We start from the raw sequence: 121,896 nt of genomic DNA, 5'->3' as shown, positions 1-121,896 counted from the left end.
GCTGTAAAAATTGTTTCCCAGCTTTCTGTTTTTCTTCTAATATTATTTGTACTGATTTTGATAATGCAAAACCTTTTAAATTTAATATAATCAAAACTGTTCATTTTATACCTAGTCATGTTCTCTGTCTCTTGTTTGGTTGTAAATTCTTTCCTTATTCATAGATCTCCCAGGTAAACTATTCCATGCTCTCCTAATCGACTTATGGTACTTATGACTTCATGTCAGAATCATGTACCCATTTTTTTTTTTTTTTGCTTTTTGGAGGGCAGTTGGGGTTAAGTGACTTGCCCAAAGTCACATGGCTAGTTTTTGTGTTGTGTCTGAGGCCAGATTTGAACTCAGGTCCTCCTGACTCTAGGGCTGGTGCTCTATTCACTGTGCCACCTAGCTTCCCCTTCACATACTCATTTTTATCTTATTTTGATATATAGTATAAAATATTGGTCTATACCTAGTTTCTGTCATATTCTTTTCCCATTTTTTCAAGCAGTTTTTGTCAAATTGTGACTTCTTGTCCCTGAAGCTGGGGTCTTTGTGTTTAGCATAGGAATAAATGGAGTTAGACCCCAGCTTCAGGGACAAGAAGTCACAATTTCTTTCTTTTCTCATTGTTATAGCTAATATTTCTAGTACTGTATTGAATAATAGTGGTGATAATGGGCATGCTTGCTTCATCCTTGACCTTGCTGGGAAGGCTTTTAACTTATCCTCATTAAAGATAATGCTTGCTGACAGTTTTAGGTAGATACAACTTATCATTTTAAGGAAAACTCCATTTATTCCTATGCTCGCTACTGTTTTTTAATAGAAATGTGTGCTATATTTTGTCAAAAGGTTTTGCTGCATTTATTGACATAATACATAATTTCTGTTGCTTTTGTTATTGATGTGGTATATTATGTTGATACTTTTCCTTATATTGAACCAACCCTGTATTACTGGAATAAATCTCACCCGGTGATAGTGTAAGATCCTTGTGATACATTGTTGCAATGCCCTTGCTAATTTTGCTTAAATTTTTTTTATTGATGTTCATTAGGGAAATGTCTTCCTCTGTTTGACTCTTCCTGGTTTAGGTATCAGCACTATTTTTATGTCACAAAGGTTATTTGGTAGGACTCCTTCTTTGCTTATTTCCCTAAATACTTTATGTAGCATTGGAATTAATTGTTCTTTAAATGTTTGGGTACAATTCACTTGTGAATTCATCTGCCCCCTAGGGATTTTTTTTAGGGTGTTCATTGATGGATTGTTCAATTTCTTTTTCTGAGATGTGGTTATTTAAGCATTCTATTTCCTCTTCTATTAATCTGGGTGATTTATATTTTTGTAAATATTCATCCAATTCACTTAAAATTGTCACATTTTTTGGCATACAATTGGGCAAAATTGCTCCTAATTTTCCCCATTCTTTCTTTCTTTTCTCCACTCTTTTTGTGCATTGCTCTTTCTCACCCATCTCTTTTTTTTTTTTGAGATCATTCCAACATAACAGATTCCTTCCAAGGCCTTCTGTTTATGTAAAGTTCCTCTAAGTCCCCTAATAATGATAACTTTTTCAAGTTACATGTATCACTTTTTCCTAAAGGAATGTAAGCTGTTTAATCTTATTGAGTCTTTTATGATTTCTCTTTTATGTTTACCTTTTTATCTTTCTCTTGAGTCTCTTATTGGAAGTCACATTTTTTATTCATCTCTGGTCTCTTTTTATAAAAATGCTTGAAAGGACAAGGCAAAACAATTTTCTAGTCCAAGATAACTTAGAAGGATTGTAGGAAAGTTCTGTCTCACTTGGATAAAAGGGAAGTGTATCCCAGGACAGGTGGTATCCATGCAAGTCAGTGAAAGTCCTTAGCCCCAGCACAGATCAGCGATCAAGTCACCCACTCTTTTTCCCCCAACCCCTCACAGCCTTGGTGAAGAAGAAAAACTGGGAAAAGAAATGAGAGTAATGTAAGAGGCCAGCTACACAGTGGGCCAGTTATGATGCCTCTAGACACTGGCCTGGGTAGTCAGGCCCAGCTGGCTCAGCTACCCCAGCATGAGGTGCAAGCCAGCTTGGTGATTAATTCACAGCAGGTGAGCTGCCAACCCAGGAAATCCCAGTGCACCAAGCCCAAAGACCTTAGTATAGCAGGCCAGTGGCTGTGCCCCTGACCCTCAGTGCAAGAAGCTTGGAACAATGTCCACTGTATCCCAGCAATAGAGGTCAACTTTAAGTTCCCAAAAAAGGTTGAAAAATCAGCAAAAAACTAACAACAACAACAAAGCCCTGGGCATAGAAACCTAATATGTTGACAGGGAAGCTCAAAACACAAACTCAGAATATTAAAACATCTATATGCTAACCCTCAAAGAGAAATATGAATGTATCAGCAATGCCATATTCACAATGCCTATGGAAATTACAGATATGCTGATGTAATTATCCATCACAAAATACATCAGGCTTGCTATATGGGGGAATAAGCTAGAAAATTTATTAAAATACCAAAAGACTGAGTCCCAAAACCAGAAAGTGAAAGCCATCAGAGTAGTTATGAAATTGGCACAGGTAGATAAAGTAGAAAGCACCCACATTCTCAAGCCTTTAAAACAGAACAGGCTATCTCAGGCAAAGGTCCTCCTCTCCCCACTCACAGCAACCACCCAGCGTCCAGGAAGCATGCTCCCAGCAGCTCCAGCCCCTGGCAGTCCTCAGCAGGAGTCCTTAGCAGAAATTCTGGCTGACTGAAAAAGGGCTTCACACTGCCGCTGCCACTGCCTCTGCTGCTGCTGCTGCGTCGCCACCACTGCTAGCCACCGAAGGAACTCTAGCTTGGCTTCCACTTCCTCTTGCTCTGCCCTTTCCTGCTACATCAGCAAGTCCAATGGGGCATGGAAGATCTTTAAATCCCATAACCCTTACAATGAATTGGTCTCCCACCTAAAAATAACTCTGGGGAGAGATTAAAAAGGATTTTAAAAATTAAATAACAGAAGTAGAAGAAAAACTGGGAAAAGAAATGAGAGTAATGTAAGAGAATGATTAAAAAAAAGAGTTAATAGCTTGGTAAAGGAAGCACAAACAAATGGGAAAAGATATACAAAAATCCACCAAAGAAAGCAATTCCTTAAAAAGTAGAATTGGGCAAGTAGAAGCTAATGACTCAATAGATTCAGAAAGACATTTGACAAAATACAACACCCATTCCTGTTAAAAACACTGGGGAACATAGGAATAAATTTCCTAAAATGATAAGCAGTATCCATCTAAAACCAAGAGCAAGCATTAACTATGATCGGGATAAGCTATATGTTTTCCCAAGATCAAAGGTGAAGCAAGGATATCCATTATTATCAATATTGTTAAATATTATATTATAAATGCTAGCTATAGCAATAAGACAAGAAAAAGAAATTGAAGGAAATAGGCAAGGAGGAAATAAAACTATCAATATTGCAGAAAATATGATAGTATACTTACAGAACCCTAAAAAAATCAATTAAGAAACTAGTTGAAACAATGTTAGCAAAACTGTTCAGTCATATCTGACTCTTTGTGACCCCTTTGGGATTTTCTTAGCAAAGATATTAGAGTAGTTTACCATTTACTTCTCCAAATCATTTTTTACAGATGAGGTACTGAGACAAACAGGGTAAGTGACTTTCCCAGGGTCACACAGTTAGTAAATGTTTGAGGTTAGATTTGAACTCAGAAAAGTGAGTCTTCCTGACTTCAGGTCTGACACTGTGTCCTCTAGCTGACCTTATCCACTGTGTCACCTAGCTGCCTTTAGCAAAGTCATAGGATATAAAATAATACCACACAAATCAACAACATTTCTATATATCACCAACAAAACCCAGTAGGAAAAGTTAGAAGGAGAAATTCCATTCAAATTAATTGCAGATATTATAAAATACCTGAGAGTCTAAATGCCAAGACAGGAATTATATGAACACAATAATGAAACACTTTTCATACGAAGACAGACATAAAATATTAATTGCTCATGGGTAAGCTGAGTCAATATATTAAAAATGACAATTTAGCCTAAATTAAAGTATCAAGGAATTATTTTATAAAATTAGAAAAAAATAATAAATTTCATCTGGAAGAATTAAAAGTCACGAATATCAAGAGAATTTATGAAAAAAATGTGAAGGAATTTGGTTTCATACCAGATTTCAAACTATATTACAAAGCAGTAATTATGAAAACAATCTGGTACTGACTAAGAAATAGAATGGTAGATGAGTGGAACAGATTAAGTGTACAGTACATAGTAATGAATGACCATAGTAACCTAGTAGTGCTTGATTGATTCAAACATCCAATCTTTTGGTATAAGAGCTCACTATTTGACAAAAATTGTTGGGAAATCTAGAAAGCAGTTTGGCAGAAATAGGCATATACCAACATAACACACCATATACGAAAATAAGGTAAAAATGGGTAAATGGCTTAGACATAAAGGGTGATATCACAAGTAAATTAGTGGAGCATAGACAAATTTACCTTTCAGATCTATGAATAAGAAAGGATTTATGACCAAATAAGAGATAGAAAGTATCATGGGAAGTAAAATGGATAATTTTGATTATATGTAATAAAGTTTTTGCACTACCAAAATCAATGCAATGATAATTATAAGGGAAGTAGGAAACTAAGAAACATTTTTACAGCAAATTTTTCTGACATAGGCCTCATATCTCATATATAGGGAATTGAGCCAGATTTATAAAAAATAAGAGCCATTCCCCAAATGATAAATGGCCAAAGGAGATGAATACACAGTTTTCAGAAGAAATCAAAGCTATTAATAGTCACATAAAAAAGGCTCCAAATCTCTACTTATTAGAGACATGGAAGTTAAAATAATTCTCATATACCACTTCATACCTATTAGGGTTCCTAATATGAAAGAAAAGGAAAATAATAAATGCTGGGGGGATGTGGAAAAATAGGGACAGTAATGCACTCTTGGTGGAGTAGTAAACTGGTCCACTTTTTCTGGATATCAATTTCAAATTATATCCAAAGGGCTATAAAATTGTGCATGCCCTTTGACCCAGGAATATCACTACTAGGTTTGTGTCCTAATGAGATTAAATAAAAGGGGAAAGAACCTATATGTGAAAATATATATAACATCTCTTTTTGTGGTGGCAAAGGATTGGAAATCAAGGGGATGCCTATCAATTAGGGAATAGCTGAACAAGTTGTGGTATGTGATTGTGATGGAATACTATTATGCTATAAGAAATGACAAGCAGAATGGTCTCCCAGAAAAACCTGGGAAAACTGATATGAACTGATACAAAGTAAAGTAGGAGAACCAGGAGAACATTATATGCAGTAATAGTAATATTATAACAATGATCAAATGTGGAAGACTTAATTACTCTGATTAATAAAATGATTCAAGAAAATTCCAAAACACCAAATGATGAAAAATGCTATCTACCTCCAGAGAGAAAACTAATGATCTCTGAGTGCAGAATGAAGCATATTTTTATTTCAAGGAATTATTTTACAGTGTTAGAAAAAAATAACAAAATTCATCTGGAAGAATAAGAAGTCATGAAATAAAAAATTAAAAGCTCCCTCCTACAATACTGCATTGGGCTGGATCATAAAACAACAGGAACATTACCACCTTGTTTCATAGTCCCATTCTTTAGAAACTTCAATTGAAACTCAGCCCCTGATCCAACCAGGTGACTGGGTGTCCTGGAAACATTACCTCTGAAAACACTCCTTCGAGCCAAGATGGAAAGGCCCCTTTGTTCACTACTCTCACTGCAGTCAAACTCTGAGGAGTAGAGTCCTAGATCCATCTGTAAAGTTTCAAAAAAACAGTACCACCCACTTGGATTTCAGAACCCAAGGGTGACTTAATCCTAAAGATGAAATGGGGCTGGGGCAGCTAGGTGGCACATGAATAGAGCACCAGCCCTGGAGTCAGGAGGACCCTTAGTTCAAATCTGTCCTCAGACACTTGACACACTTACTAGCCATGTGACCTTGGGCAAGTCACTTAACCCCAGTTGCCCTGACTCTCCCCCTCCAAAAAAGCAAAAAAAAAAAAAAGATTAAATGGGGTCAAAGCAGCTGTGGACAACTGTTCCCAAGACCCCCAGAATGAGAAGACAACATGATATAGAGCACCAACCCAAGAAACTGGACATGGCCTGAGGTTTGCAGTTACTCCTTCTGTGAACTAAGTCTTTTTCTTTTTCCTACTGTCCTCTCAATCTCTTTCACTTTTATGTTGTACTTATCTTCTTAAGATGTGATTAATGAAAATGTTTCTCTTTAAGGTAAAAATTCCTGGGACTTGAGCTTTAATTTCAATGTTAGTTATCTGAATTGTTACAAAGCCAGTAATAGAAAATGGCATGTATGGCAGTCTGAGTGACTGCTATAGCGGATGTCTGCTCCTAGGAAAGGGTATGAGGACACTTTAGGACATAGCCTAGATATGATCCTCCTGACTTTATTTCTCCACTGTGTTATTTCCTTTCTTGAAAAGGAAAATTCCCACCTTGTCAATCCTGTGCTTTGCTTTAACTACATGATTGTCTGTTGTCAGATATGACTCATGCCTGGAATCAAATTGTTAAGGAAGTTTTTCCTCTGTTAATATTACTATGGTCCTCTTTTTTCCTTTTATAGAAAATTTCTATAATCAAGAAATTTTTCAAAATCATGTTTCAAATGAATGTTCCCCATCAGCCTTCAAGGGTCATTCTGATCTTTTTGGCCAAAAGGAGGGAATGAGAAGGGAATTTATAATTTTCATATTAATTGATATATGTAATGAATATGCTAATAATTTAGTTTTCTCAAGAGCTGCCTCTGTAGTTCAGGAGTCAGCTCACAATGCATCTTAAACTGATTAATCAAAATTCTAACAACACTCACAATTACTTGACCTTAAGTGAAGCGAATCAAAGATTGTAGAACCTATTCCCGTCATAGAACTCTGGTTTGGTATTTTAGGGGAGATGGTCACAACCCCCAAAGACTTGACTCCTGAATTGTCTTATTGTGGGACTTGTAGGTTTCTTGTGGGAAACCAATACAAGATTATTTGTAATCCACCTTCCTCCCTCCTTCCCACTTGTAATTATATAACCTGTGCTGATCTCTTAGCTTTCAGCTAAGAGAACATTCCTCACTCTGAAACTGATTAACTATTTGATCACTGGCATTCCAGTCTCTAAGCATGCTTTGTGTGGCTCTGAGCATTCTCAGGTTAGACACTGGCTCAGTAAAAATCCTGTTAACGGGAGAGGGGGGAAGGGAAAGGTGTATTACCAACAATCATTTTCAGAGCCTGAGTGGTTTCCCATGACAAGTCTATGAATGCACGAGAATACAGGTGTTCTGGAGTCCTGTGGGAACAGTATTGTTTCAAGTCTTTGGAAGTTCTTACTTGGTGGGGTGCAAGACCAGAGTTCTGTGACAGGAACAGTTTCTTCTATCTTTGATTTGCTTCACTTAATGTAAACAGGCACAGGAATGTAGTAACTGTGAGAGTGTTGCCAAGGGTTTGATCATTTCAAACTTCATTGTAAGCTTCTGACTCCCAAGCCAGAAGAGGCAGCTCTGAGAAAATCTGAATTATTAGTATATTAATTATACATATCATATAGATTAATATCCCTGCAATTTGCATCTATCTCTTTAGGAAATTCTGTGTCATATGTTAGTTTTGCTGGGATTTTTTCTTTTTTAAAACAATATACTACAAGTAGGAGAAGCACCAATACAATATTTACAGTGCTCATGATCATGATAAAGGCTGTGACTATAAGTGTCTCATGACATTTGATTACAAAATATGCCAAACTCTTCAGATAGAGGATAAAGCTGAAGGATTTATTTGGACACCAGAAAACTGAATCCCAAAACCAGTACTCCTATTCCATCACAGTACCAAAGATATTCAGAAGCCATAATAATGCTGAGAGCCATGCCATCCATTAGCCTTCCCACAAACCAATATAAGATCAATATTTAATCACAAAACTCTCTATCTTCTTGCCTAAGCTCCTCTGTCCCCAACTATCTCCAATTGTCTGGCTAGCTCTCAACCAGCTTCCTGTGGGCTCTGCTTCTCCTCAGCAAACTCCTCCCACCACAGGCTCCATGTGACTACATTCAGCCTATCAGGGGGCAGAGTTTATCTTCACAGCAGGGGAGATCTTCAAACTCCCTCCAGGTCTATTAAGGGGCAGGGAAGATCTTCAAATTCCCATTCCCATTACAGGAAGTAATAGGGATACATTCAGAAATGAGCTGTGTTTGATGGTTCATGCCTATAATCCTGCTACTAGGGAATCTAAGGTTGGTATAGTTCTTGAGTTCATATGTTCTGAGCTGTAGTGTGGCTAAAGCTCATTGGGGTGCCAATATGAAGAACCCCTGAAGCACTCCAGTGCTTCTGGGTATGTGGTGGGATGGGTGTGGGGAGACCAGGCTGCCTAAGGAGCAGCAAACTGACCCAAGTCAGAAATAAAGCAGGCCAAAGCTTGTAATGTAATGCCAAAAGAAGGCAACTTCCCAGGTTCAAAATACCAGCATAGGTGCTCTCTATTTTATTCAGTGACAAACCAAGAACAGAGAAGATCAAAACATGACATCATTCAAAATACAGCATTTACTAAGCATAATCTCCAAGTACTACCCCACCCCAGGACCTTCCAATCATTCAATCAATCACAAAGTCTCTGTTCTAAATACTTCTCCACCCCTAGGCTATACCTTAATTAAGTCCACCACAAAGCCCCTCTTCTCAAATGGAGATTAGTTTCCAAACATAAGTAAAATACATTCATTTGCTCAACCATAGAACACAAAAAGGTCAAAAGTTCCCCACCCCTGGATCACAATTGAATCTACCCCAGAGTTACATCAAGTTTAAACACAGCACTTAATACCCAAATGGAGGTCTTTTCTTCATCTTGACACGAGGCAAGTTCTCAGCAATCTTAGTTCCTGGGGAGACAAGGCTTAGCAAGGCCATAAGATACATTGCCAGTCCCTTCATGAATTTATCCTCTGTCTGTAGAACAGTCCTAGAACCCCTGAACACATTAGCAAAGCCCTCTCCCAGGATTTCTGTAAACATACAACAAGAACATCCTTCTTCAGGGCTTCTGAACCAACAGAAAGGCTCCCAGACCCCTGCAACAACAGCACTGTCCCTCACCAGTGGACAGTATTCACTCTCTGTCTGCAGGACAGTCTCAGGGCTTCTTAGCGAACAGCCAGGTTCCAGGACTTCTTCAACAAAAGGACTGTCTTTCACCAGTGGACAAATCTGGCAAAATAACATCAAAACAGACAGACAAAGTACCAGCAAAACAGCCATGTCTCCTCAGTCCTTGGCAGCTCAGGGGGCAGGTCTCAAAAGTCCAGGGCAATTCAAAGCGGCCACCAGCAATTCTCTTAGCCTCTCTCTCTCCACGAGGTGCTGCTTCCAAAAAAGATCTTCCGCCTCTCTCTAGTGTCTCTCCAAATCTACATCACCAGCTCCTCCCAGTTCAGGACTTTCTTTTCACATCAACAAGCCCATCCCACAGGTGGGATTAACAAACTCTGGGTTTTAACACAATCAATTTGAAAACCAAGCCAATACAGGGGAATCTTTAATTGCCATTACTATCACAAAGCTTCTCTGCAAATCCACCTGTGAGGAGCTGTAGCACTTCCAACTTGGATGAGATAGGGAGACCTAATCTGAAAGAAAGAAGAGAAAGAATGAAAAAAGGCAGGGAAGAAGGAAGAAAAAGGTACGTGAATATCAAATTTTTAAAAGTTAAAGAAAACTCCATTTCTTCCTTACTAGAATTTGTTTCCATTTCTCAGATTTTTGTTTCTTGAGAGCTTCCCAGACTTCCTGGCTTGATTTTTCTTATAGAATTTTAGTCCATGAGATCCTACTTTTCCTTCTTTGAAACCTTTAATATCTACTCTCCTAAGATCTAGGTTACTTGCTTTACGTACCTTCTCCTTTTTGATGATCTCATCTGCTTCCATGGTCTCAATTATTCTGTTTATGATTTCTAAATCCATATATCCATCATATATCTTGAATCCTTCTTCCTACCTCACTCCCTCATATCCAGTGTATGCCCCAGCCAAATTGGTCTAATTGCTCTTCTCTTTATATGATGTTCCATGTTCTTCTCCCATGCCTTTGCCCAGGCTATGTCCCGTTGTTTGGAATGTTCACCCTTTTTACCTCTTCCTTGTGGAATCTCTAGATTTCTTCAAAGTTCCTTCATATCCAAGTTGTTTATATCCCTTCCCCTAAAATCACTTTGTATTTATTTTGTATCTATCTTATATTTACTTGTCAATATACTGCATCAACAATGGAAATTTATAATTTCTTTTATGTTTTTTCAAAAAGATACTTTCTTTTTTTAGCTTCTATTTAGTATTTTATTTTCCCCCAGTTTCATGTAAAGACAACTTTTAACATTTATTTTTAAAATTTTGAGTTCCAAATTTCCCTCCCTTCCTCCCCCCCCCCCCCCCCTTGAGAAGGCAAGCAATTCCATATAGGTTGTACATGTGTAGTCATGCAAAACACATCCATAACAGTTGTTGTGAAAGAAAACAGACCAAAAAAATCCTCAAGGAAAATAAAGTTAAACAAGTATGCTTCAATTTGTATTCAGATACCATCAATGCTTTCCCTGGAGATGGACAGCATTTTTCATCATAAGTCCTTCAGAACTGTCTTGGACTGTTGTACTGCTGAGAATAGCTGTGTCATCCACAGCTTATCATCTTTTTTTTTTTTTGTCTTTATTAATTTGTTCGTTTACTTTGAGTTTACAAGACTGGAAAGACAAGTGCACGGTTTATGAACAGCTTTGAACACCAAAAATATTTTGTATTTGATCCTGGAAGTAACAAGGAATCACCAGAGTTTGAATGTGTGTGTACATGTTTGGGGGGGGGGGGGAAGAGAGGTATGACTTGGTCGAACCTAGGTTTTAGGAAAATCACTTTAGTGATTGAATGAAGGATGTATTGGAGGGGAGAGAGAACAGGCAGAACCATCAGCAGTCTACTGCAATAATCCAGGTGTGAGGTGGAGACCTGCACTAGAGTGGTGGCAAATCAGAGGAGAGAAAGGGAAGCATTCGAGAGATAACTGCAAAAGTGAAATCGATAGACTTCCAAAACAGACTTGGATATGGGCTGGGGTAGGGAGTGAGAGAGATTGAGTCCAGGTGATGCTTAGGGTGCAGCCCTCTCCCTTAAAACATCTTGTATTCATTCTATGCGTCCTCTTACAAGCTCTGTGTTCCTGCGGCAGGAGAATGCAGAATCCCTCTGGAGGGACTGTTTTATTTTCAATGTAGGATTTTCCTGTATGAATATGATTATATACACACAATTATATGTAATAAATCATTTATTTTATATATACGCACAGACATAGATATGAAAATGGCAACTAAGAATATACATATGCACCAACGTTTACACAACCTCTCTCCACTAATACATTTACACCTTTTTACAATCTACAAAACAAATCCATTCCCTGTAACACACTTTCTCATTAGTCAACACAAATCCCTCCCCTCCGACGCTCCCACGCACTTATCTACACACACCTTCATAAAAAATTCCTCTCGGCTCATACAGGCATAAACTTTCTCAAGCACACTTGTCACCGCTAATACATACTGGGCACTTTTTTTTTCCCCCTTTTGGAGCAATTGGGCTTAAGTGACTTGCCTAAAGTCACACAGCTGTGTGTCAAGTGTCTGAGGACGGATTTGAAGTCCGGTCCTCCAGATTCCAAGGCCGGTGCTCTATTCACATAGCCACCCCTTAACACCCTTTTCTGACTTCATACTGTGGAACAACAGAATACCCTAACGGTCACAAATGGAGGGGCGGATCCGACTGCAACAAATCAGCCAATCGCAGCTCAGGCTCAGCGGGGTGGGTGTGGTGAGGGCTGGACGTCCAGCGGGTAGGAGGTGTCTTCTACCTCAACCGTAAGTTTCTTCCGGGATATAAGAGTGAGCGCGAGTCCGATTCTGCGCATGTGCATCTAGTTTTCAAAATTTTCCCGCCCCCTTCCCCTCTCTTTGCCGCGAGCTCGGCCGGTAGTGGGGACAGCCCAGAGAGTGCATGGGTACTTGGAGACACTCACCGAGGGTTTTCGGCGTGCTCGCCCTTCGACTCCCCAGTCTATCAGCATCCTCAGGCGTGTCCCCTTGCCCTAGTCCTGCAACGCAGTTTGGGCCCGCCAACGCTATTCCCGCCACAGACTTGGGCGGATGAGGCTGGGTAACTGTGGTGTGGTCATGGCTTCCTCTGACCTGGTAAGTCGGTGATTGTGTTGTTTTTAAAACTAACGGCTCTTGGCCGCGGTGGCTTTCGTCCAGGCGCGAAGGGGGCGGGCTGAGCCCCGGGGCTGGCCAGTCCTCAGCGTCTGTTTCCTGGTCTGTTAACGCGGCGTGAGAGCGCTCAGCTGAGAGCTGAGGGAAACCTTTGACGTTGTAACCTTGGGAGAGAGGGGGGGCCTTGGGGCCGGAGAGGGGGCGGGGGAAGCGGAGTGAGGTTTGGGTGGGCCCGCAGGAAAGCCGGGACTGGATGCCCGAGGGCGGGGCTGCGGCTGCGGTCACCTGACAGCTCGGCCCTGTCTTAGGGTTAGGGGAGGGGTCCATGGAGACTGCCCGCCCGACGTGGCCGCTGGTGACTTGCTCAACTTTCCCGGCTTCTGGTCGGTTGCTCGAGTGAGAATGTGCCTGAAGCTGCTTTCGGCCCTTCGCGGGATCTTTGAGGATGGAAGTGCCTGTGGAATGACTTTTCGCCTTCCTCCCTTATGGCTAGTGAACTCTCTGAGAGAGTTTATACGTTTATAAAGCCCGGGCACAGTGCTGAAGCACAGAGTATACTAAGAAGTTGGAGGGGGATGAGCACATAAATTAGCGTTTTGTTAAAGTTTACCAGTTATTTGGAGTGTTATTTGGGATTTGGCTCGCCATGTTATTTCATTATTTCAGGTGAAATTGTTAATTTTTTTGGTCCAGAATTGTCTGCAATTTTGCAAGCATTTATTACATGCTGCTGTGTTCCAGGCGGGGCGGGGGCGGGGTGGGGCCGGTGCCGGAGACCGAGACTGCCTGCCAACTCTAGTACACCCAAGGTCTAGGGAGGATAAATCGGAGGTAACAACTCCTAGGAGACTTGACTTTTTAATCTTTTTTTGTATTCCTCATGCCTAGCAAGTTGTAATCTGGGGCAAAATAAATGCTGTATTTGTATTGACTTGACCACCTCGCCTGATTTCTGTGATACACTATCTGTTAGCTTTCTAGTTAAAAACTCTTTTTACCTGCTGCCATTTCCTGCTTTTTTCACTTAAACCTTGATTGCTCAAGAACCTATATTGCTCACTCTTCCATATCTCTGCCTTACTAACAAACTTTTCCTTTCATCTTAAGTTCAGGAAATCTTAGATTCAAATCTGGAAGAGACTTTAGATGTAATGCAATAGAACCTCCTCATTTTATAGATAAGGAAACTGAGGCTCAGGAGAGTGACTTTACTAAATGGGAAGAAGCTGAGATCTTCCTAAGGCCAAGCCTACACTCTTTCTTCTAGCCACCACATTGCATTTTAACTTTATTCTTCTCACACTACTTTCACCTTCTTGCAATAATGGAAACCTTGCTAAGTCCTTGACTACTTCTCTGCCCCCACCAATATTGAAGCATCCTCCTTGCTTTTTACAGATATTCCCCTCTTCTGCTGTCTTCAGCAAGTTCAGCAACTCGTTCCTCCTTTATCAACCAATCCAGTTCCTGTTTGCAGCTATATATTGTTCCTAGGTCAGTCAGTCAGTCAACAAATATTTATTAATTGCCTCCTGTGTATGTGCCAGGCACTATTTTTTGGTTCTGGGACTGAAATGGACACATAGAAAAAGAACCCAAGCCTAGTCAATTTTTATGAGCATCAGTTTATTAAGCTGGCCAGCGACAGTCTCCCAAGGAATCTTAGGAGAGCTGCCCCGACCATAGGGAAAGGGGGAATATTTAAAGTAAAAAACCGCCAAAAATAGGTGTGGGAAACAAAGTTAGTCTTGTGGGAAGTAAAGTTAGTCTGACAATGGTAGATAAGCACATTTGTTGTAGCCAGGCCTTGGTCTGGACAGTTGTATAGTCCTTGCCCTGATTTATTGTGAGACCCAGATGTCCAGGATCATTCTGACATCAGGAAGTATGGCCAGGTCTGTTTCTCACAAGAGAGGGGCTCCTGGCTAAGCGCGTACAAGTTTAGGAAGAATTCAGTAATTTCCAAACTTGTTACATACAGGGGCTTAGTACATGAGGCCATGGGCATTTCACTCCCTGCTTTTATTTGGACAGACCCTTGAGTCATCAGACTCAGGGTTTGATACTTCGAGGACATGTAGGGGAGCAATGGGCAGGGTAAGAGTCAAACAGGGTAAAGTTAGAAATCTCAGACAAATTAGCCTGAGTGGCCACCCCTACAAAGTAAGGGGGTGCCGGGTCCACACATAGCCAGCAGGAAGATGTTAAATTAGGATTGGAGGCATTTAAGAAGGAATACACAGTATCCAGGGTACGGAAAACAGAAGAACTGGGGTCTGAAAGTGAGGGGGTGCTATAATAAGGGATCTGAGGGGTGGTCAGCCCCCTGTCTGGTTTGAAGTCAGGTGGGGGCCTTGCTAGAGGGTTAAGATCGGGGTTAGGACCAATAGGTAACCTGGGGACGGGAACCACCTGTTTCTGAATGGTAAAGAGGCCACCATTATCCCAGCCATAGACATATATTCGCAGGCCCCAAGAGTGGCCCAGTTTCCAAGTAGGAAGAGTAGGATGCTTAACAGTTAGGATCATGGGATTACACCGTTTGAGAGTACATTTAGAAGGGACAAAGTTAAGCTGTAAGGTAATCAAGTGGTCCTGCCCATTAGGAAGCCAAGTGGCCACGGTATCACAACCCCATTTAGCACAATGAAAGTTCCCTAGGTCACAGAGATCAAAGGTAAAAATGGGAACCCCATAGGTGGTCACTTGTCGAATCAGGGCCCCAAAAAGGGGAATGGAGTGTGATTTTACAAACTGATATTACAAAGTGTTACAGACTGATGTTACAAATATCCAAGCACCCCATCATTCCTGATGTTACAAATTGGTATTACAAATTGGTTTTACATAGATTACAAATTGGTTTTACATTCATAGATCCCAAGCACCCCATCATTCCCCCCTTAAAGAGATGATACCCAAATTCATTTGGGGACAAGGGCGGTGATCTCAGCTTCCCGAACTGCTTCTTGCTGGGAAGGGGTGCAGACCTGTCCCTACCTCTCAGGGTACCATCATTCAAGGGGCGGGGTCAGTAGCCAGTGTCCAGAGCCTGGCCGATGTCAGGTCCAGGGGGTGATGGGTCCTGGTCTTGGAGAGTGGTTGGTACTCAGCCTGAGATGTCACCTGCAAGTGAAGGGTGCTGAGCCTAAAAGACACAAATCTAGCAAAAAGATCAAATAAACAAGGGCCAAAAAGAAGTAAGAGAAAATTGACCAGAAGGGTGAATATGGGCTAGTATAATCCATTACTCAGACTAATTCACTGTCCTTTATATTTTCCCATAGACAAGATACCTCATAAGTTTTTATTCTTTTACTAACATAATTGTACCGCCTTTAACAAAAGAGGTTCCTGACTTGAACCTCACAGCTAGACAGTAGACATACATCCTTGTTTCACAAAGCTTGTTTATCCTCTGATTATATTCACTCCTAAGGAGCAGTCCCCTTCATGAGTGCAGATACAGAGATTCAAAAGAAAACAATAACAAACAATTGTCCCTTCCAAAGTCCAAAAGTCTCTTTTCACACTGTTGTCTGGCAGCGGTTACACCGTCTGATGGAAGTCCTCTGGTTGTTTTCCATCCATCCATCCTCAGCATCACATTCCAGACTCTTTCTCTTCCTCTTCTGCCTTCTTTCATTCACTTCCCTACAAAAGGAACCTTAGAACCAATTTAAATTACCCATCCTGAACCCTTATCATTCTTACAAAATTAAAATTGGAGTCCTGGTCAGTTGTCATGATCACATATTAAAACTAGTTTCTTATATTTTTGCATTAATCCATTATTAATTCCTCCACCAGGAGGATGGGATTTCACTAAGGGATTCACATTATACTAACAGTTACAACAATTAAAATATTTACTAAGTAGTCCAGAAACTATTCTCCTTTTAATAGTAGCCAATTATGAGAAATCTGAGACAAGTATGATACTAACTAAATAACAGAACAATATTCCCACAAATCCTTGACCTACTTGTCCTCACATTATTACAAAGAACTAAAGGACTCTGATTTATACAGGAATACCTATGCTAAATCCTAAGCCTAATAGCTTTATCTTATAGCAACTTAAGATGTTCCAGAATCAAGTATTTAATAGATTTGTTGTTGTATCTTCAAAACTTTTGATGATTGAAACTTGCCACCAAGAATAGGGACAAAACTGTAATGAGGGAACCATTTTCCCCAACTTCAGAATGTCAGTTCTGGGCAAAATGTATACCAAGCTGCAATCTGCATTGAGCCCAGCCCAGAGTCTGCCAGGTGTCACTGGGAGGGTCAAGTCAGGAGAATCCTACCTCAGCTCATTCAGAACAGTTGTTCTTCCGACCTTCCATACTCATACTTCACAGGCCTTCCATATCTGTACCTCATAGGGTCTGGCATCATGGATCGGTGGCTCAGATAGCTTAGATAGCCTTTCTTAATATCCATACCTGGAGTTAGATTCAGAGGGATAGTCAGTTAACATTCCCATCAAATCTTAAATAACAAGCTCCAACAATCTGTTTAAGGGTTAAGGAACATCTCTAAAGTGAGCCTCAAATAGCCTGTATTCATTTCTATATTTATTCTTGTTCATAAAAATCAAATCTCCCATCAGGTTTATAAATTATTGCTCTAATAGATTTGCATCTACTTCCCAAGATTCCCCATCTTCCTGTAACTATGCTTAATCTGATCTCACACTAAAATTGCTTTTCTCTCAACTAAAATGTCTCTGATTCAATCCCAACAATTAATTCAGTCAATGGCATTAATACCCAATTACACTTTGAAATACACTGGGACCCCATTACATATGCACAGATATAACTTTTCTACAGTAACTTTATAATCCCAATCTCAGTCCATGGGATAATGATTCAATATTGCATTTGTATTCTTATTTCCTTTTCTTCTCAAATATGATTGAGCTATTAATTATAAAATCGAGTTACAAATCTTTTTGTCTTCCTAAATACTTCCTCACACCCTTTTCAACATACTTAAACCATCTGATACAAAGGTATCCATACCACTATTTAGAGACAGGAGGGGCTTGGAAATCCCCATTTGTCCCCAAACCTTCTTATCTTAACATCAATTTACTCTCATTAAGTTGCAATATACCACAAAGATTTACCAGGATTCACATATATAAGGGATTCTCTTTAACATCTTTCCCTTTACAATTTTTTTTTGAGCTCATCCTGATAAGGCCAATAGTTAGAGATCCTTTTTACTCTTTTGTACATAGATTTTGTTGCTTCTCAGTTAAGTCAAGCTTATTGTTTAGGAGCTTCATAATTAAAACAAGCTCGCTTTCCCAGGCAATTTTACAACATCATACAGTAGCAGGGGGACTGTTCTGAATGAGCAGAACTAGGCAAAATAAAGTTTTCACAGTTTTAGGTTTTAGCATTTTTTTAAACAGTAGCTCAAATAACTTAGTTAACAGTCTTACAATTTCAAACAATCTTAACGGAAACTTCCTTTTAAACAAAGACAGACTTGGAAGCTTATGGTTTCCCAAATTACAATACTCCAAAACTTTAAGAGAAACTGCTTCTCATACAGCATAGATAGTACAACTGTTTACCAGTAACAATATCATAAACAATTGTCATGTTCTCAATTTTGTACTTTGAAATAAAAACAAATGAATTACCAATCTGATGACTTTAAAACTCCACTTTTGAAGTTACACAGAAGTAAAATTTTCTTGATGCCACACAACCAATCAACTTATCACTAGAAATTAATTACATTCTGGAATCTCACATAGATGGTGATTGTGGTGATCCATAAACCTTCAAATTAACATAATTACATTCTTAGATGAAGCAAGCTCGAAAACTTCATCCATATATATATATATATTTTTTCAAGTGGGGGAGGGTAACTCAAATTCCCTACTACTCTTCAGCACTCTCGTTCCTTATCTGATCTGGTGAGAGAGGCTTTAACAAAATCTGTTCAAAATGTTTTTAGCTATTGTAACTTTTACTCCCATATATTTCACTTATGTGTCCACTCCTTTTTGAAAGTGAGAGCTTTGAATCTACCAGTCAAGTGAGTGGGACCCTGGTGTCCCCTTCTGTGCTAGAGAGCTCAAAGCTTCACTCCTGAGGTGTCTCTTTTATAGATCTATGTATTTTCCCAATTTGCCCCAGTGCCAAATACTATATATCTTTAGCATTGAATCAGGAGTGACACTCTTCAAAAATGACTAGAATGTATTCTGTTGCCTTTCTGATACGCAAAACTTTCCTCTTTTAGATGAGGCAGGAAATAGTTAAGTGTTCGTCTGCCTGCCTCTTTGATCTGAGGGGAGAAGATGCCCTTCCTTTCTCATCACCTTCTCCTCACTCCACTTGGCCAGAGTGGAATGAAGAGGAAGAGATTTTTTTTCCAAACCTTTAAAAATCTTAAAACTTCTGTTCACACCTTCCAGTAGCACATAACTTGTACCCATCTTAACTTCTCACCCGTGCTCCTTCCTTTGCTACATGCTTCAACTTTCTTGCTTTTCCTAAAGTCTACTCATCCTTCTGTTGGACTTTGATCAAAACCCCTGTAAAACTACACACACTTCATTTTCTTTTTTTCCTAATTCTGACCTGACACTTCTCCTACACTCTTTGACTTGCACTTACCACCACACAACCCAAACAAGACAATATTTCTCCCTCCCTCCTGCATTCAGCAGCAAGGGAAAGGAGGAGGAGGGAAAGAGATTACAGCATTCCAAAGAAATGGCCAGCAGTCCAGCTGCAGTTTAAACCTTACTCATTCACACTCAATCACACTCATTTTCATCCACACTTACATAAAAGGGCCCACACAGACAGACAACGGTCGCAGCCTGGACTTGTGATGGACTGGTCCGCACACGACCCAAGATCCCTGGGGATGAGGCAACTGTCCCCTAGGAATTTTGGGAAGTGTCCCTCCTGGTCCCCACCCTAGTCCCGACAGGGCAAAAGAAATGCCTTTAGCAGCGTCCTGCTAAAGGCTGTGAGGGTGATCGGACAGCTACACTCCCTCATCCAACAGAGTACTCACCAAGCACTCTCCGATCCGATCCCCCTCCCCAGCAGGACTCACAAGCCACTGCCACGAGACTGCCCAGGCTCTCAAGTGCTTCAATAGCCGGCCCACCCGTCGCTACCCTTGAGACCTGACCTCCAGGGCTGCCTTCGGTGGACTTCTTTCCTCCTCCGAGAGTGGAACAGGGCGATCGCCCTTTGACAACTTGGAGGGGAGACAAAAGAAAGAGAAAAAGAAAAAAAGAAAAATAAAACAGGATGCTCAGGCAGAGTAAAAAAATGGGTTTGATCCACAACACCCGGCTGCCTTAGGTATCGAGAATCAGAGGGGCCAAAACAAAAGTGATTTCAGGGGCACCTCCCGTCTGACTCCCCGATACCCAGACCACACCGTGGTATGGGTGGTTTGGTCACAGAGAAAACAATTAAAGGCTTGTCCCATCTGGGTCGCCAATGAAATGGACACGTAGAAAAAGAACCCAAGCCTAGTCAATTTTTATGAGCATCAGTTTATTAAGCTGGCCAGCGACAGTCTCCCAAGGAATCTTAGGAGAGCTGCCCCGACCATAGGGAAAGGGGGAATATTTAAAGTCAAAAACACACCAAAAAATGGTGTGGGAAACAAAGTTAGTCTTGTGGGAAGTAAAGTTAGTCTGACAATGGTAGATAAGCACATTCGTTGTAGCCAGGCCTTGGTCTGGACAGTTGTGTAGTCCTTGCCCTGATTTTTTGTGAGACCCAGATGTCCAGGATCATTCTGACATCAGGAAGTATGGCCAGGTCTGTTTCTCACAAGAGAGGGGCTCCTGGCTAAGCGCGTACAAGTTCAGGAAGAATTCAGTAATTTCCAAACTTGTTACATACAGGGGCTTAGTACATGAGGCCATGGGCATTTCAGAACTATAAAGACAAAAAGTTCTTACATTCTGTTGGAAAAAACAGCACGTATACAAATAAGTAAATATAAAATATATTCAAGGTAAGTTGGGGGAGGGGAGTTATTAGGTGAGGTTATTAGGCCCTCTTGTTGGGAGATAGTGGCATTTGGACTGACCATTAAAGGAAACTAGGGATTCTAGTCAAATTGAGGAAGAAAGTGCATTCCAGGAATGGTGAACAGGGTTTGCAAAGACATACTAGAGATGTAATATTATGTGTTAGTAACATGGAGAAAGGCCAGTTTAGCTATATCATACAGTATGTGGAGAGAAATACATAATGACTGTAATAGTATATTAGAGCAAGATTATAAAAGACTTTAAGTAGGCATCATTGCTAGTAATGGTAGGGAACCATCGGTACTTTGAGAACATGGAAGTAGCATCATTTTGATCTATGCTTTAGGAATACCACTTCATTTTTTTTTTTGGTCTTTATTAATTTGTTAGTTTACTTTGAGTTTACAAGATTCAGTTCCCCAGTTCTTTGAATTGTGGCATACAATCAAGTATAGGATCTGGAAATAGTTCCACTTTAGACATTAGTCAGGTTATAAAGAAGGATTGTATCAGATGGAATGAACAATGGGAAAGAGGAAACAAAACCAAACAAGAAAAAGAAAGAGAGCAGGTAATTTGCTTCAATCTGCATTCAAACTGTTCTTTCTAATTCTTTCTCTGAATGTAGACATCTCTCTCCATCTTGAGTCTTTTGGAGTTTACTTATAGCCCTGCATTTCTGAGAGAGTCTGGTCTATCAAAGTTGGTCATCATACATACGTTGTATCTGTAATTGTTTACAAATTTTTCTTGGTTCAGGCTCTTCTCAGCATTAGTTCATATAAGCCTCTCCAGGTAAAAATATGAAGCCCAGCTGTTCTTCTTTTCTTATGGCGCAATAGTATTAGGTTATATTCATATACCATAACTTGTTTAGCCATTCCCCAATTGATGGGCATCCCCTTAATTTCCAATTCTTTGCCACCACAAAAAGAGCTGCTACGTTTTACATTACATAAGGGTCTTTCTCCCGCTTCTATGATCTCTTTGGGATACAACCCTAGAAGTGGTATTGGTGGGTCAAAGGATATGAAATTACTTATTGCCCTTTGGGCATAGTTCCAGATTGCTCTCCAGAATGGTCAGATCAGTTCACAGCTCCACCAGCAATGTATTAGTGTTCCAATTTTTCCACATCCTCTCCAGCATTTATCATTTTCCTGTTTGGTCATCTTAGCCAATCTGTCTGGTGAGATGTGGTACCTCAGAGTTGTTTTGATTTGCATTTCTCTAATCAATAGTGATTTAGAGCATTTTTTCATATGCTTATAGATATCTTTAATTTCTTCCTCTGAGAACTGTCTGTTCATATCCTTTGACCATTTAGCAACTGGGGACTGACTTGTATTCTTACAGATTTGGCTCAGTTCTCTGTGTATTTTAGAAATGAGGCCTTTATCAGAGACATTGGTTGTAAAAATTCTTTCCCCATGTCCCACTTCCCTCTTAATCTTGGTTACCTTGGCTTTGTTTGTACAGAAGCTTTTCAATTTCATGTACTCAAAGATATCCATTTTGCATTTTATAATGCTCTCTAATTCTTGTTTGATCATGAAGTCTTCCCCTAAATCTGATAGGTAAACTATTCCTTGTTTTCGTAGACTGCTTATAGTATCAGCCTTTATACCTAGATCATGCACTCATTTAGACTTAATTTTGGTATATGGTGTTAGATAATGGTCTATGCCTAATTTCTGCCATACTGTATTCCAGTTTTCCCAGCAGTTTTTGACAAATAGTGAGTTTTTATCCCCAAAACTGGGGTCTTTGGGTTTATCAAAGAGTAGATTATTATAGTCATTGACTGCTGAGTCTCCTGTACCCAATCTATTCCATTGATCCACTGCTCTTATTCCTCAGCCAGTACCAAGTAGTATTGATGACTGCTGCTTTATAATACAGATTAAAATCTGGTATTGCTAGGCCACATTCCTTAACATTTCTTCTTATTAATTCCCTTGATATTCTGGACCTTTTTTTCTTCCAAATGAATTTTGTTACTATCTTTTCTAGTGCTATAAAGTAATTTTTTGGTAAATTGATTGGTATGGCACTAAATATGTAATTTAATTTAGGAAAAATTGTCATTTTTATTATATTAGCTCTACCCAGCCATGAACAATTGATGTTTTTCTAATTAATTGGCCCTCTTCTTTTATATTTAAAACCTTCTGTTTGTGTCCTTGATCCAATCTTTCCTCATTTTCTTAGTCACCAGTCTTAATCCTATCCTTACCACTGTTTTCTCCCTATCTACTGGCTGACTTCCTTGCTGCCTACAAATATGTCCAGATCTCCCCACCTGTTAAAAACAAAACAAAAAGTCATCCCCACAAACTCTTTTTTTTTAAATGCTTTATTAACTTCTGATTTACATAATTTTTTCCTCCAGATTTTGAGTTATAAATTTTCTCCCTGTTTTCCCCCTACTCACTGCCCCAAAATAGCAGTCCCACAGGATATCCCCTCCTCCAATCTGCTCTCTCCCATATTTTCTCCGATACCCCTTGCAACTTTTCCAGTGGATCTCTATGCCTCAGTGCCTGTATATCTTATTTCCCAGTTACATGTAAAATAGTATTAATAATAGTGTGTGTGTGTGTGTACCAGATTCAACTCTGGTATATACACACACACACACACACACACACACACATATTTGAATATTTGATTTTAAAACTTTGAATTCCAAATTCATTCCCTTCCTTCCTTGTTACCCACCCTTACTGGAAAGATAAGCAGTTCAGTATAGGTTGCACATGTGTGGCTAATATAAAACAATAACATAGTAGATATATTGTAAAAGACTAACTATATTTCCCTCCCTCCTATCCCAACTCCCACTTGTTCTATTCCCTGCTTTGATCCCATCCCTTTTCAAAAGTGGGTGCTTCCAACTTCGGCCCCCCCCCCCCCCAGCCTGCTCTCTTTTCCATCGTTGCCCCTCTCATCCTCTTCCCCCCTACGCTCCTGGAGGGTGAGATACCCTATTTAGTGTGTATTTCATTCTCTCCTCAAGCCAAATTCAATAGGAATAAGGTTGACCCATTCCCTTTTGCCTTCCTATTCTTCCCTTCCATTGTAACCATTTTCCCTTGCCTCTTCTGTATGAGATAGTTTACCTCATTCTTTCTCTCCCCATCTCCTCTCATTATATTCCTCTCTCACCTCTTAATTTCATCTTTTAAGTATTATCCCTTCCTGTTAAATTAGTCCTATGCCCTCTGTCTATGTATACCTGTAAACATATATACACACATTCACATATGTATTCATATGCCCATATACCCTCATATATATATATATATATATATGTATATATATATATATTTCTATTCCCTTCCACTACTGAGAAAAATTTCATAAGTTACAATTATTGTTTTTCCATGTAGGAATGTTAATAGTTCAACTTTGATAAGTTGCTTATGATTTCTTTTCCCTGTTGACCTTCTCATGCTTCTCTTGCTTCTTGTATCTGAATGTCAGATTTTCTATTCAACTCTGGTTTTTTCATCAAGAATGCTTGAAAATTCTCTATTTCACTGAATGACCATATCTTCCCCTGAAACATGATACTCAGTTTTGCTGGGTAGGTGACTCTCGGTTTTAATCCCAGCTCCTTCGACCTCCGGAATATCATATTCCAAGCCCTTCAATCCCTCAGTGTAGAAGCTGCCAAATCCTGGGTTATCCTGATTGTGTTTCCACAATATTCAAATTGTTTCTTCCTGGCTGCTTGTAATATTCTCTCCTTAATCTGGGAATTCCAGAACCTGGCTATAATATATAACAGGAGTTTTCTTTTTGAGATCTTTTTCAGGAGGTGATTGGTGGATTCTTTCTACCTCTCTTTTGCCCTCTGGTACTAAAACATCAGGGCAGTTTTCTATGAGACCTTCCTGGAGGATGATTTCTAGGTTCTTACTTTGATCATGGCTTTCAGGTAGTCCAATAATTTTCAAATTATCTCTCCTGGATCTATTTTCCAGGTTAGTGTTTTTTCCCATGAGATATTTCACCTTGCCTTCTATACTTTCATTTGTTTGGATCTGTTTAACAGCATCTTGATTTCTCATAAAGTCATTAGCTTCCATTTGCTCCAATCTAATTCTGAAGCCATGATTCTCCTCAGTGAGCTTTTGCGATTCTTTTTCCTTCTGGCAAATTCAGCTTTTTAAGGCATTCTACTCCTCATTGCTTTTTTGAGCCTCTTTTGCCATTTGAGTCAGTCTGTTTTTTAATGTATTATTTTCCTCAGTCAGGCTGTTGACTCTTATTTCATAATTTTCTTGCATTGTTCTCATTTCTCTTCCCAATTTTTCCTCCACTTCTCTTACCTGCTTCTTAAGGTCCTCTATGGCCTGTAACCAGCTTGTATTTTCCTTTGAAGCTTTTGGTGCAGGAGTTCTGACTTCACTGTTTCCCTCCTGTTCCATGCTTTGCTCCTTTTTGTTCGCAAAATAGGAGTGTAGTGTTGGAATCTTCTGTCTGCTTTGTTTCCTTTGCACGGTCATATCGCCCCTCAGTCACTTGATCCCTGGGCTTTTTGCCACAGTAGGACTCTGCCACCAGATAGGGGAACTTTCATCCCAAACAATGGGGTTTCCACAACTGCCAGAGATATTAGATGGGTACACTCTCCGAGGCCCCCACACACTCTGGCAAGCTGGTCACGAACCCCAGGACCTCCACCCTAGACTGCAGTCCAGATCCAAGAAGGTTAAAGCAAGAGCCATTACCCCTCAGACTGGTCGCTTGGTCCCCCTACACTCTGCAGGCCAGGAGCTGAAGCTGCCACGTGGTGCTGGCTATGCTGGGCCTCAGTGGCTTCTTGCCCTGGGGGCAAAAGCCGAAGCACTCCCAACTACTGGTCCCAAAGTTCACACTGCACTGACCTCTCACTTTGTCCTTCGCTTCTTTCACTCTGCCATCACTTCAGCAAGGTGGAATTCTAATTAGGAGAATTCTGGATTTGTAACTCTTGTCCTCATAATGAAGTTAATTAATTAAATGGCAAATGATTACTGGCATTCAATGGGTACATAATGGAGTTTACCTTTCCCTCTAAACCCATTCTTTCACTAAATTTCTCTTTCTGTTGAAGGGGCTTTCTTCTAGTTACCCAGGTATATTAATAGACTCATCCCTTTATCCTCAGTCATTTGCCTGGTCTTGTCAATTCTATCACAACATTCCCCATTTGTTCATCTGCTGTTTCCTTTCCTCCACATAAACGGACACTGTCCTAATTAAGGGATTCCTCTCAAGTGAATTACCTCTCAACTTTTAGTCTCTCCAAATTAGCTGTCCAAATATTTTTTTTAAAGCACAAGGCTGACCTTTTTCAAATCCCTGCTTAAAAATCTTCCAGAGTTCCTCATTTTGATCAGGATAAAATGCAAACTTGGTATTGTATCAAAAGCCTTTCATAGTTTGGTTCCAGACTCCTTTTCTAGACCTATATCACTTTATTTCTCTTCATGCATAGTTCCATCCAAATTGTCCTAGGTATTGTCCCCTGAACCTTTGAGTGCCATCCATTGCTTCCCCATCTTTTTAAAGGCATTAACCTCTATTCAAAAGGCATTAGTCAGTCAAGATGGTGGAGTAGAAGCAGGACCTCCCTGTGGCTCCAGCTTCCACCTTCCCCAATCCACGTAAAAAGGGGACTCTAAACAAACTTTGGAGCTGCAGAACCCACAAAATAACACAGAGAAGCTAACCTCCCGCTGAGGACAGCCCGGCAGGCAGCCAGCAAGTGGCCAGCATAGCTCTGTGGGAGCCGAGCCCAAGAGGCTTAGCCCCAGGGCGGGCCTGACCAGGCTCTGGCCAGAAGAACTCCAGATCAACAGCAGCTGTTTCCATTTCCAGATTCATCAACACATAGATGTGAAGGACAAAGTGAGAGGTCAGTGCAGTGTGAACTTTGGGACCAGTAGTTGGGAGTGCTTCGGCTTTTGCCCCCAGGGCAAGAAGCCACTGAGGCCCAGCATAGCCAGCACCACGTGGCAGCTTCAGCTCCTGGCCTGCAGAGTGTAGGGGGACCAAGCGACCAGTCTGAGGGGTAATGGCTCTTGCTTTAACCTTCTTGGCTCTGGATTGCAGTCTAGGGTGGAGGTCCTGGGGTTCGTGACCAGCTTGCCAGAGTGTGTGGAGGCCTCAGAGAGTGCACCCATCTAATATCTCTGGCAGTTGTGGAAACCCCATTGTTTGGGATGAAAGTTCCCCTATCTGGTGGCAGAGTCCTACTGTGGCAAAAAGCCCAGGGATCAAGTGACTGAGGGGCGATATGACCGTGCAAAGGAAACAAAGCAGACAGAAGATTCCAACACTACACTCCTATTTTGCGAACAAAAAGGAGCAAAGCATGGAACAGGAGGAAGACAGTGAAGTCAGAATTCCTGCACCAAAAGCTTCAAAGGAAAATACAAGCTGGTTACAGGCCATAGAGGACCTTAAGAAGCAGGTAAGAGAAGTGGAAGAAAAATTGGGAATAGAAATGAGAACAATGCAAGAAAATTACAAAATGAGAGTCAACAGCCTGACTGAGGAAAATACTACCTTAAAAATAGACTAACTCAAATGGGAAAAGAGGCTTAAAAAGGCAATGAGGAGAAGAATGCCTCAAAAAACCAAATTTGCCAGAGGGAAAAAGAATCTCAGAAGCTCAATGAGGAGAATCGTTCCCTCAGATTTAGGTTGGAGCAAAGGGAAGCTAGTGACTTTAAGAGTAATCAAGATGCTGTTAAACAGATCCAAACAAATGAAAGAATAGAAGGCAATGTGAAATATCTCATGGAACAAACCATTGACCTGGAAAATAGATCCAGGAGAGATAATTTTACCTGAAAGCCATGATCAGGGAAAGAACCTAGCAATCATCCTCCATAAAATTCTTGAGGAAAATTACCCTGATGTTTTAGAACCAGAAGGCAAAATAGAGGTTGAAAAAATCTACTGATCACCTCCTGCAAAAGATCCTAAAAAGAAAACTCCTAGGAATATTATAGCCAGGTTCTGGAATTCCCAGATCAAGGAGCAAATATTATAAGCAGCCAGGAAGAAACAATTTGAATATTTTGGAAACACAATAAGGATAACCCAGGATCTGGCAGCTTCCACACTGAGGGATCAAAGGGCCTGGAATAGGATATTCCAGAGGGCAGAGGAGCTGGGATTGAAACCAAGAATCACCTACCCAGTAAAACTGAATATCATGTTTCAGGGGAACATATGGTCATTCAGTGGAATAGAGGACTTTCAATCATTCTTAATGAAAAAAAAAACAGAGTTGAATAGAAAATTTGACATCCAGATAGAAGAAGCAAGAGAAACATGAGAAGGTAAACAGGGAAAAGAAATCATAAGCCACTTATCAGAGTTGAACTATTAACATACCTACATGGAAAAACGATAATTGTAAGTTATGAAACTCTTCTCAGTATGAAAATAGTTGAAGGGAATAGAAATATCTATCTATATGTCTATCTATGTATATCTGTATGTATATGTCGGAGGGTATACGGGTGTATGGATACATGTGTGAATGTGTGTATATATATATTTACAGGTATACATAGAGGGCACAGGACCAATTTAATAGGAAGGGATGATACTTAAAAGTGGAAATTAATTGGTGAGAGAGGAATATAATGAGCAGAGATGGAGAGAGACAGAATGGGGTAAACTATCTCATAAAGAAGAGGCAAGGGAAAGGGGTTACAATGGAGGGGAAGAATAGGAAGGCAAAAGGGAATGGGTTAACCTTAATCTCACTGAATTTGGCTCAGTGAGGGAATGAAATATACACTAAATAGGGTATCTCACCCTACAGGAGAGTAGGGAGAAAGGGGATGAGAAGGGGGATGATGGAAGGGAGGGAAGGCTGAGGGGGAGGGAAGTTGGAAGCACTCACTTTTGAAAAGGGATGGGATCAAAGAAGAGAATAGAATAAGTGGGAGGTGGGATAGGAGGGAGGGAAATATAGTCAGTCTTTTACAATATATCTACTGTTTTAATGTTTTGCATTAGCTACACATATACAATCTATACTGAACTGCTTGTCTTCCCAGTAAGGGTGGGTGACAAGGGAGGAATGGAATGAATCTGGAATTCAAAGTTTTAAAATCAAATGTTTAAAATTATATATGCATATATACTATTATTAATACTGTCTTACATGTAATTGGGAAAGAAGATATACAGGCACTGGGGCATAGAGATCCACTGGAAAAGTCGAAAGGGGTATGGGAGAAGATATGGGAGAGAGCACATTGGAAGAGGGGATATCCTGTGGGAGTGATATTTTGGGGCGGTGGGTAGGGGAAAAATGGGGAGAAAATTTGTAACCCAAAATCTGTCCGAAATTTATGTTGTAAATCAGAAGTTAATAAAGCATTTGAAAAATGAAAAAAAAAAAAGGCAAAACCCTCTGTCTGGAATTTGCTTCTTAGAATTCCTGGTTTACCTCAAGGCTCAACTCTGGTTTTCCTTCCCAGAGGAACCCTTTCCTGGTTTCAGCTGTGAGGGCTTTCTTCAAATAATTTTGTACAAGACTTCCTTGTTTTAGGAAATTGATATGGGAAAAAGTGAAAAAGTCTGCTTAAAATCCATCTACTTAAAGCAGAGAATACCATTTCTTTCTAAATAATATGAAAAAGTTCCATTGAGATTTTATCTTTAAAAAAACAGAACTGAAAAATTCTGAAAATGTTTGTTTTGTCTTATATTTAACAATTTGAGTCTAATTCTTAGAATGAATAAATAACAAATGAACAAAGAAATAATTAAGTGGGTTTTTTAGGCATATTTTAAGAAATGGAATCCTGATAGCATAGTAGGATTTTACTTAACTTTTTTATTTTAATTTTTTCCATTATTTTCATGCTAGAGTCACAGAGAGGGTCATTGTTACATATTTATTCTAGAGCTTCTTCATCTGGGCCTTGGCTTCTAGGGCCTCTCTTAATCCTTTGATATTGAAATCATTCAATGGAAAACCTTTTGGACTATCAGTGATGGTGGATATTGACTATGTGACTACTAGGGATAACCACCCCTCTTAAGAGGATGATGAATGTTTGAAGAGAGCCTAATTTTTTAAGTGGTAGGTTCTTTAGTGAATATCTTTGTGTTTTGAGACTTTTGCTTCCTTAGAAAGCCTTGCAGCTTTATCTTTAGGCAGTAGTGGCTAGAGAGCTGGCCTCAATGTCGGGAAGACTTGTGTTCATGTTACACCTCTGGCAGAGCAGACCACTCAACCTTTCAGTACTGCAGACAACTTTTTAAAAACTGACTTGCAGGGGGGTGGGGGGAGAAGGGAAGGGTTAATGAATATTCTGATTGCAAGAACCTCCTGATGTCTGTGTTCCTGCTAATATATTCACCCACTAAAATGTCAACTTGTGTTCATATTTGGGTGCCACAGGTTAGTAAGGACTCTGATAAAATAAATCTAGAGGATTGCAAGCAACATTAAGTCAAAGTCATAGGAACATCAGTTGAAAGAACTAGGATTGTTTAGTCTGGATAAAATAAAATTCTTCAAACAGCATAATAGCTCTCTTCCAGTATGTGTATTAGACTTATTTTGTTTGGCCAAAGGGGACAGGGACAGGAGCAAAGGAACACATTTAGACTTTTTATAAACAAATCTTTTATAATAGTTGGAGCTATCCAAAAACAGAATCATCTGGTTCAGGAGGGGGTGGGTTCCTTTTCATTGGCAGAAGGAGAGTCTGGAAAACTGCTTGTCAGTTATGTTATAGTAGAGTATTTCTTTTAGATGTTGGATACATGAAGTGATAGTTAAAGTCTCTTATTCTCAGAATCTGTGAACTCAGGTTTTCCTTCCCCAAATCCAGCTCTCTGTTCACTGCACCACAAAGCCTGGTATTATGTCAGTTTTAGGAAACAGTATTGGAAACCAATTAGGCATAATTTTTTTGACAGAATCATATAATAAATAGCATAGTAGCATTTTACTTATTTTATTTTTCCACTTAACTTTCTGAGCAGAGTCATAAAGAGAGTCATTGTTACATAAGTATTCTAGAGCTTTATCATCTGGGCATCGGATTCTGGGGACAATCTTAATCCTTTTATGTTGAAATTATTCTCTTTTGAATAATCAGTGATTGACAAAGACATTGACTAGAGGGATACTAGGGATGGGCACTATATTAAGAGGGAGATGCATGCTTGAAGGGGGACTAATTTTTTTTTTTCTGTATTGGAAAAATCTAGTAACCTTGTTTAGCTAGATAGAGTATATAAAGAGATTTATTGTGAAATAGGACCACACCTTCAGGTTGGAGTTGTTGATAGTTTTTTTTTTTTATAGAGAAAAGACTTAGATCTCTACTTGAGGAAGATTATTTTGTCAGCTATGTGGAATTTAGAGAGGAGAGACTGCAGGGAGGGAGACCAATTTGGAAGACCCATTACAGTAGCTCTGAGGAGAGGTAATGAGAACTTTTTCTGAACTACTCCGAAAGTAGCTATAATGAGTGGAAAAAGAAGGGAACTACTGGTGTTGGAGGTGTTTTTGAAGTAAGCTTGGCAGATTATGACTACTTGGAGTGTGGGAGTGGAGGAAAAAATCTTTAGGATAGGAATTCTTAACATTTTTTCATATCATGGACCCCTTTACCAGTCTTGTGAAGCTAAGATCCTCTTCTGAAAATGTTTTTAAATGCATAAAATTAAATACATAAGATGGCAAAAGAAATTAGTTATATTGAAATAATTATCAAAATTTTTTATAAGTTCATAAATTCTGGATTAAGAGCCTCTGCTATAGTATGACTCCCAGGTTATATATTAGGATGGCTGCTAACATGACTAGGAAGACCAACAAAAATAGGTATGTTTGGAGGTGAGGAAGGTTTAGAGGAGACCAGTAAGGAGAAGGCATGTCAACGTGTCATATATGGTCAAGTTAAATAATTATTTACAATTATGCTGTATTTTTAAAAACATAATTCAAACAGTAAATCTAAGTAAATATTTTCTTTTTTCTTTTTTTTTCCAGGATCACCTGAAAATTAGCTACAGAACAAGATTTTGCTGTGCTTCTAGGTGATATTTTACAAAAACTTTTATAAACTTGATTTTTGCATCAAACTTTAAAGAATAAACTCCTTGTTTTGCTGAAGGAAGGAATATATTGTGGGAGTTTTTAAATTTAAGATTTGTTTAATAAGTTTCAGTTAAAAAAAGTTTCAGTTGATGACTGAGAATGTTTTTTACGTACAGTAGAGTCAAGTATCAGTCATTCACAACAATAAAAGGGAATGTTATCCTCTTAAGTTCTCTTCTACTCAAGTATTTATTTGTATAGTGGAACAAGTATTGACTCTAGTTAGTGGATATGGGTTCAGATACTACCTATATAACCTTGACCCAGCCACAACCTCCTTGGGGCTCAGAGGTTTCCTTATTTGTAATATAAAGGGTTGGACTAGATGACCTTTGAAGCCCCTTTTAGCACTCTGATTCTGTTAAATAGTTCTGTTCCTTCCTCAAGGAATTTGTATTCTAGTAGAATCCATTGGCAGGAGCAATGGATTTGGAGTCATTGCACTCTAATTTGAATTCCAAATCAGGTACCTGTGTGACATTGGATAAAGCATATAAACTCTCAGAACCTTCATTTTATGATTTGTAGACTTGAACAGATTGGACTAGATAATTTTTTTTAAATTTAATTTAAAAATTTTTTTTAGTTTACATCATTCATTTCCACAAGATTTTGAGTTACAAATTTTCTCCCCATTTTTCCCCTACCCACCACCCCAAAACAGCAGTCCCACTGAATATCCCCTCCCCCAATCACTCTCCTATGTCTTCCCCATCCCCCTTCTGACTTTCCAGTAGGGCATGGTGGATCTCTATGCCCCAGTGCCTGTATATCTTATTTCCCAGTTACATGTAAAATAATAATAATAATAATTATATATATATATTTTAAACATTTTATTTTAAACCTTTGAATTCCAGATTCCTTCCCTACCTCCCTTGTCACCCACCCTTACTGGGAAGACAAGCAATTCAACATAGGCTGTACGTGTGTAGCCATGCAAAGCATTTCCATAATGGATATATTGTGAAAGATTGACTGTATTTCCCTCCATCCCATCCCACCCCCCACTTGTTCTATTTTCTACTTTGATCATGTTCCTTTTCAAAAATGGGTGCTTCCAGCTTCCCTCCCCTCCCAGCCTGCCCTCCCTTTCATCATACCACTTTCATCCCCTTCCCCCCTACTCTCCTGTAGGGTGAGATACCCTATTTAGTGTGTATGTGATTCCCTCCCTAAGCCAAATTCATTGAAAATAGGGTTGACTCATTCCCTTTTGCCTTCCTGTTCTAGCCCTCCATTGTAATAGTTTTCCCTTGCCTCTTCTATATGAGATAATTACCCCCTTCTATCTCTCCCCATCTCTTATTATATTCCTCTCTAACCTCTTAATTTTACCTTTTAAGTATCATCCCTTCCTATTCAACTGGTCTTTGTAACCCCTGTGTATGTATACCTGTACACATATATACACATTCTCACAAATGCATTCATATGCCCATATACCCTCCTATATAGAAATATATGTATGTATATATATGTATAATATATATATACATTTCTATTCCCTTCAGCTATTCTCATTCTGAGAAAAGCGTCATAAGTTGCAATTATTGTTTTTCTGTATATGAATGTAAGTAGTTCAACATTGATAAGTTCCTTATGATTTCTTTTCCCTGTTTACCTTCTCATGCTTCTCTTGCTTCTTGTATCTGAATGTCAAATTTTCTATTCAACTCTGGTTTTTTCATCAAGAATGCTTGAAAATCCTCTATTCCATTGAATGACCATATTTTCCCCTGAAACATGATACTCAGTTTTGCTGGGTAGGTGATTCCTGGTTTTAATCCTAACTCCTTTGACTTCTGGAATATCATATTCCAAGTCCTTCAGTCCCTTAGTGTAGAGGCGGCCAGATCCTGTGTTATCCTGATTGTGTTTCTACAATATTCAAATTATTTCTTCCTGGATGCTTGTAATATTTTCTTCTTGATGTGGGAATTCTGGAGCCTGGCTATAATATTCCTAGAAATTTTCTTTTTTGGGATCTTTGGTTTCAGTGGATTCTTTCAACCTCTGTTTTTCCCTCTCTTTCTAAAACATCAGGGTAATTTTCCTTGAGAATTTCTTGGAGGATGATTTCTAGGTTCTTTTTTTGATCATGGCTTTCAGGTAGTCCAGTAATTTTAAAATTATCTCTCCTGAATCTGTTCTCAAGATCAGTGGTTTTTTCAGTGAGATATTTCACATGGCTTTCTGTTTTTTCATTTGTTTGGATCTGTTTAATAGTTTCTTGATTTCTCATAAAGTCACTAGCTTCCATTTGCTCTAATCTAATTCTGAAGGAATGGTTCTCTTCAGCAAGCTTTTGAGATTATTTTTCCATCTGGCAAATTCTGCTTTTTAAGGCATTCTTCTCATTGCCTTTTTGAGCCTCTTTTGCCATTTGAATTAGTCTAATTTTTTTTTTTTTGATGGACACATAGCAGCTCAGCTCCTTTATTGGGGAAGAGTAAGGTGATTCTGCTCTGAGTGTTGTGGGAGAGATATAGTCCAGCCAGCCCAGCGTAGCATGGCTAGCCAACAGTATCTTCCTCTGCCTTGGACAGCATCAACTGGCCACCTCCATGTCAGATATCTCAGTGGATACCTCTGTGGGCACTGCCAACAACTTGGGGGTCACATAAGAGCCCATGACTGCTGCCCACTCTGCTTCTTCCTGACTGTAGTGTTCTATTGTCAGCTGCTTCAGTTTTTTTTTTGTGATCTTTGGACTTCAAATGATTCTTTAGGCTGGCATTATCAATGAAATATCTTGTGTAGGCCAGGCAACGGTGGTGGCCGCCTCCAGGCTGGTTGGGGTGCGGCTTGGTGTATGGCTGGGGCCTCCAGGTGATGCTGTCAGTCCACAGGTCCTGGTGAATCTTGTCCAGGTCTGGTCGCTGCCACTTGACCTTCAGCTGGTGGGCCAGGGAATATGCATCCGGTTTGCCGGGAGCGCACCACGGCCTCAGCTGGGGGATAAGGCTTGGGGCTCGGGGCTGCTGGGGCCCCTAGTCTATTTTTTAAGGTGTTATTTTCTTCAGTTAGGTTGTTGACTCTCATTTTATAATTTTCTTGCATCATTCTCATTTCTCTTCCCAATTTTTCCTCCATTTCTTTGGTTTTCAAAATCCTTCTTAAGCTTCTCTATGGCTTATAAACAGCTTATTCTTTTCTTGGAAGCTTCTGGTGCAGGAGTTCTGACTTTGCTGTCTTCCTTCTGTTCCATGCTTTGATCCTTTTTTGTCCCCCAAAAAGGAGTCCAAAGTTGTATCACTGTGCTTGCCTTGTTTCCCTCGTTTGCTCATGTTGCCATTCAATTACTTGACTTCTGATCTTTTTGCCACAGTAGAAATCTGCTACCAGAGTGGGGAGCTTTGTCCCAATTGCTGGGGTTTTCTCAGCTGCTGGAGATATTAGTTGGGTGCCTTCTCTGAAGCTTCCCCAAGTTCTGGCAATCTGGTCACTCACCCCAGGACTTCCACCCTAGACTGCAATCCAGACCCAAGTAGGTTAAAGCCAGAGATATTACCCCACAGACTGGTCGCTTGGTCCCCCTGCAATCTGTAGGCCAGGAGCTCTTAAGCAGCCACATGGCAGCGTCTGCAGGGCGACAGCACCTCAGCCTCTTCTTGCCCTGGGACAAAGGCTGACTGCACTCCTGAATTCCCAGGTCCCAAAGTCCACACTGCACTGACATCTCACTTTGTCCTTAAGCATCTGTCTATGGGTTGATAATTCTGCAAACTGCCACAACTGCTGGTGATCTGAAGTCCCTCCAGCCGGTGGCTGGTTGTGGCCGCCCTGAGGCTAAAACCTCTGGCTCATGTGGGGCTGGATTCAGCTCCCAGAGTGCTGTGCTGACCCCTTCCTGCTGGCCTGCTAGACTGTCTTCAGTGGGAGGTTAGCTTCTCTCTGTCATTTTGTGGGTTCTGTAGCCAGCTCCGTCCAATCCCAGCCCTGCAGTGATAAGCTTGGCAATGGCCCTTGTGGTCGGTGGGTCAACTTGCCACTGTGTTGATCAGGCCTTGTCAGGGCCTCTGTGTGCCCTGAGTCCAGGCCTCTGCACTGGCCCCTGTCATCTTCTGGGCCTCTGCCTGGGCTAGATGATTTCTAAAGACCTTTCCAGTTTTAAGTTTGGTGATTTTAGGACTTTTAAAGTTATTTTAAGTGGAAATTTTAGTAAATAGTAGCAATATTTTTCTTTAATGATATGTGAATTCATGTGGTCCCTTATTCAAATAATATATTTCTGGGTTTAGTACTTCAGATACTGAACTTTAGATCTTGAATCACTTTTTTCAAGTATTTATAAAGGATGCCAATGTCTTCCTAATTGAATTTATTTAAGAATTTTAAAATAGAGCAGTTGAATGACTATTTATGTATCTTAAGCACTCTCCTCTTATCTCCTTTCCTTTCCTTTAGAATTCCTGATACTGATCTATGGCAAGGCCAGAATGTACTGGAAAACATACAAGACTGTTTTGAAGAAAAAAGTAAGCTTGTATTTCTAACTTTTATATGGAGATGACTGGAACAAATGAAAATTTAGCTTATTTTAATATTGAAAATAAAATGTTTAAATGAACATATTTGTAAAAATGTTTTCCTTTGATTTTAAGAGCATAATCTGAAATGTACCATTCTTTTTGGCAGTTGATATTTGTACTTTTACATAGTACCTAGTGAATGGGGATGATTTTTGTACTTGGATTTCCCCTCCAAGTTCTTAATCCAAGTATTTAACTACTTTTGAAGGTTAAGAGTTAAGATGATGCAATAAGGCCATCGGGAGAAAAACAGCATAAGTTCTGTTTCTAAAACTTAGAAAAGAAGAGATCTCCCTTCTACTACTGGCCATCTCCTCTGCTACCTTTCTCATCCCAGTCCTCTCAACACAGCTAACATCAAGGCAAAGCATTGCAACATAAATTATTCTTTGGAAAGGTACAACATATCATGTCATAGTCTGACAACTATAAAAAGACTTTACGTCCATTTTTTTAATGCTTTTTATATATGTGCAGATATGTTCACATTGAATTAATATTTAGTTGTGTGCACAACCTTCAGAAGTACCGTGTTTCCCCGATAATAAGACCACTGTCTTATTATTTTTTTCGGACAGAAAACCACCAGAGGGCTTATTTTCAGGGGAGGGCTTATTTTAATGAACATTGACAGCAATTTTAATAAACAGGTAAATGTGAACAAAAAAATGTACCTTTATTCAATAAGCAAATCACTGGGGAAGAACAGGATGATGCGCTCACTGCTGCAGCTCTGATTGGATGCAGCTCTGAGCGCGTGTAGCGCAGGGGATCACCTTCACTACAGTAGCAATCTCAATAGGGCTTATTTTCGGGGGAGGGCTTATTTTCGGGATAGGTCTTATTATCGGGGAAACACGGTATTTAAGTACTTGAATTTGCTTTATACTTAAAGGCTCATACAGAAATGGCTGTTTTTTTGTGTTAAAATTACATGAAGTGTATCAAAAAGACCTTTGCATTTTAATTATTTGCATAGTATTTTAAATCCTAAATTTTAGACTCTTTTTTAGGTTCTGACACTGGCTTTAGCACAAATCCTGGAAGTCCAACTCTTTGTTCAACTCCTTGCAAATTAAGAAATGATTCTTATTACTCACCAGATAAAGAGGTAAGTTAAAAAGGTAGTGGTCACTATTAATTTTAAGAAATGAAATTTATGTTCTGGCAAAATTATAAGACTTATTTTTGCAAAATTGGTCTAGTTTTTGCATTGACTTAATGATAAAATTCTGTATGTTTTATGAAGGTATAGGAACATATAGATTCTATGTGTTTCAGTTGTAAATTACATACCTGGAAATTATATGAGACACAGGAGAGCTCACAGTGGGAGCAGATACCCTTTCTAGAGGAGTCGGGAGGATGAGATATTAGTGATATGGGAAGTCATTAGATTGCTCTCAGGCCAATCAATCTGCTTATCTTGTGACTGTGCTACTTAAAATCAACTTAATAAATCATCAACATTAGTTTCCATTTTAAAAAATGTTATTGATATCTATTTTTTTACATTGCCTTAATTTCCCCTAGTTTTTTTTCTCTCCTAGAAAGCTATCCCATATAAATAAGAATGCTAAAAAAGTTAAAAACAAAGGCAAAAAAAGTGATGTAACATCAGTTATCAAAAACCCCCCAACTTAACATTATATGCAAATGTTCCATGATTATAGGCACTCTCACTTCTGCAAAAGAGTTGGGGAGGTGCCTTCTCACATATTTTCACTGGCCCTGGAGTCAGGAGAACCTGAATTCAAATCCAGCCTCAGACACTTGACATACTTACTAGTTGTGTGACCTTGGACAAGTCACTTAACCCCAATTGCCTTGCCTCCCCCCCCCCATTGCATTACGTCACCTGTTCCTTCCTTTTTATTAGTGTTAACAAAGCACTTGTACAGTATTTTAATTTCAATATATGTACATTAAGTTAATTCTCAGGATAAATGTTTAAAATAAAATCTTGAACAGGAGTTCTTAACCTGGAGTCCATGAATTTAAAAAAAAATTTAGCAACTATTTCAATATAATTAGTTTTTTTTGTAATCTTAATGTATTTTATTTCGTGGATTTAAGAACATTCTGAGATGTCATAGATTCACCAGGCTGAAATGGGTCCATAACACGATAAAAAGATTAAAAATCTCTAATACAGAATTAGCTGTCTTCATTTATGAATGGGTAACATTAAGAAATAAGTTAGGTCAGAATTGGCCTTTTAGTTTAGATTTTAAATAATGTTTTGCAATAGACTGAAATTTTCTTCATTTTTTTATTCCTACTCAGTCCAAGATATCACCTTCAAAGTCTGGTAGAATTTCTTCAATGAAAAAGAAATGTAATACCTCAGCCTTTTCACAGCACTGTATTATGTTACAAAATTGGACAAATAACAATTCAGGTTGGTAAAAATTATATGGATGGGGAGAGGGGTAGGGGATATTATTTGAAGCCCTGCACTTAATTCAATCAAAAAGGATTGGCTCTAGGCAAAATTTTGTTCATATATAAGTAAATAAGAAAATAAAATGCTAATATTCTATCCCTGCAAAGTTGCTTAAACCCGTGACATTCATATGGATTCAGCAATAATTTTTAAGGGACATAATTGATGGGAATTAATTCTACAAATTCAGAGTTTATAAAACAAACTTAAAAGTCCTTCATTTTATGATATATGTTAGAAAATCTAATATGCAAATAAAGTGATTCCCTTAAAACAAGCATTTTTAAAGTTTTCAAGACTTAATAAGATGTTAATCTTTTAAAAATTATTTCTGGGTTACTGGGTTTTATGTTATTTTTATAATAATATGAAAGTTTTTTCTTAGTTAATAATTTTTTCTTAGCCCCATCCCCTGAGGTCCCTCAAAAATTACCCCAAGGTGATTTAGTTGGTTTGAAGAATACACCAAATTTAAGATATGCTTCAAGTGGAGCTGAAGAATTTAATAAAATTCCTAATGAAGTTCTGGAAGAATTTTACTTAACAGTTGGATCACCTGGTCTTTTGGCCAAGGAAGCAGAGATATTGCCATTACCTCAGCAAGCTAGTCCTACTACACAAGATAGATGGAGCTACGTGTTTCGAAATTCAGTCATCCAACAACCTTTGCTTCCCAAATCAAGGCTTAAAAGTAAAAAGAGGTAACCTTTTTACACTTCTCAAATAATTGCATTTTCATTTTCACATTTTGTCTTAAATAATAACAGATTTTGAGGAAAAAAAGTAATACTTCTGTATTAGTATCTCACTTAAAGTTCTGCAGTAGCAAGAAAGGATGAGACCTTTGATTGAAAGTAAACTGGAGCTTAAAGTTGTGGTCCAAAAGAAAAGAACTGTGACCTTTTGGCTGCATGTGTTATGCAAAAACTTGAAAATGTTTTTTAAAAATTAATTTAAAATAAAGGTTTAATATGCCCTTTAGTAATAGTATCACATTGTAGTTGTAGAGAGAATAATTTCCATGTTCAGAGAAGTTTTGAAATAAAATTTATGATTACCTAAAATTCTGATCTTTGCTTTTGGATATTCATATATATACCTATTTTACAAGTTATACATGCAGACATTTATACATTTTATTTTTTGTAATCTGTAGTTTGAACTGTGAAGATATAGCAGTTCGGTCTGCTGTGAAGAAAACAGAAAAAAATGTTGAAGTGTCAGAAGGACGACAAAAGAGAAAACAGTCAGAATCTTCTGAGCAAATAATACAAGACCCAAAACAGAAAATTCAAGAAAAAACTAAAATGAATTTTTCAACATTACTTTTAGAAGCAGCGGAAAGGAACTGTAGAGACAGGTGAGTTATTGATTATGATTTGGGATGAAAATAAATACATTTTATTTAAAATTCTATAATAAGCATTGTAAATTTACTATTTCCATCTAAAATTGCCATATAATCCATTTTTTTTTCCAGGGAAACATTGATTCAGTATAAAAATCCAATGTAAATTTTGCTGTGGGGACATGATTACTTTTTACCCAGTGGTCAGGAAAATTTATTTATTAAAGAAATATTAAGTATTAAAGGTATTCGGTAATTCCTCTGCCTTCAAGTAATTTACAGTCTTTTAGGGGTAATAAGATGTTTTTATAAATATGTAGAACCAAGAGAACATTATTTACAGTAACAGAAATAATGTTTTAAAAACAATTTTGAATGATTAAGTTATTTTGACTATTATAAATATCCAAATTAACTACAAAGGACATATGAAGGAAGAAGCTTTACATCCAGAGAACGTACTGAGAAACAGAAATATGTATAGAATGATTTTTGTGTGTATATATATATATATATATATATATATATATATATATATAATGTCTCATATATATTTGTGTCTAATAGTAACCATGTCTAGGGAAGTAGGGGAGGGGAGGAAAAAATTTACATTATAACTTTAATATATTTTAAAGGAAGAGCAAATTGTACATAATAGATTTGCAGTTTCATGTAGTCATTTTAAAAAATTATACTATGTTTTGGGAATGCTTGTTTTATTCTATAGATTAAAAATGAGTAAAAATTTGTAGAATACCATATAGAACATAGAAAATACCTAAGAAAATTTCCAGTCAGTTGACGGCAAATTTCTAGTTTATGGAAGGGAAAGATCATTGAAGGTTTTGTGCGGTGGCTTTTGAGTTGGACCTTGAAGATTGGTAGGATACCATAAAGGCAGAGATGAGGGATATCTTTTATAAATCTCTCAAACTACAGATACAGAAAAAGTATCTTTCTGACTACTCATTGAACATCAGAGGCTGAAGTTGAGATGTGGAGATAAAATCAAGTGCATTTTCCTATCATGGGCTTGAAATTTCCCCTCTTGCCAGCTAATCTTTCAGTACCATTGTGATACTTTTCTGTGAAAAAAAAAAACCCTCTGGTTTTCAGTTGCCTATTATATAGTATTCAACCATCAGTCTGAAACTGAGACTCTTTATGACCTTACCTGATGCCTGTCCAACTTTTATTTTCCTTCACACCATAACACTAAATCTTTTCCAGTTAAACTGTTTTGCTGTGTGAATTTCGTGACTTAACTTTTGCTCATACGGTTGTCTCTTTATTTTCTTGTTCCTTGTCATCTATTAGGGCATTGCATCAGGGCCAGTCTCTTCTCTACCCATGTGTCACTTTGTTTTTGTATGGGAATGATAGGCTCTGCTTGATATCAACTAGGATCATCTGGATACTGGAGCTGACCTTTGTTCTCAGGATGGTATCTTTCCTGAATGCTGGTAGTTTTTAGTCCCTGTTGAGTCTTGAAATCCTCCATGACATCTGAGGATAGAGTGCTATGTGTCTGAAAGCCTTTGGGCTTAAGATAGCTCAGACGAAGTTATTGGCTTTACTGGTCACTTTTGAGTGTCCATTTTGTGGATTTCCAGTGCTCCTAGGCCTTTCTCATGAAAGCCTTTTGCTCTTTTTATTTTTAAAATGAAAATTTTTTTATTCATTTAAAAGTGTTTAAATGAACAACACATTGAAGTGTTTGTTTTCTCTCCTTCCTTGCCCTCATGGAAGGACAGGGAAAAGAAACAAAACTTCCATAATCAATATTCATTGTAAAGCCAAACAAATTCCTGCATTACCCCTGTCCAAAAATGTATATCTCAATCTGCAATTCGAGTTCATTGCTTTTTTGTTAGGATGTGAATAACTTTTTTCATCATTGGTTTTTTGGCATTGTGGTTGGTCATTACGTTGATCCAAAGTTCTTGAGCCATTAAAAGATGTTTGTCCTTACACTGTTACATAAAGTGTTCTCCTGGTTGTGCTCACTTCACTCTTCATCAATTCATATAAGTCTTTCCAGTTTTCTCTGAAACATTCTCTTTCCTCATTTCTTGTGGCATAGTAGTGTTACACATGTCTACCATAATTTGTCCAGCCATTCTCCAATTGATGAACATCATAATTTCTATTTCTTTGCCACTATAAAAAAATTACTCTATTTTGTATGAGTCCTTTTCCTCTTAATATGTAACATAATGGATAGAGTGCTGTAGCAGCAAGCACCCCAGCATCCCCAGGGTGGCTGCCAACATAGGTTCTTAGATCTGCTTTTCTAAAGGAAAGCAACTCAAAATGGGTTAACAATCATGCTTTAATCAATCAAACATATCATTTACCTAGTTAAGGGGAAAAAGTCAGCACCCCAAACTTCAGAGTATACAGAGGTTACAAGCCGAAATTACAAGAAAACAGACAGGCCTCCAACTGTCCAACCATTACATCTATACCTAATCAGTTACCAGAGAAGGAAACATCAACATCTGGGTTTTTCAGAGCAGGGGGCCTCTGAATGGCTGCCCAGAGTCTGGTCTGGTCAAATCACCTAACACTTCTCAAAATGAGCCCCAAAACAAAGTCTCACATCAGGGTTTATATAGCCTTCTCCTGGCTCAGAGAATGTAACAACCCTCTTGACCCCACTGCCCAATCACAAAGTATCTCCTGAAAAACAAGCCTCTGGTCCCAGGCTCCAGGTGCACTTAAGCCTATCAAATGGCCTAGGGGCAGGGAAGATCTTAAATTTCCATTCCATTCCTATAACAAGTATTGGACTGAATGTCAGGAAAACCTGGATTCAAAATTTAAATCATGCCTCATATACTTATTAGCTATGTGATCTTTAGCAAGTCACTTAATCTTTTCAGAATCAGTTTCCTCGTCTGTAAAATGGAGTTGATTATAGCACCTACCTCATAGGGTTGCTATGTGGCTTAAACAAAAAACCATGCAAATTTCTGTTTAAAATCCTAGTTGTCACTTAGGGATACAGAGAATAAAACCCAGTTCACAAGAAGCTTTTACAACAGGTATATTTCTGTATTTATACTTATATCTATATATTCATAAGGAAATATAAAAAGAATGTATACAAATAAATATATGCCAAGTAATCAAATGCAAGGTAGTTTAGAAGAGAGGACTCTAGTGGCTGAGGGATATCAGGAAAGGCTTCAGGTAGAAGGTTATGATAAGAAGTAGAACTAATGATACAATTCATTCCATATATTGGGAAAAGACAATACAAAGATGCTTGACCGAGAGATGGAGTAATATATGTGGGGAGCAGAGAGAAAAGGCTGGTTTGATTTAACTTAAGCATGTGAGAGGGAGAATGAGGTCTGATGATAGGTTTTAAAAGGCTTTAAAACTATAAATAGAAGAGTTTATATTTGACTCTATGGACCAGTGACTCTTAACTTTTTTTGTGTCATGAACCCCATTGGCAGTATGGGGAAGTCATGTTTTTCTCCAAAATATATTTTTAACTGGATAGACTAAAATACATAAGGTTACAAAAGAAAATAGTTATTGAAATATAGTTATCAAAATATCTTTCAAATAAGTTCATGGACCCCAAGTTAACCATTGTAATAAATAAGGGGCCCTAAGAATTGTTTGAATTGGGGTAGTATGGTTAGATTTGTGCTTATGGAAAATAACTTTGGCAGTGATGTATCAGCTTGTCAAGTGAAGAGTGACAAGGCTGGGCGACTAGAAGCCATGGGTGAGTGAGTGCATGTTGTGAGAAGTGTTGTTGAGGTAAAAGCAAAGAGATTTGACAAATGATTGAATATGTGGATTGAGGGAAAGTGGAGAGTCCAGGATAAGGCCTTGGTTAGGAGCCTTAGTAATTAGCATGACGATCGTGCCTTTGACAGAAAAGGGAGGGGTAGGTTTGGGGTAGAAAGATAATTAGAATTTTAATTTTAGAATTTTTATGTTTTAGAATTTATGTTGAGTTTTAGAATTAAATGTTGAGTTTGAATTGTCTCTGACTCATTGTCTTTGAAATGTCCAGTAGGTAACTCATGCTGCAGGGCTGCAGCTCAGAGAGACTGGAGTTAGATATAGAATCTGTAATTTATAAGCATGGAGGTGAGTGCTAGACATGAGGGCTTATGAAGTTATTGAGAGAGAAAAGAGAAGTCCTAGGACAGAACCTTGGGAAATGCCTATAGTTAGGTAAGATTTGGATGATGAGCCTACAAGGGAGAAGGGACAGTCAGAAAGCTAGAAGAACCAGTAGAGATTAGTGGGACAAAACCCAAGAAAAGTGAGAGTATCATGGTAGAGGGCTTGGTCAGCAGTGTCAAATGCTGCATATAGGTCAAGTTTGGTAAAGACTGAGAAAAGACCATTAGATTTAGCAATTAAAAGATCATTGCTACCTTGGGAGAAAGTAAGTGATGACATTAGAAGTCTAGTTGTAGGGGCAGCTAGGTGGCACAGTGAATAGAGCATTGGCCATGGAGTCAGGAGGACACGAGTTCAAATGTGGCTTCAGACACTTAACACAAAAACTGGCTGTGTGACCTTGGGCAGACCCAACCGCTCTACCTCCCCCCCTCCAAAAAAAAAAGAAAAAAATAGAAGTCTAGTTGCAAAGTGTCGAGAAATAAGGGAGTGAAATAGAAGCCACTTGTGTAGAAGGCTTTTTTAAGAAGTAGTTTGGTTGAGAAAAGAAGTAGAGAGATAGTATAATAGTTTGACATGATGGTAAGATATATGGAGGTTTTTTTAAGAAAGGGAAAGATTTGCACATGTATTAAGGTAGTAGGGAAGGAGAAGTTGAAGATTATCATTGAGGTTGCAGTTTGCTCAAGATGGGAGAGGATGGGAACGAATTCACGTGAAGAGAAATTGACCTTGACAAGGAGAAAAGCTATCTTGTTGCTATACCGAAGGAAAGAAGATGCAAGTGAATGGGAAAAACTTTGAAATGACTCAGTTTTCTCCATGAAGTAAGAACTATTGTTATTCTTTTTTTTTGGAGGGGGAAGGCAAGGCAGTTGGGGTTAAGTGACTGGCCCAGGATCACACAGCTAGTAAGTGTCAAGTGTCTGAGGTCGGACTTGAACTCAGGTCTTCCTGACTCCAGGGCCAGTTCTCTATTCACTGTTCCACCTGGCTGCTCCAGTTGTTATTCTTTTTTTTTTTTTTAAGCAATTGGGGTTAAGTAACTTGCTCGAGGTTACAAGGCCAGTTATTTCTGGGTGCGGTGCTAAGTATCTGATCTCTGATTCGATCCCAGGTCATCCCGACTCTGGGGCCGGTGCTCTTACTCACTGTGCTACCTGGTCGCCCCTCCAGTTGTTATTCTTAAAGTACAGGTGTGACCATGTCACTTCTCTGTTTAAGAAGCTTCAGTGGGTTCCCTGTTGCATGCCTTTGGCATTTAAAAAGCTTCATAATTTGACTCTAGAACATTTTTCCAAATCCGTTTCACATTATTCTATCTCATATACTCTATTTCAGCTGAACTGCCCTGCTTACTTACACTACATGCTTTATTTCATGACACACCTTCATGCTTTGTACAGGCTTTCCTATGTCTGGAATGCCTTCCCTCTTTACTCTTACCTCTTAGAGTTCCTGTCTCTCTTTAGAGCTCAACTTAAGTGTCACCTTCTTTATAAACCTTTCCAGATTATCCCTTGTTTTTGCTAATTATGCTTCAGAACAGTATATAAGTATATAAGAGATATTAAAAATTCTTTCTGAGACCTGAAGAAGAAAAGATTATTTTTGACTAGGGAGGATGTGGTGATGGGAAGGTTCAGGAAAGCATCATGTGAGAGGTGACTTGTTCTAGTTCTAAAAGGATAGGTAAATTTTGTGTTTTGAATATATAATCTTTCTGATACAGTTTAGTCTTGTTTTTTTTTGTGTGTGTCTAAACTTTTTTAATATGATGCAGTATTCCCTGTTCTATTTTTAGGCATGTGTCATCGCCACAGATCCGTTCTCCTTCTCCCATTCCAAATGACTTAGAATCATCAAATGATGAATTTATAATTGATGAATCAGATTGCGCTTTCTCTGAAGACTGGATTTTAATACCTAAAAAGAACAGCAAGTCTGTGAAACAGAGCAAGACAACCCCAGTGGAGAACACCCAGGAGCTGGAAAGAAAAAAGTCAAGGATAGAGCAACAGAAAGAAGAAAAATGCAGCTCAGCCAGTGATAAACACCCTGATACAGAGAATGGAATTTCAGATGTTATCAGTGGAGAGAAGACCTCAAAATCCATAAAACATAAAGTTCAAGCAGCAGAGAAATCACAGTCCTCTAAAAGAAAAAAACTAGACAATTTATCTTGTGAAGTGGGAGATGCTTCTAAATCCACAAGACATAAAATATATTCTGAGGAATCAGAACAGTTTTTGAAAAATGAAAGAACTGTTGTGCAACACCAGAGTGAAAAATGTGATACCCAAATAGATAATAGACAGTCTGATAAAGGTCTAGTTAATTTTGCTGAAGAAAGCCAAAATAGTTTCCACAGTGAGCACAGTATTGCCGAAGTAGATACTGCCTTAAGAACTACTAAATCCAAAACTAACTCAGTGGGGAAATCACAAACTACAAGAAGAAGAAGGGTAAGGAAACACAAGAATAAAAGATTTAGCACATCACAAAAAGATCAAAGGGAATCTGACAGAAGTTTGGGACAACGGGAAGAACAAGCAGAATCTTGTCACTCTGCAGAGCAAATGCTGTCTGTTGCTGGTAAGTATTTGACTTCACATTGTAGGGAAAAGATAAAGCTTAAAGTATAGTCACACTTTGTCTAACAGGAACTGAATTGGAGAACTGAAAAGCAACCAATAAAATCTCAGTATGAATTAGAAGCATCCGAGTTCAGTAGAAAGGCAATAAATTGGGAGTCAGAAGGCTTGTGTTAAAATCCTGGTTCTACCACTTAATACTTAATCTTTGCTAAAAGTCACTTAACCTCCCTCAACCTCCTATTGGCTATTTTGGTTGAAAGTTTTCCAGCCTACCTTTATAGCTTTATAATGTATTCTTTTCCTTTATGTATTCTGTAATACAACTGAGCTGGCCTTCTTGCTGTTGTTCACATAGGACAGTCTTACCTCCTATCAACTTGCCTTTGTACTAGTTTTATATCTTTTCTGGGATGCATCTCCTCATTTACTTCATCTATTAGAATCCCAAGTTATTTTCAAAACTTAGCTATTGTTTTTATTTTATGTGAAGGCTTTCCTGTGCTCCCCCCCAGATGCTATTTTTAGTGTCCTCCTCCTCTCCCCATCACATATTTATTTATATGTGTTTTTGTATAAGTTTATTTGTATATGTGTTTTCTTCTCTAATAGTATATGAACTTTTTTTTTTTTAAGCAATTGGGGTTAAGTAACTTGCTCAAGGTTACACGGCCAGTTATTTTGTGTGAGTGCTAAGTATCTGAGGCCGAAACTGATCCCAGGTCTCCTGACTCCGGGGCCAGCGATCTTACTCACTGCACCACCTGGCCGCCCCAGTATATGAACTGCTTGAGGGCAGGAACTGTTTCATTTTTTGTTTTGTTTCCATCCGTGTCTTGCATATGGTATATATTTGCTGTTTCGTTTTGTTGATTTGGCATTGACAGAAGCACAATTATTTTGCCTCCTGTCAACTTGTTATGTGATCTTAGGCAAGTTATTTAACATCTTCACCTCAGTTTTCTCATCCATAAAATTACAAATTTGAGCTGGATGGCCATTTTTTGTGATAGAATGATCTTTCAGGCAACTGGAAAATTCCCTTTGCCTTTCCATACATTGGGACTGAAATTCTTATTTACCTTTTGTTGCTTGTAGTCCTAGACTAGTAATTTGAATGCTTAATTAGTTTACTAATTTGCCATGTCTGCTAATAGTTTTAGGCCTTCCTTCTCTATCATCCCTACTTTTATTTATGTCAACTCCATTTGATCCATGTTTATCATGTTCCTGCCAAGGTCCTAAGACAAACAGTTGTGATCCTTAGCTGTTGTTTCAGTCCTGGTTCAACCCTTCTTATTTCTGGCTATGTGAATGTCACTTGTGTCTACTCTATTCTTTTTGTTCATCTCTATCTTAGATCTGATCCTGTCTCCTTGTCCTTAAGTCATCTGTGACTGTAATTGGTACCTGAAGTCTTAGCTTTCTTTTGCACCATAGATAACTTGCTTTTTACGTTATTGTCTGAATGAGTCTATGGGGGCATCATTTTTTTTTTCAGTCAGTAAACATTTATTAAGCATCTGTTATGTGTGCCAGGCATTGTGCTAAGTGCCGGGGATATGAAAAGAGGCAAAAGACAGTTCCTGCTCCCAAGGAACTCACAGTATCTGAATCCAAGATTTGAAACTACATCTTTTCACTTAAAATTTAGTATTTCTGTTTTCTAGGCTATCTCCTTTTCATGTTTTTAAAGACTGTTCTGCACATTTGATTAATATTTTGCTTGGTTTATTTCAGTCATGATTTTTATTGATTTTTTTTTTTATTCTTTAATGCTTATGTACAGATTCAGTATGCTAGAGCAGAATCTGTGGGTTCTACAAACTAGTCTAAGTCATAAGGAAGAAGAAAAAGCAGTGAATAAAGGTGATTGGGGAATATAGAAAAAGTAAAGGATTGATTGTGGAGAGAAAGATGAGAGAAGGAAAAAGAAAAAATGAAGTAGTCTCTATTAGGGTTCTAACATCTTTAATAGATCTACTTAGTACCCAGTGGTAGCCCTACCATAAATAACTTACCCTTGCTTTAGAGCTGTGGGTTCCCCCCCCCCACCCCCTTCAATACTTTTTCTATAAGAGATCTTTATCTTTTAGTTTGTACTTTGTCTCTGTGACTTTTCTTTCACTTGCTCTTCTTGCTGGTAGACCCATATCAATTACCTGTTCCAATTATCTACCTCAAGATGATTGTGTGAAAGACATACTTTCAGCCTAGTTTTAGTATCATTAAAGGAAGTACTTTTTATTATTATTCTCAACAATTTAAATGAATTCTGTGTTCTGAATGGAAAATTTTATGAAGTTCTACAGCTTCATAACAAAGAATCATAGAAAAACTAAAGGAGTCAAAAGAGATCTTGAGAGTGTCTAGGTGGCACAATGAATAGAGCACTGACCCTGGAATCAGGAGGACCTGAGTTCAAATCCAGCCTCAGACACTTGACACTTACTAGCCCTGTGACCTCCAGCAAGTCACTTAACCCCAACTGTCCTGCCAACCCATCTCTAAAAAAAAAAAAAAAAGGTTTTGAAATCATACAGAATCATCTCCCTCCCAAATTCTCAGCTTTCAGGTAGATGAACCCAAGGCAGATGGTTATTCTTTTTTTTTTTCTCTCTCTAAATTAAGATACTCTTTGTGGTCTATTTGAATATTTTGTTAACATGGTGAAATATTGGTTTGTTTCTATGGGAATCTAGTCAAATAGTTTGTCAGTATCAAACATTTTGGTTGATTGTCTACTTATCTCTCTGACTACAGCTTCCTTGTTTCTTTTGTTCTTTTGCTACCTCAAACTGGGTGATTTATCCAGTAAATAAAACATATTCTTTTTGTGATCTTTCTACATTCAATCCATTGGAGGCATTGTCCTCCCTCATGATATTAGTTATCACTTCTGTGCTAATGACTCTCTAATTATCCAAATCCAAGCCCTATCCTAGTTTTACGTTTTCCTTTTAGACAAGTTCCAACTCTTTCTTTCATCATATCTTTTCATTATTGATCTCTCCTAACTCTAACTGCTTTTATATTTATAGCATGTGGTTTAATATAGAAAACATTTTATGCTATGTATGCTACACTTCTTAATATTTTGTCATATCAATACATAATTTTGATATGTGAATCTTTTTACTTGTTTCATGTGTATACCATTTCAACTGGCTTGTAAAATTCTTATTGACAGGGTTTGTTTTAAGTACTCATTAAATACTTAAAAAATTTTTTTTGTTGAAGTTCTTCCTTTTGTCTGTGCATTCTAACCCTTTATATGCCCATCTCTGTCCTGTTTTTTTCATTATACACAAATTCTAGCTTATAGGTGAATTTTATTTAATTATTTATTTTTATTAAGCAATCGGGGTTAAGTAACTTGCTCAAGATTACACAGCCAGTTATTTCTGGGTGTGGTGCTGAATATCTGAGCCCGGATTTGATCCAGGTCATCCCGACACTGGAGCCGGTGATCTTACTCGCTGAGCCACCTGGCTGCCCCTAAGCAATTGGGGTTAAGTAACTTGCTCAAGGTTACACGGCCAGGTGTTTCTGGGTGGGTGCTAAGTGTCTGAGCCCGGGATTCGATCTTCAGGTCATTCCAACACTGGAGCCGGTGCTCTTACTCGCTGTGCTACCTGGCCGCCCCTATAGGTGAATTTTAAAATAGAATGGTCTTTGCTTCTTTCTCTTATCTTTCATTTTTATCAGCTAAAATAGTACAGCTGAAAAATCATCTTTTTCTTTTACTCAGTGTTTTTGTATATATCACTTCCATTAAAGTCTTCTAGTACTTTCCTAATTGTCTTTTGCATCAATGGTGGATTATTTTTTTTTTTTTTGGTTATTAGTTGATTTTAAGCCTTTATAACTATTGTCAACTTATGCTAATCATTATTTTCCTTTCCTCTATTTAAATTGTGTCATTATTCTCTAATTTCTCTCTTCTCGGTCTGTACATCAACCTTTCTTTATGGAATTAATGAAAAAAAAATTAAGTACTTATGTGCAAAACCCTGTGCTAAATACTAAAAATGCACATAGAAACATAAATGCAAATTGGAAAAATCACTTCACATCTCACCTACCTAGAGTGAGGTTGAACAAAACTCTGCTTTTTTTTAAAAAATTCTCTGCTAATTTGCTTAAAGTGTAATAATAGGAAAAACCTCATATTTCTTATTTGTTCCTAAGAATATTTTTTATAGCATGGAAATGTTGGTTATCAGTATGATTATTTTTGGTAAATATGAAATATGAACATTTGCCATTCAATTTTGGTAACTGGGAATTTTACAGAGAATTCAATTCCCTTTTATGGAGACAAAATCAAAAGTAAAGGGCTGGATTTAAAAAATTTTTCAATTTGTTTTGTATGTCCTGAGTTGTCTTAAGTCTTTTTCCCACTTTCTGAAAAATCCCCTGTTCAATAAAATAAGAATTATTTTTTTCATGCTTCTTATTTTTAGGAAAAGAAAAAAATAGCAGTGGTGCTTCTCAACAAATTCAGAAAAAAGGACGTTTAAATAAGACAAAATCTAAAAACCAACAACCATCTAACAAGAGAATAATTACACAGAAACAAAATCAATCTCCAAAGTTCACTGTTACTAGAAGTCAGCGAATTTCTAAGCGTCCATGTAATTGGTGGGTAGTTTCAACAGAACAGAGTAAGTATTCCCATTTCATAATAAATAGTTTTTTCTGTCTGTCTTTATTTCATGCTCATTTCATCTACTTGTCCATCAGACCTGGTTTCCTACATATGACCCTGCATCCCTGGCCATCTTCTCCAACTCATACTGTATTGTTTCTCATACCTTCTGACACACTAATCTTGGAGGGGAGATACAATACTTCTTGCTTTTAATTGCTACTCCCATATTTAACATTACTTAGCAGCTTCTCCTCCAAAACTATTATCACAATTTTTCATTGTATACAAGTCATAGCGACTATTGTCTACTAGCCATAAAATCATTCTTCTTCTCCCCGCCCCCCCAGTAAGTTACTAGCTGACTGTTTTCTTCTCCTCTCTAGCTCTTGCCTTTGTATTAGAGGACTCTAGTCTCTCCATATGACCTGTAGCATCAAATATAAAGGCATTCAAAGCCCTTTATAACCTAGACAACCTCTCCCCCTTCGCTCCCATTATCCTTCCTTCCAGCCTTCTAACTACTTAACTTGACTGCCGTCTCTTTTCCTCCCCAAATGTGCTCTTCAGTTCAGTGATGATAACCTCCTTGCTGTCCCTTGAAAAAGACAGTGCTTCTATTAAGTCTGGGGCTTTTTTCTACTGCCTCCCTCCATGCCTGAAATGCTCACCCCTCATCTATACCTCCTGTCTTCCCTAGCTTCTTTGAAGTCCCTGCTAAAATCTCACCTTCTAGAGGGAGTTTTTCCTGATCCGTCTTAATTCCAGTGCCTTCCATCTGTTGATTATTTCTAATTTGTATTTTATATAACTTATTTATACTTAGTTATTTGTGTATCATCTTCCCCATTACATTGTGAACTCTTTAAGAATTGGAATTATCTTTAAGCTTTCTTTGTTCAGTTGTGTCTGACTCTGTGACTCCATAGACCGTTGTATGTCAGTCCCTTGTTGAAAAAAAATTTTGTAGTAATGAAAAACTGAGGCACAAAATTCTGAGCATGATCAAGTTATTAGAAAGGCTAACAATTGCCAATAAATGGGATCCATGACTTTTCCAATAGCCAAGGATGCTATTGATAGCCAAAGCAGTTTTTTGGTAATAAATCATAAAGAAATTTATTTTAAAAACAATTCTTTGATATACATATAATTTTACCATTTATTCACAATGAAAGGAAATTTGCATACTAATGGAATGGATGTGCTCGTTTATTTTTTCATAAAGAATTAAATCTTGGCAGAATATTTGATACTGCAGGACATAGGGCATCTTCAGTATTTTTCAGAGTTGATCAATACTTTGGTTTTATAATTGTCAGTGTAGAAATTGTTGATTCACATAAATATGTAATACGAAATGGCATTATTGGCATAATGGCAAAATTGCCATTAAATTTTGGCCCATGTTTAGGGCCATTTCAGAAATGGTTGGAAATTTTGTCCTAATCCCAAGAAAAAATTACTTTTAACAATTTTTTTTTTTTTTAGGAAACTCAAGTTTTAAACCTATGTCACTTGATAACTTAGCAAATTCTTCTTGAACTTTTAATGGCAGATAGCTAACATTTTTTATTTCAATTGAGTATGGTTTATGAATCAAACACTTTTTTAGAATCAAAATTTTAAGGGAAGTATTTTTTTTGGTAATTTATTTTTTATAATAAATTTTTATTTATTTATTTATTTATTTTTTTAAAGCAATTGGGGTTAAGTAACTTGCTCAAGGTTACATGGCCAGTTATTTTCTGAGTGTGGTGCTAAGTATCTGAGCCCAGATTTGATCCCCAGGTCATCCCGACATTGGAGCCGGTGCTCTTACTCACTGAGCCACCTGGCCGCCCCTAAGCAATTGGGGTTAAGTAACTTGCTCAAGGTTACACGGCCAGGTGTTTCTGGGTGGGTGCTAAGTGTCTGAGCCCAGGATTCCATCTCTAGGTCATCCCGACACTGGAGCTGGTGCTTTTACTCGCTGTGCTACCTGGCCGCCCCTATTTTTAGTTTTCAATATTCACTTCCATAAGTTTTAAATTTTCTTTCTCTTCCTTCCCTTCCCCGTCCCCAAGACAGCATACAATCTGATATAGGCTCTACATATACATTCCTGTTAAACATATTTTCATATTAGTCTTGTTAAATATAGAAGAATTAGAGCAAATGGAAGGAACTGTGAGAAAGAAAAAAGCAAAACAAAAGAAGAAAATAGTCTACTTTGATCTGCATTCAAGCTCCATATTTCTTTCTCTGGATGTGAGTGGCATTTTCCAATATGAGTCTTTTGGAATTGTTTAAGGTCCTTCCTTGCATTGCTGAAAAGTGCTAATTCTGACATAAAGTCAGTCGCACACTGTGGTTTTCACTGTGTACAATGTTCTCCTAGTTTTCCAGAGCAGTTTTTTTTTTATACAGAGAAAAGATAACAAGATTGTAGGAGGTACCAAAAATAATTCTGTGGTGAAAACTAGACTAAGAATGTAATTGGGCTATAGCAAAGGTAAAGGGCAGGCTTATATTTGGCCTGCAGGATTCACAAGAGGGGATCTCCAAAACCCGTGACAATGGGGAAAAGAAAAAATTGACAAGCATCTTTTGGACAGTCCTGTGTCAGGCACTCCCTTATACCAGAGAGGTCAGGTATGAAGCAAAACATATTTTTTTTTCTTTTTAAATTTATTTATTTTTTGTTTACAATATTGAGTTCCACAAGTTTTTGAGTTCCAAATTTTTCCCCCTCCCTCTCCTCCCCCTACCCCTTAAGGCAGTATGTAATCCAATATGGGTTCTACATATACCTTCCCATTAAATGTTAGTCAAGTTGTAAAGTAGAATTATACCTAATGGAATAAACCATGAGAAAGAAGAAACAAAACAAAAGAGAGCAAGCAAATAGTTTCCTTTGATCTGCATTCAGATGCTGTAATTCTTTTGCTGGATATGCCTTTTCCATCATGAGTCTTTTGGAGTTGTCTTATAATTTTGCATTGCAGAGAAGAGCCCAGCCTATCAAAGTATACTACAACTTGTTTAACCATTCCCCAATTGATGGGCATCCCCTTGATTTCTAATTCTTTGCCACCACAAAAAGAGCTGCTATAAATATTTTTGTATATTCAGGTCCTTTTCCTACTTGTATGATCCCTTCAGGATACAGCTCCACAAGCTTTTGAATTCCAAATTTTCTCCCCCTCCCTCTGCTCCCTCCTCCCCAAGATGGCATGCAATTTGATAGAGGCTCTACATACACGTTCACATTAAATATATTTTCACATTAGTCATGTTGCAAAGAAGAATTATAACCAATAGAGAAAGAAAAAAATAGAATAGGAAAAGAATAGAAAAAAAATAACCATGAGAAAGAAAAAACAAAACAAAAAAGAGAGAATTAATATGCTTCCATCTGCATTTAGACTCCATAATTCTTTCTTTTTTTTTTCATTTTTTAAAAGCTTTATTAACTTCTGATTTACAACATTCATTTCCGCCAGATTTTGAATTACAAATTTTCTCCCTGTTTTTCCCCTACCCACTGCCCCAAAATAGCAGTCCCACAGGATATCCCCTCCTCTAGTCTGCTCTCCCATATTTTCTCCCATACCCCTTTCTACTTTTCCAGTAGGGCATGTGGATCTCTATGCCCCAGTGCCTGTATATCTTATTTCCCAATTACATGTAAAATAGTATTAATAATAGTGTATGTATATATATATATGTATATATATATATGCAAATATGTTTAAACATTTGATTTTAAAACTTTGAATTAAAGATTCATTCTCTTCCTCCCTTGTCACCCACCCTTACTGGGAAGATAAGCAGTTCAGTATAGGTTGTACATGTGTAGCTAATGCAAAGCAATAACATAGCAGATATATTATAAAAGACTGACTATATTTCCCTCCCTCCTATCCTACCTCCCACTTGTTCTATTCTCTACTTTGAGCTGTCCCTTTTCAAAAGTAGATACTTCTAACTTCCCTTGCCCCCCCTCCCCAGCCTGTCCTCCCTTCTATCATCCTCCCTCTGATCCCCTTCCCCCCCACTCTCCTGTAGGGTGACATACCCTATTTAGTGTGTATTTCATTCCCTCCCTGAGCCAAATTCAATGAGAATAAGGTTGACCCATTCCCTTTTGCCTTCCTATTCTTCACCTCCATTGTAACCATTTTCCCTTGCCTCTTCTGTATGAGATAGTTGACCCCATTCTTTCTCTCCCCATCTCCTCTTATTATATTCCTCTCTCACCTCTTAATTTCACCTTTTAAGCATTATCCCTTCCTGGTAAATTGGTCCTGTGCCTTCTATCTATGTCTACCTGTAAATATATATACACACATTCACATATGTATTCATACTCCTGTACACCCTCTGATATAGACATATATATATTTCTATTTCCTTCAACTATTTTCATACTGACAAAAGTTTCATCAGTTACAATTATTGTTTTTCCATGGAAGAATGTTAATAGTTCAACTTTGAGAAGTTCCTTATGATTGCTTTTCCCTGTTTACCTTCTCATACTTCTCTTGCTTCTTATATCTGAATGTGAAATTTCCTATTCAACTGTTTTTTTCAGCAAGAATGCTTGAAAGTCCTCTGTTCCACTGAATGACCATATCTTCCCCTGAAACATGATACTCAATTTTGCTGGGCAGGTGATGCTTGGTTTTAATCCCAGTTCCTTTGCCCTCCGGAATATCATATTCCAAGCCCTTTGATCCCTCAGTGTAGAAGCTGCCAGATCCTGGGTTATCCTGATTGTGTTTCCACAATATTCAAGTTGTTTCTTCCTGGCTGCTTGTAATATTCTCTCCTTGATCTGGGAATTTCAGAACCTGGCTATAATATTCCTAGGAGTTTTCTTTTTGGGATCTTTTTCAGGATGTGATCAGTAGATTCTTTCATCCTCTATTTTGCCTTCTGGTTCTAAAACATCAGGGCAGTTTTCCTTGAGGATTTCTTGGAAGATGATTTCTAGGTTCTTTCTTTGATCATGGCTTTCAGGTAGTCCAATAATTTTTAAATTATCTCTCCTGGATCTATTTTCCAGATCAGTATTTTTTCCCATGAGATATTTCACATTGCCTTTATTCTTTCATTTGTTTGGATCTGTTTAACAGCATCTTGATTTCTTATAAAGTCATTAGCTTCCATTTGCTCCAATCTAATTCTGAAGCAATGATTCTCCTCAGTGAGCTTTTGAGATTCTTTTTCCATCTGGCAAATTTGGCTTTTTAAGGAATTCATCTCCTCATTACCTTTTTGAGCCTCTTTTGCCATTTGAGGTAGTCTATTTTTTAAGGTGGTATTTTCCTCAGTCAGGCTGTTGATTCTCATTTCATAATTTTCTTGCATCATTCTCATTTCTCTTCCCAATTTTTCCTCCACTTCTGCTTCTTAAGGTCCTCTGTGGCCTGTAACCAGCTCATATTTTCCTTTGAAGCTTTTGGCGTAGGAGTTCTGATTTCACTGTCTTCCTCCTTTTCCATGCTTTGATCCTTTTTGTTCCTAAAATAGGAGTCTAATGTTGGGTTCTTTTGTTTACTGCTGTTTCCTTTGCCTGGTCATGTTGCCACCCATTTACTTGACTTTTGGGCATTTTGCCACAGTAGGACTCTGCTACCAGACAGGGGAGCTTTTTGCTAAATGCTGGGGTTTTCTCAGCTGCCAGAGGTATTAGTTGAGTGCCCCTGCTGAAGCCTCCACATGCTCTGGCAAGCTGGACACACACCCCAGGACCTCCTTCCTAGTCCTCAATCCAGATCCATGCATGTTAAAGCAACAGCAATTAACCCTCAGACTGGTCACTTGGTCCCCCTACACTCTGCAGGCCAGGAGTTGAAGCTTCCATGTTGGGGCAGCTGCACAGCTGGTGAGAGACTTCTCTCTGGGGACAAAAGCTGATGCACTCCCAACTACTGTGTCCTGAAGTCCACATTGCACTGACGTCTCACTTTGTCCTCAGCATCTATGTGTTGATAATTCTGGACCGCCACAGCACCTGGTGATCTGGAGTCCCTCCAGCCAGTGATTGTTCAGGCCCGCCCTGGGGCTAAAACTTTGGAGCGGAGCTAGGCTCTGCTCCCAGAGTGCTGCCTCCGATTCCTGCTAGTCTGCTGGGCTGTTCCCAGCGGGAGGTTAGCTTCTCTGTGCCATTTTGTGGGTTCTGTAGCTCCGATGTTTGTTCAGAGTCCCCTTTTACACGAATTGGGGAAGGTGGAAGCTGGAGCCATGCGGAGGACCTGCTTCTACTCCGCCATCTTGACTCCTCCACCGGTGGATCTTGTGTTAATATGTGACCAAAGTATTTAAACTTTGTCCTTCCAATTAGTAGTCCAGTTTCCTTAAATATTGACTGATTTGATCTCCTTGCTGTCCTGCGGACTCTCCATAATGTTCCCTACCATTATAAGTTTAAAGCATTTATTCTGCAACTCCCAGCTTTGTTTATACACCAACCCTCACAGTCATATTACTACTGGAAAAACCATAGTCCATGTGGAACTCTGTTGGCAAGGTGATGTGTCTGCTTTTTAGCATTCTGACCAGATTTGCCATAGCTTTCCTTCCAAGGAGCAAGTTTCTTTTAATTTCATGACTGCAGTTATAGTCTGCAGTGACCTTTAAACCAAAAATAAAAAAAATCTGAGAATGCTTTCATTTTTTTGCCAGGAAGTGATGGGACATCTGCCAGTTTTTTTTAATGTTAAATTTCAAGCCTGCTTTTTGGACTCTCCTCTTTCACCCTCATCAAGAGACTTCTTAATTCATTCTTTGTCAGCAGAGTGGTATTGTTTTGTGGACAATAAGATTGTGGATATTTCTCCCAGCAGTCTTAATTCTGACTTTCGATTCATTCAGCCTGACATTTCATATGATGTGCTGTGCATATAAATTAAATAATGTTGTAACATACAGCCTTGTACTGCTTTCCTAATCTTCAACCAATCAGTTGTTTTCAGTTTTCATTTCTAAGTGTTGCTTCTTGAAGTATATACTGGTTACTTAGGAGACCAGTAGGATAACCTGGTACTACCATCTTTTTGAGGACTCGTCACATTTTGTTGTGATCTACACAGTCAAAGTAGATGTTTTTTCTGGATCTCCCTAGCTTTATCTATAACCCAATGAATGTTGGTAATTTGGTCTTTAGTTATTCTGCCTTTTTGAAACCTGACTGCACTTTTGTTAATTCTTGGTTCACATAATTCATGAAGGCTAGCTTGTAGAATCTTTGTCATAACTTAGCTGGTATGTGAAATGAGTGCAATTGTTTGATACTTTGAACATTCTTTGGCATTGCCTTTCTTTAGAATTGGGATATAAACTTACTTTTTCCAATCTGGTGGCCACTGTTGAGATTTCCAGTTTTGTTGGTATGTTGAGTTGCAGCACTGTTCATAGCATTAAACAGTTCAGCTAGAATTCTATTACTTCCATTAGCCCCTGTTGTTGGCAATGCTTCCTAAGGCCAGCTTGACTTCACTTTCCATGATGTATGCTAGATCCCTAACCACATCAGAGTGCAGTAATGTAAAGATCTTCCTTGTGTAGTTCTTTTGTATATTCTTTCCACCTTTTCTTAAACTCTTCTATTTCTGTTAAGTCTCTACCATTTTTGTCTTTTATCTTGCCAATTTTTGCATTCCCTTGATATCTCCAATTTTCCTCAGAGTTCTTGTCTTTCCCATTCATTCTGTTGTTTTCCTCTATTTCTTTGTACTGCTTTTTTAAGAAAACCTCCTTATCTCTCCTTGCTGCTCTCTGCAATTCTACATTCAATTGGGTTTATCTTCCTCCTTTGCCCTTTGCTTTCCTTAACTATTTGTAAAAAGCCTCATTAGATAGCCATTTTGCTTTCTAGCTCTTCTTTTTCTTTGGGATTTTTTTTTTTGTTAGTGCTTACTGTACAGTATTGTGAACCTCTGTCCTTAATTCTTGAGGCAGTTTGTCTACCAGATCTAATCTCTTAAATCTATGTGCATTACAAGAATTTCAGGGGTTATCATCTGCCCTTTCCACTTGTTATAAAAACAGATTTATAGTTGCTGAAGTGAACAAATATGGGGCCTGCTATTTGAAGATACTCTTAGGTGCTATGTAGGGTATAAAAAAGAATAAGTTCTTGTTACTGAAATAGTATTCAGTGTAGTTGGAGAAATAGATAGATATAGGATATAATTACACGAAAAAAACAATATTCAGAGTTATCTTGAAAAGTTTTTATTAGTTGCCTAGTTTTATTAGTTTTTTGTTTGCATTGATTATCCAAATCAGTAGTAAAGACAAAAATGTTATGTGATGTGAAGATTTGGTGTCCAACATAATAGCCATATGTATAAATTATCTGGGGTACAGTAAGGGGGAAGGTAAGTTAGACATCAGTTTAACTCTAAAGAGGAATGTAACATTTGATTAAGAATTATCAGCAAGTTGTCATTTGTGGCTGTCTGCTTTGAAGCTGAGTAGTAAATATGACTAGTAAAGATGGGGATCCCTATTTTTTTCAATTGTGATTGAATTCTCCTTGCTTCCTTGGTAGGTTCATTTTCATACCCTAAATTTCATAAAAATTTTCCCCAAGGAAGCTGGATGAACAAATCTTTTGGTGAATGGGCACTTTGAAGGACTTAGTAACAATACTGAAGTTGTAATGTAATGGTTCTGAAGTTGGAGTATTTAATTTCCTTTTTTTCCCCCGCTTGAGACTTTGTAACTTTAAAGATTTTGGGGGAATTTATTTATTTTTGGTTTATTTTTATTTTTTAGGGGGGAAGGCAAGGCATTTGGGGTTAAGTGATGTGTCCAAGGTCACACAGCCAGCCAGTAAGTGTGTCAGGTGTCTGAGGTCAAATTTGAACTTAGGTCCTCCAGACTTCAGGCCTGGTGCTCTATTCATGGTGCTCCATAGCTGCCCCTAAAGATTCTTTTTTTTTTTTTCCCAAATGCTTTATTAACTTCTGATTTACATCATTCATTTCTGCAAGATTCTTAGTTACAAAATTTCTCCCCATTTTTCCCCTATCACCGCCCCAAAATAGCAGTCCCACAGGATATCCCCTCCTCCAATCTGCTCTCTCCTATACCCCTTTCGACTTTTCCAGCGAATCTCTATGCCCCAGTGCCTGTATATATTATTTCCCAATAACATGTAAAATGGTATTAATAATAGTATATATATATTTTTAAACATTTGGTTTTAAAACTCTGAATTCCAGATTCATGCCCATCCTCCCTTGTCACCCACCCTTACTGGGAAGATAAGCAGTTCAGTATAGGTTGTACATGTGTGGCTAATGCAAAACAATAACATAGTAGATATATTGTAAAAGACTGACTATATTTCCCCCCTCCTATCCCACCTCCCACTTGTTCTATTCTCTACTTTGATCCCATCCCTTTTCAAAAGTGGGTGCTTCCAACTTCCCTCCCCCCAGCCTGCCCTCCCTTCCATCATCCCCCCTCTCATTCCCTTCCCCCCACTCTCCTATAGGGTGAGATACCCTATTTAGTGTGTATTTCATTCCCTCCCTGAGCCAAATTCAATGGGAATAAGGTTGACCCATCCCTTTTTTTTTTTTTTTTAAGCAATCGGGGTTAAGTAACTTGCTCAAGGTTACACGGCCAGTTATTTCTGGGTGTGGTGCTGAGTATCTGAGTCCGGATTTGATCCAGGTCATCCCGACACTGGAGCCAGTGCTCTCACTCGCTGAGCCACCTGGCCGCCCCTAAGCAATTGGGGTTAAGTAACTTGCTCAAGGTTCCACGGCCAGGTGTTTCTGGGTGGGTGCTAAGTGTCTGAGCCCGGGATTCGATCTCCAGGTCTTCTCAACACTGGAGCCGGTGCTCTTACTCGCTGTGCTACCTGGCCTCCCCGACCCATTCCCTTTTGCCTTCCTATTCTTCCCCTCCATTGTGACCATTTTCCCTTGCCTCTTCTATATGAGATAGTTTACCCAATTCTGTCTCTATCCATCTCCTCTTGTTATATTCCCCTCTCACCTCTTAATTTCACCTTGTAAGTATCATCCCTTCCTGTTAAATTGGTTCTGTGCCCTCTGTCTATATATACCTATAAACATATGCCCATAAACCCTCATATATAGACATATATATATATATATTTCTATTCCCTTCAACTACTGAGAAAGGTTTCATAAGTTACAATAATTGTATTTTCATGTAGGAATGTTAATAGTTCAACTTTGATAAGTTCCTTATGATTTCTTTTCCTTGTTTACCTTAAGGTATTATTTTCCTCAGTCAGGCTGTTGACTCTCATTTCATAATTTTCTTGCATTGTTCTCATTTCTGTTCCCAGTTTTTCCTCCACTTCTCTTATCTGCTTCTTAAGGTCCTCTATGGCCTGTAACCAGCTTGTATTTTCCTTTGAAGTTTTTGGTACAGGAGTTCTGACTTCACTGTTTTCCTCCTGTTTCATGCTTTGCTCCTTTTTCTCCCCAAAATAGGAGTGTAATGTTGGAATCTTCTGTCTGCCTCGTTTCCTTTGCCTGGTCATGCCACCCCTCAGTCCTTTGACCCCTGGGCTTTTTGCCATAGTAGGACTCTGCCACCAGACAGGGGAGCTTTTATCCCAAACACTGGGGTTTTCTCAGCTGCTGGAGCTATTAGATGGGTGCCCTCTCTGAGGTCTCCATATGCTCCGGCAAGCTGGACACACAGCCCAGGACCTCCACCCTAGACTGCAGTCCAGATCCAAGAAGGTTAAAGCAAGAGCCATTACCCCTCAGACTGGTGCTTGGTCCCCTTACACTCTGCAGGCCAGGAGCTGAAGCTGCCATGTGGCACTGGCTGGCTGTGTTGGGCATCTCAGTGGCTTTTCGCCCCGGGGGGCAAAAGGCACGCACTCCCACTTACTGGGTCCCAAAGTCCATACTGCACTGACCTCTCACTTTGTCCTTTGCATCTATGTGTTGATAAATCTGGAAACAGCCACAGCTGCTGCTGATCTGGAGGCCCTCTGGCCCTGGGGCTAAATTAAAGCCTTGGTGTGGGGCTGGGCTCAGCTCCCAGAGCACTGAGCTGTTTTCCTGCCGGCCTGCCGGGCTGTCCTCAGCAGGAGGTTAGCTTCTCTGTGTCATTTTGTGGGTTCTGCAGCTCCAAATTTGTTTGGAGCCCCCTTTTTACATGGATTGGGGAAGGTGGAAGCCGGAAGGTTGTGCTTGTACTCTGCCATGTTGGCTCTGCCCCCCCCCCCCCCCCCTAAAGATTCTTAATGACAAAAAAATTGAAGAACTACTTTTTTTTCCATAATTTTTTGAAGCTCTTTTATTTCGTGAATAATAATAGATCTTACAGTGAGAGCCTATCTTTTTGCAGTTCTCTGCATCCAGTATGTATTTAACATATTTTGAAGTGAATGTCTTATTTGGATAGTTATTTTACTGTTTTCAGAGTGCTTTTCACATTTATTAGGTCATTTGATTCATACAACTATCATGTGAGGTAGGTAAGGTAGATAATAACATTTCCAGTAATAGGTAATGATGAAATTAAGGTTCATAGATAGTGACTTGCCTTCCTGCATATGACTAGGAGACAGCATGACTGGAACTTGCATCAATGACTTCAGATATCCATTGCTCTTTCCTCTAAACTGATGGTAGGGAACCTGTGGCCTTGAGGCCAGATGTGGCCTTCTAGATCCTTGGGTGCAGTCTTTTGACTGAGTTCAAGTTTTACAGAACAAATCCTTTATTGAAAAGATTTGTTCTGTGAAGTTTGCATTCAGTGAAAGGGCCACACCTGAGGACTTAGAGGGCTGCAGGTTCCCCACCCCTGCTCTAAACCATTCTTACCTTAACTGATTTGCAATGTAGAATACTGCAGATACTGTAAAGTGCTGCATAAATGTAAATCATTTTTGTTAGTATTGACCACAGCTTATTAAATTCAGATTATTCTTAAATTTTTTAGGTAATATGTTCTACAGTCCTACTTTAGAGTTACCAGTAAATCATAAAAAAAAACCTAAACCATCTCAAAAAACAAAAAAGATATCTATCAAGACTTTGGGGAAAGAAACTATTCCATTCATACAACAGAAATCGTCTATTTCTGCCAAGCTGAAAGAAGCATCTATTCCACGCAAACAAAAAAGAAAGAAATTATCATATTCAAGTGACGAAAATTGTGATATGGCACACACAGTTCCCAAATCAGATGAGCAAGAAGATTCTTTGAAAGAAACTACAAGAAAGAAAAATGTTGCCTGTTCTAGGTAATATTCGTTGTTTATACAATGTTTCTTATAACTGGTCTGATGAAATTTCAATTTTTTTCCTCTTTCAACCAAAATACATTTTACTTATTTGATATAACCTTAATGTAGCTTCGGAGCTTACAAATGTTTTCATTCAAGGAATTTTAAACATGTTCACATTAGGTATTACATTTGATGTTATGATAATACCATGTGATAGGTAGGACAGGTGCTATTTTATGATTAGAAAACAAGGTTAAGATAGTTTAAAGAACTTGCTTTTGGCAAGTTATGGGCAAAGGTACGATAGGACCTAGATATTCTGATGCCTGTGCTATTAGTTGTAATCCTGTAATATGCTCTTTTTAAATTTTAGTTTATTTATTTTTAATTTTTTTAAATTCTGTGGTATAAATGTAAAAAAATGAATTACTCCTTTAAATATTGTTTAAATTTTTTTCTGTATAAGATTATAGGTTCATAAATCTAGATTCTGAAACTGGAAGGGCCCTCAAGAGTTCATCTAGTCAAGTACCTTTCTTTTATAGATGAGAAAAATGAGATCTATGGCAGTTAAGTGATATGTCCAAGGTTCATAAGTGGTAAATAAATGTCAGGGGTGGGATTTTTACCAAGGTCTCTGACTCCTGCAACAATTGATGATTTACCTTATGAGTTATTTTAAAATTATATCTGACCTTAGAAGTAGAGTCAGAAATTGAAGCTTAGATGTATGACTTGTCTATGCTCATGTAGCATGTTACTGGCTCAGTCAGCTTTAGAATCCATTTCTCTTGACTCTTAGTAGGTCTCCTTTACTTAATACAGTTATGAAATTATCAGACCATGAATAACATATCAGTAGCTTAGTTATGAATATTTATGGAACATTTTCTTATATTTTCTTGTAAGGACAACTTTCACTAAAAGCAGTGGATTATTTATTATGTATATTTTATGTATTAGATTTCAACCCAAACTTAATAATTATTTTATTTGGAAAAGTTCATTAATGCTTTTTGTTTTTTATCCAAGTTACAGTTCAGACTAAAGCAGGATTTTACATAAAGATTTAATAATTTCTGACAGTGTTACTTTTAAATATACTAAAGGAGTGCACCAAAAAATTAATACAATAAAATAATGCTTGCTGGGAAAAAATAGGGAGTGTGTGTGTGTGTGCGTGCGTGCATGTAAACATAAAATCAAATCATAGAATTACTTTTTGTGGTAGAACACCCAAAAGTCAAAGACAGGTGTTTTTTATGTGTCTATGTATGTAGCTATATGTATAAATTCAAAATATAACAACACTTTTTGTGGTAGAACAAAGTGGCACATAGTAGGTGTTTAATAAATATTTGTTGGCTATATAATATGCATATATATATGTGTATACATATAATAAAAATATAGCAGTACTTGAAAACTGTATATGTGTGTATGTATATTCTTGTGTGTGTGTATGAATGCGTATATATATGTTTGGATGTGATTATTTGTATATATGCCCATGTATTATTTCTTCTGTTGCCAATCTGGTGTTGAGTCTTAATTCCTAAGTTTAGCTAAGTTTTTTCTAGTAGGCATAGTCTCTCCTCTGGCTCATATGGAAAGCCTTTTCCAGTCTTCTAAAAGCTCTGTTCAAGTTATTTATGAAATATTTTCTTTCTTATAGTATAATTTGCAAACCCTTTTTAGTCAGGCCAGCAGGAGAAGTTAAATTATGGGAGTATGCATCTAACTTAGTTCTCACCTTTTGCTGTTGAAGAACTGAAACTAGATTTCCCTTATATAATTAAAGGAATCGCAGTTTTTGAGCTGGAAATCTACTCAGTATCATCCAGTCAAAGACCCTTATTTTGTAGATGGGAAACAGACTCAGAGGAAGAAAGTGACCTTGTTTCTGTTCTCGCAGCTAGTTAGTGGCAGAGCTGAAACTAGAATCATAGGATTCATAGGATAATGACTCCATTATAGGATTCCTGACCTATTGGGACTCAATTTATCTAATTTTCAGAAAAGCTAGATAGTTGATTTGAATATAGTTTTAAAGACAGTGTTATCATAACTTCCATCCAGTTTAACCTTGAGAATCAGTTTTTTAATTCAAAACATACATTTAGTTTTAATAAAAAGTGTTTTTAATAGTATTTCAGTCAAAACATTTAAATTTCTTTTTCAAAATGACTTACACAGTCTTTCTCTTAGGTATCTTTAAATCTCAAAAGTTGTAGCTGCTAAATTACCTTTTGTGGTATTCAGAAAGAACAAGTTATCCGAAAAGTTTATTCTCTCAAAACATAGCACTTTAGTGATCAAGTTGAACACATTTCTGATAGGCAATGAGCTTTAATTTTATTAAAACTAGGAAAGGGTATATGATGCAAGTTTGTATATTGGCCATGTACCTTAGCCTATTGTAATAAAAACAGTAAGTACAAGATTTGAAATCAGAAGACCTGGGATCAATTCCTGGCCTTGACACTAACTTGCTTGAATTTGTTTCTGTATTAATGTCTCCAGATATCAGTTTTCTCATGTGTGAAAATAAATCAGTTTATGAAATAAAACTGCACACAACTTGTCCTTTTCTTTTATTTACACACATATCTATACATATAGATTTTTTTGGTATAAATATTATATATACCTGTTAGACTATAAGCTTCTTAAAGGTAGGGGCTGTGTTGTTTTTCATTTTTGTGCCCCATTCCTTAGCACAGTACTTTGCTTATTGTAGACACTTAATATTAAATGTTTGTTAAACTGAACTGAATTGAATTTCCTGTAAAAAAAAAATGCCATTTCACTTTAATGGGTGAAAGATATAATGGATTTGGAGCATTTCTAATTAAGAACTACCCAAGCTAAGTAAAACCACCTGTGTAGGTTAGTTCTAGGGTCCTAGCATTCATTTCTTACCAGATCCTGCTTTAAAATCAAATCTCTAAATATTCCTGCCCTTTTGAAGATGAAGCCCTCTTAAAGATCCTGGAATCAAGACTCCTTTACTCAACTCTGATCTTTAAAACAAGAACAGAGTACATCATAGAGTATACTGGACACTAGTTACCAGGGAGGAAGGCAATGGGTAAGATGATAAAATGTCATTTATTGTATGTAGTGTATTTGTTTGGTTTTATATGTATGAGCAGTTTAAAATTTTTATTTCCACAGTACTGCAGAACCCCTTAAGGAACGTATCAGTGATGTTCAAAATGCTGATTTGACACCAACAGTGTCAATATCAGGTTCTAAAACCCTTGTGACTTCCAGCATGGAAGAAAGGTATTTGTCACCAGATAATTAAAATTAGCCTCACCTTTGATGTCCTATAGTATGTTCTCTCTGATTTAGTGGATTAAAATTAGGGTTTCATTTTTAAATGCTGTAGAGGGACTGACCAAACTTGTCATAAGTTTTGCTATAACAACAAAAGATAATGGAGATTGACTAAATGTTGAAAGGACAGAGACAAGTTGGCTGTAAATTGGCAAGTGGGGGCAGAGTGTACCCAGTTGAAAGAAAACACTGAAGAGGTTGAAAACATGATTTTGAAAAAAAAAAGATGCAATACATTTAAAATTTTTATGTTAAGTTATTGAATTGTGCATTCATGGAATGCTTTAAAGCAGTGCTATTGAGTCTTACATTTCATCTGAAATGACATAGATTACATATGAGAAATGGACTTAGGGTCAGTTCTGATTTTTTCATATTAGTGATTTCAGAATTGGATTCATTTTTATCATAACTAGATACTTTCATGGATCTGTGATCTTGATGTGGGTGCTCCTATCATTCTTGGACATCTACAGTCCAGCTATTCATTCTCATCCTGTGTATCTCTTGTCTCTATCCTTCAAAGAAGGTCCAACCTACTATATGAAACTTTGTTCTGTATCTTTTGACATTTTTATGGTTGCTAAGGGAACACTTGAACTTTGTATTATTTATCTGTCATTTTTTTTTTTTGCTTTTTGGAGGGCAATTGGCATTAAGTGACTTGCCCAAGGTCACATGGCTAGTAAGTGTGTCAAGTGTCTGAGGCTGAATTTGAACTCAGATCCTCCTGACTCCAGGGCCAGTGCTCAATTCACTGTGTCACCTAGCTGCCCCCTATCTTGTCATTCTTATTATGTGATTGAGTTTCTCCTTTTATCATCATACATATCCCTGATTATATTTTTCATGTTGCTTTTTCCATTTAATTCCTCTTTGGTAAAATGTGGCTGCCTATTTGATGCCTACCATTTGTCACTCCAATAACCTTTTGCTTTACCTGCACTTCATTGTTAAGAGATTGTGATATTCCATGACTGTTCTGTGACCAGAAGATTGATTTTGAAAAGAAGAGCCCATGATTCAAAGTTCTTAAAAGCTCTTTAGTGACTTCCCATTGGCAACACAATCAGTTATCTTTTTCCTCACTAATTCTGTGTGCAGATTTTTTTCTAAGATGCGTATAGAACAGCCCAGTAGTTTGTTATATAACTTCTTAACTGAATCTGGATAGTAGATATTCTTTATTTGCATGAGTTTATGTGTGGCTAAACTCTTTTGAGTAATTATGCATCCAATTTAGGAGGCTTTGCAATTGATGGTGTAACAGCAATCAATTACTCTCTTGGCATGCTCTTATCTCTATTGAGTTTTCATTTATAAGAAAAAATTATAATATTTCTTAGAGAGTGGAATAACTTTCACTTTTTAAAAGTTTGGATTTTGAGAATTCTTTTTCTTTTTCTTTCTAAAGTGGACCAGCCAGGTTAAGGAGCAATATTTTAACATCTACAAACAACAAAGCATTTGGAGATGAACAGGAATGTGATACATGTAAGTCGATGATAGTTCATTCTTTATTTTCCTTAAATTTGTAGAACCTCATACAAAGAAATATTCAGTGGTGATGTGGTATTTTATATAATACCTATTATATGATTAAGGCTTGTTTTTCCCTTTTTACTATTACCTTTGGTGAGTTCATCCTTCTCATGACATGGCTTCATCTACCCTCTTCTAAAACCTCTTGAGTTCTTGACCCTCTGTTCCCAAGTGCTTACTAACACCTCCTAGTTATATGCAGCAAAACTCATCGTCTCTACCTGAAACCTATCTTTCTATGCTTCCTTGTTTCTGTTAATGGAATTAATATTCTTCCTTTTGAATGCTACCAAATTATACTTTTCCTCATTTTCCCCAGACTCCTATCTCCAGTCATTCCTATTTGTAATTAAATTATAATCCATTACAGTTCTATTTCTGTATAAATCTGTTAAACACATCTGTTCTTTTCTATTTTCACTATTCCTTAGTTTATATCCTCTTTACCTCTCCCTTATACCTGTATACCTGTTTTCATTTCCTTTTCACTTTAATCCATTTCAATCACTTGTGTTATATTACCCTTAAAAGTTTTTAAGGTGCACTAACAGAAACAGTTCTATGTACAAAGAATAAGAAAGATTACATAAGAATTATACTTGAATTAGCTTGTTTTTTGTTTTTTGCTTTTTGGAGGGATGAAAGCAGAACAATTGGGGTTAAGTGACTTGCTCAAGGTCACATGACTAGTAAATGTTAAGTGTCTGAGGCCAGGGCTTTATTCAGTGTGCCACCTAGCTACCCCAGCTTGTTTTTTTTTTTTTAAAGAAGTATGAAATATATATGTGTGTATGTATGTATGTATATAGGAAGAAGTATTGAAATATATGTGTATATATGTGTATATGTGTATATATATACATATATATACATATATATAACCAAGCATGGCTTGGTTACAATTCTAGAAGTAGTTAGAAGAAATGAAACAATACATAAAAAAATGAAACAGGGAAAATTAACATTTCTGAGAAGGAATTGAAAGGAGAATAAATAGCTTAGAATAGAAGGTAGGTAATTATTATACAAGTTGTGGACTCCCTGAGTAATAGAATGGAATGAAGATATTAAAAGATTGGGGGAAACAGAAAAATGTAAGATATACGTTATATATACAATTTTAAAAATAGATAATCTGGAAAAATAGGCTATGGAGGGATGATGTAAAAATGAAACCATGACCAAACAAAAAACCTGGGTATCAAATTTCAAGAAATCATGAAAGAATACTACACAGAAACTATTTAGGACCATATAAAAAGTGAAAATAGGAAGTTCACTGATCAACTCCTGAAAAAAACCCCAAATTGAAAACATCTAGAAATGTCTTAGTCAAAATTGGAAGCATGTAAGTTAAAGAATAAGCTTACTGTAGGCAGCCATAAAGAGTTTTCAAGTACCAATAAACCAGTCAGGTTCACCTAAGGCTATGTTGTAAGTACTCTATAGGAGAGAAAATCTTGGCATAGTAAATTTCATTTTTTTTTTCCAATTAGATTTTTTTTTAATGCTTTATTAACTTCTGATTTACATCATTCGTTTCCGCCAGATTTTGAGTTACAAATTTTCTCCCCGTTTTTCCCCCACCCATCCCCCCAAAACAGCAGTCCCACAGGATATCCCCACCTCCAATCTGCTCTCTCCCATATTCTCTCCCACACCTGTTTCAACTTTTCCAGTGGATTTCTATGCCTCAGTGCCTGTGTATCTTTTTTTTCCTTAATAACATGTAAGATGGTATTAATAATAGTATATACACACACACACACACACACACACACACACACACACACACACATATATATATATATATATATATATATATATATACACATATATTTGATTTTAAAACTTTCAATTCCAGATTCATTCCCTTCCCCCCCTGCCACCTATCCCCACTGGGGAGACAAGCAGTTCAGTATAGGTTGTACATGTGCGGCTAATGCAAAACAATAACATAGTAGATGTATTGTAAAAGACTGACTATATTTCCCTCCCTCCTATCCCACCTCCCACTTGTTCTATTCTCTACTTTGATCCTGTCCCTTTTCAAAAGTGGGTGCTTCTAACTTCCCTCCCCCCCAGCCTGCCTTCCCTTCCATCATCCCCCCTCACATCCCCTTCCTCCCCTATTCTCCTGGAGGGTGAGATCCCCTATTTAGTGTGTATTTGCCTCCCTCTTCAAGCCAGATTCAATAGGAATAAGGTTGATCCATTCCCTTTTGCCTTCCTATTCTTCCCCTCCATTGTAACCATTTTCCCCTGCCTCTTCTGTATGAGATAGTTGCCCCACTCTGTCTCTCCCCATCTCCTCTCATTATATTCCTCTAACCTCTTAATTTCACCTTTTAAGTATAATCCCTTCCTGTTAAATTGGTCCCATGCCCTCTATCTATGTATACCTGTAAACGTATATACACACATTCACATATGTACTCATATGCCCGCATACCCTCATATAAAGACATATATATATATATATATATATATACATACATACATACACATATATATCTCTAATCCCTTCAACTACTGAGAAACGTTTCATAAGTTACAATTATTGTTTTTCCATGTAGGAATGTTAATAGTTCAACTTTGGCCAGGTGGCTCAGCAAGCAAGAGCACCGGCCCCAGTGCCGGGACGACCCGGATCACATCTGGGCCCAGATACCCAGCACCACACCCAGAAACAACAACTGGCCGTGTAACCCCGAGCAAGCCACTCAACCCCGATTGCTTTAAAAAAAAAATAGTTCAACTTTGATAAGTTCCTTATGATTTCTTTGCCCTGTTTACCTTCTCATGCTTCTCTTGCTTCTTGTATCTGAATGTCAAATTTTCTATTCAACTCTGGTTTTTTCAGCAAGAATGCTTGAAAGTCCTGCATTCCACTGAATGACCATATTTTCCCCTGAAACAGGATACTCAGTTTTGCTGGGTAGGTGACTCTTGGTTTCAATCCCAGCTCCCTTGACCTCCGGAATATCACATTCCAGGCCCTTCGATCCCTCAGTGTAGAAGCTGCCAGATCCTGGGTTATCCTGATTGTGTTTCCACAATATTCAAATTGTTTCTTCCTGGCTGCTTGTAATATTCTCTCCTTAATCTGGGAATTCTGGAACCTGGCTATAATATTCCTAGGAGTTTTCTTTTTGGGATCTTTTTCAGGAGGTGATTGGTGGATTCTTTCAACCTCTATTTTGCCCTCTCGTTCTAAAACATCAGGGCAGTTTTCTTTGAGAACTTCCTGGAGAATGCTTTCCAGACTCTTACTTTGGTCATGGCTCTCAGGCAGTCCAATAATTTTTAAATTATCTCTCCTGGATCTATTTTCCAGGTCAGTGGTTTTTCCCATGAGATATTTCACATTGCCTTCTATTCTTTCATTTGTTTGGATCTGTTTAACAGCATCTTGATTTCTCATAAAGTCATTAGCTTCCATTTGCTCCAATCTAATTCTGAAGCAATGATTCTCCTCAGTGAGCTTTTGAGATTCTTTTTTCATCTGGCAAATTCGACTCTTTAAGGCATTCTTCTCCTCATTGCCTTTTTGAGCCTCCTTTGCCATTTGAGTCAGTCTGTTTTTTAAGGTATTGTTTTCTTCAGTCAGGCTGTTGACTCTCATTTCATAATTTTCTTGCATTGTTTTCATTTCTCTTCCCAATTTTTCCTCCACTTCTCTTATCTGCTTCTTAAGGTCCTCTATGGCCTGTAACCAGCTTGTATTTTCCTTTGAAGCTTTTGGTGCAGGAGTTGTGACTTAACTGTTTTCCTCCTGTTCCATGCTTTGCTCCTTTTTGTCCCCAAAATAGGAGTGTATTGTTGGAATCTTCTGTCTGCTTTGTTTCCTTTGCCTGCTCATTTTGCCACTCAATGATTTGACTTTTGGGCTTTTTGCCACAGTAGGACTCTGCCACCAGACAGGGGAGTTTTCGTCCCAAACGCTGGGGTTTTCTCAGCTGCTGGAGGTATTAGATGGGTGCCCTCTCTGAGGTCTCCACACGCTCTGGCAAGCTGGACACACACTCCAGGACCTCCACCCTAGACTGCAATCCAGATCCAAGCAGGTTAAAGCAAGAGCGATTACCCCTCAGACTGGTGCTTGGTCCCCCTACACTCTGCAGGCCAGGAGCTGAAGCCGCCACATGGTGCTGGCAGGCTGTTCCGGCGTCTCAGCGGTTTCTCGCCCCGGGGGTAAAAGCCACGCACTCCCATTTCCTGGGTCCCAAAGTCCAGACTGCACTGGCCTCTCACCTTGTCCTTTGCATCTATGTATTGATAAATCTGGAAACGGCCACAACTACTGCTGATCTGGAGTCCCTCTGGCTGGCCGCTGGTCAGGCCCACCCTGGGGCTAAAGCCTCAGCTTGGTGCTGGGCTAGGCTCCCAGGATGCTGCGCTGGCCGATTCCTGCCGGCCTGCCGGGCTGTTCTCAGTGGGAGGTTAGCTTTTCTGTGTCATTTTGTGGGTTCTGCAGCTCCAAAGTTTGTTTAGAGTCCCCTTTTTACATGGATTGGGGAGGGTGGAAGCTGGAGCCGCGGGAGGGTCGTGCTTCTACTCCGCCATCTTGGCTCTGCCCCCTCCAATTCGCATAGTAAATTTCAAAAGACAAAAGAAAATAGTTTACAGCCAAGAATAATTTACCCTGAAAAGCTGAATATAACCTTAAAGTATTTTTTTTGAAAAAGGACCTTTATTGGAATATGACTGATGAAAGAACAGGTAAAATCTTTAAAATATAAACATAGAAGGCAAGAGAAACTTGGAAAACTAAATAGATTCATTTCCCACCAGGCTACACTTCTCTGGACTTAGAAACAGCTTTATCCTGGAAGACTACTTCAACCCTGGATCTCACACCTTGGAAACACCTTCTGTCACTGGGATCTCTCCATTTGATTACAGGGATCTTCTCAGAGCCTCCATTTTTAGAGGGCTCTTAGGCTAGCCATCTCTTCATTTTCCGTCAGGTTGATTTTCCCTGGACTTTTTCATAATATACTCTCACTGGGTTACTTCTACCCACTCCCCTTTCCAGCTTTTTATATACTATCAACCCCCCAGAGGCTTTTCTTTCTTTTTTTGTTTATATTTGTATTCCTAGCTCTCAGCTAAGGTACACCAAGGAAAACAGATGCAGGGATGGAGTGTTTTGTTCTGTTTTGTAGATTTTAAAAAGAATAGAAAAGGAAAAGAAAAAGGATTATTTACACTAAGGAAGAAATGAGGAAGGAGTAGGAGGAACTTGTATAATTGGTGTAGTACACTCTACCCTCTGGCAAAATGTAAAAGTATATTTAAGGGTTAAATATGAACCTCACTTTGAATCAGAGAAAGGAGTGTTAAACATATATAGGACTTGGTATAGAAATACATTAATATATTAAACAAAAAGAAAAGTAGGCATCAATAAGGAAGAAAGGTAAGGGTTTAAGAAGGACGGCAGAATTGGTGAGCAAATATTCACAAGCAAAACAGACCTTATCTTCAAAAAATGGATCATGGAGATGGATTAAAAGAAGATAAGGTCTAAAAAACAGAAGGATCTCTGGACTAGAGGAAGAGAAGGAAGAGCATAGGAATGGGATTAGAATATTTAATTTGCATATTTATGGGTCAGGCTGCAGAGAGGAAAAGTATTATAAGATTGTGGAAAATATGCTATTAATAATTACCGTGAATGAATGAAGATGAACTCAGTTCATGAAATAGAGAGGAACATAGCACAGAGGTTTAGAAAACAAAATTATAAATATTTGCTTACAAAAAACACATTGAAAGCATGAAGATTTATGCATTTTAAAATTAGGGGCTTTAGTACAATTTATCGTGCTTCAAAAGAATAAAGAAAAATCAGTGATGGACCAATCATGATCTCAGAAAAGGCATTAGTAATAATAGCCATGAAAGAGATAAGCAAGAAAACTGCATTCTACTTCCATAGATAATGAAATATATGTATCAGATGGCATATAGCATCTAACTACCTAAAGGAAAATTTAATTTTATTGCATAGTTCTATAGACAGAAATATTTTAATAGTTGGGAATCTCAATATGGCATTTTCAAAATTAGATAAATCTAGCAAAAAAAGATAAATTATAGACCTAAATAAATATTTAGAAAAAGTGGCTGGGGCAGCTAGATGGTGCAGTGAATAGAACACTGGCCCTGGAGTCAGGAGATCGTGAGTTCAAATCTGGCCTCAGATAGTTGACATAGTAGCCATGTGACCTTGGGCAATTCACTTAACCCCAATTTCCCTGTCTTCCCCCCTCCAAAAAAAAAAAAAAAGAAAAAGTGGCTATTATAAGTCTTTGGTGATTATTGAATGTGAATAGAAAGGAATATATTGGCTACACACAGAAAATCTCATAAACAAATGTAGAAAAGCAAAAATGTCAAACACATCTTTTACTGACTTCAACTGAAAAATTTCAATCAATAAAAGTTATTTTAAGAAAGTATTAAAATAGTGACTAATCCTAAAGAACTGATGGTTCAAAGAAAAAATTAAAGTAACAATAGAGACAGTTTCCTCAAAGAAAGAAGACTGAGATAACATCAAAACTTGGGTTTTTTGTAGCCAAAAAAGTCCTTTGGGGAAATTTCATGTTTTTAACCCTTTTTTAGGAGGGGAGTGGAGGCAGTGAGGTTAAGTGACCTGCTCTGGGTCACACAGCTAGTAAGTGTCTGAGGCCATATTTGAACTTAAGTCCTCCTGACTCCACACCTGGTGCTCTATCTATGATGCCATCTAGCTGCACTGAAACTTCATATTTTTAAATACTTTAATCCACACCAGAGAGAAAGAACAACAATCTTTTAAAAAGGGAAAAAAGTAGAAAAGCAACAAATTTTTAAAAACAGCTTAATGCAAGAATGTTAGTTCTGTTAAGGAAGAGAAAAAACAATTGGAGACAAAAGTGTTCAGTTGATAAATAAAACTATGTTTTTTTAAAAAAGCGTAATAAAATAAACTTTTAGATAACTTTATCATCCTAAAGAGAGGAAAAACAATTGCCAATTTAAAAAAACACCTCATAACATGAAAAAAGAACAAAGGAAATTATTAGAAACTAGTTTTTGAGACTAGTTAAATGCTAGTAAAAATAACTTAAATGGATGAATATTCTCAAAAATATAAAATTCTCATATTACTAGAACAATAAATAGAGAATTTAAATAACTAAATCTTAAAAAAAGAAATTGAAGTTGTAAATGTACTCACTAAGGAAAAAACAAGTTAGGACTGATTGTATTTACAAATGAATTCTATCAGACATTCAAAGAAAAATTAACATCAGTCTAACATAAATTGTATGCAAAAGTAGACATGGTGGCAAAAATGGCATCCTAAATTCCTATGAGACAACTGTGAACCTGATATTGTGGGTGCAAATTATTTGGGACAAGTGGTTTTGTTAACGGTTTCATTTAATGAGAGTAATGGTTTTCTTTTGTAATTTCACAACCACTACACTGACCCAGAAAAATCTGTTCTTGACCAAGTGAAACCCAGTTAATGAGCTGGTTTGCCAGTAGTCATCAAAACAAGTTGATATTGGTTAAAGCTAGGAAAGTTGGTAAATGGAACAGATTAGGCATATAAAATCCAGAAGCAATTGAACACAGTAGCATAATGTTATTAAACCCTAGTGCACTATCAGGGCAAGAATTCACTCACATTGGACAACTACTACAGAAAAAAATTGGAAAGCAGTCTAGGGGAAATTAAATTTATATCAGTATATCATGCCATTTAAACAATAAGCCCCAAAGTAGATATGTGTCTTAAACATAAAAAGGGAATACTATAAACAAGTTAGAGGAGAATTTACCAGTATGGATGGGGAAATGTCCTTAACCAAAGTTTAGATGGAGTAAAAAAGTGAATAGTTCTGTATATAAACTTAAAAACTTTACCCAAACAAAATCAATGTAGTTAATTTTAAAACAGTTAACTTGGAAAAACTCTTTGTGGAAAATATTTCTAACACAGGTCTAATGTCTGAGATGCATGGGGAATTCATACACATGTAAAAGAACAAGAGCAGTCGATATGGTCGAGAATTGGAACACACATCTTTGAAGGGGAGCAATCGATGCTGTCCCTAACTGTGGAGAAAAAAGTGTTACAGATAACTAATAAGAGAAATAAAAATTAAAATGGCTCTTGAGTGTTTGCTTCGCAACTAAATATTGACAATGATGACAAGGGTAATGACACGTTATGGATGTTTAGGCAAGAACTCTAATGAACTGTTTGCTGGAGCTTTGAATTTACCCACCCATCTTGGAAAGCAGTTTGCAATCCCTGCAAAGTCATTAAACTATATACACCCAATTCTGGTTACTAAGCACATAGAGTAGAGAGATAAGATAGTGATGAAAGACTGTATAATACAAACATAGTATTTTTTGTTTTATTAAAGAAGTAGAAAGTAAAGGGGTACTCATTAGTTGGGAGTGGCTAGAAAATTTATGGCATATGAATGTAATGAAATATGTTCTCAGAAATGATATTAAAGCAAGGGTGTTCATGTGGTTATTTTTATTTGATATGGTGTTAGAATCACACTAAGTAAAATTGAGAGAATAATCATAGGTGAAGAAGAGTCAAAATTTTCTCTAGACCGTTTGATGATTTACTTAACTAGAAATGCAATGAAAAATTGAAAACAATTTTTTTGTTGTTGTTTTTTGGAGGGGGAAAGGCAGGGAAATCAGGGTTAAGTGACTTGCCCAAGGTCAAATGGCTAGTAACTGTTAAGTATCTGAGTCTGGATTTGAATTCAGGTCCTCCTGACTCCAGGCTGGAGCTCTATTCACTGTGCCACCTAATCGCCCCAAAAACAATTTTAAAAGCACAATAGGATAAGAAATAATCTGACTGAAATCATTAGAAGAATGCATAATATCTGTAAAATGTTTTACAGATTGTAGAGTGCTTTTGAACATTACCTTATTTAAGCCTCACAGTAGTCCTGTAGGCTGGTTAATTCTGGTATTCTTATCATCCCTGTTTTACAAATATATAAATTGTTATGCTGACTTTATGACTACACTAAGCTTATATACCTAGGAAATGTTAAAGGTGTGATTTGAATCGAGGGCTTCCTGACTACATTTAAGATTTCCTTCCCCTAATTTATGATCCCTGACTCCAAGTCTAGCACTCTGCCTACTATTTAGACAGCACTTATTATTTCACAGTAAATTTTTTTTAATTTTTTTATTTTTAGTATTCAACATATATTTCCATAAGATTTTGAGTTTCAAATTTTCTCCACCTGTCTCTTCTCCCCCCACCCCCCAAGATGGCACGCAATCTGATATTGGCTCTACTTATGCATTCATATTAAGCACATTTTCACATTAGTTATGATGTAAAGAAAAATTAGAACTAATGGGAGAAACCACAACAAAGGAGAAACAAAACAACAAAAGTAAAGAAGAATAAATAATGTACTTTCATTCCCATTCAGACTCCAAAGTACTTCCTCTGGATGGGAATAGCATTTTCCATTGTGAGTCTTTTGGAGTTGTCTTAGATCTTGCATTGCTGAGAAGAGCTAAGTTTATCAAAGTTAGTCCTCGAGCATTGTGACTATCACTGTGTACAGTATTCTCCTGGCTCTGTTCATTTCACTCAGCATTAGTTCATATAAGTCTCTCCAGGTTTTTCTGAAGTCGGCCTGCTCATCATTTCTTATGGAACAATAGTATTCCATTACAGTCATGTACCACAACTTGTTTAGCCATTCCCCAGTTGATGGACATCCCTTCAGTTTCCAAATCTTTACCACCACAAAAAGAGCTACTATAAATATTTTTGTACATCATATGGGTCCTTTTCCCATTTTTGTGATCTTCTGAGATAGAGGCCTAGAGGTGGTATTGCTGGGTCAAAGGATATGCACAGTTTGGTTGCCCTTTGGGGCATAGTTCCAAATTACTCTCCACAATGATTGGATCAGTTCACAACTCAACCAACAATGCATTAGTGTTCTAATTTTCCCACATCTCCAGCATTTATCATTTTCTTGTTTTGTCATGCTAGACATTCTGATAGGTGTGATGTGATACCTTAGAGTTATTTTCACTTGCATTTCTCTAATCAGTAGTGATTTAGAGCATTTTTTCATATAACTATAGATACCTTTAATTTCTTCCTCTGAAAACTGCCTATTCATATCCTTTGACCATTTATCAATTGTGAAATGATTTGTATATAAATTTGACTCAGTTCTCTATATGTTTTGGAAATAAGGCCTTTATCAGAAACACTGGTTGTAAAAATTTTTTCCCAGCAAAAAATTATTTTTTAATTTAATTTTTATTCTTAAAAAATATAAAGAAAATTTTCAGAATAGAAAAAGATGATATGTGAAACTAGGAATCTTCTTTATAATACAGGTTGCCTTTTCCTTCAAATATATAATTCATCCTGTTACTTTTAAAGCTGTCTTGCTTCTCTGTCCTTCCAAACTTCTTTTTTCTTTCTTGTATGTTGATGCCTCTTTCCTTTCACATTAATAGCAAAAATTATCATAACATGATGATCTTAATAGATATGTGAAAAATTTTTAACAAAATATAATATTCATTTCTAAGAGAAATACTTTCTAAAAAACAGGAATAAATGGACCTTTTCTTAATACAGTAAATAGTATCTAAAATAAAAAACTAGCATTTAATAGAGAGGAGATAACCTAAAGGCTTTTTCAATAAGGTGAAGGATAAAGTAAGGATGTCCATATTTTTATTTTACGTTGTTCTGGAAATGGTAGCTATAGCTAAATAAGACAAGAAAAAGAAATTGATGGAATTCTTACTTTTGCAGAAGATCTGATAAATAGATATAACTCTTAAGATTCACTAAAATGTAAAGAATTGATATAAGGAAAATAGAAGGATGTAAAATAAACCCATACAACAGCCTTTCTCTATATTACCCCCTTGCCTCTAAAAATAATTTAAAAAAAGAGAAATTTCTTTCAACATAACTATAGAATGTATAAAATATATAGGAGGCTGCCCACCAAAACCAAATAACCATCAGAAGAATTAATTTTTATTTTTCTATTTTTTATATTCAAACATGAAATGCACTTAACTTTCCATATACATAACAGGAAAAGAAGATTATGCAGGAAGCTCTAAATTTCTATTATGTACAACTTGCTTTTCTTTTTAACTGTATGTTAAATGTAGTTTGTTGCTTTCAAAGCTATTTGGCTGTGATTTATTTTTCTCTTCTCATTTTAAAAATGTTTTAAAAATTATTCTAATTGATAGAAATAATTTTTTTTCCTTCCCACTCCCTATCTCCCCAAAATATTTGGGAGAAAAAGAAAAAAACTCCACAAACCTTTGAAAAAAATATGCATAAAGGAAACCAAACTCCCTCACTGGCCATATCCAGAACATATTCATTCTGTACTGAATCCATTACACTTTGTTAGATGGTGGTTAGCATACTTTATCATTAGTTCTCTGGAATCATAATTGGTCACTGTATCAGAGTTCTTAAATCTTTCAAAGTTGCTTTTCTTTACAGTGAAGAGATTAATTTTCAAGGAGATTATTTGAAGACCTGTGTGGAATAACTGATATGGCTTCATCTTGTCCAAAATAAGTAACTTTATTTCCTTCTTTTTTTGTTAAACATCTATAAATAGACCTTCCTGACAAAATGCCATGTCCTCTTCGCTCTACAAGAACAAAAATGAAATCTTTGGAATGCTGTAGAGGAGAGCGAGTAGACTCTGAAGGTATGTTAAACTTTGATTGGAATGTATTTTATTCCATTTAAAAAACCATATGATCTTTTGTGTTTTTTATTTCTATAAATCCTACTGAATCAGAAAAGAAGGCATGAGAAATCTTTAGCAATAGAAAAGTAGTTTATCAAAGCACCATCTCCTTTTCTCTCTTCCTTCTGACTTTTTGGTGACTTTAGACAATAACAATAATTTATTCTTATTTTATAATTGTAAAAATTACAGAGTGAGGACTGAGGTTGAAATGAATGATCAGCTTTCCTTCTTTATTTTAGGTGGATTTGCAGTCAACGGGACAGTATCTAATGGCCAAGTTTCATCCAGAAAGAAGTCTAACAGAGAAAGGGGAGAAGTTAATACAGATTCTTGTGAAGATGAACAAAGTATGACCTTAATTGTTTGAGTCTTTTGAATATTTTTGTTTTATTTTGATATTTAATATTAGAATTTTGACAGATTCTTTTGAGTATTTTGAAATGGACTCTAACCTTGTGAAGCAATTAGTACAATTCCTAAAGTTCTTAGAATAGTGTCTGACACCTGGTAGGTACAATATAAATTCCCTTTCTTCCTTCCCCTTCTTTAAGTAATTGTATAACAGAAAGGTTGCTGGATTTGGAGTCAGAAGATTTGTGTTTGAATCTCAGCCCTGCCACTTCCTGCCAGTAGGACTTTTTTGGCTTTCCTCGTCTTTAAAAAGAAAAGGTGGGAATATATGAGGAGACAGCATCATAAAATGTGAAGAATGCTGGGTTTGGAATCAGAGGACGTGGGTTTGCTTTCTAAATCTGTCACTTAATAACCTTTGTAGTGCCAGCTCTACGTGGTTTCTTATGCCAGCTCTCAAATGACACGAAAGACCATGGAAGTGCGGAAAATAATCGTGGGCCAAGCGAGATTAATCAATACAGTCTGTTTATTGATAACCATGAGTAAGGTTTTTATAGAGTAATGAAACAAATGAGGTAGTTATAGGTCACTTAGTTTTCTAATACTGCTTTGTTCAGTTTCAAGATGCCAGATAGTGATGTCAAGTAGGCCTTGATGATTATCAATGTCCTTGCTGATTCTAAGCCATAAGAATAGTATCTAAAATGTATGGGTGAGCTAACACCTTCTGGCTAACATCCCAAAACAGGGCAGAGCCCTGGATCTCAGGATATCAAGCAAGCTCTGATTTACAGCCACATCACAGAAAACCAGGACTTGACAGAATAGACTGGCCACTGGAAAACCCAGAGCTAACTTATCTAAGACCAGCCTGATTCCTGGATCAGATGTTTTGGCTCCCTTCCTACCTTGACCCCAATTGGCCAAGTTCACTTGACCTCTTTTATCCTCAGCTGCTTTATACTTAAATTGGTTGAGATCATGGATTTGTTACCTTTAATCTAATGTACTTGTTTTTTAAAACTCGTTTAAATTATGCTTTATGATTGTTTTCCTTTGGAATCTTCTGTTATAAACACTTAACATTATTTTGAGAAGTGGTCTGTTAGGCTTCATTACAATGTCAAGGACACAGAATTTGAGAACATTTGCACTAGGTAGGTAGGTAGATATATAGAAAGACAAAACATTTATTAATTGCTTATTGTTTTTCAGGAATTGTGCTAAGTGCTAGGGATACCTCTAAGAGCTAACAAGATAGTCCCTGCCTTCAAGGAGTTACTGTTATAATGGGGAAAGCTGATACATCCCCTGGGATGAGTATGGAATGGGAAGGAAAGGCAGTTAAGAAGAAGCATGACATGGAGATAAAAAGTGTCATGGTGACCTAATTCATTCTATCCAGGATGAACCACAAAGACTAGATGATCTGTAGTATTACTTTCAGCTCTTAAGTTTATGAACCTATGAAACCTTAGAATTTTGCAAATCTGAATCTTCTTTGAGCCTCAGTTGCTTCAATTGTAAAATGAAGGGGTTGCACTAGATGACTTCAAAGGTCCTTTCCATCTCTGATCCTATTGTGTCACATGTCACTTGTTGCCAAGGAGTGAGTTTTTCTATATAGATGAATTTCTGCATAATTTAATCCCTGTTAAGTATAAAAACTTTTAGCACCTTTGGAAAATGTATTATACTTGTCCTTGCCTTAAGAGGTATATAGAACATAATTTAAATGGTTTTTGATAATGCAGGTTCATGATTATAAATTTCAGTCCTTATACTGTGTTGGTTGATAGGAGCTATTAAGGCACTAAAATGGCTCTAGATTGGAACTTTTCCTATTTTCTCGCTTATTGTCAGTTTGTAAGATTACACTTTTTGTACCTGCATGTCGTAGATGTAGTATTCCTACATCTAGCCGTAACTCATTTTTCCTTCTTCCCTTAATCTACAGGATCTAATCTACTATGGGCTAGGAAACCAGATAAACAATCTTATTACAAGTGGTGTCTAAAGTAAATATCAATTGGCTTAAGGGTTTTTTCCTATGATTTTGAGCTTTAGTGTAGGATCTTTATGACATGTATTTCGACTCTTCAGTGTTTATTTTTCTTCAATTTTCTTTAACTTTCTTCTAATAATTGAGGTGGTCAGATAAGTGAGTTATATTCCATTTTAAAAAAATTTCACTTATATTTGTGGAGTTCTTATTTGTAAGGAATTAAAATAACCCTACCTTTGTAACATTAAAAAAATCTTTAAAGATAGTTTGGAAAATTCAAATGGTGTTACCTTTTCATTTTAGCCCACTCTTTTTATATGATTCGACATAAAAATACTTTCATTTTTGGTATTGTGAAAAAAATCGTGGAATTTTGGAACTGGAAATGATTTTGAGAGATCATCATATCAAATCCTCTCATTTTACAGCTAAATAAATTAAGGTCTGGATAAGTTAAGTGAATTACCTAAGGCCATTTAGTTAGCCAGCTAGGGAATCAAGACTAAAATACAAATTAACTGGTTCCAGTCTAGTAATCTTTCTAATATACTATACTTGAGAAGATAATTTAAATAGTTTTTCTTTAGACTGAGCACTTGGAATTTGAAAAGGTTACTTTTGTTTTAGGCTCTTCTTATACTTATTGTAGTCTTCCATAATAAGATTCTTTACAATTTGAAATTAATTATATATAACTGCATCATTAACTTGCCAGTGTTAAGTACATGCTATGTATTTTTGTAATATTTTTCAGAAAAGAAAGCAATTGCTGCTCTGAATGTATCTCTTGGAGATCCTTTAAAACCAACGTGTGTATTTGACCAAGAAAGAGAACAAATGGTTTTCAGGGGTAAGATGTTGAGTAGACATCAAGACTAACTTCTGATTTATTTTACTGGTATGACATTTTTCATTATTCAGTCACCCAAGAAGCATTTGTGTGCTTACTATGTGCCAGGCACTCTCTGTTTCCTGGGGGATAGAAAGGCAGAAGTGTGCTATTCTTTCCCTCATGAAGCACATATTCTAATGAGACAATATGTAAATAACTATTTACATATAAATATATACATACATATATATACACACACATATATACATACACACACACACACACACATATATACAGCGTAATTGAGGAAATCTTAGGGGTAAGGCATTAAGCAGTAGGGGTAACAGCAAAAAGCCTCATGCAGAAGGTAGGATGTGAGCTTATTTTTGAAGGAAGTCAGGGAAGTTAAGGGGTAGAGATGAGGAGAAAGAACATTGCAGGCATGTTGGACAGCTACATTTCAGGAAGGGAGATGAAAGATGTAAAGTTGTGTATGAAGAACAGTAAGTAGACCCATTTGGCTAGAACATAGAGTGCATGAAAGTAAGTGATAAGTAAAAAATTGACTAGTATCAAATTGTGAAGAATTTTAAATGACAAAGGAGTTTGTATTTGCTGCTGGAGCTTTTTGAACAGGGTAGTGACAGAGGCAGACCTGTACTTTTGTTGTATCACTTTGGAAACTGGGGAATAAATTGGAGAACAGAGAGATTTGAGGCAAGGACGCCAAGTGAGGAAGCTCTTGCATTAGTCAATGTGAAAGGTAATAAGGACCTTTAACTAGAGTGGTGAGTGGAGAGAAGACAATAAATAGATGGGGAGATATTATAAAAGCAGGATCAGCAGAACTTGATAACTGATTAGATATGAGGAAGGAGGGAGATTGCAAAGTTGAAGATGACCCCTTAGTTGTGAACTTACATGAGTGGAAGAATGGTGCCCTTGGCAAAAATTGGAAAGGTAGTATAAGAGTTGGATTTGGAGGGAAGGAGGATGAGTTGTTTTAGACATAGTGAGTTTGAGATGCTTTAGTAGTGCAGATCATAGATTAAGACCTAGAAAGAACCCTAGATGTCTTCTCATCCATCCCTTTTATTTCATAGATGAGATTTTACCCAAATAAATTCAAACAGCTATTACGTAGCAGAGCTAGAATATTAACCCAGGTTTTCTGGAAACAAAACTAGCACTCTTTATGTTTGGCTTTAATCTATCATATAGTGGGGAAATAGCCAATAGACAATTGATGGGTGCCTGAAGCTCAGATAGAAGAATGAGGCTAAAAAATAAAAGCAAGTCACTGAATCTTTTTGACTTCCACAAGTTCACATGGCTAGTAAGTGATCATAGGATTTAAATTTAGTGTTTCATCTGTAAAATGATGACTTTGGATTGTGTAGTTATTAAATTTTTTTAGTCCCAAATCTATAATCTTCAGATTTAAGTATATGATATTTTACAGTGACATGAGATCATTCAGAAGAAGAGGGAAGAGAAGGAAGTACAGGACAATACCATGGGTTATAGCCTCAGTTAAAGGATAGATCAAGGATGATGATCCAGCAAAGATTGAAGGGACTGAAAGAATGAAAAGGGATCAGGAGACTTCATTAGATATTTCTTCAAGCAGATCATTTTCTTAGTCACAAATTGAATGAAAGATACAGAGAATGCAAATCCTTTTTCTTTTAATTGGTGATTTTTGTAAAAGCATTTGCTTTGGTAAAGCATTGCAACTCCCCTGTAATAGAGTATCTCCCATGAATAAGACTAAGATCTTTCAAGATTACCTGCTCAAGCTCTAAAGAATAAAAATTAGGGTGACCCAAAAGGCAATAGTGTAAGAGTGGAGTGTAGCATAATACCAATGATCATGCAAAAAGTAACTCATATACACAATTGGAAAAGAGGTGAAGCAGTGAATGAAAAGCAGACTTGTATCCACAGGTACTAAAATCAAGAGCAAAGACTCTAAATGTTGAAATAAGTCCACTATAGAGGAATTAAGGAAAAATCTGATTGAGAATTAAGAAGTCATACATGTGTTTTTTTTTCCTGTTTGCCTTTAAAATTTTTTTTTTCTATTTCATACAGTTTATTTTTAAGTATTTAATAAATTCCACATATTGATTTCAAAGTTTTGTTGCTTATCTTTCCTTTAAGACTCCTTCCCTTCTGTACATTTTTTAAAATTTACTTTTAGTTTTCAACATTCATTTCCACAAGATTTTGAATTACAAATTTTCTTTCCCCAACACCCACCCAAAGATAGCGAGCCTACTGAATACCCCTTCCCCCAATCAGCTCTCTCTTATTCCTCCCCCATTCCCCTCTTAACATTCTAGTAGGGCAAGATGGATTTCTTTTTTTTTTTCAGATGCGTTATTAACTTCTGGTTTACATCATTCATTTCTGCCCAATTTTTAGTTAAAATTTTTCCCCCATTTTTCCTCTACCCACCACCCTAAAATAGCGGTCCCACAGGATATCCCCTCCTCCAATCTGCTCTTTCCTATATCTTCTCCTATACCCCCTCCGACTTTTCCAGTAGGGCATGGTGGATCTCTAAGCCCCAATGCCTGTATATCTTATTTTTAAATTACATGTAAAATAGTATTAATAATATATTTATATATACATTTAAAAATTTGACTTTAAAACTTTGAATTCCAGATTCATTCCATTCCTCCCTTGTCACCACCCTTACTGGGAAGATAAGCAATTCAGTATAGGTTGTACATGTGTAGCTATGCAAAACATTAAAAGACTGGCTATATTTCCCTCCCTCCTATCCCACCTCCTACTTGTTCTATTCTCTACTTTGATCTGTCCCTTTTCAAAAGTGGGTGCTTCCAATTTCCCTCCCCCCCCCCTCAGCCTGCCCTCCCTTCCATCATCCCCTCTCTCATCCCCTTCCCCTCTACTCTCTTGTAGGGTGAGATACCCTATTTAGTGTGTATGTCATTCCCTCCCTGAGCCAAATTCAATGAGAATAAGGTTTTGCCTTTTTGCCTTCCTGTTCTTCCCCTCCATTGTAACCATTTTCCCTTGCCTCTTCTATATGAGATAGTTGACCCCATTCTGTCTCTCCCCATCTCCTCTTGTTATATTCCTCTCTCACCTCTTAATTTTACCTTTTAAGTATCATCCCTTCCTATTAAATTGGTCCTGTACCCTCTATCTGTGTATACCTGTACACATATATACACACATTCACATATGTATTCATGTGCCCATATACCCTTATATATATATTTCTATTCCCTTCTACTATTTTCATACTGAGAATTGACATTACAAGCCCTTACATCCCTCAGTGTAGAAGCTGCCAGATCCTGTGTTATCCTGATTGTGTTTCCACAACATTCAAATTGTTTCTTCCTGGCTGCTTGTAATGTTCGCTCCTTGATCTGGGAATTCTGGAACCTGGCTATAATATTCCTAGGAGTTTTCTTTTTAGGATCTTTTTCAGGAGGTGATCGGTGGATTCTTTTAACCTCTTTTTCTAAAACATCAGGGCAGTTTTCCTTGAGAATTATTGGAGGATGATTTCTAGGTTCTTTCTTTGATGATGGCTTTCAGATAGTCCATATAATTTTTAAATTATCTCTCCTGCATCTATTTTCCAGGTCAGTGATTTTTCCAATGAGATATTTCACATTGCCTTCTATTCTTTCATTTGTTTGGATCTGTTTAACAGCATCTTGATTTCTTATAAAGTCATTAGCTTCCATTTGCTCCAATCCAATTCTGAAGGAATGATTCTCCTCAGTGAACTTTTGCGATTCTTTTTCCATCTGGCAAATTCGGCTTTTTGAGGCATTCTTCTCCTCATTGCCTTTTTGAGCCTCTTTTGCCATTTGAGTTAGTCTATTTTTTAAGGTATTATTTTCCTCAGTCAGGCTGTTGACTCTCATTTTGTAATTTTCTTGCATCGTTCTCATTTCCCTTCCCAATTTTTCCTCCACTGCGCTTATTTGCTTCTTAAGGTCCTCTATGACCTGTAAGCAGCTCGTATTTTTCTTTTTAAGCTTTTGGTGCAGGAGTTCTCACTTCACTGTCTTCCTCCTGTTCCATGCTTTGCACCTTTTTCTCCCCAAAATAGGAGTCGAATGTTGGATTGCTTTGCTTGGTTTGCTTCTTTTGCCTACTCATTTTGCCACTCAATTAACTTGACTTTTAGGCTTTTTGCCACAATAGGACTCTGCTAGCAGACAGGAGAGCTTCGTACCAAACACTGGGATTTTCTCAGCTGTCGAAGGTGGTGCCCTCTCTGAAGCCTCCACACGCTCTGGCAAGCTGGTCACACACCTCAGGACCTGCACCCTAGACCACAATCCAGATCCAAGCAGGTTAAAGCAAAAGCGATTATCCCTCAGTCTGGTCACTTGGTCCCCTACCATCTGCAGGCCAGGAGCTGAAGCTGCCATGTGGGGGCAGCTGCGAGGGGCAGCTCCTCAGAAGCTTCTCACCCCGGGGGAATTGCACTCCCAACTACTGGATCCCAAAGTCCACACTGCACTGACCTCTCACTTTGTCCTTAGTATCTATGTGTTTATAATTCTGGAAAGGGCCGGAGCTGGTGGTGATCTGGAGTCCCTCCAGCCAGGGGCTGGGCTCGGCTAGCAGAGCTCTGTGCTAAACAATTCCTGCCGGCCTGCTGGGCTGTCCTGAGCAGAAGGTTAGCTTCTTTGTGTCATTTTGTGGGTTCTGTAGCTCCAGTGTTTGTTCAGAGTCCCCTTTTACATGAAGTGGAGGAGGTGGAAGCTGGAGTCCCTTGGAAGTCCTGTTTCTACTCCACCATCTTGACTCCGCCCCCACAAGATGGATTTCTATACCCCAGTGCCTGTATATTTTATTTCCCAGTGGCATATAGAAAACAATTTTTTTTAACATTTGTTTTTAAAACTTTGATTTCCAGATTCTTTCCCTTCTTCCCTCCTCACCCATCCCCACTAGGAAGATAGGCAATTCAATATAGGTTGTACATGTGTAGTTATGTAAAATGTTTCCATAGTAGTTATAATGTGAAAGACTAACTATGGACTATATTTCCCTCCAAACTCTCCTGCCCCCAGCTTGTTCTGTTTTCTACTTTGACCCTGTCCCCTTTCAAAAGTATGTGCTTCTGACTACCTTCTTCCCCAATCTGCCCTCCCTTCTGTCATCGCCCCTCTTATCCCCTTCCTCCCTACTTTCCTGTAGGGTAAGATACCCAAATGAGTTTTATTCCCCCCTTAAGTTCCCTTTCTTTTTAAAAAAAAAATTTTTTTTTTTTTGGTTTTTGGAGGGGTGAAGGCAGGGCAAGTTGGGGTTAAGTGACTTCCCCATGGTCACGTGGCTAGTAAGTGTTAAGTGTCTAAGGCCAGATTTTAAGTCAGGTTCTCCTGACTCCAGGACCAGTGTTCTATTCACTGTGCCACCTAGCTGCCCCCAACCCTTTCACCTTCCTGCTCTTCCTCTCCATTTTAACAGTTTTGCCTCTTTTATATGATATAATTTGCCCTATTCTATTCCTCTCTTTCTCCTTCTCATTATATTCCTCTCTCACCTGTTAATTTTACTTTTTAGATATCATCCCTTCCTATTCAACTGATCCTGTGCCGTCTGTCTATGTGTATATGTACACACATATACACACACTCACATATGTATTTATACACACATACACCCTCCTATACATACATACATATGTATATATAAATATACATACATATATATTCCCTTCATCTAACCTCATGCTGAGAAAAGTCTCATGAGTTACAATTATAATTTTTCCATGTAAGAATGTTAATAGTTTAACAAGTTCCTTATGATTTATTTTTCCTGTTTACCTTTTCATGCTTCTCTTGCTTCTTGTATTTGAAAGTCAGATTTTCTGTTTAGCCCTGTTTTCTTCATCAAGAATACTTGAAAGTCCTCTATTTCATTGAATGACCATATTTTCCCCTGAAGCATTATACTCAGTTTTGCTGGATAGATGATTCTTGGTTTTAATCCTAGCTCCTTTGAACTCCAGAATATCATATTTCAAGCCCTTTGATCCCTTAATGTAGAAGCTGCTAAATCTTGTGTTATCCTGACTGTGTTTCCACAATATTCAAATTCTTTCTTCCTGACAGTTTGTAACGTTTTCTCCTTGACTTGGGAACTCTGGAATTTGTCTATGGTATTCCTAGGATAGGAGTTTTCTTTTTTGGGATCTTTTTCAAGAGGTGATCAGTGAATTATTTCAATTTTTATTTTGCCCTCTGGTTCTAGAATTCCTTGAGAATTTCTTGAAGGATGATTTCTAGGCCCTTTTTTTTAAGGTTAATTCGCTTTATTAACATTTTTTCCAATGTTTTCTGAAATTTATACAACCAACAACAAAAAAATAAATCTAGCTTGATTTATAATATTTAACTGATTTCTGAGGAGCAAATGCTCACACTGAAAATGTAATACCGTGTTTCCCCGATAATAAGACACTGTCTTATTATTATTATTTTTTTGGACAGAAAAACACCAGAGGGCTTATTTTCAGGGGAGGGCTTATTTTAATGAACATTGACAGCAATTTTAATAAACAGGTAAATGTGAACAAAAAAATGTACCTTTATTCAATAAGCAAATCACTGGGGAAGAACAGGATGACGCGCTCACTGCTGCAGCTCTGATTGGATGCAGCTCGGAGTGCAGCGTGCGTTTCACAGAGGGTACCGTAATGTAGCGTGTAGCGCAGGGGATCTCAATTGGGCTTATTTTCGGGGGAGGGCTCATTTTAGAGGAATCTTACACAGTAAGGGGAGGGCTTATTTTCAGGATAGGTCTTTATTATCGGGGATACACGGTAATATGTTCTCTGAAGTCAGTACAAACTGCTTTTAGCATACCCCTAGGAAGGCTTTGTCCTAGTCTCTAATCTTATCTTTTTGCTCTGTGTTATTTCACTTGGTGATTTGATCAGCTCCCATTGGGTCTCTCTCTCTCTCAATGGATGACTCTCAGGTTTATATATTTAGCCTTAGACTCTTCTGAGTTAGTCACACATCACCAGTTGCCATCAAAGAGGAAGCTTCATAGTCATCTTAACCTCAGCATGGTCAAACATCTTCTTCCCCAAATTTTTCCTCTAGTGAATTTCCTCATTACTGTTGAGGTAGCACATACCCTCCCAGTTACCCAGGCCTACAGACTTAGTGTACTCTCTTCATCTACTCCTCTCACTCTTCCCATGTAATCTATCATTTGCCATATCTTTTCTGCCTTTAAAATATTGTATATGTGGGGCGGCCAGGTAGCACAGTGAGTAAGAGCACCGGCTCCAGTGTCAGCATGACCTGGAGATCGAATCCCGGGCTCAGACACGGCTGTGTAACCTTGAGCAAGTTACTTAACCCCGATTGCTTAAAAAAAAAAAAATATATATATATATATATATATATAGTATACATACACATACACGAATATGATGTAGTTATCTATATCTGTGTGTCTAGATTCTATATGTATATATATAAAATTATATTATATATACATATATTATACATATGTATGTATAATCTTCTTTTTTAGTTTATTTTATTTTTTACATTGCTTCATTCATTTCCACAAGATTTTGAGTTACAAATTTTCTCCCCATTTTTCCCCTACCCACCACCCCAAAACAGCAATCCCACTGAATATCCCCTCCCCCAATCTGTTCTCCTATATTTTACCCCTTACCCCCTCCAACTTTCCAGTAGGGCATGGTGGATCTCTATGCCCCTGTGCCTGTATATCTTATTTCCCAGTTACATGTAAAATAATAATATATATATATATTTAAACATTTGATTTTAAACCTTTGAATTCCAGATTCTTTCCCTACCTCTCTCATCACCTACCCTTACTGGGAAGATAAGCAATTCAATATAGGTTGTAAATGTGTAGCTATGCAAAACATTTCCATGGTGGATATATTGTGAAAGACTGACTATATTTCACTCTTTCCCATCCCACCCCCTACTTGTTCTATTCTCTACTTTGATCCTGTCCCTTTTTAAAAATAGGTGCTTCCAACTTCCCTCCTCCCCAGCCTGTCTGCCCTTCCATCGTCTACCTTCTCATCGCCTTCCCCCCTACTCTCCTGTAGGGTGAGATACTCTATTTAGTGTGTATGTCATTTCCTCTCTAAGCCTAATTCATTGAGAATAAGGTTTACTAATTCCCTTTTGCCTTCCTGTTCTTTCCCTTTATTGTAACAGTTTTCCCTTGCCTCTTCTATATGAGATAATTTACCCCATTCTGTCTCTCCCCATCTCCTCTCATTATATTCCTCTCTCACCTCTTAATTTCACCTTTTAAATATCATCCCTTCCTATTCAACTGGTTCTGTACCTTCTGTCTATGTAAACCTGTACACATATATACATATACTCATATTTGTATTCATACGCCCATATAACCTCCTATATAGACATATATGTATGTATATGTGTATATATATGCATATATATATATATACACACATTTCTATTCCTTTCAACTATTCTTATACTGAGAAAAGTCTCATAAGTTACAATTATCATTTTTCCATATATGAAGGTAAGTAGTTCAATTTTGACAAGTTCCTTATGATTTCTTTTCCCTGTTGACTTTCTCATGCTTCTCTTGCTTCTTGTATCTGAATGTCAAATTTTCTATTCAACTCTGGTTTTTTCATCAAGAATGTTTGAAAGTCCTCTATTCCACTGAATGACCATATTTTCCCCTGAAACATGATACGCAGTTTTGCTGGGTAGGTGATTCTTGGTTTTAATCCCAGCTCCTTTGCCCTCCAGAATATCACATTCCAAGCCCTTCGATCCCTCAGTGTAGAAGTTGCCAGATCCTGTCTTAGCCTGATTGTGTTTCCACAATATTCAAATTGTTTCTTCCTGGCTGCTTGTAATATTTTCTCCTTGATCTGTAGGCTCTTTGTTGATCATGGCTTTCAGGTAGTCCAATAATTTTTAAATTATCTCTTCTGGATCTATTTTCCAGGTCCATAGTTTTTCCAATAAGATATTTCACATTGCCTTCTATTTTTTCATTTGTTTGGATCTGTTTTATAGTATCTTGATTTTTCATGAAGTCATTAGCTTCCATTTGCTCTAATTGAATTTTGAAGAAATTATTCTCTTCAGTGAGTTTTTGAAATTCCTTTTCCATCTGTGCAGTTTGGCTTTTTAAGGCATTCTTCTCTTCATTGGCTTTTTGGGCCTATTTTGCCCTTTGAGTTAGTCTATTTTTTGAGGTGTTATTTTCTTTGGTATTTTTTGGGTGTCCTTTAGCAGGCTGTTGACTTGCTTTTCATGATTTTCTTGCATCATTCTCATTTCCCTTCCCAATTTTTCTTCCACTTCTCTTATTTGATTTTCAAAATCCTTCTTGAGCTCTTCCATGACTTGTAACCAGTTGATATTTTTCTTGGAAACTTTTGATGCAGGAGTTTTGACTTTGTTGATTTCTTTTGGTTCCATGTTTTGATCCTTTTTGTCCCCAAAAAAGGATCCTATCATCTGATTGCTCTTCCTCTGCTTGTCATCTTGCCAGACAATTACTTGACTTTTGAGCTCTTTGACATGATAGAACTCTGCTTCCAGAGTGGAGAGAGCTGTGTCCTAAATCGCTGGGGTTTTTGCAGATATTGTCAGAGGTCTGAGGAGGGTGCCTTCTCTATAGCCACCACAAGCTCTGGCACACTGGCATTTTTCACCCCAGGACCACTACCCAAGACTGTGATCCAGATCCAAGCAGGTCAAAGCAAGAAGGATTACCCTCTGAATGGTTGCTTCGTCCCCCTATGATCTGCAGGCCAGGAATTCTGGAGGTAGCAACAATGGCAGCAGCTGCAGCCACCAGGCCTCTGCCATCTCTCACCCCCATGGCAGGGGCCAGACCACGTTCTTCAGTCACCCAGTTCCAACAGAGTTCCCTATTGACCTCTTACTTTCTCTTTGGCGTTTATGGGTTGAAAAGTCTGGAACTGCCATAGCTGCTGGTGATTCACTCTCCTGAAGTCTCCATAGGTGTGTTTTGATCTATTCTATTGAAAATAATCTGCATATTCATGAAACCCTGAACCTGTCAATGTCTGGCTTTACTAACTTTACTCAATGATTTTATTCATCTTGATCAAGTTACATATTTAGAAATATCTATGGATAAAAGAATAATCATTGAACCTTAGATAGGAACTTTAGATAAAATCAAGAAATATAATAACTATACCTTCTTGAATATTCTGGTCAGTATTTGAGCCTTCAAGATATTTTAGCATTTGGAAATTACAATTTGAGTGACAGTCAAGAGAAAAAGTAGGTGAAGTATTTGATGGTTAATGCAAAGAATTACTCAATTGAGCTGACTCCCACAAGATCACGTGGCTAGTAAGTGATTATAGAATTTAAATCTGGAAGGCACTTTAAAGTTAATTTAGTCCATACTCCTCATTTTGTAGAAGAGGAAATAACTTCAGAGTGGTGAAGTGTTTTGTGCAAAGTTTGCATAGGAATTTAGCAGAACCAGGACTGGAACCCAGATCTTCTTACTCTAGATAGAACAGTGTTCCCACTGACTATGCCATCCTGTATCTTTAGTATCCTTTATGTAATTCATATATCTTTCTTTCCTCTTAGAACTTGTGAAGCTTAAAGGTACTCATGATTTTTGTGTTCAGGATGACTCATTAAAAATGTTTAAAATTTTGAATACTTCATTGTTTGCCACTGGCACATTGATCTTGGAGCCCTTTAAAGAAAAGGGAAAACAGTATGTCTGTTCAGATACAGTGGTGAGTATCCATTTTCCCCCTATATTCCTTTTTATTATACATTGAATCCAACTTTAATGAGCTTGATAAAACACCAAAATAGCTATGTATAAACTTTACTAAAATGGAAGACCAGCTATACTGTATTGAGGTTTTTTTTGTGTACGATTATTCCATCCTACCAACAAATATTTCTAACTTGCTTAGTGCTATATTACAGGTTCAGAAATAATTATGAAACATGGTGTTATCCATAAGAAATTGAACAGAATCATAAAAATGGAAATTATTATATCTTAATAAATAGGAAATCACTTATGACCAATATAGTAGTCATTTCTTAATCCTCAGCCAATGACCAGTTTTATCATTGACTTGTTGGAATAAGGGTAAAAATAAAATAGCTATGATTTAGAAGAAAGTCTAAAGATATAAAGCTATAGTATCATATTACAAAAGTTGCAGCCTGACATAAAAAAAGTTACTGATGCTAAAAATAGGGGATAAAGAAAAAGCCATCAACATAGACTGTCACCATTTCTTACAGAAGTTAAACAGGGATATAGCAGTTCCAACACTGAGGAGGCCTAAGAAGCCCAGAGACAACCTTAACCAGAAAAAACTTGATTTTTTTTTTTTCATTTTGAAGGGGGGAAGACAGGGCAATTAGGGTTAAGTGACTTGCCCAAGGTCACAGGGCAAGTAAGTGTTAAGTGTTTTAGGCTGGATTTTAAGTCAGGTCCTCCTGACTACAGGGCCAGTGCTCTATTCACTGCACCACCTAGCTGCCCCAAAACTTGCCAAAGATCAACACCAGTTTAGAATATAAACTGGTTTTGAAAGGGAGAAGGATAGTGGAAGACTTGAGCCACTAGTGTTGCCTTATGAAACAATGGAGGGAGAGTCAAAGTTGCATAAAGGTGGTATAATGTCTACATAAGCCAGATCATACTAGATGTTCTTAGTGATGAAACTTGAAGGACAATAAATAAATATAATAGTTCAGAAAATTGGTCTGACTCCAATGGATAGTTCAAATAAGTGAATAAAGAATGAGCTATTAAAAAGAGTTTAAATTTCTTTCAGTAAACAAGGGAATGCTCTATTATGCTTTGAAAATCTTGGGGAATTTAAGAGTCAGTAGGGAAAAGGTGAGATGAAGGACTGAGGCAGAGGAAGGCTATGACATTTGAATAATTCTACATTGAAGTTCATTTCTCCGTTCTTGAACAGTCATTAAAGTGCTATACTTTGTACATATCGTGCCATTTCTTGAGGTTACCTTAATAAAGGCTAATTTATCTTATATGCTGGCTGACCTTTGCTCACCTACTCCAAATGACATGCATGATATGATTCCTCTCATCTTTTGCTAATCTATTCGAACCTCCATCTTGTGCTTTTCATCTATTAACCCTCTAAATTTTTCTGTCCTCAATATCCTTTGGTGTTTAGCTCCTGATTCTTCAAATATATTATTTCATAAATATGGCACTTCCCTCCGTCACTGTAAATCAGAGCTCATCAGTGTTTTTGTATTATATGTACTTCTTATCTAATTCTTCCCCAAATTCCTCAAGAACAGGAGTTTTTAACCTAGGGGTTGTGGATCCCCAAGGAATAAATAGGTTTCAGGAAGATCTGGAATCTTGATGGGAATGAATATGCATATATACATATATGTATATATCCACACATACCTATCGATATAATAATGAACATATATGTTCCAGTATTTCAAAAAGGGAAGAGAATAGAATTTGCAAGCCATAACTCAGTGAGGTTGCCTTCAATTCCTATAAAATTCTAGGAAGTATAATTGAGGTAGTTTGACTTCATCAAGAATAGGTCATGAGCTATAATCCAGCATTCCCATTGCTAGGTATATAACCCCAAAGCAGTCAAAGATTTAAAAAAAAAAGCCCAACAAATACTGTGTTTCCAACAAAATATCCAGATAGCAGCACTTTTTTGTAGTACTTTGCTTCTAGAACTAGAAAGAATAGTCTATTGGGGAATGGATGAACAAATTGTGGTACATGATGGAATATCACTGGGTTGTAAGAAAGGATGAATGTGAAAAATACTGAGAACTATTGGAAGACAGTGAACTAATCCAAAGTGAAGTGAGCAGAATTAGGAAAACAATATATACAATGACTCCAATAATGCAAATTGAAAGACTTCTCAAAAAAATGAAATGTGATACTAACATAATATAGTTAACAAGCTTGACCCAAAAGATAGATGAGAAAATGCTTTTTCCTTCTTTTTTTTTTTTTTATGGAACTTGAGGACTCTGGATGTGTCACATTAAATATATTATTATCTTATAAATAGGACAGATCTGGTTAGGCTCTTGTTAAGATGCTTTGTTTTTTCTTTGCAAAAGGGGGTATCTCTATGGGTAGGAGGGTAGTACAGATGGATATATTTGTAAATGAAGGTAAAGTAAAATTTTCTTTTTTCAAAGGATAGGTCATTTCAAACTAATAATTTCTTTTTTTTTTTTTGAAAGGGTTAGTTCAGTGATAGATCAAAGAATTTCTGTAAGATGTGGTTTATCTAGATCATGGGTGGGGAACCTGTGACTTCTAGGCCACATGTGGCTCTCTAGATCCTCCATTGGAGCTCTTTGACTGAATCCAAACTTCATAGAACAAATCCCCTTAATAAAAGAATGTGTGGATTATTTAAAAACATTCTTTTAAGAGTATTAAATATGTATCAGTGTATGTGTTAAATATAATGCTATTTTCTCTATAAAATCAACAGCATTTCAGTCTAATAATTATGTAGACCAACCATAAATGACATCTAGACTTACATGAATCTACCATGATAATGGCTACAAATGTATTGAAGTGTTAGAGTTCTCATTTTTTGGATATGAAAGACAATAAGAAATAATATGCTTTTAGTCTATAGAGGCAAATTTCTTTTCAGATGCAGTATAAAAAAATAAACACCTAAGCCAGCCTTCTGATCTGTTCAGAATAATTCATATAATTGTTCTAGCATATAAAAGCTTTTGGTGCCTTTAGCTAAAAATTTTAAACAGATATTTTGTTGAGGTTTTTTGGTAGGTTTTGGTTCCTTGCATAAGAGATTTGATTTTTATATTTTGCAGGTATTCTTCATTGTCTCTGGTGATCTTATTTGTACTTTACATGAGACATCTTACAATTTAACTAGTGGGGACATTTTCTATGTTCCTTCAGGTAAGATTTAAAGAGAAGTGATTTCAAAGGAATTGTAATATTTACCATCACTTTTAGAGTTTATATAAGAACATAGTAGTAGTTAAAAGTCATACTAGTTAGGGACTAAATAGCCTGGTAAATATTGAAGAAAGACCAAGAAAATAATGATTGTTAATGAATATTGAGCATGGAAAAAGTTTGAATATGGAATCCTCAAACAAAAGAAATACTATAATACGTTTTAGTAATTTATGAAGAACTGATGTGGTGATGCTTAATTGGTTTTCATGCGTCATTGTAGCCTTTTTGTTACTCTCTCAAATATATATGTAATTTTTTATATATGTATACATTATTAAAAAATAACATTTTATTTCCTAATGTGTAAATTACCCCCAGGATGTATATAATACAGAGCTCCTGCTCTGGCATTATATAATGTACTCAGCGTGAGCCTGATTTCTGTTATTTTCTATTATCCACACTAATTTAAGATTACCTACCTGTATGAACAATCCAAAAAGTATTTGTCAGTCCAATGTGACCTTTGCTGTCCTAGGACTTTGGTTAAGTCTTTGAATTTCAAAGGGTTTTCCTTTTCTAAGACCATGTCAACCTGAGTACGCTCCATTTTAACTGATCTCAGAAACTAAGCAGGGTCAGGCCTGTTACTTGTATGGGAGATTGTCAAGGAGTAATTGGGTGCTAGGAGTTTTTGCTTTTGAGAGGCAATATGCTTCAATAGATAGGGCATTGGACCTGGAGTTCAGAAAATCGAGGTTCAAATTTTGCTTCAGATACTTATTGGTGTTTGGCTCTGGTCAAGTCATTTAACTTCTTTCTGCCTCAAGTTACACCTGAAAAATGAGAGGCTTTGACTAGATAGCTGCCAAATTCCCCTTCATTTCTAAATATATAGTCCTATTATCGACTTTTTTGAAAAATAGGAATTGAGATCCTGTGTATTGGAAGTAAGCAGATTAAAGTTATTTATTGTCATATATTCTTAAGAATACAAAAGGCTGATCAAAGTGAGAAAAGTCTTTATTCGGTTTAATATGAAGAAAATCTCATATTTTTACTGTATTTTCCTTATTTTACTTCTAGGTAATTTTTACAACATAAAAAATCTTCTGAATGAGAGAAGCATTCTTCTTTTCACTCAGATAAAAAGTGAAAAACCAGAAAAATAAAATACGATGTATGTATACATAACATTCTTGTATAGGTGCACCATTTTTTCCTGGGAGTCCCTTTTATTGTGTTTTTGGAATTATAAACATTCTATTTTATGTACATAATATATAAATATTTTCAAACTTCCTTCATATGTGTCTTTTTTTTTCTCTTAATATACATGGCTTTGTCTTAGTAACATGGATAGGACAACAAATTGTTAATTAATAAAATGAAGGACATTTGTTTTTGTCAGAAGGAAAATAGTTGACCTGATCTTGCATTTTTTTCCTTTTCTTTAAATTGTTATTGGTTAAATAATCTAACAATAGAGAATTGAAACATGTACTATTTTGGAAGAAGCAACTTTTTGGGGGGAAAAAAACAAATCAACTGCTCACCTAATTATTGTGTCTTCTTCCCAGTACACACTAGTTGAGGCAATACCTGGGAATGTCTTTATTTCTGTAAAGAGTGTTTTATAGTTGTATTCATGTTCTTGGATAGGTCTTAGAAGAAACACTCCAAAATTTTTTATAAATTCTGTAGTTATTTTGAAAGGACTTTCTCTTTTTATATTTTCCTAATGGATTTTATTTGTAATGCCAAAATGCTGATGATTTATGTGGAATAACTTTCTATCATATAACTTTGCTGAAGTGAATTATTTTAATTAAACTTTTAATTGATTCTTTGGAGTTCTCTAGACCATCATTTGATCTGCAAAAAGTAAAAGTTATGTTTCCTCTTTATATATGCCAATTCCCTGAATATATTTTTCATGTCTTATTAGGTAACATTACTAGTATTATATTGTTATAGTGATGATAATAGGCACTTGCTTTACCCTTTATTAGAAAGATCTCTAGCCCTTTTCTGTTATATATAATATTAAGTCTTGGCTTTTAGCTAGATACTACTTAACATATTAAAGAAAGATTTATTTATTCCTAGCTTTCCACTATTTTAAGATAATGTTTCTTGAATTAAAAAAATTTTTTTCCCAGTATTTATTGATATAATTATTTGATTTTAATTTTTATCAAAATTATAAGTTTTTATTATATTGAACCAATCCCATATCCTAGTGTAAGTTCAACATGATAATAGTATATATACTTTTTACTATGTTATATAGTACTAACCTTTTTGAAAATATTGTTTGATTTTTTTTTTTTCCATTGATGTTCATTAGGGATATTGTCTGGTTTCCTTCATTTTGTCATCAAGGCCTTTTCAGAGAAAGTTATAAGGATACTTTTTCCACATTTTTCAGACAGTTTATCTAATATTGTATTTAAATAGCCTTTAAAAGTTTGATAGATTTAACTTGTAAATTCAACCAAATGTAAGGTTGTTTTATTTGAGTGTATCTGTGGTTCACTCATTGCTATTTCTATTTCCTGTTGTTGAGCACGACTCCACCCTTCCCTCCCCCAATTGACCCGTGAGCAGGAATTTCAGCCTAGGGTAAAATCCCTGCTCCATTCTTCCCCATCCCCTGACCACCCTCCCCCCCCCCCCCCCCCAGATATTCCCCATCTCCTCCCATTCTAGGTTCCCTGTCCCTCAGCCTAGGAAAAACTTTGCGGGAGGGGGGGGAGGGGCCCTCGGGAAATTCAAATATACACTGACCAATCACTGATTGTAGTTTCAGCTTATGTAACCTGACTATTATAATCTCTTTAAAAACCGGCACATTGTCCATGCCAACTCACTGTCTGATCTGGGTATGTGACCCCGGCACATTTATTATCCTGCGGTAATAAAATCCATTTCCAAATTTACTCTTGGGGATCTTCTGTCTCGCTCTTTTCATGCTGTACAGTGTACTGTTAATTTGGGTAATTTATTTTTTGCAACGTGAATTTCACCTAAGTTACTAATTTTGTTGCTATATGATTTGGTAAAATAGTTTTTCACATTTTCCTTTTTTATTGTAGGTTGTTGTGGATTCTTATTTTTCATCTTTCATATAATTTGGTTTTCTTTTTATACAAAATGAACTATTTTATTTTAAAAAGTTCCTTTTTATTTATCAATTTAATAAGGTTTTGTTTTCACTTTTGTTAATCTCTTAATTTTCTGAATTTCCATTTTGTTGACTTTGGCTTTTTTGATTGATTGCTTTTTTAGTTTTTAAAAACTCATGCCTATCTCTATTATTGAGGAAAGTATTTAGAAGTATTATAAAACTTTCCCTCTAACAACTAAAATTTGCATCCCACAAATTTTATGTTGACTTTAATCAAGTCTGTGTTTACTATTCCCTTGTGTGAGATTACTACCCATACTTTTTTGACAAAGTGAGTCTCCTTCTCGTCTTCTTTTTCTTCCCATTATATTTCTGTTTTCCACCCATTTCTTTCTTCCAGCATCAAAACAGAGCAAGACTACTTCCAGGTCCTCTACCTTTCACATTTGACTTTGTCTTTGACTCTTGAAGGCCATTAAGATTTTGGGGAGATACTTGTTTGTTCTCCTCCATTAGAATGTAAACATGTCATCATCTTCTAATCTTTTCCAATTGATCAAATATTTATTTTAGCTTTTCTATATTTCTCTTGACTCCTGCATTTACATTTTAAAGTTCCTACCCCAGCTGACCTTTTTTTAAAAATCAGGAATTCATTAAAGGCCTCTATTTCAGTAAAGATCTATTTTTTCCTCCTGTTGGATTATACTCAAATTATCAGTTAGATTATTCTTAGGTGCTGCTCTGGCTATGTCTCAGGTTATGCCTTTTGTTAAGCTGCTGGGCATAGTGCTTCCTGAGCTTTCCTGAACTTGGCTTTTAACTGTTGAGAAAATAAGCTGAAGATTTTGTCTGTACTGTCAGATGTGTATGGAAGGGCACTGAAATTGATTGATGACTGATGATGACCTTGTTGAATTTCCCACACTTTCACTTTCCTCAAATGAAAGTGCCTTCATTACTATGATTGGGGTTGTATGATCTGAGCTTTTGTATCTCCTAATTCTTAACTTGTTCCCTTTTGGGGATTAAAAAAAAATATTAAGTACCTGTCATGTTCTCAGTATTGTTTTGGATAGAGTGGAGGTATGGGGTTAAAAAGAAAATTATAAATATGATCCCTTCCCTGAGAGAACTTAAAAGTTCCAACCCATATAGATGATATCTCTTTCTTAGATAAACTTAGAAAATTTCTTACTCTTTCAAATGTTTTTTATCAGCCACCAAAATTGATATGTAATAACTTTAATTGCAACCTTCAAGCAATCATAGTGCAATGCTAAGAGCACTGAATTTGGAATCAGGGCCTGGGATCAAATCCTGTCTCTGCTACCTTTGCCTGCATGACTGAGCAAATTGTCTTTCTCTTTTTGCTCACATGTAAAGTAAAGGGTTTAGATCAGATCACCTCTAACGTGCATTCTAACTCTTAAGTCTATGATCCTATAGGGTAAGATTTTAGCTAAATTGCATTTTATCTTTTAAATAGCTTTTAAGAAAGGTGTTTTAGATCCTTAGATGAAAGAAGCATCTAACACTTCATAGCACAATGTTTATCAGTCATTTCTTTTTTGGATTTTCTTCTTTATACATATAAGTATTTGCTCAATAAATTACTGATTTTTCCTATAAGTTTTTCTATTTACCTTCAGTTTCAGTAATATTTTCTATTCACATTCCCATATCTCAGGTATGTCCCATATTTTGAACCCTTGGACCCTTATGCAGTGATTTACCTATAACAAATAATACTCCTCTTTTATTTTCAGTGTTATGATTGATAAGGCTCTTTGCTTTTGCAGGGATCTATTCATAACGGTCTCCTTCCAATCCTTTTTTCTTCTCTCCCCTCTAGAGCTCCTCTCTTCCTACTAACTTAACCTCTAAAGCCAGTCTCTTCCCTGGACAAGCCAGAGCCATAAACCAATAATTTAGTACCAAGTTAGTCTTACTATTGATCTGAAACTTGGTTTCAGTAATCACTTTTTCCTACTTTTTTTTTTTTAAAGTGATCGGGGTTAAGTAACTTGCTGAAGGTTACACGGCCAGTTATTTCTGGGTGTGGTGCTGAGTATCCGAGCCCGGATTTGATCCAGGTCATCCTGACACTGGAGCCGGTGCTCTTACTAGCTGTAATGTAATGCCAAAAGAAAGGCAACTTCCCAAGGTTCAGAATACCAGCATAGGTGCTCTCCATTTTATTCAGTAACAAACCCAGAACAGAGAAAATCAAAACATGACATCATTCAAAATACAGCATTTACTAAGTGTGATTAAATAATCTCCAAGGACTACCCCACCCCAGGACCTTCCAATCATTCAATCAATTACAAAGTCCCTGTTCTAAATACTTCTCCACCCCTAGGCTATACCTTCATTTGGTCCACCACAAAACCCCTCTTCTCAAATGGAGATTAGTTTCCAAACATAGGTAAAGTACCTTCATTTGTCAATCACAGAGCACAATAAGGTCAAAAGTTCCCCACCCCTGGATCACAATTGAATCTACCCCAGAGTTACATCAAGTTTAAACACAGCACTTAATACCCAAATGGAGGTCTTTTCTTCATCTTGACACGAGGCAAGTTCTCAGCAATCTTAGTTCCTGGGGAGACAAGGCTTAGCAAGGCCATAAGATACATTGCCAGTCCCTTCATGAATTCATCCTCTGTCTGTAGAACAGTCCTAGAACCCCTGAACACATTAGCAAAGCCCTCTCCCAGGATTTCTGTAAACATACAACAAGAAAATCCTTCTTCAGGGCTTCTGAACCAACAGAAAGGCTCCCAGACCCCTGCAACAACAGCACTGTCCTTCACCAGTGGACAGTATTCACTCTCTGTCTGCAGGACAGTCTCAGGGTTTCTTAGTGAACAGCCAGGTTCCAGGACTTCTTCAACAAAAGGACTGTCTTTCACCAGTGGACAAATCTGGCCAAATAACATCAAAACAGACAGACAAAGTACCAGCAAAACAGCCATGTCTCCTCAGTCCTTGGCAGCTCCAGGGGCAGGTCTCAAAAGTCCAGGGCAATTCAAAGCGGCCACCAGCAATTCTCTTAGTCTCTCTCTCTCCATGAGGTGCTGCTTCCAAAAAGATCTTCCGCCTCTCTCTAGTGTCTCTCCAAATCTACATCACCAGCTCCTCCCAGTTCAGGACTTTCTTTTCACATCAACAAGCCCATCCCACAGGTGGGATTAACAAGCTCTGGGTTTTAACACAATCAACTTGAAAACCAAGCCAATACAGGGGAATCTTTAATTGCCATTACTATCACACTCGCTGAGCCACCTGGCCACCCCTAAGCAATTGGGGTTAAGTAACTTGCTCAAGGTTACATGGCCAGGTGTTTCTGGGTGGGTGCTAAGTGTCTGAGCCTGGGATTCGATCTCCAGGTCTTCTCAACACTGGAGCCGGTGCTCTTACTCTCTGTGCTACCTGGCCGCCCCTACTTTTTCCTACTTGTAACCAACATTTCCTCTCACTTGAGTGTTATATCCCAAATCTGAATCTCTCTTTTGATTCCCCTGGACAGGGGCAGGAAAGGGATTCAACTACATCATCCTGTTGTGGCAGAGGTTCCCCCTGGGCTGATGTGGTCTTTTATGATTTCTCTGATTCAGGAGAAAACTAATATGACATTTCTTCATCTGAATCATTGTCTGGCTCTTCTCCATGTAAGCTATTGTCTAGCTTATATAATAATCCATCTCACGTTTGGACTTGCCCATCCTTTTTTTTTTTTAATCTTTTTGGAGGGGGCAAAGGCAGGGAAGTTGGGGTTAAGTGACTTGCCCAAAGTCACACAGCTAGTAATTGTTAAGTGTCTGAGACTGGTTTTGAACTCAGGTCCTCCTGACTCCAGGGCTGGTGCTCTATTCACTGCACCACCTAGCTGCCTCAGACTTGGCCATTCTTTAGAGTCATATTTGGCTGACTCATTTATCCTAACCAGAGAGTATGACCAGTGGGCAATAGTAGCTTGTGAAGTATTACCTCCACAGGACCTCAATTTCTCTGGTACTATTTTGTAGATTGGTGGGTTGCTCAATTTTTCAATTATTTTTTTTAAATTCTATTAAAATTTATTTTAAATGTAAATACAAAACGAGGGGGAAAAAACCATTGCCATGTACACAGCAGAACATAGGGGAGGATTCATTATAAAACAATAAATTTTGGTTTCATGAAAACCTATATGATGTATGCTACACATTGTTTTCAAAGCTACCCAGCTTTTCTTTGCTTCCTTGTAGGTTTTCTTTTGTTCTCTGCTGTGCACTTTTTACTCCCTTCCCACTCCCACTACAGATAAATGCAGATGCTTATAAACTGTCAACCTTCTGCAGTGTTTGTTCTAAGAAAGACAAACAAGTTAGGTTGTGTCCACATTTTAATTTCAAGATGGTGACATGCATTGCATGGGAGTTACAGTCCAGAACTGGGCCCCCCCTAAGGAGGGACCAGTCCAGAAATGGCTCCATTAGGGAGTTGAGGTGCCCAGTTTATATACCTTTTCAACAGGGGCTATCACCCCACCATGATTTTACCTCTGGGTAGTAGAAATACCTGTTCTATCAGACCACCCCCCAAACCACACCAAACCACTCCCAACCTTGATTATCTAGGTAGAAGAATTTCTCTTCACCCAAGCCTGAGCAGATCTTTGATTAAATCAATTCAGGCTGGGGTTGGGGTTTAACCTGGATAAAACTCAATGCAATCTTATTATAATTAATGTCCTTGTGAAGAACTTTAGAGAAGGGGGTTGGGGGTGGGGTGGGATGCTGGAATCTTCTCATCTCCAAGATACTGATTACTAAGAAAAATCATTTTTCACAAAACATACCCATATATACACTCATACACACACACACACACATGCACACGTAAGACCATACTGTGCATATTCCACTTGTCTCTCTGAAGGTGAATAGCATCTTCATAGGTTCACCTGTTTCCATTTTTTTCCAAATCAGCCAGCCCATCATTTCCTACACCACAGCAATATTCGAGCATAATCACATCCTGTCCTCCTGTCCAACAGATTGTTTTGAGTTTCACTCCCCCCCCCCCAGTTTTCTGCATTCCTTCTATTCTTGGCTATATTGGTTTTATTTATACAAGAAAATTCTAATTTAAAATAATCATAATTACCTATTTTAGTTTTTCAACTCTGAAGTCAAATGAACAAATGTTAAGTGCTTACTATGTGCTAGGTATTGTACCAAGGACTGGGAATATAAAATATAAATAAAACAAAGACAGTCCCTGCTCTCAAAGAATTTCCATTATAATGGGGAAGACACATAAAAGGGAGATAAAAACTATGGGTGTGGGGGGAAATAGAGGTGCCTATGGGCTTGGAGAAGTTGAGACCCTGATGATCACAGCTTCAGTTAAAGCAGTAAGCAGGGTGTAAAGGAGTGAGCTGACTGTTGACTTGGGCACTATGTGAAACTGGAGGTTCTGACAGAAGTTCAACAATCAGAGAACAAGGGTGCAAAGGTAGAGGGATTTTGGAGGATTATAAAGCTTCGGAGACAGAGAAGCTGGGCACTTATATTTCTAGTTTATTTTGAAATTATGTAAATGGAGCATTCTTACTGTTTAATTGTTAATGCTTATATGTATTTGTTATCTCTTGATTAGTTTACAAGCTCCTTGAGATCTAGGAATCTATTCAAGGAGGTTTTGAAAAGTTTCATAATTCTTTGTAAGTTTTCTTAAAACTTAAAAAACTTAAAAAGCTAATAGTGACTTATACATAGTAGGTACTTACTAAATATTTTTTATTGTCTTTAATAATTTGAAAAATAGGTAAGTATAATTGAGTGAGCAAGAGTAATGTTTTATTTCTCAGTTAACCACACCTTGGGAAGACTAACTATTTGAGTCACCTCCATTAACTTGATGGCAGCTATGCGAATGGCTTCTAGGGAGGGAAAAACAACCCTTGGTACTGTGGACTCCAAACTGGAAAGGAATTTCAAGCATCATAGATACTTTATTAACTAACACAAATGTTTTTAAAAATACCATTGAAATAATGGGAAAATATGGCACCTTTTTGGCAGAGGAAAATAAAGATAAAAAACAGGGGCAGCCAGGTAGCACAGTGAGTAAGAACAACGGCTCCAGTGTTGGGATGACCTGGAGATCGAATCCCGGGCTCAGGAACACTTAGCACCCACCCAGAAACACCTGGCCGTGTAACCTCGAGCAAGTTACTTAACCCCAATTGCTTTAAAAAAAAAAAAAAAAGATAAACCTGGAAGTCACTGTCAGAATCCCTCCTAATTCCTGAGCCAGTAGTATTATTTACACTGATTCACTTTACATCATTGATTTCTTCCAGTTTTTTTTTTTTTGTTTGTTTATTTATTCCTTTAGGACTTCCTTCCTCAGGTAACCTCCTTTGATTAGTAAGCAATAGTTCTTAGTTTGAATACATTTTCTCACAACTTGATCAACCTTCACATCTTAGTTATACCAACTCAGTTAATTCTGTTGTTGGTAATTAAGGAGAGCACAATTTAAAAAAAAAAAAAGAATTTTCTTTGTGCCAGAAGGAGAATGCAACCAATAGCATTGGAAAACACAAATAATTAAATAAACTAGTTTCAAGTGTTTGTTTTTCTGCCACTATTCACACAGCCTGGATATTAACATTGCCTGATGAACTAAAGGGATGGAAATTCTTTCTAGAAAACAAGTGCTTATTCATGTGAAGTAAAACAAGACTTTCAAGACACTGAAGAATGTGGTGGCCAGAGTCAGTTTTAGCACAAGATTCTTTGAAAATTATTTTTGTTGAAATATTGTTTCTGTCATATATACTTAATGATAACACATTACAATAAGCTCAGGAATGCTACCATGAAAATTGCTTAGTATCCTGTATTTCACATAGTAAATATTTATTGAATACCCCGCAGGGGAAACAATTCTGTCTTTCCATGAACTGAATGGATCTCATAGGATCATATACTTAAAGTTGCAAGGAGTCTTAGACTTCATTGCATGGGCAAGACTTAGAATACTAACTAGATAACAATTGTGTCTATATGCTTTCTGTAAAAGGACAGGAGGCTAGAGTGGCTAAGGAAGTCTGATATATTCTCCCTCTTTTTACCTAACCAAGAAACGTGTTCATTACTAAATACTTGTCTAATAATACCTGAATAATGAAATCCTCAAGGAGGAGGAACTTCATGAGTATTTCTGACCAAACATAAGGAAACAAGTGACTGAAAAAAAAAAAGTTCATGTCAGAGTAGGCAGCATCTGCTCAGGAAGGTCTCTTTTGAGTTAATGGTTGTGGGTATGAGTTAATGAACAGGTATCTGAAGATTTATATACAGAGACATCCTCAGAAAAACTTATTCTATTAGCTCTCAGAAAAACTGACCTCCTAAAAGTTACATTGAGGATAGTGTGCATAGAAAATTAAAGTTTATGAATAGTCTAAATCCTTGTGATGGTGAATTATTTTGAGTTAATGGAGTCTTATCAGTAGCAGCCAAATTTGACCTATTGGTAGAAGAACTTGTATGGGATATGGAGACCCTAACCCAAACTGACTACTCAGAGATCTCAAAGTGAAGGTAGAAAGTTTTATTAGAATCTCGCAAGAAGTGGGCAGGCAGTCCAGTCACTGGAATTATGCCCAGAGAGAGGAGGCCAGGGTACAGAAGCAGAAACTGGGTTAAATAAGCATAAGACCACTCATCCCTCCCATACAGTACTATCTATACAAAGCTTTACTTAGGATTGGCTCTTGCAGTTACATTTTCTAATGTACATGGGATGACAGTGGGCTGACTAGAGGTAAAGTAAAGATGAAAACAGCTTATGCAGAAGGATATCTTAAGTTTCATTTCTCTTAAATCATGTGATTTCTAGGAAAATGAAATGTGGGCCTAAGGCTCCTAATACTCTAGTGAACAGTCTGAGAAACCATATACCAAATCCCACACAAACTTTTGACAATTTGAAAGTTTCCATTCTAGATTTACAGGGTTTTTTTTTTTTTTGTGATATAAAGGAGTTAAAAAATGTATAATTTAAAGATAAAAAAGGAAATAGTTTAATGCTTTTTCCTATTGAGGGCAAACAGCGTTTGTTTTTGTTGTTTTACTTTCCTCTTCACCTTATGGTCATCAGATATTCAGTGACTCAATTATTTTCTTGACTGTAAAGAAACTCTTATAGCTTCATAGCTCTATATCATCCAGTATTCTTATTAAAATCTTTTAGCCTCATGTTCCATTCTCCAAGGGCTCTCCTCTCTCTGCTAGATAATCTGAAAAACAATTCTGACCTAACATATTATACATCCTAGGTAATGCTTGACATATGCCTTTTTTGTTTTTGCTTTTTGAAGGGGGGAGGGCAGGGCAATCGGGGTTAAGTGACTTGCCCAAGGTCACACGGTCCGATCTGAGGTCAGATTTGAACTCAGGTACTCCTGACTTCAGGGTTGGTACTCTCTTCACTGCACCACCTAGCTGCCCTGGCATGTGCTTTTTAAGAGATTAATGTCTCAGTCTAACGGAAGAAAAATGGTAAAATGGTGAGGGAAATATTTTTGGTATACAGTGACAAAATTTAGTTGTTCAGTTGTGTTTGACTCTTCATTACCTCTTTGGGGTTTTCTTGGGTAGTAGAGTGGTTTGCAATTTCCTCCAGCTTATTTTACAGATGAGGAACTGAGACAAATAGGGTTAAGTGACTTGTCCAGGGTCAGATAGCTAGTAAGTATCTAAAGCCAGATTTAAACTCAAACATGAGTATTCCTGATTCCAAACCTGGTGCTCTATCCACTGCACTGCTTAGCTGTTCCCTTACACAATGAAAGGAGCTTAAGGCCCCTTAAGGCTTAGAATTAAGTCCCTTAGGCTTAAGGTCCTAACCTAGAGAAGTCAGCTAATATTTGTTTTATCCCAGAATTTGTTCTGTTGACCAACAAATACACAGCATAGGCAGCTTCCAACTTTTCCAACCAGGACTTGCCATAGTCCTAAGCAGTATGACAACTGCTTTCAAATCAAATCAATGATGTGATTTAAAAGTGAATTACAAATCATGTACTTTCTCATTAGTACAATGTTATTATTAATTTATGGCTGGGAAAAAGAATGATTCACTCTCAAATGATTTTTTTTTCCTTAGGGTCACTGTGTCCTAATTTTTCGTGTCCATTTAATTTAATTTCTCCAAATATTTTTGTTTGTTTTTTGCTTTTTTTGGAGGGGGATGGGCAGGAAAATTGGGGTTGAGTGACTTGCCCAAGGTCATATGGCTAGTAAGTGTGTTAAGTGTCTGAGGCCAGATTTGAACTCAGTTCCTCCTGACTCCAGGGCCAGTGCTCTATTCACTGCACCACCTAGCTGCCCTGACTCTTTCCAACAGGTTTTAAAAATTGAGTAGAAGGGGAGTAGAAGCAGGTCCTCCTGAGGCTCCCAGCTTCCACCTTCCCCAATCCATGTAAAAGGGGACTCTAAACAAACTTTGGAGCTACAGAACCCACAAAATAACACAGAAAAGCTAACCTCCCACTGAGGACATCCCAGCAGGCTGGCAGGAATGGTCCAGCATAGTGCTCTGGTTGCTGAGCCCAGGCCCTACTGAGCAGGAGGTTTTAGCTCCAGGGCAGGCCTGAGCAGCCCCTGGCTGGAGGGACTCGGATCACCAGCAGCTGTGGTCATTTCTAGATTTATCAACATATAGATGCGAAGGACAAAGTGAGAGGTCAGTGCAGTATGGACTTTGGGACCCAGTAGTTGGGAGTGCCTTGGCTTTTGGCCCTGGGGTGAGAAGCCACTGAGGGCTGCAGTGCAGCCCCCAATGCCATGTCGCAGCTTCAGCTCCTGGCCTGCAGAGTGTAGGGGGACCAAGCGACAAGTCTGAGGGGTAATCGCTCTTGCTTTAACCTGCTTGGATCTGGATTGCAGTCTAGGGTGGAGGTCCTGGGATTCAAGACCAGCATGCCAGATCATGTGGAGGCTTCAGCAAGGGCTCCCAACTAATACCTCTGGCAGCTGAGAAAATCCCAGCATTTAGGACAGAAACTCCCCTGTGTGGTAGCAGAGTCATACTGTGGCAAAAAGCCCAAAAGTCAAATAATTGAGTGGCAACATTCTCAGGCAAAGGAAACAAGGCAAACAGAAGAGCCCAACATTAGACTCCTATTTTGGGGACAAAAAGGATCAAAGCATGGAACAGGAGGAAGACAGTGAAGTCAGAACTCCTGCACCAAAAACATCAAAGGAAAATATGATCTGGTTACAGGTCATAGAGGACCTTAAGAAGCATATAAGAGAAGTGGAAGAAAAATTGGGAAGAGAAATGAGAACAATGCAAGAAAATTATGAAATGAGAGTCAACAGCCTGACTGAGGAAAATAATACCTTAAAAAACAGACTAACTCAAATGTCAAAAGAGGCTCAAAAAGTCAATGAGGAGAAGAATGCCTAAAAAAAACGAATTTGCCAGATGGAAAAAGAATCTCAATGAGGAGAATCATTGCTTCAGAATTAGATTGGAGCAAATAGAAGCTAATGACTTTATGAGAAATCAAGATGCTGTTAAACAGATCCAAACAAATGAAAGAATAGAAGGCAAGGTGGAATGTCTCATGGGAAAAACCACTGACCTGGAAAATAGATCCAGGAGAGATAATTTAAAAATTATTGGACTACCTGAAAGCCATGATCAAAGAAAGAACCTAGAAATCATCCTCCAAGAAATTCTCAAGGAAAACTGCCCTGATATTCTAGAACCAGAGGACAAAATAGAGCTTGAAAGAATCCACCAATCACCTCCTGAAAAAGATCCCAAAAAGAAAATTCCTAGGAATACAGCCAGGTTCCAAAATTCCCAGATCAAGGAGAGAATATTACAAGTGGCCAGGAAGAAACAATTTGAATATTGTGGAAACACAATCAGGATAACTCAGGATCTGACAGCTTCTACACTGAGGGATCGAAGGGCTTGGAATATGATATTCCGGAGGGCAAAGGAGCTGGGATTAAAACCAAGAATCACTTACCCAGCAAAACTGAGCATCATGTTTCAGGGGAAAATATGGTCATTCAGTGGAATAAAGGACTTTGAAGCATTCTTGATGAAAAAACCAGAGTTGAATAGAAAATTTGACCTTCAGATGCAAGAAAAGCATGAGAACGTAAACAGGGAAAAGAAACCATAAAGAACTTATGAAATTTGAACTATTAAATTCCTACATGGAAAAACAATAATTGTAACTGATGAAACTTTTCTCAGTATGAAAATAGTTGAAGGGAATATGTGTATATATATATATATATATATATATATACATGTCTGTATTGGAGGTATAAATACATATGTGAATATGTGTATATATGTTTACAGGTAGACACAGATAGAGGGCACAGGACTAATTTAATAGGAAGGGATGATACTTAAAAGGTGAAATCAAGAGGTGAGAGAGGAATATAATGAGAGGAGATGGGGAGAGACAGAATGGGGTAAACGATCTCATATAGAAGAGGCAAGGGAAAATGGTTACAATGGAGGGGAAGAATAGGAAGGCAAAAGGGAATGGGTCAACCTTATTCTCATTGAATTTGGCTCAGGGAGGGAATGAAATACACACTAAATAGGGTATCTCACCCTACAGGAGAGTAGGGGGGAAAGAGATGAAAGGGGGTATGATGGAATGGAATGGCTGGGGGGGGGAGGGAAGTTGGAAGCATCCACTTATAAAGGGACAGGGTCAAAGTAGAGAATAGAACAAGTAGGGGATGGGATGGAGTGAAATATAGTCAGTCTTTTACAACATATCAACTATGTTAATGTTTAGCATAAGCTACACATGTACAACCTATACTGAATTGCTTATCTTTCCAGTAAGGGCGGGTGACAAGGGAGGAAAGGAATGAATCTAGAATTCAAAGCTTTAATATCAAATGTTTAAATATAAATATATATATGCTATTAATAATAATATTTTACATGCAATTGGGAAATAAGATACACAGGCACTGGGACATAGAGATCCACCATGCCCTACTGGAAAAGTCAAAGGGATATGAGAGAAGATATGGGAGAGAGCAGATTGGAGGAAGGGATATACTGTGGGACTGCTATTTTGGGGTGGTGGGTAGGGGAAAAATGGGAAGAAAATGTGTAACTCAAAATCTGCCGAAAAAAAATTTTTAAAAATTGAGTAGAAGATCATTAAATTATAAGGCTATTTTGACATTCTAAAGATGGAGAAAAAAGACAATTGAAGACCAAAGGAAAAAGATACACATAAAAGGCCTGTGATTGTATAACTAGAGGAAATTATTCCAAGGTGTCTGCCTCCTTAAATGATTCATATGATAAATAAGAAAACACATTTCTGTGGATGAATTGCTAACATTTCTACACATGTGTAGTGGGTATTTCTTCAATGCCATTTTGTCTCCCTGGGTACTCAAGGAGTCCTCAAAGCTGCTATGGGGGAGTGGGGAGAGAGGAGAATATGTAGGACACTGGGAAGCTATATGTCCCCAAACATATTCACAGCAAGAAGAAACCTAGGTGAAAGGTACAGAGTAAATTAGTTCTATGTGCCTATTTATAGGCCCAGCTGGGGTCCTGTTCTGTTGATCTTCTCCACTCCTCCCATTCAAAATGAAAGAAAAATAAAATTCCTGTTACGAACATATATACTCAAGCAAAATGAATTTCTGCTGTCACCATGTCAAAAAAAATTGTCTCATTTTATACTCTGAGTTGTTCACCTCCCTATCAGGAGATAGGCAGCATGTTTTATTACTCCTCTGGAATCCTGATTACACAGATGAGTTTCTAATTTTTCCAAAGTTGTTTGTCTTTACCATGTTGTTATTGAATAAATTGTTCTGTTTCTGTTCGCTTCACTCTGTATCAGTTTATGTAATTCTCAGATTTCTATGAAACTGCCCTTTATCATGTTTTTACATTTATGGGCACCCCTCATATCTCTATTCTTTGATATGTCAAAAAGAACCATAAATATTTTTGCACATCCTTAGAGTTTGTTTTTCTTAGGATTAATTCCTCCCATTTCGCTTCTTCCCTTTCCCTCATTTTTCCCTCTTGAATAAGATGTATTTTTGTAACCAACTCTATGTATATATGTGTATTTTCCCTCCTTTGACCAGTTCAGATGGAGTTGCAGTTAAAATATCAGCTGCTCCCCTTTTCCTTATTATAGATGTCTACTTGAACACTTTGCTTATAAGAGATAATTTTCCTGAAATTATTTTTCCTCCCCTTCCTCTCCCCTAGTGTATTCCTTTTCCTCTCTTCATTCGCAGAGTCATCAAGGCATAACCAAACTACTCTCAACCTTTCTGTCTAATTAGAGTCCCTCTGTAATTCCTGATGATAATAGGGTTCAGTGGGGCCATATGTATAATCTCACCATATTAGAATGTAAGCATTTAAAATCCCTTAGGGTTGTTCATTTGTATTTACCTTTTTGTGTTTCGCCTTATTCCTGTATTTAAACCTCAAAGTTTCTACACTGCTTTGGCCTTTTCAAATAATCAGTCAACTTTTATTAAGCATCTGCTATGTACCAGGCAAAAGATAGTCCCTGCTCTCAAGGAGCTTACAATCTAATGGGGGGCACAACATGTAAACAAATATATACAAAGCAAATTACAGGATAAATAAGAAATAACTGACAAAGGGATGTTGGAATTAAAAAGGGTTGGGAGAGCCATCCTGTAGAAGGTGGGATTTTAGTTGGAATTTAAAGGAAGCCAGTTGGGTATATGGGGTGTTCAACTAGCACCCATATAAGGTGTAAGGGCTTGCTGAACCTATTTTAGGTATCCTCCTTTGGTGTTTAGCACTCTCTTCTGTGGCTCCAAGAAGCTGTAGCATGTATAGTGACCACACCCCAGTAAACTGTCTTGGATGGGCTAAAACAGGTTGAGGGCAACTTATGGGCCACAAAGCTATTGGTGAGTTATAGAGGTGTCTACCCAAGCATATGAAGACTTCTCTCAGCCATATGAGCAGATGAGAGCAATTTGTTCAAACCTCCATGAAGGCAGCTAAGGCAGGTGGTGTGGAAACGCTTAGAGGTTGGTCAGACATAGAGGACACCAAGGTCATCCATTGTATCTTGGGTCATTCACTCATGAGTCAAGGTTTTACCCTGTGATATCTTTGGTCTTCAAAGATGACAGTGGGGCAGCTAGGTGGTGCAGTGGATAGAATACCAACCATGGAGTCAAGAGGACCCAAATATGTCCTCAGACACTTAACACTGGCTGTGTGACCTTGGGCAAGTCACTTAACCCCAAATACTCTGCCTTCCCCCCTCCAAACAGACAAAAAAGAAAATGAAGGATAACCGATAACAACAACAAAGGAAGCCAAGGAGGTCAGTAGTTGGAGCAGAGGAGAGAGAGCTTTCCACACACTGGGAATAGCCAGAGAAAACACCTGGAACAATGTATATGTATGTGTGTCTATGTATATGATATGCATGTATGTATATATACACACATATATATGATACACATAATAAACATAAGAATGCAAAGCATTACTTTTTACACAGGAATACCCTAGCAATATTGCAGGTTTGTTTGGCCCACTGCAATAAAGCAAATGTCTCAATATAAAAGTTATGTTTATGCAATACTTTTTTTTCAGTGGGCATTATGTATTATGTCTAAAAAAACCGTACATATGAGAAGAGGACAAACACAAAATCCTGTTGCTGAAGATGCTAACTGTCTTCTGGGTCTACAGTGAATATTACTTTCTTGCTCGTTCAGGGTCTTGCCTCAATGTTGATGAGTGCTGACTGATCAAGGTAGTGAGGACTGAAGGCTGGGGTGGCTGTGGCAATTTCTTAACATGAGACAACGATGAGGTTTGTCCCATTAATTGACTCTTCCTCTCCCTTGAACGTTTAAAGGCCATCGTAGGGATACTAATCGGCCTAATTTCAATATTGTTGTGTCTCAGGGAATAGGGAGACTGGAGGAAAGGGAGAGAGACAGGAATAACAGATTAGTGGAGCAATCAAAACATAACATTTATCAAGTCAGCTGTCTTGCATAGGGGCAGTTTGTGGTGCTCCAAAATAATTACAGTGGTAACATCAAAGCTCACTGAACACAGATTACTATGACATCATAATTTTAAAAGTTTGAAATATTGTGAAGACTATCAAAATGTGACAGACGATGTGAGCGCATGCTGTTGGAAAAATGACACTGATAGACTTGCTCAATGCGGGGTTGCCATGAACCTTCAATTTGTAATAAAAAAAAGCACAGAAGAGGGGAAATAACTTACTACCTTCTTAAACATATATATCTTTTAAGAAAAACTACTTAATAGTTCAGTTTCCTATATAATTCTCTTTCCTGTTCTTTGTACATTGAAATTTTTTAATGAATTATTAAATTCACAATAAAAAGGGCATTAAGAAAAATACTTTCTCTATCCTGTAGCTCCTGCTAGCATCTATTCTATTTTCTTTTCTTTGCTAACAAATTTCTCACAGGTGTAGTCTTGCAATCTACTTCATTCATAATGACTAATCATTTCTTGCCCCGTCTACCTGGTTTCCATCTTCACTGCTATACTAAAATAGCACCCTTAAATTTTACTAATGGCCATTTCATCAATGAATCCACTGTCATTTTCTTAGCCTCTAGGTCCACCCCAGACTGTAGCTCCATCTTCTCTTTTTTTCACTCTCCCTCAAACATCCCCCTAGACTGAATAATCCCTCTATTGCATTGTTGGTGAAGCTGTATACTGATTCAACCATTCTAGAGAACAATTTAGAACTATGCCCAAAAGGCTATAAAACCATATATATCCTTTGACCAAGTAATACTACTAGGTCTGTATCCCAAAGCAATAAAACAGAAGAAAAGGCACCTATATCCCAAAAATGCAAATTAAAACAACTCTGAGCTACCACCACATACCTTTCACATTGACTAATAGGATGGAAAAGGAAAAATGACAAATGTTGGAGGGAATATGGGAAAATTTCCAGGCCTCCCTTCAATTTCCAGTTCTTTGACCCAACTAAAAGAGCTGCTATAAATATTTTTGTTCGCATAGGTCCCTTTTCTTGTTTTTTATTGCTTTGGGATACAGACCTAGCAGTATTACTTGGTCAAAGGTTATATATGGTTTTATAGCCTTTTGGGCATAGTTCCAAATTGCTCTCTAGATTGGTTGAATTGATATACAACTTCACCAACAATGCATTAGTGTTTCAATTTTCCCATATTCCCTCCAACATTTGTCATCTTCCTTTTCTGTCTGATTAGTCAATCTGACAGGTATGTGCTGGTAGTTCAGAGTTGTTTTAATTTGCATTTCTCTAATCAGTAGTGATATAGAGCATTTTTTCATATTCCTATAGATAGCTTTGATTTCTTTGTCTGAAAGCTGCCTATTCATATCCTTTGACCATTTATCAATTGGGGAATGAGTGCATTCCTTTCTCACCCCTTATTTTTTTTTTAATTTTTGGCAAGGAAATCAGAATTTAAGTGACTGGCCCAGGATCACACAACTATGAAGTGTCAAGTGTCTGAGGCCAGATTTGAAGTCAGGTCTTCCTGACTCCAGAGCTGGTTCTCTATTCACTGTGCCATCTAATTGCCCCTCAGCCCTTAATTTAAATTTTTTAGATAATCATCCCATCATATTCAACTCATACCTGTGCTTTTTGTCTACATATACTCCTTCTAACTGCCCCAATAATGTGAACGCTTTTAGGAGTTACAAGCATCATTTTCCCACGTAGGAATTTAAGCAGTTTTTCATTGGAGAAATCCTTATGATTTCTCTTTTTTGATTACCTTTTTATTCTTCTCTTGAGTTTTGTATTTGAAAATCAAAATACCTATTCAGCTCTGGTCTTTTCATCAAGAATGCTTGAAAGTCCTCTATCTCATTGAATTTCCACCCCCTTGCCACCAAGCATTATATTCAGTTTTGCTGGGTAAATGATTCTTGGTAGTAATCCTAGTTCTTTTGCCCTCTAGAATATCATATACCTTTTGTGATTCTTTTAAGTAGAAACTGTTAAATCTTATGTTATCCTGACTGTGACTCCATGGTATTTCAATAGTTTCTTTTTGACTGTTTGCCATATTTTCTCCTTTATCTGGAAGCTCTGGAATTTGGCTATGATATTCCTGGGAGTCTTCATTTGGGGATCTCTTTCAGGAGGTAATAGGTAGATTCTTTAAATTTCTATTTTGATGTCTGATTATAGAATATCAGGGCAGTTTTTCTTGATAATTTCTTCCTTTTTTTTTTTGAAGGGGGGAGGTAAGGCAACTGGGGTTAAGTAGCTTGTCCAAGGTCATACACAAGTGTCAAGTGTCTGAGGCTGGATTTGAGCTCAGGTCCTTCTGACTCCAGGGCTAGTGCTCTATTTACTGCACCTAGCTTCCCCTTTTGATAATTTATTGAAAGCCGATGTCTAAGCTCTTTTATTTATCATGGCTTTCAGGTAGTCCAATAATTCTTAACTTACCTCTCCTGGACCTGTTTTCTACATCAATTGCTTTTTCAGTGAAGTATTTCACATCTTCTTGTATTTTTTCATTCTTTTGATTTTGTTTGATTATTTCTCATAAAGTCATTAACTTCCACTTGTCTGATTCTATATATTTTTTTTTTTTTACTTTTTGGAGGGCAGTTGGGGTTAAGTGACTTGCCTAAAGTCACATGGCTAGTTAGTGTGTCAAGTGTCTGAGGCTGGATTTGAACTCAGGTTCTCTTGACTCCAAGGCCAGTGCTCTGTTTACTGTGCCACCTAGCCATCCCCGATCCTATTTTTTTTAAAGAATTATTTTCTTCAGTGAGCTTTTGGATCTTCTTTTCTATTTGGCCAATTCTACTTTTTAAGGAATTCTCTTCAGTGAATTTTTGTATATTTTTTTCCCATTTGGTCAATTCTGCTTTTCAAGACATTTTTCTCTTTAATCTCTTTAATCATTCTGTTTTTTAAGGTGTTATTTTATTTTTAGCAGTTGTGTGTGTGTATGTGCCTTGTTTACAAACCTGTTGACTCTTTTTTCATGATTTTCTTCCATCATTCTCATTCCTCTTCCCATTTTTTCCCTAACCTCTCTTACTTGATTTAAAAAAATCCTTTTTGAGATTTTCCATGGCCTGGAGCCCATTCATATTTTTCTTTGAGGCTTTTGATATAAGGAGTTTTGACTTTTTGTCTTCTTCTGAGTTTGTGTTTTGATCTTCCCTGTCACAGTAGTAAAATTCTATAATCTGGATCTTTTTCTGCTATTTGCTGATTTTCAACCTATTTCTTTATTTTTAACTTCATGAGAAAGTAGATATCTGCTTCCAGAGTGAAAGGGACACCATTCCAAGCTTCGATTTTTTTCTTCATCTGTTTTCAGATGTAATTCTGGGAACCTGTAAGTTTTTGGTTCTTCCAAGTTGATGTGATCTAGGCAAAGGTGCGTTTACTACTCTCCTGTATTGTAGACTGGTCAGTGAGTGACTACAAACATTCTTTTTCCACCTAGACCTGTGACCAGAGTCCCTGCTCCTCTGTGACTGAATTCTGTTGTGCTAGTGCTTCTCCTTGTCCTGGGACTGATCCAAATGGGGACAGATCCAAGTCTGGGCAATTCAACAGAGTTCTGTCCCCAGTGCCAGCAAAGCAACCCCTGTAATCTCTGTCTGACTAGCTGTCCTACTGCCACAGCTGCCACTAATTGAATCACCTCCAAGGTCTGCTCTTAATTTGCTGGGGCCAGGGTTGTTCTGGCATGGCCTGAACTGCACTCTCACCCTGGTGCAACAGACCTTTCCTGCCAAACTTCCAAGTTGTCTTGGGCTGGAAATTTGTTTCACTCCATCTTTTTGTGGGTTCTGAGTTGTTTAGAGTCATTTAAAAAGCTATTTGGAGGAATTTGGGGGAGAGCTCAGGTGAGGCCCTTCCTTTACTCCACCATCCTTTACTTCTTGGCTCTGCCTCAGAAAAATGACTTTCAAAATCAAATAAGAGTGTCAGGGGAAAAATTTGCTTAATAAATGAGAATAAGGAAAGAACACTATAAAAAAACAACAGCTTGATAAAAGAGGAACAAAAGTGCTGAAGAAAATTATACCTTAAAAAACACAATTCGAGGGGTGGCCAGGTAGCATAGCGAGTAAGAGCACCGGCTCCAGTGTCAGGACGACCTGGGTATCGAATCCAGGCTCCGACACTTAGCACCACACCCAGAAATAACTGGCCATGTAACCTTGAGCAAGTTACTTAACCCCAATTGCTAAAACACACACACACACACACACAATTCAACAAGTGGAAAAAGAGTTATGGAACTTCACTTTGGAAAATAACTCTTTAAAAAGCAGAGTTGGCCAAATCACAAAAGAGGTTCAAGAGCTCATTGAAAAAAAGAACTTCAAAAGCTGAACTGGGCAAATGGAAGCCTCATGAGATATCAAGGAATGATAAAACAAAATTAAAAGAATGAAAAATAGAAGGAAATGTGAAATAGAATAGAAGAAAATCAGAAAAAACAATGCACCTGGAAAATAGGTGAAGGAAAGATAAATTATTGGAGTACCTAAAAGCCATTATGAAGGAACTTAGACATCATATTTCAAGAAATTATCCAGGAAAACTGCCTTATATCCTAGAAGCAGAGAGTAAAATAGAAATTTCAAAAATCCACTGATTCCCTCCTGAAAGAGATCCCAAAATGAAAACTCCCAGGAACATTGTAGGTAAATTCCAGAGCTCCCAGGTCAAAGAGAAAATGCTTCAAGTAGTCAGAAAGAAGCAATTCAAGAATCATCAAACCATAATAAGAATCACACAAGATTTAGCTTCTACCTGCTAAAGAACCACTCCTATTAAAGAAGTAATTGGACTGGAATATGATATTTCAGAAGGCAAAAGAACTAGGATTACAACCAAGAATTACCTACCCAGCAAAACTGAATATAATTCTTTGAGGGAAAATAATGAGCATTCAAGGAAATTAAGAACTTTTAAGCATTTTTGATGAACATACGAGAGCTAAATAGAAAATTTTATTTGCAAATAGAAAACTCAAGAAAAATGTAAAAAAAAACATGAAAGAGAAATCATAAGGGACTCAAGGTTAAACTGTTTAAATTTCTATATGGGAATATGATGTATGTAACTTGAACTTTATCACTATTAGAGTAATTAGCATGGGAGTGAGTTGATTATTTTGGGATGTTGTAAAAAAAATGGATTTGTGTAAAAGAAGGTTACCATGGTAGAAGGGGAAAGGGAGAAAATGGATGGAGAATTTTTTTTCACATAAAAGAGGTGCACAAGGAAAACTTTTAGAGTATAGGAGAAAATGGAAGTGGGTGGGTGATGCTTGAACTTCACTCTCATCTCTGTTGATTAAAATAAAAGTCTGCATATCTAATAGATACAGACACCTATGCATGTATATATGTATATATTCACACATACACCCATACGCAATTGGGTATAGAAATCTCTCACCAAAAAGGGAAGCAGGAGAAGAAAGAAGAGGATAAGAGAAGGGGGTTGGTATGTAATAAAGGAAGGCATTAAAATGGTACATACCCTTGCATCCAGCAATACCATTATTAGGTCTGTATCTCTAAGAGATCAAAGGAAAGGGAAAATGAACCTATTTGTACAAAAATATTTATTGCAATTCTTTTTGTGGTGGCAAAGTATTAGAAATTGTGGGGATGCCCATCAGTTGTGGAATGGATGAACAAATTGTGGTATATGATTATGATGAAATACTATTGTGCTATGAGAAATGATGAGCAGAAAGGTTTCAGAAAAATCTGTGAAGACTTATATAAACTGATGCAAAATGAAGTGAGCAGAACCAGGACAACCAGTTAACAGCAATATTGTAAAGATGATCAACTGTGAAAGACTTAGCTACTCTGATTATTACAGTGATCCAAGACAATTCTAGAGGACCTATGTGAAAAAAAATCCAGAGGATGAGGAGAAACTTGTTTGTGGGGTAGAGATATGAGTTCACTTTTAGAAATACTGAGTTTGAGATAATGATTGGACATATTGATCTAACTGTTAATCAGACAATTGGAAATATAGGATTAGAATTGTTTAGGAGATAAATTTAAACTAGATATAGGGACCTCTAGTTGGAAGTAAATGGCATTGTATGAAATAAAGAAATTAGACTATATGAAGGCAATTGAATATGAGGGAATAAATAATTTCCAAGGGAAATCATGTAATGGGAGAAAGACAAAGACTCTTATGCTACTTCCAGATGAGTCAACCTAAAATATAATGCTGTGAATGTTATT

The 121,896-nt window shown here is 37.4% G+C and overlaps 1 protein-coding gene, 2 long non-coding RNA genes and 1 pseudogene across 10 annotated transcripts; 1 reads left to right on the top strand and 3 right to left on the bottom strand.

Annotated features, from left to right (window-relative positions):
• Nucleotides 1–8,577: 8,577 nt before the first annotated feature.
• LOC138175049 (uncharacterized) lies at nucleotides 8,578–11,857 on the bottom strand. Its single transcript, XR_011171859.1, has 2 exons — nucleotides 11,635–11,857; nucleotides 8,578–9,736 (listed from the first exon to the last, which is right to left on the bottom strand). It is a non-coding gene; the product is annotated as an uncharacterized lncRNA (long non-coding RNA).
• Nucleotides 11,858–12,055: 198 nt separating this feature from the next.
• Nucleotides 12,056–98,708, top strand: CENPC (centromere protein C). Of its 8 annotated transcripts, none has more exons than XM_069105321.1 (18): nucleotides 12,057–12,354; nucleotides 31,446–31,492; nucleotides 35,964–36,034; nucleotides 37,090–37,199; nucleotides 38,375–38,489; nucleotides 38,974–39,235; nucleotides 39,691–39,894; nucleotides 45,842–46,632; nucleotides 51,098–51,298; nucleotides 63,220–63,523; nucleotides 66,686–66,796; nucleotides 68,265–68,344; nucleotides 80,077–80,169; nucleotides 80,454–80,561; nucleotides 83,328–83,423; nucleotides 94,049–94,203; nucleotides 97,313–97,403; nucleotides 98,493–98,708. In XM_069105321.1, the coding sequence occupies exons 1-18, from the start codon at nucleotides 12,310–12,312 to the stop codon at nucleotides 98,576–98,578; spliced, it is 2,970 nt and encodes a 989-aa protein (XP_068961422.1). In that variant the 5' UTR covers nucleotides 12,057–12,309; the 3' UTR covers nucleotides 98,579–98,708. The 8 variants fall into 8 exon arrangements, with proteins under 8 accessions (XP_068961426.1, XP_068961422.1, XP_068961423.1 ...); XM_069105323.1 differs by having other exon boundaries at nucleotides 12,061–12,354; nucleotides 39,082–39,235; XM_069105318.1 differs by having other exon boundaries at nucleotides 12,061–12,354; nucleotides 38,938–39,235.
• Nucleotides 12,686–22,887, bottom strand: LOC138175050 (uncharacterized). Its single transcript, XR_011171860.1, has 3 exons — nucleotides 19,432–22,887; nucleotides 16,683–16,820; nucleotides 12,686–16,026 (listed from the first exon to the last, which is right to left on the bottom strand). It is a non-coding gene; the product is annotated as an uncharacterized lncRNA (long non-coding RNA).
• LOC138174874 (zinc finger protein 593 pseudogene) lies at nucleotides 33,980–34,616 on the bottom strand (annotated as a pseudogene).
• Nucleotides 98,709–121,896: the final 23,188 nt, after the last annotated feature.

The sequence above is a fragment of the Petaurus breviceps genome, unplaced genomic scaffold (assembly GCF_028583685.1).
Source record: "Petaurus breviceps papuanus isolate PSGF00001 unplaced genomic scaffold, PetGlider_PUasm1.0 76, whole genome shotgun sequence".
In the NCBI taxonomy this organism is placed as follows: Eukaryota; Metazoa; Chordata; class Mammalia; order Diprotodontia; family Petauridae; genus Petaurus; species Petaurus breviceps.
This window is presented reverse-complemented; position numbering and strand designations above follow the sequence as displayed.

Excerpts from the sequence above, each read along its gene's own strand:
- CENPC (XM_069105318.1), top strand. The coding sequence starts at position 12,310 with ATGAGGCTGGGTAACTGTGGTGTGGTCATGGCTTCCTCTGACCTG. Across the intron at positions 46,633-51,097 it reads GCAAATGCTGTCTGTTGCTG|GAAAAGAAAAAAATAGCAGT; the intron begins GTAAGTATTTGA and ends TCTTATTTTTAG. Across the intron at positions 80,562-83,327 it reads TTCTTGTGAAGATGAACAAA|AAAAGAAAGCAATTGCTGCT; the intron begins GTATGACCTTAA and ends AATATTTTTCAG.